Source organism: Rhinichthys klamathensis, unplaced genomic scaffold (assembly GCF_029890125.1).
Source record: "Rhinichthys klamathensis goyatoka isolate OS25496 unplaced genomic scaffold, OSU_Roscu_1.1 h1tg000529l_1, whole genome shotgun sequence".
NCBI classification, from domain to species: Eukaryota; Metazoa; Chordata; class Actinopteri; order Cypriniformes; family Leuciscidae; genus Rhinichthys; species Rhinichthys klamathensis.
The window spans coordinates 40,127-184,305 of NW_026607005.1; the positions used below are offsets into that span (position 1 = coordinate 40,127).

Here is a 144,179-nt window from a genome sequence, read left to right on the forward strand (position 1 = left end):
TTAGTGCATTTTAGATGTACAAGTATAGATGATTTAATTGAAATAAACACTCAATATGAACACATTTTTCTTAAGATTATTCATGCATATACTGTTGTCACGATTTGGTTATGTTTCATGTTCCTGTTTAATGTCTGTCATGTGATCCCCTGTTCAAGTCATGTGATCCTGCCATGTGTTCCCTCTTCTGATGTGTCATGTTATCATTGGTTCATTGTTTCATTGTTCACAGGTGTCCCTTGTCTTGTCATTAGTCTTGTGTGTAAGCCCTCATGTTTGCCATGTGTCTTTGTTAAGTTTTATTTCACTGTAACCATGGTTGGTAAGCATCATGTCAATGTTTTTGAGTTCATGCCATGCTTTTGTTTTATATTTGATCTTGTTATGTTTGTAAATAAACTGCACTTGGGTTCTCTCTACAACTTGCCTTGGAATACTTTACAGAAAACTTTACCCACAACAATGAACACAGCAGTCACCCTAGTATGTCTACGCCAAGGTGATCATTCTGTAGAGAATTATGTGGTGGATTTTTGTGAAATTATCAGGTGGACTTTAATGTGCTGCCCTCAAGGGCATCTCTCGCAATGGACTTAATTACCATTGAAATTACTTAATGCCTGAGAGCAATGTCCCATGTACTCTGGCTGAGTATATTGACTTTGCACTTCTGCTGAGTGGCTCCTCATTTACTGTGGGTTTTGTGGATGAGGAACCCTGCAATTCCACAGCGCCTGCTAAGCCTCTTCACGTCAGTCCTCCCGAGCCAGAGACTGTCCGCGTCATGCCTCCCGAGCCAGAGACTGTCCGCGTCATGCCTCCCGAGCCAGAGACTGTCCGCGTCATGCCTCCCGAGCCAGAGACTGTCCGCGTCATGCCTCCCGAGCCAGAGACCATGGGCGTAGGTTTGGTCTCAGCTTTGGTGGGGACACCCCCCCCCTCCTTCCCCCCCCCTCCCCTTCCCCCCCCTCCCCTTCCCCCCCCCCTCCCCTTCCCCCTCCCCCTCCCCCTCCCTTCCCCCTCCCTTCCCCCCCACTTCCCTTCCTCCGGGAATTATTTTGTTGTAAGATAAGTAACAGTCCTCCCGAGCCAGAGACTGTCCGCGTCATGCCTCCCGAGCCAGAGACCATGGCCGTAGGTTTGGTCTCAGCTTTGGTGGGGACACCCCCCCCCCTAAGTTAAGGTACATGCAGGTAGGCTAATTAACATTCAGTGACTTGCTAACGTAGCATTCTATCATGATAGCGCGACTTCTATGAGTCTATCCGTGCTGCACACCCCTAATTAATGCTCCTAACCTTGAAAGATTGCAGAAGCTAGGTTTAACTGTAACAATATCCTGGGTAACCAGGATCACCAGTTAATACTATTTTCCACAGTATAATCTGCATTTGAAAGCCTGGTCAGTCACTACTACTGCTAGTTATTTGTGTGGCTAGTTATTTTTGTCTCCCACTATGAAAAAGCTTCGTATGTCCCCTTTCTTCTTCTTGGGTGACATAGCTGATCTACAAAGTACAAAAAGGGGCAAAAAAAAAATGGAATATTAAAATGTTTTACTCTGGCCTTTGTATATTGCAGGCAGAGAGACAGCCCTGGTAACTTACCGTCGGCGTCGTCACGCACACACACACACGCACACACCACCCGCTTGCTGCCAGTGAGTGCAAGCACAAAAAGTAGTCCAGGCCCGCGCGTGTAGCCTGCCTGTCAGATACCCCGCCGCCAATCAAATTACGGCGTATCTTGTACTGTCGTCGTCCTGGCCGTTGGAATCGATCCAAATAGCAGCGCAAAGATCCAAATGCAGCGCAAATATCCAAATAGCAGTTCAAAGGAGCTTGCTAAATATTGGTGGGGACAAATTTGTCATCTCAAAATATTGATTGGGACTAGTACCTAGCGTCCCCCCCTAAACCTACGCCCTTGCCAGAGACTGTTCACGTCATGCCTCCCGAGCCAGAGACTGTTCACGTCATGCCTCCCGAGCCAGAGACTGTTCGCGTCATGCCTCCCGAGCCAGAGACTGTTCACGTCATGCCTCCCGAGCCAGAGACTGTTCACGTCATGCCTCCCGAGCCAGAGACTGTTCACGTCATGCCTCCCGAGCCAGAGACTGTTCACGTCATGCCTCCCGAGCCAGAGACTGTTCACGTCATGCCTCCCGAGCCATAGACTGTTTACGTCATGCCTCCCGAGCCAGAGACTGTTCACGTCATGCCTCCCGAGCCAGAGACTGTTCACGTCATACCTCCCGAGCCAGAGACCGTTCACGTCATGCCTGCCGTGCCTGTGTCTTGGGACAAGATGGTTGCCGCACCTGAGTCAGATCCGGAAGATACAGCACTCCTCATAGTCGCCACGGCTATTTTGAGTGTTTGGGCAGCACACACATCGGCTCCAACCCGTGAGCCCTCGGCCAAGATAGCCACCCCCGTTCCAGAGTCTTGTCTCAAGATGGCCACCGCCACGCCAGTCTCATCCCAAGAAAATTTGGGGTGGGGGACAGTAGGTACCTGATTACAGCGTCCGTGCCGTGACTCTGCCTTCAGTGGAATACTTTATACATGGTGTATTGTACGGTCATACCATGTACTGTTTGTCAGGTGATGCCCTGGGACACAGTGTAATGTTTAATTAATTTTTTTGAGATATTAATGATACACCAAAGAAATCACATCTTCCTCTAAACACCCACATGCAATTCCTCATGCCAGTGAACATTTCTCAGGCATATATTTCAGTCTGTACTCACACACTGACTCACTCATAGATCATGCACACATACTTTTTATACCTGTTTGTCTGCCTTTTTAATGCTGATTTGTCTCGCTGTCTCTCACGCATACTCTGGTCTGATATAAAGTCACTTTGTCAGTGTGTGGGAGGTCCTTTGAGGAAATGGGGATAAACTTTCTAAATTAATTAGCAGTCTCGAAAGGCCAGATCAGAGAAGCGAAGTCCTGATAGAACTGTGGATCTGCCAGTCTGAATCAAAAGACTTTTAAATAAACAAGCATCCTGAAATAGTCATTCTCTGATCTTATTGTACAATTCATGGAGGGATTTCATCTCCCTCACTCTCTCTTCACCTTTACCAACAATTTTGTCACCTTGAATGAGGCTGATGGGAACGTGTGTGGGCGTCGTGCGTCAGGAATCGGATATCTATCCATAGGAAAAATTGCCTCTAATCGTATCATTAAATGAGTTCATGGTGAAAGGCAGTAATTGGTTGGGGGGTGACGAGTAAGCCTTGCTTAAAATGGGTTTGAAGATGATAGTATCCCACAAGGCTCTTGCAAATCAATATGGAGGTTGGCAGGATGTTTAAAAGCTGGAACTTATGGACATCTCCCCCTGCTGTGGGTGTGACCGTATGACATGTCTGGGGTTCCCATACAATTTTCGGTAATGGTTAGATGTTTAGTCCTGAAAATGTATCTGAAAAAATATCAATATTACACTTCAAAGGAAAAGGTCAAGACATTTAAAACTTGTAGATGAAAACTCATTTTCTATGAATAACTTAATCTGTCTGAAAGTATCAGATATTAACTTGCAATATTTCTAATCTTCTCATATATTATCTATTATCATCAAGTATGTTTTGTGTTTTGTGGCGGGTGTTTTGTGATTGTGTGATATGCATTCTGAATTCAGTGGGTAATCTCTTCTAAATCAACTGTTTGTGTTTGCATGTATTTGTTTTTTGCTGATAAATGCACATGACAGCACTGTCATGATTCAATTCCATTGAGTCAAACAGCAGAGCAAACAACACTCTTCAAATGGATTTAGATGGGCTGGTCATTCTGGCTATACTGCTATGGCACAAAGTTGGCCATTCCTTTTATTGAATTAGATAAATCCCAGATATATGGTAAAGATCTTTATTATTAGTGTTAACCAGGTTATTCAAGTCAGTCCAATGTTATTTCATTGTCCTCTCATTTCTATTAGGTGTGCGGAACCGGACCTGTCTGACTCACTGCAGGTACAACATCACCTGCACCCCAAAAGCTGAAGTCAGAACTACTGTCACAGTGAATCACAGGCTTTACTGGACTCAGCTAAATTATTTAATGCCGTGACACGGTATGTGAACTCAGTTCCGCCCACAGCCCAGAAAGAGAAAAATATGTCAGAAGAAACTGTTAAACTAACAGCATTTAATTATGAAAATTAAAATGTTGCTTAAATTGTTATTTTTTCCTTTCCTCCCTTTCATTTACATCTTTGTGATTAACCTGCTGCTTCTTATAAGTAATACGCAAATTATGGAGTATACCGCCCCCTACAGGGCTACAGGAAAAAAACGCATTTAAAAAGAAAGAAGCCTGAAAAAAGAAATATTGCATGGTAGCTACTGAAAATATTGTATAAAAATATTTTTTTCAGACACCAGATTTAAGCAACACACACTCACACAAGAATCTTAGGAACTATGTCTATACGTCCATTTGTGGGCCTTGGCTGGTCAATAATCTGGTCAACTGCTCAGGTCAGGTGCCTCTAGCACAAACTCATAAACATGATATAGAAGTACATGACAGTATGTTGTGAGAAAACAACTGAGCTCAAAATAAATGTTGATATGTTTTACATATTTACTTGGGACAACATGTCAAATTGATAATAAAATAATAAAATTGTATTCTTTGTGTCTTTGTTGGATTTTTGTTTGTTTGTGCCCTTTAAAGGGTTAAAAAACCTTCAAACATTATGATATAAATATTATAAAATGTTTTACAATAGAAAATGTAAGAGACAAGTTATGTAATTGTTAAAGGCAGTGCTGTTTTAGTATCCTTGGTTTATAGGGGTTTTGATATTTTTAATTAGATGTTATTTTTATATTTTGTTTTTGTCATTTTTTATTATTTTTTTGTTTTAAAATATATAGTCTATAGTTTTATTATGTTTTAGTTTATTATTGTTATATATTTAGTTTTAGTCATTTCAGTACTTTTGCTTAAACTAAAGGGCAATGAGAAATGTTACCTTAGCAACTAGCTTAGTAAGTTTGAAGTTTTTTTATATTTTATTTTCATTAATGTTTATTTTATTTCAATTAATTAAATTTATTTATGGTTTAAGTTAACGATAAAAAGGCCTGCAGGAGATATATTTTATGTTAACAGAGCAGGACTGTGATCTAGTAACCTCTCAATTAGAGGTCAAATGTCACAATGGAACAATTCATCTCTGTTTGGGACAAGATTTCCCCAGTAGCAGAATCACTCATCTCTAACCTCAGTGTGAAGGAATCTTCACTGAAGTCATACTTTTTCAATTGAGCAGGCATGTTTGTTCTCATTGGCATGCATATACCTGTCCAAAACTGCAGCTTTGGATGAATTAACTGCCACAAACTTCATCAGGTTAGGCTACTGTTTCTCATGTTATTGAGAACATTATAAGGATAAATAGTATGTCAATGTGTTTTTCCCTTAAATGTTCATGTTTGAGCAGTGCTCTTTTATATAGCCCTACATGTACTGTTATGTCACCAACCTGTCAGTCTTTCGCTTTTGCAATGCTCATTTGCTCTCATTGCTGCAGCGGATGTCTCGCCTCCTCGTGAATTAACAAAAGCTTTGAGAGGGTATCCCAGCATCGCCCGGCTGTCTCCCGGGGAAACGTCCCGGGTAAACAAGAGCGAATCTCCGCGCAACCGGGCGTCAGCAGCAGCAGCAGCAGCCCTCGGCTCGTGTTGTGATTGCTAGCGCGCGCGACACGTCCATCCACCTCAGAGCAAGACAGAGCTCTTTTCCAAAAAGAAAGTTTCTTACATTGAGTCACCATTTTAAAAGTCAAGTGGCTAAATAGGTTATGAACTTTACAGTGGCTTAAACTTGTTTGGTTGACAAGCTCAAGGGCTGTGAGTGATGGACAGAAAAGGAAACACGCGGCGCGCCACTTCGGCTGGGTACCGTTTACCGGACCGACCCAACGGTCCCCTCGCCTCTCAGTCCTCGGTCTCTGTGTTCAGGAATTCAGCGGGCAGGACACGAAACACCGGTGACACACCGACGCAAGGCGATGATACCCGAGACCCGGTAAAGCAAGACCAGGTTTGGAAAGAGTTTGTGCGCGCGGAGCGAACCGGTATGAAAGAATGGTAAGAAATATTATTTAATTCACTTTCAGTGGAGTTGCATGTTTGTTACTCACTTTCCCTGGAGTTGCGTTACTAATCTTTTCTCTCCCCTCTTAAATGTGCCATTGTTTGACCCGTTATTTGATACGGGATGGATTGTGGTTGACCAGGCGCCCCCTGGACGGTGTGCGTTACGGTTACTCATCCTCTACAAACTAAATATACAGCCGTGGTTACATACACACAACCACCATCATATAGCCTAGGCTAATAAAACGATAAAGATTTCGTTTCTAAATAGTGAAATGCATCGTATCGTAGGTAGGCCTATATTATATATAATATCGCGTTGTAAATTCTTCATGGCTGTTTTATGACAGGGAGAAGAACTGGAGTTTCCTCATGAACTTTGACCAGCTGGTAAGAAACCCTCTATCAGTGATGCTCTCTGGCAATAACCCAGAACTGTTGCTGATATGTTTTTATTTTTATATGTAATTTTTTTAATATTGTTAAAATGTAAATATAGTTTACACTAGTTTTCAAAAGTTTGGAGTCAGTAAGTTAAAAAAATAAATAAAATAAAAATAGGCTACTTTTATTCAGCAATGATGCATTAAATTGATCTGAAGTGACAGTATAAACATTTGTTACAGAAGATTTATTTAAAAATATTGCTGTTCTTTTAAACTTTTTATTCATCAAAGAATCCTGGAATTTTTTTATCACTTTTCTTTTTCCACTAAAATATTATGCTGCACAATGTTTTCAACATTAATAAGAAATTGTTCTTGAGCTCCAACTCTCCACAGAACTGTATTTACTGTATTTTAAAAAAAAAAAAAAATTAAAAAAAAAACCCAGCTTTGGTGAGCATTTGAGACTTCTTTCAAAAACATAAAAAAAATACTGATTTCAAACTTTTGGTATCATTTATAAAGAAATAGTGTAAAAATGATTGGGATCTTTTGGTTGAAAAAGTTATTTCACTTTCTAATAAATTGTTATTTTGTGTTATTTTGTACTTTTGAGAAATATCATTAAAATGAGATGAAGGTCTGTCATGATCCTTCTTGTGTGGACTTTTATGTTATTTCTTGTTCTGTGCCATGTTTTGTATTCCTTTGTAGTTTTTCGTTCTTTGCTTGTTCCCAGGTGTGTCTTGTTTGCCAGTTACCCCTTGTGTACACCCCTGTGTTTCGTGTCATTCATGGCAGTATGTTTGGTGTGTTCATTCTGTTCCTAGTTCATGGTTTTCATGTTTGATGTTTATTTTACTGTAATATAGTTTATGATACTGTAATTATAGGTGAACTCAAAAAACGAGGGAGAGCTGGATCCAAATGCAGTTATTTTATTAACAAACAAATAAACATAAACAAATCAAACAAGAAATAACATAAAAGTGCACCCAAGACCATGGGAACACAGGCTGGGATCATGACAAATATAAAAAGCTTTTATTTTAGGCTTCATGAAGCTGGTCACACTTCGTGTTCATGTGAGCCATATGCAATTCATATATGGTTACTATACCACTGATAAACTTCCTGCTTTACAAAGCATTTCATATTTTATATATGATTTTTTTTTTAATTGAAGCTATCATTTATCTTTATTTTTCAGTGAATATTTTCATGGTCAGTTTCATGATGTTCAGTTTCAAATGTTGTTCTTGTTAAATTAGTTGTATTACCCTTGTCATCCTCACAGGGTCATCCGCGTACAGAAACTTCTCTCCCCAGCTCTGGGTCTTTATATTCAGACAGAGTCCCAAACACCAGTAACCAAATGTTCGGCAGCGGCCTGTACACCGAGTTGGGCAAGGAGATGATTCGCCTGGACAACCTGCTAATCCTGACAGCGAACCACCGCAAGGCCAAAAGGAATCCAGAGATGCAGCCCTGCTGAGGTTTAACAGACACAAGATGTTAAAAACAGTGTAGCAGAGATTTGATCCCTTCTCTTGTCTTGCTTTTATACTCAAGAGTGTTCAGTGGGTAACAGTTTGTTTTCTGGATGTATTTTTGGATGTGTATGTGTCTTTGCTGTATGTTTTGGCAGTGTATCGAGAGCTTTTTTATTAGATTTTGTGTTGACATTAATATGCATCTCTCTGAGTACTTTAATATGCTGGTGGAGGCAGTAAAGATGACCCTATATTTAGAATAGACTATTTGCATATTCATTTTTTTAGACGAACACAGGTACTTTTCAGTGTATGAATGCAAATTAGTTTCAGATTTGAATTAAAACTATTTTGTCAGAGCTCTGCGGTATATTTTTCTGTACTTGTACATTGTTAGGGTTAGTTTTGAAAATCTTTATGCATCTCATTCTCAAGAGAAAAAGAGGCATTAGATGTGTTAGTTAATTCTTCACAGTTAAGTTTACATATAATCAGCCAATTCAGATATTTTATCCATGAAACATTAGGAGGAATAGAACTGGAATATATTGCCAAGACCTACTACATTTATAATGTTTTAAAAAAGCTTGCCAAATTATAATCCAATAAAGTTTTTCTCTTTTTAAACAGGTTACATGTATGTGTGCCTTTTTTTTTTTTTTGGTTCTGAAGGTGTGATCACAGTCAAAATAGATTTAATAATAGCCTACATATTTTCCTGTTTTTTCCCCTTTGAATTTTGAAAGAAAGAGGGGTGTAGATGAGATTGGGAAATGACACAGGCCAGATCATTGCAGCTCAGCAACAGTTAACTTTTATTTGTATTTTCCTAGTAGTTTGATGCATAATAATTGCAACTGAGTTGAAATTTGAGGGAGGTTAGGAATGCAGAAAATAGCAGGTCAGTTTAACCATTCTTGTGAGACCATTCAGGTAATATTAGTAGAGCCAGGTTATTTATTGTATGTGCAATTATAGATAAAACCATAGACTGGATAAAACGCACCCTCTAGTGGAAGAATTTGTCCTCTTAAACAATATCAACAAGTGAACATTACTTCATAATGTACTTGCACCGACAAGAGGTCGCTGTTACACTCTTTCATTGGGAAGTTTCTTTGCTTCTTCAGTGTTCCCTCGCGCTACTTCAAAATTATACTCTAATTTGAGACTACAATCACAAAGGACTACAATTTTGATGGACGAGAGTTATTTATGAACAAGCCAATAGTCCATTAATGGAGACCCAACACGGCATGTTAATTTAATTTGAAAATCTATGCAATTTTTCCTTATGTTCACCGAATAAATACATTTTAATATATTAAACATAGGCTAATTAACTAAAAAGTCAATTTAGAATGTACATAATTAAGCAACATTCACCGTGAGTTCAACGTCATGTGTTCAGTCATCTCACATTTTATAGGCCTACTTAATTGACTTTTGGGATGACATGTGACAAAAGCCGAGTGATTATGTTCTGTGATTCTTCTGTGGTAGGTGTGAGAATGTTATCCACCACCGGAGGATATTTGCATTCTCCCGTCCTGCTTCGTCGACGAGACAAACAGAGAGAATAGGGGCTTATGGGTAAAGACTGCTGTTATCGTCGACGTTAGTGATGGATTCATTTAGGCGGATCGGGTCTTTTGAACAACTCATTCCAAAGAATCGTTTACAAAAATGATTCAGCAATTCGTTCACGTCATGACGCAAATGCACGATCACGTGATCCTTGATATCCTAGCATGGCATATTGCATACGGTAAAACCTTAACATGAAGCTATATTAATGCACATTATGCTGTTTACGTTTTAATTCCGTGATTTAGAACTTGAATTAATTAGTCGCTAATTTGAGAAGTTCCGCTCACATGAATCGCTTTTGTGAGCCGGATCAAATGATTCATTTAAAAGATCCGAGTCAAAAGAACGATTCGCTCACGGGATCGGACATCGCTAGTTGATGTCAGAAAAACGAACTCGAGGCTCGAGCTGCCTGCTGGAATACCGAGGAACTGATCCGCGGAACTGGCGCGAGCGAGCGACCTGCGGAGACTCTTTAGGAAAGCGCTTGCGAGTAACTTAACAAAATTTACTTTATCAGGAATATAATACACATAAAACGCACTAGTTCCGTTTCACCTCGCAGTTAAGTGTGTTGCAGGAATGCGTTGGAGTTTGTTCGACTCCAACAGATGCTCGCCTTTGAACAACAGCAGCGTTGTTTATGAACTGGGGAAGATTTGAAGTCAGGCTCAGCCAGTCCGGAGCGCCTGGGAGAGGGGGAGAGAGAGAGGAGACGAGGAGAGAGAGGAGACGAGGGGAGGGAGGAGAGAGAGATAGAGAGGCGGGGAGGAGAGGAGAGGGGCGCCCAGAAAACGCCCTGCAGCCGAATCCTCTCAAAATTAAAACTTTATCGCGCCATTGACGGTACGCTCGCATGAAAGGATGAGAAGTTTGATCCCGCTCAGTTGTTGAAAGTAACCACTTAACAGACTGTTTTGAGGGGAAGTTTGGAAAACCTCAGTTGTTCCCATTGGATTATTTTTTTCTTGCTCTATTCTGGACGAGCCCGGGGTACTTTTGGAGGGCGGCGAGTCGGAGGCTGTCTAGGCCCGCTGCTCGACAACTTGAAAGAAGATATTGTATCTTTAATGTGAACCAGAAAAGTTGTGCAGATCGCTCTTCATTGCTCATACTGGCGCCAGGACAAGGTAAAAATGTCGCTAGGAGCGGAGAGAAGGATGGAAAACCGGCTGAGACAACTGGAAGCCATGATCAAAGAGCCGCGGTCTGCGATCAACTTGGAAAGTTTGCTGGTAAGTTCACCGTCATTTTTCATGAATGTTTAATGCGCCTCGAAGATCCGTTGCCTAGTGACACGAGGGGGGGAATAAATAGCACGCGAACAACTTAACCGCGATGGTGCTTTGCAGAAATGAACGTGTAGCGAACGTCACAATGAGCTGTGAGGAAGCTCTGTGTGCACGTTGATGTCTCTTTTATTATGCTCGGCATTTGTACACAAACATCGCTCCCGCTTCCTACTTTCCTTGTCAACAACTTGCGGGAAACCTCAAGTCCCAATCTCCGCGTATAAAACTATTCTCATGCTACACTTGCCATATTTGAATAACTCTGCTGCGTCAAGTTCTGAGTTCATCTGTTGCCTCTGTCCAAATATAGTAATATTGTTGGCCTGCAACATGACAATTTCGTAATTCCCCCTTCCTGCTGTTGAAGGTTTGTTTGGTTCTGGAAGCAGACTCTGCCATTAACTCGCGTGCAGGTGAAGGCATTGGACACATATTTCGGAGGGCAGGAATATTTACAGGTTGATCTAATCTATCCAAATATAATGTTTTGGGGGATTTTTTTGGTCAACTGATAGATGCCAGTTTAGTGTGTGTTTGTGGGCACGTAATGCTCGATAACACGTCAGAACAGTTGATGCCAAGTGATAATATCTGTCAATCGGTTTATTTCTGATTTAGCTAATGCCTCCTTTTGGGGACATCATTATACAGAACATTACTTATACATTACAAAATAACTATGTATATATGTAAATGGAAATAATTGGAAAAAGTTTCTTTATTTGCAAACAATAAAAGTCAATTGTAATGCTTAACATACAGTTTTTTCAGTGACTGACACTGTCTGGGGCAATATTTATGTGATATAGGCTAATACAATTAAATTAGATTTGTACCGATCTACCATTCAGGAGTTTGTAATCAGTAATAAAAAAAAAAAAAGTAATTAACACTTTTATTCAGCAAGAACATTACATTGATCAAAAGTAAAATAAAGATTTTTAAGTTGCAGGTACTATTTCTATTTCAAATAAATGGTCTACTTTTGAACTTCCTATTCATCAAAAAATCCTGAGGAAAAATTGTATCACAGTTCACACAAAAATATAAGCTGCACAACAGTTTCAAACTTGGTAGTAATGTAAATGTTTCTTGAGCAGCAAATCAGCATATTGGAATGATTTCTGAAGGATCATGTGACACTGAACTGGAGTAATGATGCTGAGAATTCAACTTTGCCATAAATTACATTTCAAAATATATTAAAATAGAAAACAGTCATTTTTAATTTGAATACGATTTTACCGTATTACTGTTTTACTGTATTTTTGGTCAAATAAAATGCAGCCTCGGTAAGCATTAGAGACTTATTTAAAGAAAATAAATATAAATACAATAAAATGACTGGCCACAAACTTTTAAATGGTAGTGTAATCAATTCACCGAAAATAAATAAATAATATAGGACCGAAACATGCATTATTGACAGTACTGGTTAGGCTATTTGCTGATGCCAAACACAAAATAATGACACACCCTTTGCTCATCAACCATTGGTTGGACCAACAGATAATGTTGGGCTGGTTGTGATGCATAAACTAAACTAGTCCATGATTTGAAAGCACAAGTGTTCACACTGTTCAGGGAAGCCAACCTACCAATGGCTTACTTATTATTTTGGATAAGAGAATCTATCTGCATGCATACAAGTATTTTAAAATAAAAAGCCTTAGCTTTTAGCATGTGCATGTGCGCTTGAACATCATAGCAAATGCATCACGTTGGTGTAACACTTACTGTTCTCAGTGAAGTGATTCATATGAGGCAGTCAGGGAGACAGTTCTTTTGGTACTGGATGTTCTTGCATGTGTAAACTGTATGTAAAAATGGCATGTCAGATCTGTTTGACTGATTAAAGTTAATCTGGTCCAAAAGCAAACAATACTCGGCAGATGCTCGATGAAGCATCATTTGACTCACCGTATCTGGGCCAGAGTTTGGTCTAAACTCTGAGAAGCGGTCTGAGAGAAAGATATGGGTCATCTTTTCTGAGGGAATTGGTGTTTATCAAAGAGATGTGTGTGTATGTGTGTGTGCGTGCGTGCGTGCGTGTGCACGCTTTCCATTCTGTGAGTGTTGGTGACAGAGTTTCTCCATTGCTGAAGAATGTGTGTGTTTCCTGAGAAGGAGATGAGCAGAGGAGAAGTGGGAAGCAGTGAGTGGGAGTGAACAAGCCTCACTCTCTTTCTCTCTTTCTGTCTTTCTCTCTGCCATTTATAGCTCAAGTCCCTCTCTGGTTAAGCTCAGGGCAGGAGATAGCTCTGTTTGAGAGTGTTTAGCTGTACCGAGATGCTTCTAGAAAACACATCTCACTGATATTTTCATTTCTTCTTTCTCTCTTTTTGCTCTCAGCCCCTCATGAACTCTTTAATTTGTCATTAATTCTAGCTCAAGCTGATTACTGTCAGTTATCCAGCATAATGCGATTGATTTCAGGCCTGTAAAACAAGCATTTCAGCCTGAGATTATAGCCGCTTTGGCCAGTCTGTGTGTGTTTGGCAGAATGATGCCAAGTTAATCCATCAGGAATTTTCCAGGTTTGTTTCCAAAAGCACTTTTCCATATGTTTAGTTCTAGGGATGCTCCGATCGATCGGCCACAGATTGGTATCGGCCGATAATCACGTTATATGACTCGATTGGTAATCACTAAATTTGGCCGATTTCACGAACCAATCGCAATTTGGTGACGTAAAAAAACGTATAAACTTGCCGTCGACGTGCATGTAAACAGTATACAGATAAGGCTTTTGAGCCACATTCTGCTTTGTAACTTTGCAAAACATTAGGTAGGGTAGATCTTAAAAAAAGCTTGGCTAAAGCTATAGTCAGGACTTCCTGGATCTGTTCACGTCTTAATCATGATTTTCCAACGTCATTTGAAAGTTTAACCAATGGAAACTGGTTCTCAAATATGGTGGGTAGGGGGGACAGTGTGTCAAGACCAATCGGACACTGTTTTACAGCTGGAGTGCGCTTGGGTTGGATCAATCGATCTGATTGACAGGTCTTGATTTAGGAGCGCGCAGTTGAATCAGTGCTGGAATTACATATTCAATGTAATTTTTTGCCAGAAAAGGTGATTTTTTTTTTAATCATATGTTAATTTAAAAAGAAATTGTATAATATGACTTGTTGTGGGGTTTTTTTTTTGCTTGGTTTTATTGTATTTATATGATATTTGTATTTTGAAAATTAAATTTTTGCCATCAAAATAGCCTTAAATGCTGACATGGCATTAAATAAATCTATCTATCTATCTATCTATCTATCTATCTATCTATCTATCTATCTATCTATCTATCTATCTATCTATCTATCTATCTATCTATCTATCTATCTATCTATCTATCTATCTATCTATCTATCTATCTATCTATCTATCTATCTATCTATCTATCTATCTATCTATCTATCTATCTATCTATCTATCTATCTATCTATCTATCTATCTATCTATCTATCTATCTATCTATCTATCTATCTATCTATCTATCTATCTATCTATCTATCTATCTATCTATCTATCTATCTATCTATCTATCTATCTATCTATCTATCTATCTATCTATCTATCTATCTATCTATCTATCTATCTATCTATCTATCTATCTATCTATCTATCTATCTATCTATCTATCTATCTATCTATCTATCTATCTATCTATCTATCTATCTATCTATCTATCTATCTATCTATCTATCTATCTATCTATCTATCTATCTATCTATCTATCTATCTATCTATCTATCTATCTATCTATCTATCTATCTATCTATCTATCTATCTATCTATCTATCTATCTATCTATCTATCTATCTATCTATCTATCTATCTATCTATCTATCTATCTATCTATCTATCTATCTATCTATCTATCTATCTATCTATCTATCTATCTATCTATCTATCTATCTATCTATCTATCTATCTATCTATCTATCTATCTATCTATCTACCTACCTACCTACCTACCTACCTACCTACCTACCTACCTACCTACCTACCTACCTACCTACCTACCTACCTACCTACCTACCTACCTACCTACCTACCTTATATTCAGTAAAACACTCAGTTCACTTGTTCACTTGTTTTGAGATGTTTTTGGACTTATGATAAAAACCTTGGTTTCAAATGCCATAACTTTTGATTGCTTTGAGATATCAACACAAAATTTGGCCCCAGCTGACATGATTGCAAACATTTTAATGATTTTATAACCTGTCATACTTTGTAATAGTCATCATGTCAAGCATGAATAATAACAAAATAAATTGCATCACATTTTCTGGGGTTTTCTCAGCAATGTTGTAAAATAAGAACCTCCAAATGTGATTGAAATCTATTTTCTTAAAAATTTGAAAGGTTCTATCAAATAAGACCATGTACTTGATGATACCTTGAGTTATAAGCCATTACTTTTAAGGATGCCACTTGAAATCACGTGAAATCATTCATCAAAATGGGTGTAAGGGGTTAACAGTGACAGTCAACAGAGAGCTTACATATCACTTATGTAAAGTATGAATGATCAGGATCGGTATCAGCTGATCATGATGATGGCCAAGAAAACGGAAGTCAGTAAATCCTGATCGGAGCATCCCTAGTGTAATCTAAGCCTCCTTTTTTACTGTGATTATTACATTGTCTTACTGCCACTTTGGCCCATTTTCACCCTGAACTTCAGTCCCACAAAACTGCTCCCACATGATGGCACCAAAAGTTATTGAATTTTACAGTACACAATGCATATGAAATGGCAGTAAACTGTATATAGCCAAAAAAACTTAATGGGCCCTATCACACCCGGCGCAATGCAGTGAGCGATGCAAGTGTTTTTTGTTAGTTTCAGCCTGACGCAGTTATCATTTTCACGTCCTGCGCCACGTTGTTTAAATAGCAAATGCATTTGAGCCTATTTGTGCGCCCATGGGTTTGCTGGTCTGAAAACGAGGTGTGTTCAGGCGCATTGTTGTTGTGTTGCTATTCTGAAATGGGCTGTGCCATTGACCAACAAAAAACGCAATATATTTTTTGTTATTTAAAGAGCGCGTTAGTAATGTGTGCCTATAGGCGGGTCCACAACGTGCGTACATTCTGCTTATTACACACACAGGGATGAGCAGAAGCACACAAACTAGCCAAAATATTAAAAATAAAAGGATTACAATGTAAAAGATTATTATTGTGTACAATGTGACGTGTACATAAATATATGGTGGAATCCTGATTGTCCTGTACATGGTCTGCTTGCGTGCTTTGACCTCGTGCACAAGCTGATCAGTTTCCTCTCTGGAGACGCGTTCAGTCTTTCCGCTTGCAAATTCCGTCAAGTATCCGCCATGGCGCGAGCGCAACTGGCTTTTTAAAGGGAATGGGAGATAAGACTCTGGTTGGTTTATTTCACATTACGCCCAAAACACACCCATTACACATAAGGGAATATGGACAACCCTTTTAGCCCATGCGCCGCGCGCGCCAACCTTTTTTCCTGTCGTTAAACTAGCAAAAGTGGATTCAGACACGCCCTAACTGCATTTGCGCCGTACGCTTTAGACCATGCGCTTAGATCGTTAAAATAGGGCCCTATATATAGAAAGACTGTGCACTCATATTACTATGAATGCGAGAAAGTGCAACACACAATACGGTGGATTAATTGCCGCTTTCGAAATTATAGAGCCAAACACCAATGTGTAAAGTCACTGCAGCTGTCGTTAGAAGCTGTTTTTTGTCATGATTTGAGCGTTTAGAAACAAACTTTTAAATGCATGAGACAGTTGTTGTCAGATTTTATTAAGAATTTAGCCCCTTTCGCACCGTGTAGTTCTAGGAACTAGCCACCAGGGTGGTTTCCCTAGAACTAAATGTTCCCATAGGGCCATTTTCCTGGTTGCATTCACACAGCCAGTAGGAACAGCGCGGTGGACTTTTGACGGCGCTGAGAACACCAGAGCCCAAGCACACAGTGCTCCCATTCTCGTCTTTATTAGTTTACGATCGTTTAACAGTCCTGTCTAATACGTTATTAGTCTAAACGATAGAAAAAGTAACGATCTGTTTAACAAAATAAATGTCTTGCTTCTGACCCTTATCAGGCAAATAGAAATCTATCAGCTCAAGCCAATAATTTTGAATCTTAGTGTTATGGAAGTAGCGACAGATCTTTTATTCTCTATTGTGACGTAGTGTAATGGATCCAAATGTAAAGGATTATCGAAAAGAAAAAACTGTAGGGTGAGGTAAGGTCTTGGTTCTATTCATCGTTGTTGATCGGATGGAGGGAGATCTGAATATGAGCTCGCAGTCGATTGTGCAAAAGGGGTGGGGTTTATTAGGGGTGGTTAATCTGTCTGGTTTCCCGATTCGATTCGATTACGATTATTGAAGTCCCGATTCGATTACAGTCGATTTTCGATTATTAACGATTCTCGATTAGCGATTATTGATTTTCCATTTCACAACAGTAAACGAAAAAACACTACAAAGTGATTGCAGTATTAAAAAAAGTCAGCTGCTGAATTACTTTACTCTTTTATTGAGTAACAACAACTCAAAGCACTTTCTGTGTCGTGTAGTTATAACTTCAGAATTATTTGTATGTAGCTTATGTTCTGTAGAACACAGAAATGAATACATCACATTGTGTTGTGACTCATCAAGATGAACGAAACAATAACAAATAAATGAAAGGCTTATTTCCTTAAGGAAGTAGATCAGAACACCTTGTCTTTCTAGAAGAAAATTGTCCAATTTCTACAGTATGTTGGAACATGTCAAGGTAAATAAAAAGTTTATAATGCAAAAAAAGTTTGCATTATATGCGGTTAGAACAGCTGTCAGCAGCGCGTCCTCATCCATATCAAGCGCCTCGTCCCCTGAGCCGGCGGCTGCGAGTCCGGGAGAGGGGGCGGAGAAGGAGAGATAGACGCTCGAGGGAGTCATTCCGGCGAGCATTTGCATCAGAAAACGACGGCAGTGCAGACCGCAGGGTCGACATCGGAAGTGCGTCGCTGAGCTCACAAACCCCTGAGGGCAAGAGCTGCGTGTTCCTGGCCCAGGCAGAGAGCGCAGATCACATGGCGGTCTCCGTCGCTGTGCGGGGCTCTGCACGCGCCGCAGGAAGTGCAAGGCATCTTGAAAAAGACGCTCGCTGCTCTTTTAGACAGTAAGTTTTGCAAGAAAGGATCCGTCGCCGGATAGCGTAGCTCGCACGGATGGCTGAAGGTGGCGAAGACGGCCGGCTTCTTCAGGCGCTGTCTTGTCGCTTCCTCGACGGCGACGGCGGCTTCTCTCTAGATCCAGCAATGCGGCAATAATAATAACGCAAAAAATTTTTTTTAATAATAAAAAATCGATTTTTGAAAATTTAATAATCGATTCATAATCGTCCATAACATACTCGCGATTAATCAATAATCGATTTTTTTAACCACCCCTAGGGTTTATGCACACTAATTGATTGGAAAAGTCCAGCATATTAATTAAACATGTGCATGAACAAATCATTTATCACAATAAGATCTTTAGCGCGCATTTAGAAAAATTCATGCCGAATTATTGTTTTAGTCTGACGGAAATCAAACTTTTAACATGCATTTATACGCATGTATTCTGTTACAGTATTATAATCCACATGTGACCTGTTGAAATGAAAATTCAGAAATGGCACCTGTTCCAACTTTCCAGAGACCAGATTTCTCCACTTCACCTGAAGATCATGTAATATTCCTGCTAAATTTATAGGGCAGCAGCTGGACATGCAAACTTGAGTCAACAGCTAAACAGACCCACTGTCTCTGAGATAAAGTGATTGAAGGTTTGCCACAAACTCTTGCATGTTTAAACAAATTATATTTCATATAGCAGCATGGTGGATGATCATTTAGCTGGTTCTATTGTACAGTTATAATAGCTTATTTAAGATGGCCAGGTGACAGCGTGGTCGGAGAGAAAGGGCAAAGGTCAGGCTTAGGAAAGAAGGTTAATGAATAACCTGTCTGTCATTTATTTAGTGGCTGACACTTACAAAATAATTGTAGCGGACACAGTCCTAGGTGAACCGTAAAACCAGACTGCTTTTCTTTATTCATAGAAACCAGGTCTCGTGTGGTTTGGATTGGGTCAAAGTGGAATGTTTCAGTTGCGGGGTGTTTTTTAGACACTTAGTTTGCAACCCTGAGCTTAGATAACCGGCGGTCACGCTGTAGGCTGGAATGTTGATGGGTCTTATCTCTGTTCCCTTTTTTCCTTGAGGTGTGTGTGGATAGCATCTGCTTGTGTGTGTTTGTGTGGTTGCAGTGGGTAAGAGATGCTGACCACAGTCTTCAAATTCCACCCTCCTTCCACACATTCACATTAGACCTGTGTTTTGTAACAAAATTTTTTGGATGTAATAAGCTATTTTTTGGATGCACATTGCCTTTAATTAAAAATTTGCTTGTCATTCAGCTTTGGATATGTCCCAGGGATTGATTGCATGCCTGATGCACTGTATGTAGACGAACTAAAACTATAGAGAGCGTTAAGTGTTGTGGAGTTGTTGTGTTCACAGGACCAAAAATGCCATAATTGAAGAAACACCCATAACTTCCTGTTTAACAAAAAATTGACATATTTTGACAAATCTTCACATAGAAATGTTCCATGCATATTCTTAAAAAAGAAAAGAAAAAAGTTTGGGGGTCAGTTAGATTTTATTTTAAAGAAATAAATATAAATACTTTAATTCAGCAAGGATGCATTAAATGCTGTACTTTTGAACTTTCTATTCATCAGATAATCCTGAAAGCATCTCAGTTTCCATCAAAATAAGCAGCACAACTGTTTTCAATATTGATAATAATATAAAATGTTTTTGAGCACCAAATCAGCATATAATGATTTCTGAAGGATCGTGTGACTCTGGAGACTGGAGTAATGATGCTGAAAATTCAGCTTTGCCATCACAAGAATAAATTACTTAATGAAATAAATTAAAATAGAAAATTATTTTAAATTGTAATAATATATTTCACAGTGTTCCTGTTTTTCCCTTGGTGAGCATTAAAAAAAGTTAATCGACCCCAAATATTTGAATGGCAGCGTAGGTTCAGAACAACATATTCTTTTAAAAAACAAACCATACACCTTCAGTCTGAAACATAAAGACATTATGGGCCCTATTTTAACGATCTGAAACGCAAGTGTCAAAGCGCAAGTAACTTTGTGGGCGGATCCCGGCGCTGTTGCTATTTTCCTGGCGGGGTAAATGCCTCTTGCGCCTGGCGCAAATCTAAAAGGGGTTGGTCTGAAGTAGCTTCATTATTCATAGGTGTGGTTTGGGCGTAACGTGAAATAAACCAATCAGAGCGTCATCTCACATTCCCTTTAAGAGCAGGCACGCTTGTTCTAAAGCGGATTCCTATTATAACGGCGGATTTGCCAGGCGCGCGCCAGGAGCGGTTCACAGCCGAGGAGAGCAACGTTCTCGTCAGGGCCGTAAAACACAGAGAAGTGACATTGGGAATGGATAAACCCACCCAAATTAACTTCTGTTAAACAGGTGTATGATAATTTGGGTAAATGTGTAAGCTACATGTATGCTTTTATAATAAATTGTCTATCTATCTATCTATCTATCTATCTATCTATCTATCTATCTATCTATCTATCTATCTATCTATCTATCTATCTATCTATCTCTATCTATCTCTATCTATCTCTATCTATCTATCTATCTATCTATCTATCTATCTATCTATCGTAACAATGTATGATTTGCAAAAATGAAAACTGCTGCTTAGATGAGAGAATCAAAGTGTATGCGCGTTGTGTACTACATTGATTATAGTCAAGCATGCGCCCTTAAAATAGCATAATGAACAACGCGCAACGCGCCACTGACTTTAGACTAGGTTTTTTTCTGGTCAGTGGCGCAATTGTTTTATAGAACAGCAAAATAGCATGAGGGAAAGTTTGCGCCGGAACACGCCTCCTCTTTGCGCTGAACCGCCCCGGGGAGCGCAAGTGTATTTCTTAGTTGACCGACGTGTGTCTGTGGAGGGAAACACCCGCTTTGCGCGGGTGCAAAATAGGAATGATACATGCGTCAGTACAAAGTCATTTGCGCCGAGTGCAAGATAGGGCAGGGCTCCAGACTGCGACCAAATGGTCGCATTTTGCGACTAAAATTTGAGAGTGTGCGCCTGAATTTTACATCCAGTCGCACATGTGCGACCAGTAAATTTGCCTCACGTTAAACGCATGGTTAAGCGTGGAAGGGGCGCGTCAATGAATCCGGAATGAGTGAGTGTGACAAGAATAGAGAGCGCGCGTGTCTGTGGGAAGGAGACGGAGACAAATATCACAAGCGTGCGTCTGAGCAATGAGCGATCTTTCGACTCGTTACCAAGCAGATGCAAACAAAATGAAAGTGGAACGAAAATACGCTACTCATTTATGCTTCATGGACCGTTAATTACCAATAATAGACAGAGCAGCGCATAACCTTTCTTATGTAGGCTATATCAATGGAGCAGCCCCCCGAACCATTGACAGTAAAATAAAGACCCGAACTTGCCAGTCGCGGGCCGATCTCGCTCACGCGACACTGTTACTTGGAGATCCAGTGAAGAAATCCATTGAATTCGCCTCAGAATTAATAACATCATCGCTATGAGATCCAGTGAGAAACATTCCGATTCGGCGCAGAGTTCTGTTATAAACCATAGATATCAGATCAAACAGCGCTGACGTGGAAACCAGGAGAAAAACTTATAGAAGGCTTTCAGTCCACAAATCAGCAACATTCACCATGGATTTAGGCTAATGTAGTAAGTAACTCTAACCATAAATATGATAATGTGACAGAAATAGTCAAACGCAGCCTACACATCTTTTCTAGCACTTCAAAACTATAATATCATATATAAATGCTTTTTTTAATTATTTTTTTTATGTGATGACCAACACATTTTTTGTTCATCCTTCAAAGATTATCCTAAAACTAAAAATTTTAAGATGTTGGATAACTCTTATTTAAACACTTATTTAAAAAAAAAATACCATTGTAAACAGTAGGATGTTTATTGGCTATGTTCACTCCTTAATATACATTTTTTTACTCCTTTTGTTTTTTAATTAATATTAAGACATTATGAATGATAATAATAACAAAAGTTAATTTCATCTACACCCTAAATTAAGCTTAGTGATTTATTGTCAGCCCCAGTGCTACCAGAATTTAAAAAAAAAATTTTTTTTTCAGTGTGAGTTCTTATTTGAGGTGATGCTGCCCTCAAATTTGAGTCTGGAGCCCTGTGAACTTAAAATAAAACTGCATATCGTAATATCTGTACGTTAAGTCTCTTTATTATTAAAGAATTTGTCAGTATTACAGTTATTTTGGGGGAAATTTGAATAATTGCATTGCAAGCTGATTTAAGGTGTGCCCCTAAATATTCTGCTTGTGCTCCTAAAATTTTCAGTCAGGGGCAACAGCGCTCCTAGTAGGGGTGGTGAAAAAAATCGATTATTGATTAATCGCGAGTATGTTATGGACGAGTATGAATCGATTATTACATTTTCAAAAATCGATTTTTTATTATATATATATATAAAAAAATTGCATTATTTTATTTTGTAAAAAATGTTATACCGGAAGTTGAACGTCACGAACACGCCCAGTTAGCAAGCGCGTGTAACGGCAGCTAGAGCGAGTGAGAGCAGGTGTGCGGAGACACACTGGCTGCGTGGCGGCGTCTCAGCTGCGTGGTGTGTCCGTTTTTATTTCGGCTCCCATGTTAACAGGTTAGAGCTTGCACACTACCTGCATGAGCCGCGCGGAAAACGCGTGCATGCTAGAAATAGAACCGACGCCTATTTTTCACGCGACACGCAAGCGTGTTGGAAGCGTTTCCAGGCAAAATAGAATAGGAAACGATGTTTATATGTCATTTTGTACACGAATACATATTAATAAATTACATTTTGATGTTTGAAAGTCTAGGTTTTGATATAAATTCAGATATCAATGTAATTTAAACAAATAATAATAAAGATTTTCAAATATTGCCATTATTTTTGCCTATATACAAATTTATGTCATTTTAATTTTTTAAACAATCGAGTCCTGGTGTTCACTACAGAGGTCATAGCATAACATATGAATAAAATATCTCTTTTTTTTCATTTGTTGCTCTTAACAATGTGATTACATGAAGAAGAAGAAAAACTTTTGAAAAAAACGTTCTGGGCCTCAGGAGGATATAAAGATAATAGGCTACAATAACAACATAGTGTGTCTTCTGAGTGACGGTCCACCATCAGGCTAAATATAGGCTCTTTAAAGCTACACAAAATTTGTAAATGTTATTGAAATAAACCGACAGCCCACTTCCCTATTTTTCGGATTTTGGAAGATGTGTGATAACAGTTGAAATTGTTGTCGTAAAGGCAAGAGGCAAGAGTTGAAATTGTTGTAGTAAGGATTAAAACACCGCTAACCCAAATGTAGACTGTCCCTCTATGTCACCTAGCAGCAGCGGCGCCGCGTCAGACACGTTTCTGGTGTGCAAAGACACAGAAAACGCGACGCAGCTGACACGCAACAGAAACGCCACGCTCACGGCACGCAGCCAGTGTGTCTCCGGCCTAACGAGCGTTGCTTGCTACAACACCTTGTCTTTCTAGAAGAAAATTGTCCAATTTCTACAGTATGTTGGTTCTGATCTACTTCCTAAAGGAAATAAGCCTTTCATTTATTTGTTATTGTTTAGTTCAACTTGATGAGTCACAACACAATGTGATGTATTCATTTCTGTGTTCTATAGAACATAAGCTACATACAAATAATTCTGAAGTTATAACTACACGACACAGAAAGTGCTTTGAGTTGTTGTTACTCAATAAAAGAGTTAAGTAATTCAGCAGCTGACTTTTTTTAATACTGCAAACACTTTGTAGTGTATTTTCGTTTACTGTTGTGAAATGAAAAATCAATAATCGCTAATCGAGAATCGTTAATAATCGAAAATCGTCTGTAATCGAATCGGGACTTCAATAATCGTAATCGAATCGAATCGGGAAATCAGACAGATTAACCACCCCTAGCTCCTAGTAAAAAAAGTTAGTCTGGAGTGGAGCCCTGTAGGGCCCTATATCTTAGAGTCTCTGAATCCTCACTCTTACTGTAACTGTATCTGTGCAGGTGTCTAACTGATCTCAGTTACTGTACATTTACAGTAGCGTTACCTTTGGCCCGTCTTCCACACTGAAGCAAAAACAGAGCTGTAGTAAATGACGGTTCTTCCCTGTGTGACGCGAGTACACACTCCTGTGAAAGCTGTTGTGTTTGCAAAGTTTATCCAGGAACATCTGGGATAAGCAGGAGTCCAGCTGGACCCTGATACTGTTATTGTTTGCTGTCTTTGTTGGATCTTATCAGTCCACAGCAGGTTTAATCTCATCAGGAGAGGATCTGTTCTGCAGCAGGAGAGGAGATGTGGTTTCGTGGGGCTAACATCCATACCTGTCCTGTGTTCTTCCCTGTACGCTGGATATGGAATTTCATTGGATGCTGTGCTGATGAGGCCTCCCCATATTCTTGTAAACATTTTGTGTCTTGTATTGGTTGAGCTGGGTATCATATTGCTTATGTCAACACCATTAGCAGGTGTTACTGTTTTGCAGGAGAATCAGAGAAGTTCTGCTTCTGAGTGTGTGTGTGTGTGTGTGGGTGGCTGGAGGCAAATGGAAATATGTCTCCGGAAGAGGGATTGATCCTCCTCGAAGTTTTTCTTTTTAGACCTGAAACTAGTCTCAAGAATGATCAGGTTGCTCTGACACCTGATATTTAAATACTTTAACATGTGGTGTAATTTTACTATTACCGGTATAAAACATTTAAAGGGGTAGTGCACGAAAAATCTAATCAGCTAATCCGCTTTTCGAATTCGACTTTATCACACAGTGCTACCAAAAAAATGTAAATGTATAATCCAGTCACATGGACCACTTTTTAGTCATTTTTATTATGCTTTTGCATTCTTTTCGAAGCTTCATTGCCCTAGTTTTTTTTCCACTTTCATTAAGACTGACCCAGAGAAATACTTAATGGTTTGGAACAACATAAGAGTGAGTAAATGATGACAGAATTTTAATTCGTGGGTGAACTAATCTTTTAATGAAATGTGTTTCTGAAATATGGTTTTTGTGAAAATATTGGGTTGTCAAAATGTTCTCTCTGGACACCTCCTTCCTAGAACAGAAATGGTGACTGAAATGAAGGGTTTGGCCAGTGTGGTTTCTTTATACCAGACCTGTTGGTATATAATACCAGAATGCATCAACCACATCGAAAACTGCCCAACAGTGGTTTCAGAAGTGATTTAAGGGGAAATGGTACTTCAGAGCAAGATGCAGAGCTTAGCCTAATCACAACCGTACAGCAAGATGCACACTGTAGTCTAGACTGAACCTGGTTTTTTCTCTATGGTTTCATGTTTGTTAGGACCACAGCGTTATTTGTTTGTTTTTTATGGCATGGCATTGTGCTGTTGAGAAGTTCCACACCCTTGTTGTGCGTTGTCATTAAGTTTGATCTGATTGCTTTGGTGGACGTGAGATGTGTCATCTTCAGGGGGCGTGTGTTTTGAAAACCTCTTTGTAGCAGTGTTGAAAGAAAACCTTTATTATATAATTATTAAATTGTTTTAACCGTTCAAATTTTGGGGTCAGTAGAAGTCCCTTATGCTCACCAGTCACCACGACTGCATTTATTTGATCAAAAATACAGAAAAAAACAGTATTGTTGTTAAATATTACAATTTAAAATAACTTTTCTATTCTGTGATGACAAAGCAAAATTTTTAGCATCATTATCCCAGTCTTCAGTGTCGCATGATTCTTCAGAAATCATTCTAATATGCTGATTTGGTGCTCAAGAAACATTTATTTTCAATGTTAAAAACAGTTGTGCTGCTTAATATTTTGGTGTTGGAGGTGGTGTGGTACTGTATCCTTTTTTGAGGATTATTTGATTAATAAAAAGTTGAAAAGAACAACAATTGTTTGAAATAAAATATTTTGTAACATTATATAAAGTTTTTACTGTCTCTTGTCTCTATCAATTTAATGCATCTTGCTAGACTGGGTAAACTCAACCTGATCTGCCGGCGATTTGATTTCGCCCTGCAGCTCAGCCTGGAAACCTGTACATTCTTTTATCCTGCTTCCGTTACAATTTAGCGGGGACCAATCACAAACTGGCTTATCCACCTGGCGCGCTATTGGCGGCGGGTTTAATCCAATCCAATTTCTTTTAACCTCTCGGCGATGCTCAATGGCTTCTTTTTGATTTAGCAAACAAATCGCTCGAGTGGGAGTACGTTTTTTTTTTTTGCACAACCTGCAAAAATCGCTCGATGCCAGCCATTGCTGCTTCTGCAAACCGCTGATCAATGCTCCAAACCAACACTTTTGTTGACAGTTTTCACTGCTAAGTACGTCACCCGGATCGTTGGTCTGATTGGTTGAAGGACTATCCAATTGCGTACAGACATTTGAACTATGCCCGTTGATCACACCTCTTGTGCAGTAGAAAATACATAGCAGACTCCCCAGGCCAATGTTCAATCTTAAAAGATTGAGCTTGGTCTGGTGATAGCCAGACTAGCATCTTGCTGAATAAAAGCATTAATTTCTTTAAGAAGAACTTTTGTGTGTGTATATTATGTAGATATTTGAGTGATAACTGTTGTCTGAACTGGTTTATTGAATTGTTTATTAAATGGTTTATTGACTTGTTTATTAAATTTGACATGGTGTTTCCCATTTCGACTGAAACGGATTGTTATCGGTGGGATTTTTGAACAGATGTTTTGAATGTTCCTTGTCCATGTCTCAGTTTCCACTGAAATATTGCTTGTGGTATCTACTCTGTGTACACTTAATCCTGTCTCTCTCGTCTGTGCGTTGAACTATAAGACACGTTTTAACTGGACTAGTGGCATTAGCAAATTAGACTAATAAAAAATTGACTAACTAATGGAGGATGGAGAATCCTGTTAAACACTCTGGTGCAATCTTCCGCTGACCAGCTTCTTGCTGTTGAGTTTACCGTTTTATTGGAATCGGATATGATTCATGATCTTTATTGCACTGGAAAACCACTGCTCTACATTGTACAGAAATCCATCTGGCTGACACGTTAATAAACACATGGCCTATGGAGCTGCTGCATTAGGTGTGTGTTTGGGTGGGTGAGTGGGTAGGTGTCTTAGAAGGGAGTGATGTGGCGTACCTATCATCACATTTCTATTTCTATCAAGCCTGTGTACTTTGTTTGCATTCTGATCTCTGATGAATCCTGTAATCCAGCATTAAATTGTTAAGCAGCTGTTTAATGGTTTATTTGTAGCTCTAGTCACTTTTCATAAATAATGAATAATTTTTTAGTTACTGGATCTCTCTGCAGTGAAATGTGGCGTCATACATCGGCTGGTCTGTGCCGAAACCTAGTGGGCCACCTTGCCGTCTGCATAGGCTGCTGTCTTCTAAGGTGGCGTCATAACTGAAATGAATATTGGAACTGTATGCAGAAACGCATACAAATAGCGATCTTTAGGTGAGAGGACTCAACTCGCAAAAGACTTTTGCTTTAGCATATACAGTATTTCTGAGCTAATAATGCAATACTCTCACATACTGGGTAAAATAGTCAATTTTTAAATATTGTCATGTTTATTGATCATATTTCTTTTTTTTTTTTTTTACTGAACTGGTCACAGTTCGTTATGGGATTGCTTTCCCACATGGCTAGCCTATATGATTTGGGTAAATCTAATTGCGTTTTCTTTTCCTGAAAAAAATTGTGATTTTTATTTCACTGTAAAATTAAATAAGTAATTAAGATTTTTTTTTTTTTTTTTTACGTTTTACAATACAACTGTGAAATTGCTATATGAATATTTATGTTCATTTTCAAACAATTAAATCAACAAGCTTTTATTTTGGTGGAAAAACTGCAGGGAGACCATAAAGCCTCTCTTTTGTTAAAAACAGCTGATTTATAGGTGCTTCTTTTTGCAAGGTTGCAAGGTTCGGATGGTTGGTGCAACGTTCATTGTTTTTCACAGGTGGATATGTTGGACTTCTCATGCCATCAGTTTGTGTCTGTGCGCATTCATTAGCCAAAGGTAGGAGCAGGAGCACTCCGTCTAATTCATCATCAGTACATTTTAATTCACTAAATAGCCGCTACAGGAAAGATCGATTGATGGATGAGTGGAACACTTTATTTTTGCTACCACAGTTTCAAGAGAGACCCCAAGTGGAAATAGTTTGTTGGACAGTTATCAAATTACACTTCAAAGGCATGTGTTACAAAAACATTTGTAGTTCTTGTCCTAAGGGTGCTTGGAAAACGACTCTGACTTTGATGGATAGGAATGCGTATTGTCTGTTTTGACAGGTCATCAAGTGGGAATGAAGCAGATGAAATTGTCATTTGTCAACGGATCCCTATATGAGAGAGACATAGAATAAAGTTAAGTTATCTAATTCATGAAGAAGCTTTGACATTGTTTGGAGATTGTGAGATGGGCAAACTATTACACTGGCGTTTTAATGTGTATTGTGTGTGTGTCTTCAATGAGAAGATGAATATATAAAAAGATCTTTTAAAGTTTGACTTTTTTAATTCTTTCCAGAGCTTATCAGGTCCCTCCCTCCTTTCATTTGCACACACTCTCTCTCTCTCTCTCTCTCTCTCTCTCTGGGCAGATAGGAGAAACACTGCCATATAAGGTGGTGTGATAGTGGCCTTGTCCATTTTTACCCGGGAACAGCAGCTGTTCCTCTCGCCCCCTCAGTCAAAACAACCAGGAAACCTTTTTCCCAATGCTCTCGAAATGTTACAGAAATCCTGCCCTCTGTGACACTTTCTCTCTGTCTGCCTATAGTTAATGACCAGGTCCAGGAAATCACTAGCCTGGCTCCGCCCTCCTATGTACTTCCGCTCAATTTTAATTTTCCTTCAGTACTACGTCTGGGATTGTGCTGTATTCTTTGGTTTTCTCCGGTCAATTTTTTACCGCTCCAATCAGCGAACAGAGGGAGTGGCTGAGAACGATGACGCTGATGTCGTGCGCTAGTTTGAGTGGTTTGAGTCGTCATGCGTCACAACCAAACGTTAGCGATTGGTTAGGGTAGATCCAGAGTGCCTCTGGGGAGATCCAATAGATTTAAACTGCAACAGAGTACCCGCCTACAAGGAAGTTAACGCTTGTCAATGGAGCGAGGCCAGACTCTCTGTACAAATGAAATGTACCAGGCTAGGAAATCACTAGCCTGACGTCGTCATACTCAGATTCTAGTCAGAATATGAGTCTGATATTGCTCCATTGGGCTATGATTATGGGGCGTGTTTCAACCGAACCAGGAAAGAAAATGCCTCTGCACTCAATTGGACAGACCTACAACTAATCAGAGCAACGGAGTAAATTACATATGTTGAATCACGTAGGAAGGACGGCAAAAACATCTTTCCGATCTGCAAATGCCTTGATGGCGGTTCTCTGTTCCTCTTTTAAAATGAGTGCGCTGTCGATATCTTCTATAACAGACGCGATGGCGGAATCTACATATCTCAATTCTCCAGCGGCAGCCACCTCTGTTGTAAACCAATTCAACCCACGCGCTCTTTGGTGACATGGATGATTATGTTACTGTTGATCATCTGTCCATCATCGTATAAAGCCCGCCCTGACAATTTGATTGGTCCAAACAGCTCAAAAATCAATTTTGTCAATTGATTTTGTCATGAAGCTTTGAGGTTCTGATTTTAGTTTTGATATTTTTTGAGTAATGTGTGATAGGTTTCAGCAGGAAATGAGTCTTAGTAAGTGTGACAAACTGTAAAAGCTTGGTGCTAGTGACACATTGATGTACCTGTTAGACCAATTAAACAAGCAGATTTTTTTCATTTTGAGATTATCTGCATTGACTGAAGACTGCATGGTGGATTTACAGAAGTGGGTATAGTCACCCATTTTGTCTGTTCTAAAATAGTAAACATTTTCGGAAGTTTTTGTAGTTAATTTTGAGTAAATATTGTGCAACGTTGTGCATTTTAATTTGAGCATGTCTCAATTGTTATTATAAAAGTTTATTACGTATAAACATTGATGTTACATCAGCCATCTGCCACCCTTTTCTCTATACTGGCATCAGCATCAGTTCATTTGAAGTGTTTTGGCTTCCTAAAACCGCTCTTAACTATATACAACAGGATGTGCAACGGTGAGGAAGGATTACTGCAAAAGGTATTTTAGCATGCAGATGCGACAGGTTTCTACAAAAACAACACGCCAATTCTACAACACGCCAATTAACTTACCAGCAGGTTGTCAACGTTTGTATTGGGGCATGTTGTCAAATATTTTACATGTCACAAGGTGTGTTAAAGGAATTGTGTTTTTGAAATGAATTTTTCTGGGGAATAATGTTAGAAATATTCAACTTTGTATATTCCGCTTTCCTTAATATTTTATTTTAAATTTCTTTATTTTCTCCACATATTTTTGAGAGAATAAAAAAAAGAAAACCTGGTCTCAGTTGTTCAGATTATCTTATCGACTGATGCTTAATTCAAATTGCTAAATATCTGTCAGCTAATCAGCCTGTTACATCAGTATACTGATATACTAATTGTTAAACTCAGGGGAGCTAATAAACTAAGAGGTCGTCAGTTACATGAGTTTGAAAGTGTGAGATAGAGAAGGAGTGTCAGAGTGAGAGGATGTCTGCGGGTTTAACTGAAGCGTGGATAATCATTTGTCATTATTGCAGTTAGTGTTGGAGGTGGTGTATTTGTGTGTAGTTGGGAGTGACTCACAGTTTGTGTGGTGTGTGTGTGTGTGTATGAGGGAATGTTAAAATGCAGAGAGATGCAGTATTTTTAACTCCCACTCAGGTTTCAGGGTTTTCATTCGCCATTTGGATTCACTTGGATTGCTGTTATGCATTCCATGCATCTTTCATAACAACCATGCTGTTGTTTTTCATTAATGTGTGAGTTTCTCAACTCAAAATAATAAACCATAAAAACAAATAGGGCTGTCCCCGATCAAAGATTTTTCTAGTCGACTAGTAGTCGTTCATTTAAGCCATCAGTTGACTAATCGCACGTTTAATAACTAAAATATATACTGGGGGGAATACTAAACCATAATGAGTCTTTAATATAGGGCTGTGCCATTAATCGTGATTGATTTTTCGATTCCGATTTTAGCTTCCAACAATTATTAGGTTTATTAAATGTGCATTAAGCTGCTAAAGAGATACCGTTCCCTAGGCGTCCTCCTGTGCGCGCGCTCCGAGACGGGGCATGAACACGCATGAGCAACGTATTCTGTGGGCTTCAGATACGCTCCTAAAGGGTCAAATAGCCTAAATGTAACTTTGCTTTCCATTTATTACTTGAAGCACACTTAGATACCACAGCAAAAACTACTTGCCTATAACTAAAGTTTAGACATTATTAAAGATAAGTGAACAGTCAGTAATAAAAAAAGAACTAATACACTAATTACAAGCATAGATAAATAGAAAATGACAAAGTTACAAATAAAGGTCTAACAGTAGTATTCTGGTACAGAAATGTAATGTGCAAATGAGATGTATGCAAACATTGTTTTATTATTATACCTGAAAATAAATAGCAGTTGAATATAATAACTCTGTTGTTCATTTTAACCTTAAATATTTGACTAATGTACCAATTAATGATAGAGATCCCAGTGTAGTTTACAGCATTAGCTTTTTTCATTAAGAAAATAAAATTATCTGTATCACCAGATGTCATTCTGAAAATCGGTATCGGCAAAAAAATGTAGTATTCGTGCATCTCTAAGCAAGTCAAAGACTTCATTCATGGAGGAAAAGCAATCTTCGCATGTTTGAATGACAGAGAACGGGTTTTTCCCCACCATCTCCGCTGGTTGATTCTGGCTGGGCAACTCTTAAATACTTTAATGGTGCTTAGACCTGCAGGATACGCCTAATATTATAAATAATGTTACGTCCCCATTTTAGTCTAGGAATGGAGGAACATGTAATTGAATAATAATGGTGTGATGTGTGAAGGCAGCAAAGTTCAATTCCCAACCCCAGTGCTTTTACAAAGACCAAAATCAACTCAATATCAAAGACAGGTTCTTTTATTTTACCAATGTGGGAGGATTCCAAGGCTTCAAGAGGGGACAAGGCCAAAACAACAAACATAAACCGTCTAACTAGTAGGGAGAAACTAACTCGGCTGCAAAAGAAAAGAAAAAAGTACTATAAAAGTACCTAACTAGCTTAAACAGGAGAAAACAAGATCAAAATGGAATTGCACCCACCTCTCTACTAATCCCTTCCCAAAGAATTAACAATATAAAGAACAATAAAACAAAGGTAAATACAAACAAATAGTAACTTAAAAGGTAAACAAAAAAGGTTTTCTTGTTGTAGGGACCAATTACAAGAGTGTTAACACAATAACACTGAAGAGAAACTCAGGGCTTTTTTTTACACTGGCCAGTGGGCACATTTGCTGATGTCCGAGTCTGAGCAGGATTGTTCCAGCGTTGGTCTAGTTTCACACTCAACTTGATTCTGTCAAACCCTGGTGCATTTGCATTCATCTGCATCATCACAAACATGAAATGTAATATATATATATATTTTTTTTATTAATTTGGTGATTATGCGCAGCTGAGTAAACAACACTTGGGTTTACTGTATGTGCTTTGCATTAAGGCGGCTTTCTGCTGCTTGCGAATGCGAACAGACTCTTTTATGGAGACAGTGGATTGCCATTCATTTGCCGCCCTGATTGCACTTGCTATGCACGAATACACTGCAGGCTCACACTGGCTCATATCCAAGGTAAATCAGCAACACTATCATCCCATATATGTGTTTTATTGAACTAAATACATAAATCGGCTAAAACATATGTGCAGGTTACTTTACTTCCTGAACAAGTGTGGAACCTGTGTTGCTTTCACATACATGCGAATCGCACCACAGTTCGAGTGCAACCGAACTCAGACCACCTCCTTCAGGTAGTCTGGGGTTCGGTACCCCAGTGCGCACCCGGGTCCACATGACCGCTTTCACATGACCAATTTTTCATGCAAACCGTTCTGAACTAAACTGCCAGTGTAAAAATGCCCTCAGTCAACAACAAGGTATAATCATAAAACAGAATTAATTATTTAAAGTGAACATAAAATGGACTGTGCAACCCATATTGCTTTTGAAATTTAATTTAATTTAATTTTTATATTTAATTTTTAGCCTTTGCTTTGCCTGCAGACCTGAAATGAGATGGTCAAGTTTAACCTTTTGCATGTCAGCAGAGGTTTGTTCAGCTCTGTAAGAACTTTGAGTTAAAGTTTAAGTGTTAAAATGCTTGTCTCAGGTTAATGTGCAAAATGGCACATGAGTGGTGCAAAAATGACACACTTTCAGGTTAAACTTTAAGCAATGCAGAGACAAAAGCAGTTGAAATTCTTCATATGTTGGATTGAAAATGGAGCTGCAGATTTAACCTGAAGATCCAGTGTGGTTGACGTGTGGTTGACGTATGTTGGTGTTTGTACAGGTGGTCTGCATGTGTGTTCATGGGTCGTCTAGTAACGGTGGCCCCTTGTATTTCTGGCCTGAGGAGTGGGCTTTTCAGCACTCACACTATCCTCATGTTTTAAATGTTTACTTTGGTGTGTTTTGGTATGTTCTGTTTCATGTCTCTGATGACTGTATAGGAGAACGGGGCCACAGGAAGAAATGATGTCATCTCTAAACTGCACCGTGACACTACAGCAGTTTCACTGGAGCCTCTGGTGGCAGGTGTCATTTCCTGTCTGTGCGTGCTTTGAGATAGACAGTGTGTTTTTCCTTAAATAGAAGTTTTATATTTGAAGTGCCCTATACTGGGAAATAGGGTGTTGATATGGTGAAATATAACGGACACGCACAGGAGTTCATCATATGTCTGCTCTTGTCCCATGATGCAACGCAGTGTTTCCTGCAGAGTTCAGCAGAATAGTCACATGTTGAATATGTTATAGCAGGGTAACCCTTTATTTTACAGTGTCATTGTTACATATGTTACATGTAGCCTACTTACCACAGTGATAACAATAAATTATGCAGAATTACATGGTAAATACATGTTGTTAATTATTATTACTCAGTACTTATATATTTACACTGTAACAAATAACAATGACTCCTTAAACTAAAGTGTAACCCAGAGTAGTTGAATTGATTCAAACTTTGAGTCTTTTTGACTGATTCATTCAAAGAACCGACTCTGAATCGCCTGCATGTTTTCTTTTGCCAACAGTAATTTTTTTTATTTTTTTATTTTTATAAATAATTAATGGTCCCACTTAATATTAGGTGTCTTTAACTATATTGTACTTGCATAAAAATAAATTGTTAGGTGCAATGTACTTTTTGTGTTCATGGTCGCTCACTAACGTTAACCTAGAAGATAAATGTGCGCATATCCAAGTGTTTGTGTGGACTGGAGTGTGGAAGCAGAGAACCAGGGTATGGGCATTTTTAACAAGGTTTTTTTCTATTACTGATAGGTCTCAAAAACAAGTACTCAGTGGCGGGGCGTGTCCGTCGTGGCGATAACTTAAATATTTGAATTAAAACGGTGTTCTGAAAATTAATCAAAATATGGCTAGTAAAAATAACACTGCTAGATTATCAATAATGCATCAATAAAAAAAGAAAGAAAAGAACTCTTCAATTTGAATTTCAGATTTATTTGTATAGCGCTTTTCACAATACATCGTTTTAAAGCAGCTGTAAATGCATGTGTCTACATTACAATTTAGAGTGATCTGTTGTCAGACGTGACTGTCTAAGTAATGTCCATATCTCAGTACAGAAATGTACAGTTCTAAGATAATACAAATCATGTAGTTAGCTAACATCATGTATTAATTTTAGGAAAAAATTGAACTAATTAAATTAATTATTACAAGTTGTGAACAATGATTACAATATATAGAAAATTTTGCATTGGTGTATGTTGGTTCAGAGTTGGCGTCCCTGGCAGCAGTTGGAGTCATCTCTTCACAGGTGTTGGGTCACCAGTCTTCGTAAGAGGCTGGATCCAAACTGGAGCTGGCGTGTAGTCTCTAGTTACCTCAGGATGGGCATCCCGAGAAGCAAATGGTAAATAATTAGCGTAGCTGCTGTTCATAACATTTTGAGCAAAGATAATCATTTGTGCATTTGATCAATTGACAATTGATTGATTTGACAATTCTAGTTGCATTTTTCATCAATTAATTTCTTAAATTATCCGTTGACTATGTTCTGGCCTGTTATCTATTGGTGATTTTTTTTTTTTTGCCGAACTTACTTGCCGACCCCTGAGGATGAAGTAACAGTACATTCCTTCTAAATGCAAATTGTATTCTAAGAAATTCTGTGTACAGGTTTTTGGTGCTATATGTAATATCTCAGTCTTATCTGAATTTAATAGAAGAAAACTACTGGTCATCCAATGTTTTATATATTTAACACACTCTGTCATCTTGGATAAATTACAGATTTCATCTGGTCTTGATGAAAAACAGCTGAGTATCATCGGCAGTTGAAACTAATTCCACGTTTTCTTATAATATTACCAAGTGGCAGCATGCAGTATATTGAAAATAACAGAGGGCCTAACACAGGTCCTTGTGGCACTCCATTACTTACCGGCTTTATCTTAGATTTTTTCCCGTTTAAATAGACAAAATGGTTAATTTTAAACCACCTTAATGCCTGTCCCAATGCCAGTGTAATTTTGTAGTTGATCTAATGTTATGATCTATAGTGTTGAATGCAGCACTAAGATCAAGTAAAACTAGTATTCAGATACAGCCTTGGTCAAAAGCCAGAAGAAAGTCATTTGTATAATCCTGACTGAAATTTTTCATAGATATAGTTATTTTGCAGGAAGGAGCACAATTAAGCGGACAACTTTTTCTAGTGTTTTAGACATAAATGGAAGATTTGAAATGGGTCTGTAATTTGCCTATTCATTTAGATCTAGTTGTGGTTTCTGAATGGGAGGCTTAATAACTGCCAGCTTGAACGGTCTTGGGACATCTTAAAGGAATAGCTGCATGAGGTGAAGCTGAAGAATGAATGAACACCAGTAAACTGAAGCCCGGTAAACTATGACATACCCTGTATGAGATTAATCACAACATAAGCGTAACATTACAACTTGTATCTGCTCAAACGGATGCAAATGCAAGTGGTCTTGGAAGTTACATGCTAGCCAGAAAATGTTATGTTGCCGCCGGACATTGCCATTTGAGTTGAGGCTGGAGAGTGAATGAACACCAAACTGAAGCGCTTTGTTAGCAAGTTAATAAACTCAACCAAACACATCCTATATGAGATTATTCAGAGATATACAACATAAAATTAATATCACAACATCTGCACGTGAATGCGCACGTGAACTTGACCGTGCTTGTCTAAATATGTAACTCCCGATGTGGATGCGCTCAATATTAACTGTAAAATACTGTAACTGTATTTTCAAAAAGTGATTTCAGGCATCACTGCGCACTTTCAAGTTCAAAGTTTTAGTTAAGTCTCTTACGGTGCTCACCATTTGAAAACGAAAGTAAAATGCACACGGCCGCACCTGCATTCATGTCCAGTGGCGTGGAGCAGAGCGAGCAATTTCAATTAATTCCAATGGAAGTTGTGCAAGCGTAAAGCTTAACTTCCATAGTAATAAACTGAAAATGCTTGCACTGCTCCGCGCCCGTGGACCCGAATTAGCGGCAATTCGGGCCCAGCAATTGCTTGAATGGTGGGTTCATTATTATTCTTAGTGAAAAACACATCTAACCATTTGCAGGTTCCCTATTAGCATTGGGTTTAAATGCAAAATATTGCCAAATTACATTTCGCTTTGAAACCAAATTTTCCGTCTTGTCAGTCAGCTCGCCTCACTCTCGTCACGTGATAAATTAAATCTGACTTCTGCTGCTAGACTGTGCTGCGACTCTCATTCAGATCACGCTGAATTGAGCGGACATGTTCAGTTTTTAATTGTAGTGTCTGTTCTCTAACTGAACTAAATGAGTTTTATTACTATAGAAAATCAATCTTTTCAACCACACAGTATTGTTGTTTCTTCGTTTTTACAGAATTATTACAGAATTACTGGGATAAAAGTTTATTGTTCATATATAAACACGAATAAAACGCGTATAAATCTCCGATCGTGATCAAAATAGACGCCTTTTGTGATTAATGATTCAAATTACGATTGCATTGATTTACATCATTACACCACTAGATGGTAACAAGTGACTGTTAAAAAATTATTTTTCAATTAATTATTCATCCAGCAAAGAAACAAGTATTTATAAGTGAGTCATTGAATCATTCATACAAACCGATTTAAAAAAAAAAATTCATTCAAATTAATTAAACTTTTTAAATAGACTGCAGCAATTAACATTTTGTCAGAACCTCTGGTAAATTACATGTTACTTTGTTTAGGTCTCTGTTCAGAATCATAATCTCTATTTGAAAAAAAAAAAAAAAAGTGATTCTCAAATGATCCAGAATCGGGCAGCTCTCATTCAAACGAACGAACGGACTCTGAAATCAGGTGTGCACCAAAAGTGCTTGCATGAAAGCACACTCATTGTACTGGTACTCGCAAGTCATGACATGTTGCAAAACTGACCTACTGGTGCAGTATTTATATGACTTAAATGCCAATTAAAAAATGCATTAAAATTAATGTTATGTTCACATTGTTAGTTATATCTGATAGAGTACTATAGAGTCAAGTGAGAGAACAGATGCACTTAGAGAAGTCCATAAGATTTCACATTGTGCAATGTGCAGTAAGGGTAGAGAACTTTTTGGGAGTTGAAGGCAGGGCAGGAGAGAGAGTGAAAATGGAGAGGAGGGGGAGAGGTGTGGCCGTTGGACATTCCGACTGCTTTTCCGGTAAGGGTTTCCAGCGAGACCATGCCTGGTATGTCGGTCACAACAGACCTGGTCTTGCTTCAAATCACTTTACAAGCGCAGCAGTGCAGTAACCGCCGGCCGTCACCTCAGTCTGCATGTGCAGAAACAAATCTATGGCTCTGGTGGTCTCAACATCTGCTTAATTATTTTAAATGCATTTCCGTTCATTATACGCTGCATTCCTTCAGGACAGGACATCATCCAGATGCCCAAAAAAGGTGAACTGTGTTCTGGGTAACAAAGGCAGTTAAATTTTTTTATTTTTTTATTTATGACTTCGGCTACATCAGCAGAAGTGAATGTTCTTTTATTATCTACTGACTTTTATGACTTATCAATCTTAAGATTTCTTCAGGCTGGAAGTTCTGCCTAGCCATTTAACTTCCTGTCCTTGAAGTATGCCTGTAGCTAATTCCACTCAGAGCTTAAATAAGAGATATCACTCGATAGCGTTTGTTTGCCCATGTCTTCTCACACAGATAGACATTTCCAAAGCAGTAACCAGATGGGATTAGTTTTCTGAATTGTTAAATTGTGTTTAGCTACAATTAATTATATAAAATGCCTGTCATTTCATGTACCAATTCTGATTGTGTATAAATATATATATATATATATATATATATATATATATATATATATATATATATATATATATATATATCGGATGGGATGCTAGGAGCAAATTAACCACATCTGTTAAGCTACCCCTGAAAATTGGCCAAATGGCCAAATCAATAATGAAAGTTCATCAGGTAGAAAGCAACAATTTTAGCTTTAGGTTGACAAAGGTCAAAATAAATAAGAAGCATTGTGAAAATGGGTGGAATCAATCATGAATAGAAATTTCTGAAAATCTTGTAAGAAATTTCTAAGAAAAACAGACATGTTCATTTTCCATGAATATTATTTGCATGGAGGCCATTATTTTATTGTTTCACTCAAAGTGTTTGTGTTTCTGTTTCAGGACTCCATGAATGCCCTGGTTTTAGATCTGGACTCTCCGGCCTTACGTAAAAATAAGAACATTGAGACCTTCTTGAACAGATGTGAGTATCTGCTTTTAAGAGACCTCAGATTTTCTCTGATTGTTGTTCTGTGTTATTCTGTGGGTAAAGGAAATACTTAATGGTGGCATCATGTTTTACAATGAGGCTGCTTCCTGCTACAACGTCAACAGCATTTATATGAATTGAAATGTTTTGAGTGGCTCTTCCTAATCTAAATCCCTCACTTTAAAACACAGAAGCTCATCACATAAATAATTAACTGTCAACACATACTAGAGCTGCACGATTCGAGATAAATTGAGGATGGAGATCACGAATCTCCCACAATTCTGAACAGACAACAAAACGTGTAATTTAGGTTCTGACAAAATGTTAATTGCTGCCGTCCATTTAAAATGTTTAATTTGAATGAATTATTTAAAAAAAAAATCGGTTTAAATGAATGATTCAATGACTTTAATATTCAGTTTGTTGTCATAAGTGATCTTTGATATTTGTTTGAATTCAGTGCCTGTGCGAACGCATCTGTGTCTGTTTGCTCTATTTATGCGCTGTTAAACTTTTCACTAATTATCACATTCTGTCCCGATTTTGTTCTTGACTATGCTTGTTGTCATGGAGACCATAGGGCTGTACGAATGTTATAATGTGTGGTTTGGATGAGAGAGTGTGACTCAACAGTCCTCTCATCCAGACCGTGTACCCTCTCTACTGGCCTTTGATAACTGTCATTCCTGATGTTGATGTCCTCAATATTTTAATGAATAACTACTAAACTTTACAATACTGAAAATGTGTGTGAGGGTATTTTTGTTGGGCATTGTTTAGTAGTGGTAGAACATTCTGGGTTTTTCAGTTGCCAATGGCTGTATCTAGAAACCATTATGGCCATAGGCCGATGATAATTCAAATGTGTTTGTATATAAGATAATATAAAAATAGCAAATGAGATGTAGGCCTACAGTTCACAGAATTTACTCATAAATATTTGGAAACACTTCAGGTACTTAGTACAGTAGTAACTATCATTACCATTTACAGACCTGACAGATCACCAGAAAACAAATTCTAGTTCTTCAATCATGACATGACCAAGGAAATGTGATTTTGATGTGTTCTGTGTACAGATGAGAAGGTCATGGGCCAAACAAGAGAGCTGCAGATGAAGCCAGAGGATTTTGACCGAGTGAAGGTGATCGGTAGAGGAGCATTCGGAGAAGTCCAGTTGGTGAGTGTGTTTGTGTGAGAGAATTTCAGGATAATATGTATGTGCATTCAAAAGTGTTGATATTAAATCAAAATTGACCTGATTTACTTTGTTAGTGTTTTGTTAGTTGTCTTGTGGTGAACAATTCATCCGTGCAAGTTGATTCACACACCAAAAAAACATTTTTTTTTTTTTTTTTTTGTAATCTTGTATTTTGGCCTCTGGAATGGCCTTCCTTCTCTGATGACGTCAGTTTGAACATCCTCTCCAATGGTCTGCTGTGAGCTTTGACAGCGAGCTGAATTGAACGCCCACTTTTCTAGATCCAATCAGTTCTTAGCGGGGAAAAAACACGCCATTGCCTGTATTTTTCTCCTTCAATATTCCGTTTTACTAAGAAAAAACGTCACAACACTGAAGTCGGTCACAACTTCCGGTTCACGGTGGTTCTTCCGGTTCTCTTTAAGAGAACTTACAAGAATAAATATGTTAAATGTTGTAAAAGCTGCAGTCCGTTTTGGGGTTAAAATTTATCCAAAATAATTTTTGGATAATGTTTTTAATTCCAGTGGTACTGGTGGATTTCTGCGGGAAATTCGAGCATGTCTTTGCGTCATTACGTCACATCTGTACACATAAAGAAGGAGTTTCGGCTAGTAGGCTATATTGCGTGTGAGGATGCTGGAGGTGGAGATTTAGAGCCTTTTCTCACAGCACTTGATATAATTAAACTTATCAATTTGATGGCGGATCTAGAAAGGTTCAAACGACAATCACCAGTGACAACTAGAGATTCACCCGTTGTAAAACGCAAAAGACTTCGGACTTCAGAGTGGCTTCAGAAAAAAAGAGACTGCAACCAGGCCCATTCAAATACAAGGATAAATATCGGAAGGGCATTAAATGTAGTCACGCAATGTTCTCAAATCGTTAATGTTAATGTTAACAACATCAGCAAAGTATAATTTGCACAGTTTGACGTGATACGATAAGCGATCGTTAGATTTAATCAGAGCGATTTACTGCAATGCTTTTTTTCACTGCAGCTTTAAATTGAACAGTTTTACCTAATTTTACATTCCAACTGTATCTTTCTCTTCTGTCTGATGTCATAATTCTTTAGCTAGTTTGAGTAAATTAGTGCTAAGGCTATTTATTTATAGATCAGACCTAGATGGGACTTTTAACGGAAGTAAAACAGGGTCCCCGCTGGTCCTTTAAAAGAACTTAAATTCAGTTTGAACAAATTTAAGGACATAAAAATCTTAAATTTCTTAAATGGGACAAGAAAATTCTTAATTATCATTTCAAGAGGTCTTAAATGTGGTTTGAAAAACTTACTTTGATTAATAAACTTCAAAAGGCTATGATTTAATTAAATGTTCAAATTAAATGCATGTCTCTGTTGTGCTTTCTACAGGCTCATGGTTTGCATTTTCATTCAGCTCACAGCAAAATCGACCTGTATTTTTATGCAGCATAGACAGTGTTGATAACTGGTGGATCAAAAAGAAGCAAATGTGCATTCTGAAAATCTACACGAACACACACACACACACACACACACACAGTATACAGTGTGTGTGTGTATATACATGCATAGAATTGTTTAAAGGGCTGTTTTATCATTTTATAAAACTTTTTGTTTTTGTCCAAACCTGTTCTTGAACTATAAAGTTATTTAAATTGTGGCTTTTACAGTCATTTTATGGTTTAGGATATCATATTACCATAAACATTGTCCTCCTATGCATACATTATTAATTTTATTTGTGCAGGTCTTAAAAGCCTTAAATTTGATTATAAAAAGTAAACCCTGCAGATACCCTGGTAAAATACATTAGAGAGTCTTTATATGATGTAATTAAATGATCAAAACTCAGCAATTGTATAAAAGCACACATAAGTTATACTGTTAAATCAATCTGTGGCATTAATAGAACATTATATGCTCCTGTATCCATCACATTTTGAAAGCACAATATACATATTAAGGCAAATATGAGCAGGTTTGAATGGTTAACTAGACATATACACTCACCGGCCACTTTATTAGGTACACCTGTCCAACTGCTCGTTAACACTTAATTTCTAAGCAGCCAATCACATGGCGGCAACTCAGTGCATTTAGGCATGTAGACATGGTCAAGACAATCTCCTGCAGTTCAAACCGAGCATCAGTATGGGGAAGAAAGTTGATTTGAGTGACTTTGAACGTGGCATGATTGTTGGTGCCAGAAGGGCTGGTCTGAGTATTTCAGAAACTGCTAATCTACTGGGATTTTCACGCACAACCATCTCTAGGGTTTACAGAGAATGGTCCGAAAAAGAAAAAACATCCAGTGAGCGGCAGTTCTGTGGGCGGAAATGCCTTGTTGATGCCAGAGGTCAGAGGAGAATGGCCAGACTGGTTCGAGCTGATAGAAGGGCAACAGTGACTGAAATAACCACTCGTTACAACCGAGGTATGCAGCAAAGCATTTGTGAAGCCACAACACGCACAACCTTGAGGCGGATGGGCTACAACAGCAGAAGACTCCACCGGGTACCACTCATCTCCACTACAAATAGGAAAAAGAGGCTACAATTTGCAAGAGCTCACCAAAATTGAACAGTTGAAGACTGGAAAAATGTTGCCTGGTCTGATGAGTCTCGATTTCTGTTGAGACATTCAGATGTTAGAGTCAGAATTTGGCATAAACAGAATGAGAACATGGAACCATCATGCCTTGTTACCACTGTGCAGGCTGGTGGTGGTGGTGTAATGGTGTGGGGGATGTTTTCCTGGCACACTTTAGGCCCCTTAGTGCCAATTGGGCATCGTTTAAATGCCACGGCCTACCTGAGCATTGTTTCTGACCATGTCCATCCCTTTATGGCCACCATGTACCCATCCTCTGATGGCTACTTCCACCATGTCACAAAGCTCTAATCATTTCAAATTGGTTTCTTGAACATGACAATGAGTTCACTGTACTAAAATGGCCTCCACAGTCACCAGATCTCAACCCCATAGAGCATCTTTGGGATGTGGTGGAACAGGAGATTCGCATCATGGATGTGCAGCCGACAAATCTGCGGCAACTGTGTGATGCCATCATGTCAATATGGACCAAACTCCCTGAGGAATGCTTCCAGCACCTTGTTGAATCTATGCCACGAAGAATTGAGGCAGTTCTGAAGGCAAAAGGGGGTCCAACCCGTTACTAGCATGGGGTACCTAATAAAGTGGCCGGTGAGTGTAAATTGCAATTATTTAATCTATTAGCTGCCACACTTTAAATAAATGTAGTGTGTAATTGTCTGTATGAATGTGTTAAGTGTGAACAGTTATACCAAATGCTGCAAGCAGTTCTGTGTCCTTCCTGTTAAGTGTTAAATGACCCCATGTAATTGTATATTTACATGTCAGATGTATCAACACAGAGACCATGTGTAGTTTTGTATTGTGTCGTCACTCTGGGTGTGTGTTTTGTGAAAGTCAGGGGAGAGATGCAGTGGGGATGAGTCTGAACAAGCCTGCAGACACAAACAACATGATTACCCAGTATTCTCCTCTGTCAGTTGTCTGACAGGGGCTGTGTGGGTGCACTGAACCTAAAGCACAACAACAGAGGGTGCTTTAAAATGTGGCCGTCTGTGTCGAAGGCAAAACAGCCTCTCACAGAGTGTTCATTGGTGGTATTTTTAAATCGTTTTGGGAGCGATGCACAAGATCTGACAGAAATTGCAAATGTTGGTCCATGAGTGTGTTAGTAATGAATTAGCCTAAGTCTCACAGAAGGTATGTGATGTGTTTTTTGTTATGATGTGTTTGTGTAGGTTAGGCATAAGGCCTCTCAGAAGGTGTACGCAATGAAGGTGCTCAGTAAGTTTGAAATGATCAAACGCTCAGATTCTGCCTTCTTCTGGGAGGAACGTGACATCATGGCATTTGCCGACAGCCCATGGGTCGTACAGGTATTATGTGCTGACATCTAGTTTTTTTTCTCCTCACAAACGTGTGCGCCTTAAATGTGCAGCAGGGATTTTTCATATACAAATACTCTCTATGGTTTGATATGCGTAAAACGAATGTGCTCTTTCCAAACATTAAATATCACATGACTATCCAATATGTGTGTACACTACCATTCTAAAGTTTGGAGTCTGTAAGATTTTATTTTATACTTTAATTCAGTAAGGACACATTCAATTGTTTAAAAGTGACAGTAAAGTCTTTTGCATTGTTATAAAGAAGCCTAGAAAATACATTGCGGTCTCCACAAAAATATTAAACCACAACTGTTTTAAACATTGATAATAATAATAAATGTTTATTGAGCACCAAATCAGCATATTAGAAATATTTCAGAAAGAAATCATGTAATATAAAGAGAATTCATACATAAATTGTAATAATATCCCCAATATTACCTTTTTCACAGTATTTCTAATCAAATAAAAGCAGCCATGGTGAACATGAGGCTTCTTTCAAAAACATTTTTTAAAAAAATGTTTACCGACCCAAAACAGTAGTCTTTTTTTTCTTTTCTTTTTACTGATTTCTTAAGATTATCATGATCATATTTAAATAATGAAACAGGATGCTTTGTTTTTCAGCAAATTTAAAAGCATTATTTAAGAGTCAGTCAGTCATTCTGATTTTAAGCTTTTATTTAACAACTATTTTGTTTCACTCGAGTGTTGCTGTTTTTTAATTAGCTAGCTGCTCAAGTTAAAATGTTAAAAGTTAAATTATGTGCTATCTTTATTGGACCAGAAATATCATGCCAGTGCATCTCTAGCTTGAGCACATACACAATGTCGGACTACAGAGATAAATAAACATATATTTTCTTTTTTCCTCTTTTCTCGATTCTTTCTCATCTTCTCCTCAGCTGTGCTGTGCTTTCCAGGATGACCGTTCTCTCTACATGGTAATGGAATACATGCCAGGAGGAGATCTAGTCAATCTCACCAGCACATACGACGTTCCAGAGAAGTGGGCAAAGTTCTACACTGCCGAGGTTGTGTTGGCTTTGGACGCTATTCATTCCATGGGCTTTATTCACCGAGACGTCAAACCAGACAACATGCTGCTGGACCGCAACGGACACCTCAAACTTGCCGACTTTGGGACCTGCATGAAAATGGATGGGGTGAGGGGTCAACCAGTTATTACAATACAAAAATGTTTTGTAGGCTGTTCACAGGCTCTGTGAAAACTGCAGGCTCTCTCTGGTCAACTTCTGACCAAGCATTTCACCCTGAGCGCAGGGATTTCTAGCTCACTCCTGGATGTAATTGCATGATAAATACCTTGAGCACATGCCAGTTCTTGTCCAAACTCAAGGGACCAAAGAAAAACTGAGCCTTCCTCTCATTCCTTTATCTCTGAATGAGGAAGACCTCAGGTGGTTTCAGAGGTCATACTGGAGCTAAAAAGCTGTTTTACTTTAAAAATACTCCGTTTATGTTGATTAAAGATTAAAGGAATCGTTCACCCAAAAATGAAAATTCTGTGATTAATTACTTTGACATTGATGTTTCAAAAAGTTCATAAAGCGATCGTAAATCTAATGCATATGAATTGAGCGAATTAGTCAACATTTTCTGAAGAGACTATCGCTTTAAATCAGTGGTTCTCAACCTTTTTTGGGCCAGCGCCCCCTATCCAATATCCAGGTCCCCGACCGCCCCCCACCCCCAAACTAATGAGCGAGCAGGAACGAGTAACAGATGAAATAAGTACAAAATTGTCATTTATTAATACAATCGAACTATACTCCACAGCGATTAATCCAAAAAACAAGCTATAAACTGCATTGAATAGCAATAGCAGTGTTTCTCACAGGATTTTTGGTAAATCTGTGGTGGGTGAACCTCTGGCCTTTTAGGGGGGTTCGGGGGGCAAGCCCCCCGTAAGAAAAATGTGTGCATTTTAATGTTAAATGCATCAATCTGGTGCACTTTGAGAGTTCAAAATTAAAAGCTCCAACCCATATTCAGTGTGCAAATTAAACAAAGAAAAATTCAAACCTCTTTTAGTTGTGTTTGTCTACATTACACTACTACATAATAATAGTTATATTATATTAATCCCATGACATAAATAGCCATATATTATAAAACAAATGCACTGAAAAATAAAGGACAGTCATTAAAGCGGTAATGTTTGCACGTAGGTTTTATTAGCATTTAGGAGAGTATTGCAAGAAGCTGCTTACATTAACCTTACTTAAAAATAAATATACAATCATGATTTTTCATGAAAAATTATGTTAAAATTGTAGGCCTAAAATACCTTGGTATCAGGTATAATTAATACAATTACAATTAATTTGGTTTGTCGTGATTAATTTGTTTTCATAATCAGTAAAAAGAAAAATCTTCTAACAAGAATAAACACACGAACAATTCAATTATTATTGTATTATTAATTGTTTTTATATCTTGAAACTAACGTTACCCAAGCAGCGTTTCGCTCTCAGATGTGATGGCGGAATGAATAGCCTACATTACCAAAATGTGATTGCAGAATATATTTAAATATTAATATAATATAAAAATTATCCATCAAATTGTCATTTTCAAATTGAGTTAACAATAATGCCTGACCAGTAAATTACTTGGTGAACAAAGAAAACATTTTGGCATTAGGCATTGGAATTAGTTAATGCCTAAAAAATTTAAAGTTTTACCTTATAAATAGAATTTGGTTTAATTTTGAAATTCGTCGCCGGAGTAAATGGGAACATGATTTATTGAAAATATTTGAAAAAATAGAAGTGTTTCAATACTTAAGTCAATACTTTTTAATGGCATGTCAACTTTCCATTCCTCCGCTGCGTGACTCTAGCCAGCGCTGGATTGTTGTCGGCGCGAAACACATGTTTGAGCGCGTGAATGCAGATTCTAGCCAGCGCTGGATTCTAGTCAGAGCGCTGGTCTATAACTGGAAAAATAATATAGTCGTTGCAAAAGTAACGATACATAGCTTAGGCTACATGTACATTAAACTGGAAGAAGAATCACAACAAGCGTGTCGGTGAGAACACTCATTTAAACAGCATTCACACCCGAACTTGACTGCACATTATATTTTTGACATTATTGAAACTGCTTTCAATCGTAATGCAATAGAAATGAACACAAAAAACCTGCTAGTATACTGACGGTGGACTTGCGGTCAGGAGTAGGCTAGAACGGCCGCGGACGAATGATTTTCTTTTTTTTATTTGAGCGCTGCTGACGTTTTCTTTCACGCGCACCATAGGCGTGCGCGCACACACAATATGACATCACAATCTACGCATATGTTTTACAACATAATTTAACATATATGGTCCTAACACTTTTTTAATAGCCCACTTAAAGTGTTTATTACAAATAAATTACTAAATGCTTAAAATGAATCACAGTAAATGAACACAAATTTCCGTTACTCGTGAACGCCCCCCATTAACACCTGAACGCCCCCCTTTCAAGACTCTTGCGTCTAACGCCCCCCGTTGTTCTCTGAACGCCCCCTGGGGGGCGGTACCGCCCCCGTTGAGAACCACTACTTTAAATGATGAACAGATTGAATTTAGGCGTTTATTCACATATTAACATTGATCAGTGAACATAAACAGAAGCTCAACCAAACCTGCTTGACGTGCGAGAACAAACCTCTTGCGGAAGCTCGTAACACAAGAATGAACCTCATTGGTTCTCACACGTCAAGCTAACATGCTTGAGCTTCCGTTTACCAGAAACTGATGTGTGCGTTGATGAATGTTTATATGTGAATAAAAGCCTAAATTTAATCTGTTCTTCATATAAAGCGGCCGAGTCTCTTCACTAAACCATACTAAACGGCTCAATTCATATGGATTAGTTTTACGATCTCTTTATGAACTTTTTGAAGCATCAAAGTGTCATTTGTGTAGCTGTCAATGGAGGGACCGAAAGCTAAGAGCGCGCAGCTCTTAAAGGGGCCATACCTTATTTCCACTCGTTACAGCGTCCATCCTACTGAACAGGTACCAGTGTACAGGGGGAGGGGATCCGGCCGTGAGTGCGAGCCATCTCTGCGTGAGTGCTATTCACGACAGTACAAGTGCTCCACAGCGACTCTAGGGGTCGCTGTTTGACAAAAACGGAATTCTTACTGAGTGCTGCTTTAAATCATCCTTGAAAGTTTGCTGAGCCCTCAGAACCACTGTCCTAAACTACCACCACATCAAATACAAAAGTAGCCTTAAATGTGCAGAACATTATAATTATATGAGTTATAATAAACTTTGCTAGGATACATTTGAAATCATAGTCTGCTGAGATCTCTACTGTATATTATCAGTGGATTTTGATATATTTGCTGTATTAAGTCTTAAGTTTGCTGTATTTGTTATTCACCTTTAGTGTTTTCAAGTTGTTGTTTTTTTGTCTTTTACATATGAACCACATTACATGTAACTACATTACACATTAGCTATTCATTCAACAACAGCTATTCATTCAACAACAATGACCTCTGAGATGGTAGATACTTCATAGCTACTGTGTCTGCAGGGGCACTGAACTCAAAGTAGATAGGCCTAGAATAGAATGTTATGAAATACATCAAATGTTATATAACATACCAGTATATGAAATTCACTTCAAGGACATGTTGTTTGTCTCACTTTTTACATATTTGAGCCATTTCTGTCGCTTTTATTGCTCATTCAAGGCACTGACGTTTGCCTACAGAACAACCACTGGCACTGCTCCCTCTTACCTAAACTCATTACTTCAGACTTATGTGCCATCCAGAAACCTGCGCTCTGCTAGCGAATGTCGTCTTGTGGTACCATCTCAAAGAGGCACAAAATCTCTTTCTCGGACCTTTACCATGGCTGTTCCCTGTTGGTGGAATGATCTGCCTAACTCAACCAGAGCTTCTGAGTCAGTAGCCACTTTCAAGAAACTGCTGAAGACATATCTTTTTCGGCAGCACTTGATTCAGAATTAACGCTTTCTCTTCTATTCTATTCTATAAAAAAAAAAAAAAAAAAAAAAAAAAAACTGCACTAAAATTAAACTGAGAGGGGTTAAAGCACTTACGTATTGTTGTCCTACTGTTAGTTTAACTGCTTCTATTGTTCTCATTTGTAAGTCGCTTTGGATAAAAGCGTCTGCTAAATGAATAAATGTAAATGTAATGTAGCACCCCCCCAATATTCCTGGTTGAATTCTGCCCCTGCCCATGAGTGCCAAAGCTGGACATACTGTTTGTGTGATATTACAGTGCCATCTACAGTACAGAAACAGTACTACACCCTCACCTTTTTTTTTAAAATTCACTCAGGTTCAGTGTAAACACTATTATACATTGTTTATATTGCTGTGTAGAGTTTATATATATCTATATCTATCTATATATATATATATATATATATATATATATATAGATATATATATAGATATAGATATATAGATAGATGGCATCCTTTAACCCATAGATTGGTTGATTGATTATAGACGGGGATGGTTCATTGTGACACTGCGGTTGGAACCCCTGATTACATCTCGCCAGAGGTTCTCAAGTCTCAGGGAGGGGACGGATACTACGGACGCGAGTGTGACTGGTGGTCGGTGGGAGTATTTATCTATGAGATGTTGGTTGGTGAGTCAGGAATTTGTGTGTTTGTCTAAATGATACATCTGTTGTATTGGTTTATTAAATTAGATAAATGTGTGTGTGTGTGTGTGCGTAGGTGATACACCCTTCTATGCCGATTCTTTGGTGGGGACCTACAGTAAGATTATGGACCATAAGAACTCTCTTAACTTCCCTGATGACGTTGATATCTCTCAAGAAGCCAAAAACATCATCTGTGCCTTCCTAACTGACAGGTGACCTTTTACATGCACAGATGTAAAATACATGTTGTTCTCTGGTCTATGTGGATATGGATGTTCAACTGGCAGGGTTCTGTCTTCTTTTGTGTTTGTGGATGTTTGAATTTGGTAGGGAGATTCGCCTGGGCCGAAATGGCGTAGAAGAAATTAAAAGAAATCCTTTCTTTAGAAACGACCAGTGGACCTTCAGCACCATTAGAGAGAGTGAGTAAAACCCCTGCTTTCCCCACTTTACCACAGATTTTAGAATTCAAATACATGTCATACACATTTCACACTACACTGACATAGAAAAGGTAATAAAAATGAAAAAGTTCCATAACTATAATAGCTGTGCTCATTACACATTCGTATTTCTAGTGTTACCAAAATGAAACCAAAACAAGCCTGTAAGCGGGATGTTAATTTTTGAGCAATGTTAGCTTCATCTCTACTCACACATAGAACCGTTTTTCCCCCCGTTCTCTCCCCAGCTGCAGCCCCTGTGGTTCCAGAGCTGAGCAGTGACATAGACACCAGTAATTTTGATGAGATAGAGGAGGATAAAGGAGAAGTGGAGACCTTTCCTACACCCAAAGCCTTTGTTGGCAATCAGCTTCCGTTCGTAGGGTTCACCTACTTTAAAGAAGACCAGTAAGAGATTTCTGTTTTTGTCAATTCTGTACACTAAACTATTTCTTGGTATTGGATCTCCACTTGATTTTCTGAAGCAAAACCAGTTAATAATAACTGTCACAGATAATCTGGTGTGTTTTTGTGCAGGTTGTTGAATGCCGTTAACAGTTCAGCAATGAAAAATGATCTCCCAGTATCTAAGAGAGAGGTACGACACGGACACATTCCTACCTTCGTCAGCTTATTTTAATTTAACTGCTTTATGCTCTTTAGAGACTGGATTTACCTCATACAGTTGACTCTGGTTAGAGACTTCATATTAGACTTGGAAAAAACCTGAAGCTTTTTGGAGGCAGGACTAAACTGATTAGTGCTTCTTGTGACTTTGGTTGTAACTAATCTTTTCATTTTTTTTTTTTTACCCACAGGACAATTTAGCAGTAAGTGTTCAGTCTCTCTGCATAATACACAGCTTATTAGGTAATTTATTATTTTAAGAGACTGATGACATATTAAATAAAGATCGCTTTATTTTCCACTCAGCTCCAGAAGAAACTTCATTCTCTAGAAGAGCAGCTCAATATTGAAATGCAGGCCAAAGATGAGCTGGAGCAAAAATTCAGAAGCAACTGCAGCCGCCTAGAAAAGATCACCAAAGAGCTCGATGAAGAGGTGAGTGGGTGTCTCATCTGGAACTTCAGCAAAGTTGTGTGTAGGAATATACAGTGATCTTACTGCATCAATCACGACATACATGTAGTTCTCTGGTCCAAATGGATATGGATGTTCAACTGCCAGGGTTTAGTCTATTTGACAATGTTTTTTTTGTGTGTTTGTGGATGTTTACATTTACATTACATTGGTGCTTTGCACATGTGTTTATAGATAAATGGCAGAAAAGTGTTGGAGACGTCTCTGAGACAGCTGGAGAGAGAGAAAGCTCTCCTGCAGCACAAGAGCGTAGAGAGTCACCGCAGAGCGGAGAGTGAAGCCGACCGCAAACGCTGCCTGGAGAATGAAGTGAACAGTCTGAGGGATCAGCTGGATGAAATGAAGAAGAAAAACCAGAACTCGCACATCTCCAATGAGAAGAACATCCATTTGCAGAAACAGGTTTGTGGGTTTGAGGACAGCCTATTACATCCAGAAAACTTGCTATCTCTGTCATTCAGGTTCATAATTCAAGAGCATATGGTCTTGATTATAACATTTTTTGAGTGGCTTCATTTGTGGCTTCAAGTGTTATAACTTGGATTTGATTTAAGCTGTGTGTAAATCTCTTCGCAACCAGCAATATCATGAGAAATGTAACAAATCATGGAAAAATGATTGCCTTAACCTGAGAAGATAATGATCAAACTTCCCAAATCTTTGCTTATGAAAGTCAATTATGAATTATGTATTGGGTAGGTTATCATCTCTGACAGACAGCATGTTGAAGCCGCTCAGGCTGCCATTTTCACCCTCTTCTTGGAAAGTGATAACGCATTCAAAACATCCGGTAGTGTGGGTTTTCCAGGAAATGCGTGTACTCCCTGGACCTCTGCTTCTCGTAAATACTACCATGTATTGTGCACGTTATTTTTTTGACAGACATCGATGTCGTGATATTCAAATGATGTGGATTTGAAAACAGATGGATCGTAAGGTAATAATTATTTCTTAGCCGGCAAGTATTCAGTGAAGTGATTGATGCCCACGAGTGTGTTATGTTAGTTGTAATATTTCAACCGACAGCCAGACAAAGTTTTTGACGGACGTGATAATGTGCGTGAGGGGTGAACTATGCTTGTTTTTTGGGTAATTATAAAATGTGCTCGAGATGTTCTAAATGCTTTTTGTGAAGTTCCATTTTTACTGAATGAAGTTTATTTCATGGCTTGAACAAATTACATGTTACTCAAGAGACAATGTTTGGCTTGTCAAAAATGTTACATTCAGCTGTCGCAAATTCGTTGACTTTTGAAAATCAAGTAAACTTTCTTTTCTTTTTTTTCTTTTCTTTTTTTTTTTACCAGGAAAGGAGTGGTTTTGAAGTTTTATTCTCTCATAACACAAATCTTTTATTTAAACCCATGGAAATGCAGATCCTGTTTTAAATAATTGTGAAAAAAAAATCACTTTTTAACTGTTGTTCCATTATTAACCCTTAGCCAATTTTGACTCATATACATTATATATTGTACATACTACTGTTCAAAAGGTTTGGGTCCGTTGACTCCGTTCTTTAAAATTTTTTTTTTTTTTTTAAGAAATTACTGCAAAATACTGTTATTGAACAAAGATAAATTAATAAAAATAAATTGATAAATCTATTCAGCAATGGTTTTCCACAAAAATTAAGCAGCACAACTGTTTTCAACATTGATAATAATAAGGAATGTTTCTTTAACAGCAAATCAGCATATTAGAATGATTTCTGAAGGATCATGTGACACTGAAGACTGGAGTAATGATGCTGAAAATTCAGCTTTGCCAGGAATAAATGACATTTTAAAATATTGTATAGAAAACAGTTATTTAAATATTTAAATATTTGTTTTAAATTGTAATATTTCACAATATTACTGTTTTTACTGTATTTTTGATTAAAGAATTTTTTTCTTAAAAAAAAAAACGTTTTTAAAATCTTACCGATCCCAAACTTTTGAACTGTAGTTTATATAATATATCAAATGTGTGTTTTATGCATAAATATTTATTTGTTTGTTTGTTTGGTATTTTTTTTATGGTTTGAATGACAAGTAATTCTTTCAAGAATTGATTCACAAAAGATGTATGTGAATATTTTATACTTTTGTGTCCTTTGGAATACAGTGTCTGTTAAAAGCAACATTCGGTTTTTTAAAAGTAAAGTTCCCAGAATTATGGGTCTGTATTCCTGGAGAAACCTGTTGCTATTTGTCTTTCTCATGTGTTATAAAGTAACAGAATGGTCCTAGTAGCATACTGTCATTTATCCATGACAAACCAGTGTCTCTCTCTGGCAGCTGGATGAGGCGAATGCGTTACTGCGGGCAGAATCTGATGCGGCTACACGGCTGCGTAAAGCTCAGACAGAGGGCTCCAAACAGCTGCAGCAGCTGGACGCTCATGCAAGAGAACTGCAGGACAAGTGCTGCATGCTGGAGAACAGCAAGCTCACGCTGGAGAGAGAGAACATCAGCCTGCAGGCAGCGCTGGACTCAGAGAAACGAGAGCACACCCAGGGCTCTGAGACTATCTCTGATCTACTGGGTAAGTGTGGATCCCTTCTTCTGGAAGTATCATATCAATTCACACGCAACAGTGTTCATTTACATTCCACCTCTTATTCGTAGCACGAATCTCTGGTTTGGAGGAGGAAGTGAAACAGGTGAGACAAGCCCTATCTAAAGCTGAGACCGAGAAGAGGCAACTTCAGGAGAAGCTAACAGACATGGAGAAGGTAAACAAATACTTTTTTTCTCATACTCATACTTATCTCCCTTGTTGTGACTCATTATAGGCTATGGTTGTGGATTCAAACGTCATTTGTACCTTCTTTATTCCCAGCATTCATTACTTAGAAAGCTATGAAGTTCATGTACTGGTGTTTTCTCTCTTATTATGGCATTTTATGTTCAGCCCCTCTTCTAATATCTGTGTGTGTATGCCCAATAGGAGAAGAGCAATAACCAGATTGACATGACGTATAAGCTGAAGGTGTTGCAGCAAGGTTTGGAGCAGGAGGAGGCGGCACACAAGGCCACAAAAGCTCGACTTGCCGACAAGAGCAAGATCAGCGAGTCCATTGAAGGAGCAAAATCTGAGGCTGTGAAGGGTATGAGAGCTAAGCGATCCTATGAAACAAATTTTTAATGTAGTTTTCTTTCCTGTATTGGCGTATTTCCTTATTAAAACAGGTAGTTTACACAGATTAAAGACCTCAAACTAACAGAAATGGACTAAAAGCCACAAAACAATTTTGATTTCATTTTAAGAATAGTGCATGACCGTGAAGTGCATTTTGAAGGGTGCAGTGGAAAACATGTTGGTTTAGATTAAGGGAGACCAGATTAAGACCAGATTTACATTGGAGAATTGATTAAAGGGTGTATTACTGGTTTTTGTAAACATTACAGGATTTTATTGCTTGTTAACATGTCTGTTTTTGTGTTCATCTAGACCTGGAACAAAAGCTGCAGGAGGAGCGTTCCTCTAAACTGCGTGTGGAGAACAGGGTGTTAGAACTGGAGAAGAAGAACTCCATGCTTGACTGTGATTATAAACAGTCACTGCAGAAACTAGAGGAACTGCGGCGACATAAAGAGAGACTCACAGAAGAGGTACTGCAGTGTATTCATGTATTTTTGCTACACCTGCCAATGGCCTGTTAATTAAGAAAATTTACTGGCCATAAATGTCTATTATTTTGCATTTATTAAGATTTGTTTTTCAAAGATTGATCAAAAGTGAAAGTAAATACATTTGTAATTTTACAGGATATTTCTATTTCAAATAAATGCTGTTCTTCTGAACTTTCTATTCATCAAAGAATCCTGGAAAAAAATATCATGGTTTCAAAAAAAAAGATAAGAATTTCTTGAGCAACAAATCAGCATATTAGAATGATTTCTGAAGGATCATGTGACACACAAAAGTGAAGTAATGGCTACTTGCCATCACAGGAATAAAGTACACAGATCTACAGATTCTCCTGATCTTTCTCTTTGTCTAGGTGAAGAATTTTAGTCTGAAGATTGAGCAAGAAGTTCAGAAACGCACTTTGACTCAGAATGACTTGAAAGTTCAAAACCAGCAGCTCAGCACCCTCCGAACATCAGAGAAACAGCTCAAACAGGAGATCAACCACCTGCTGGAAATCAAACGCAGCCTGGAAAAACAAAACATGGAGCTGCGCAAGTATGCAACACACATGCATATGAACTCACTGTATAGTACACACAAAGACACATCTTAATAGCTGGTGGCTGAGAACCTTTCTTATGTTTTTACAAAAATATTCAAATCATTCATATATTGGATAATTTTCTGTGTGCGTTTCTAGGGAGCGTCAGGATTCGGATGGACAGATGAAGGAACTGCAGGATCAGTTGGAGGCAGAGCAGTATTTCTCCGTAAGAAGTCTAAACTCTTTCCCTTGCAGAAAAAAATCGAATACTCAAAGGTCTAACAAGATTGTTTGTGTGTGTGTGTGTGTGTGTGTGTGTGTGTGTGTGTGTGTGTGTGTGTGTTTGGTGATTGTGAGTGTATGGTGATTTTGTGTATGTGTGTGTGTGGTGATCGTTTTGGTCCCCAGGAGTAAAAGAGCTTATAAATCAAATAGGATTATGTTTTTTGGAAATGTACAAATGCAGATCATTTTCTGTAATGGTTATTTAGGGGTTAGGGGATATAATATACAGTTTGTACAATATGAAAATCATGGAAAATTCCCATAAAACATGGAAACCCAACGTGTGTGTGTGTAGACCCTGTATAAGACACAGGTGCGGGAGCTGAAGGAAGAGTGTGAGGAGAAAAATAAACTCTATAAAGACATGCAGCAGAATCTACAGGAGTTACAGGAGGAAAGGTGAGATTTATATCCAATTACAAGCAGAAAAATCACAGCCTAGTGTACAAAATAAGTTTGTAATCCACTGAATTATCAAAAAATATGCATTACAACATGGTTAAACCATATATATATATATATATAACATTTCTGGGTCAAAATGTCAGAAAACATAACCTTTTTTTATCGGACTGCTAATTTAAAGTCTAAACGTGTTAGTTTAATTTCTATGTACCTTTTCTTCTGGTGTCTCTTTTTCAGGGATTCTCTTGCGGCCCAGTTGGAGATCACACTAACGAAAGCTGACTCCGAGCAACTGGCACGCTCCATTGCGGAGGAGCAGTATTCCGACCTGGAGAAGGAGAAGATCATGAAGGAGCTGGAGATCAAAGAGATGATGGCCAGACACAGACAGGAGCTCGCTGAAAAAGACACCACCATCACCTCTGTGAGTTACACTGCATTTCAGCTATAAGCCATTCACAGAGGTGACATTTAGCTGAGGAACTTGTTGGGTTTAATTGTCCCGTCTCTATACAGTTAGAGGAAGCTAATCGCACATTGACAAATGATGTCGCAAACCTGGCCAATGAGAAAGAAGAGCTCAACAACAAGCTAAAGGAGGCACAAGACTGTAAGTGGCAGAATATGTTGACATCTATGTATATTATATAATAGTTTTATAATGATATTTTTTACATAACTTAATTTCAAAATAATATTTTCAAATATTATTCAAATGAACATTTGCCATTTCAGAGCTGTTCACACAGGAGAAATTTAACATTTCCACAGCTTCAGTAGCATATTTAAGATATTCAGTGCACATACCTATTAATTTATCTCTATTATTTTTTTTTTTACATATTTTTGTATGCCATCTGCATGGAACCTTTTACAGCTTAGAACAAACATTGACCCTCATCATCCTTAGCAAACTCATGATAGTCAGAGGCAAGCTGTTGGGGGATTTCGCTGTAACTCTGTAAAATTTGATTTTCAGACCTGCAGAATCTGAAGAATGAAGAGCAGTCCATCACTCAAGTGAAACTGGCCCTTGAGAAACAGCTGCAGTCAGAGAGAACTCTCAAAACACAGGTACACCATGACAGTTTCCTTTAAGCAAATTAATAAATCAAACTCAATTTGAGTCAGACTTGCTCCGTTACTTATTTTTCCTCTTTTCTGTTGGCTCTTTTCTATCTATCAGGCGGTGAACAAGCTGGCAGAGATCATGAACAGAAAGGAGGTCAGAGGTGGAGGCAGTCGCCGTGGAAATGATACAGACGTGAGGAGGAAGGAGAAAGAAAACAGGAAGTTGCAGCTGGAGCTTCGTTCTGAGAGGGAGAAACTCAACAGCACCATCATCAAATACCAGAGAGAAATCAACGACATGCAAGCAGTATGACCACTATTCAGTGTCTGAAGAATGCCACACTGCTCCACGGGCAGCCAGAATACTCGGTTCTTACTCTTCTTTTATTTCTGCAGCAATCGGCGGACGAGTCTCAGGTGCGTGTCGAGCTGCAGATGGCTCTCGACAGTAAAGACAGTGATATTGAGCAGCTGCGCGGCCTGTTGAACTCTCTCAACGTCCAGTCGCTCGACTCGGCCAGTATGAGCAGTGGCCCAGACATGGACACTGACGAGTCACTACCAGGTACTGTTAAGGTCTTTTCTAAACTTCTTTTCATTCTGTTGTCCCTCTCTATTCTTTCATAGCTTTTTCTTTTATTCACATTCCTCTTTTTGTTTTTCTCCACATTGTTCTGTCACCCTCCCTTGTTTTCTACTTAGTTTTACTCCGATATTCAGTTCAACTTTCACCCTTCACTTCACTGCAGAGCCTGAGTCCAAAGGTGACCTGCATGGCATTCAGTGCATGACCTTTTGACCTCTTAAGACTTGACTGGACATCATGGCAGGCTTTTCTCTGGTGTTTTTTTTTATAAAGCTGCTCTGTTTTATTATACATGTCTTCCTCTCTGTTGTACAGAGATCAGACTGGAGGGCTGGTTGTCTATACCAGTAAGGAACAACACCAAACGCTTTGGGTGGGAAAAGAAGGTACGTTTTTAGATAAGCGTATTGCATTTTTTAAAGCAAGCAAATAGCTAAGAATGCTATGATGCTGAAAAATGCTATTAACAGGGTTCCTACGCAGTATGGAATTTGATTTGAGTAATTTCCAGGTCTGGGTAAGTATGGAAAAATATTGCCTATTGCCCCTATTCAGTTTATAAAATATATAATTAAGAATTTCTAAAAATAAATGTATTGTATAAGCGGAGTGTTTTCATTGCACAAGTTTAGTGATTGTCAAACACAACTGAATGAATTCAAGGCACACAATTTCATTGTGCAAAACTGTTTGTCTTTATTATAAACGGGTCTCTTTTAAACGAATGTGCGTGTGCCACTCAAACCAGCAACAGATAAAGGAGCAAACAATCACCTCAATCAGACTGTACTTTGCTGTTTGGTGATCATGCAATATCAAACCATGACTGCAGTATCAAACCGATGTGTCGGAGGTGAATATACGCAGGTTTTAAATCGTTTAATGTTTCTTCTCAACATTTAAGTGCATGTGTTATCACTTTGTGAAAACCAATGGGGAAAAAAAACAGAAAATAAAATATTTAGAGTTGACTGTATTATATACAAAATATAATGCTGAAAAAAATTGTTCTTACACCATTAATGTTAAATATGGTTTGAAAAGTCTACAGAGAGGGAATTTGAATCTGGAAAATGTGCAGGAACCCTGTATAAACATGACATCAAAATGGACCAATCAATTAAGTAATCAGTGCTTACATTTTTTTCCCCAGATTATTCAAAACAAATAAAAGTCAAAGAAAATAGAAAATAAGAAAATGAACTACAAGGAGTCAAGTTATAAACAAAATGAACAAATAATAGTAGAACCAAGATGCAAATGAATTAAACATTTGAACTTATTGCTGTAGTCTTTATTGTATTATCATATATGATGTCATGTATACTATTTCATAATAGATCTAAATTAAAGGCTATTACATCAGGGTGGATATATATGGGAATGTAAATTAGTTTTAATTAAGGTCATTAAATGTGTGGTCAGTGTTCTTATCGTTAACTAAAACTTTTAAAAATGATAGTGAAAACTGAAATAATAGTAAGTGAATAAAATAAACCGATTTGAATAATTAACCAATTTCATGTTGTCTGAAACCACATGACAAACACTAATTACTAGGACTAAACCTCAAATGACTTTGTGAACAAGAGCTAAACCACTAGAGCTCCAGTGCTAGACTGTACAGTTCCATGATACTTCTGCATCTGAAATCCCATCCAACCCCATCATGCAGGATTCAGTGAGTCTTTTGTTTCTTCTCTCTCTTCTGTAGTATGTTGTGGTGAGCAGCAAGAAGATTCTCTTCTACAACAGCGAGCAGGACAAAGAGCTTTCCAATCCTTACATGGTGTTGGACATAGAGTGAGTCCTTCCACCCTCCAAATCCATTTCTTTAAATCAAATAAGCGTGTCCCAGTCTTGTCCTGTATCATTTTGACTGACTTGAGTCCTCTGTCTTCTTTTCTTTATGTTAATTTCTCTGGTATTCTTCAGTAAACTTTTCCATGTGCGTTCGGTAACTCAGACGGACGTTTATCGAGCTGACGCCAAAGAGATCCCCAGAATATTTCAGGTATAATGGCACACCACAGATACCACAGGCAGGGTATCAAGGTTTCTTTAATATTGAAACCTGTTGAAGTTTTAAAAGATACGCCACAAGGCATAAGGATGACGGCTATCACTTGTCATTGGTTCCTCCAGATCTTGTATGCTAATGAGGGTGAGAGCAAGAAGGAGCAAGAGGAACCTCTTCCTGGGGACAAGTCCAGCTACATTTGCCATAAGGGTCATGAGTTCATCCCCACCCTGTACCACTTTCCCACTAACTGTGAAGCCTGTACCAAACCCCTGTGGAACATGTTCAAACCACCTCCAGCCCTGGAATGCAGACGATGCCACATCAAGTGCCACAAAGACCACATGGACAAGAAAGAAGAAATCGTCGCCCCCTGCAGAGGTGAGAAGAGGCTCTCTTCTTACTACCCTTACTGGTTTTAAGTCAATTTTAAGTAAATGTTGTATTAAAATGTTCAAACTAAAATGACCCATATACAAAATTGCTGTTTAAATGTTTCTGTATGGTTTCCTGGAACCTGGAAAACCTGGGAATATAGTCATATACAGCTTTTTTTCAGTATTTATTCAAGGAGAAATTACATTTTGAGAGCGCAAAAGTACTATGAAATGGTGTAAAAAAAGAAAAAGAAAAACGTATTTTATTTTGTAATTTTTTGTCCTTGATTCATCACACATGGTGAAAATGGTATTGGTATTAAAAATGTAATACTTTTCAGCAAGGATCAAAAGATTTCTATTTCAATTTAATTCTGTTCTTTTGAACACTTTATTCATCAAAGAATCCTAAGAATAAAAATGTATTGTGTTTTCCACAAAAATATTAGGCAGTACAACTGTTTTCAACATTGATAAAAATAAGAAATGATTCTTGAGCAGCAAACCAGCATATTAGAATGATTTCTGAAGGATCATGTGACGCTGAAGACTGGAGATGCTGGAAAATCAGCTTTGCCATCACAGAAATAAATTACATTTAATGTCATGACATAAAATATATTAAAAGAGAAAAGTTATTTTAAATTGTAATAATATTTCACAACACTACTGTTTTACTGTATTTTTGATCAAATAAACTTATACATTTGAGAGACCATTTCAAAAACATGTTTTTTGAACTCATTTGTCCCATTCACATGTTTGACTCTTCTGTGCTTGCTTTCTCCACCCCCAGTGAACTACGACGTGTCTACTGCTAAAAACCTGCTGCTGTTAGCCTTGTCTCAGGAGGACCAGCAGAAGTGGGTTAGTCGGCTCATGAAGAAGATCCCCAAAAAACCTCCAGCACCAGACGCCCCTCACCGCTCCTCTCCCAGAGTTCCTGCTAAAGTGCAAAGCAGTCAATCCATGAGGAGACCCAGCCGACAAATACCTTCCGGCAAACCCAGGTGAGGAGTAAGCCTTGACATGCTCATTTTTATGCAAAGTTTTGGTAATTATGTGGCTGTGTCCAGCTCTATCTTGTGTTTTCATGTGGCAAATGTAGAGTTTATGCTGTGTCAGTTCAAATACATTGCCCAAATTGTTGTTCATCAGTGTCTGTCTCTAGAGTTAGAGGAGTACATAAAGGCCTGGTTTACATTCACGCTTGGTGACCAGATCCTTTCAGACCAGTTTGTTAAAAAATGAAAACTGTCATCATTTACTCAACCTCACGTCATTCCTGGATGTCACAAAATGTTTAGCAGAATGCCCAATCCAATTTTACATACACTACAAAATGTTTTTAAAACAGAACAGAGCACTTTAGAAGTGATTTTAGAATAAAATGTATTTCCATTAGTGTAAACACACGTGACAGATTCTGTGACTGTGAGCTGTGTTTACATGCGGGATAGAAATGGTGGCTAGCAAACAAAAACAATTTTGATCATGGCTTTTCTTGAAAAGAAAATGAAGAAAAAAACAAAGACGTGTGTGGAGCAACTGGTGGTTTATTGTTGTCTCACTAATTGGGTCAAGTTCTGCACTCCTAATAGTTTTTGATTTGACGGTTGTCGTAAGAGAAGCCACAATGCAAGACTGTACCTCAACTTTTGTCGAAGGTAAAATTTGATCATAATGGTCATTTAATCGGCTAATGGCGAACAATATCAAACTAGCGAGCAAAGAGCATTTTGGCCCAGGATCAGAGGAATCTCAGAATTTTTTTTTTTGCAATTTGTCTCAGACAGCTAAATCGTGGCCAAAATCATACAGTGTGAACTATGTATTTTTTGTTAAATGCATTTTGGTGTGGAAATGACACTAAAAAGATTTTTAGTACTTTTTTGTCCTTTTGCTCCGATAAAAGTTCAATATAATGTTTATGCAAATAATGCTGCGCATGTGTGTTGGGGAGTCCTTCTCACTGGTGCCAGTGCCAACCAAACGTTGTGTATGAGAAGCATTTAATGGCTAACGCACCAAAAGCGCAACAAAACAGAGCTGCTCGTTTGAACTGTGCCACGTGGAACATTTATCAGCTCAGCCCAAAACACGCAGCGTGAGCTTAGAGCGAATGCGTTTAGTCACTCACCGTCTTAATCAAGCGACCATTAAAGTGTAAATTGCAGGTTAACCACCACAACCAATTAATGTGTAAATTAAAATGCTCAATGTGTATATATGTAAAAATGTCTGTCTTAAAATGCGTTAAAATAACATTTATTGGGGTTTCTTCAAAGGTAGCATGTTTTCTACAGTAACTGGGTGATGACGTCATAAAAGGGAGCGCGGGCGGTAATGCACTCACTCTGTGTGTGCCGGTTGAGAGAGAATAAAACGATTCGCGGGACTCCCGCAAACTAGAAATATCTATGAATAAAACATAAAAACGAATACATTTGTATTCATCTGTTGCAGAAAAGTAATAAGAACAACTAAAACAAAATAGAAACGGTTTACAGGCAGAGTTTCTATTTCTAACATGTCTGCAGCGTTGAGCGATGTAGCCAATCACAGACATATGTGTTGATTTCTTGAACGCAATTGCCAATCAGAAGCATTTACGATAGACTCCCCTCACCGCTCAAAACGGACTTTTTGTTCAGTGCTGAATTCTGTATGCTGGCAAATCCTCTAATTATAACAAACATAGTGTAGGCCTATATATTATGAAAGATTCATTGATAATAACAGAGATGTGTGAGATCGCGATGAACTGATGTCAGCTTTTTAGGAATTATTATGGGAGCGCACTTTGCGCGCAGTCATGCCAGACCATGCACGCAGCCCGCTTGCTTTTATGTTATAACAGTGATCAGGAGCATGTATGCTGATGTGTATGGTGGCGACACGTAGGCTAACTTGAAAGTATTTGGAGGTACAGAAAAAAAGTCTTTTTGCGGGTGGGAGCGGGACAAAACATAAATGTTGCGGGCGGGAGAAAGTAATATAGAAAGTATGAGAACGTCAGTTATAACGACCCACGTATTAAAAAATAGTCGGGTTTAAACCGGGCTCATAATTACGGTTAATGTGTCGGGCAGGGCCGGACCGGGCTCGGACACAGTGGGCTTGGGTAGGGTCTTGCTTGATTTTTTTGGGCCCGATCTAAGCTCTACCTCGGGTAAGTAATGCTAACACTTACAGGCACGAATCAGCCGTTTGTCCTTGGGGAACTTGTGGAGCCTCTCCCCCGTTTTTGATGTATTCGTACATCCCGCACAAACACAATAGTTAACCATTTTTGCTAGCTAGGTCTCCAATATAACGTAACTCCAGGCCTGGAGCATAGACAGTAAAAGCTTGGAGTACCTTTTATGACGTCACGCCCAGCCTAGTGGCAGGGAGGGGGCGTGCTTAAAACCACTGTAAAACGCACCAACTTTTCATATTATATTCAGCATTTTGGTATAAAAAAACATAAAAAAACAATGGTGGGCGGTCCTTATCTTTATGTTTAGTAAGCACATTGCATTATCTTCGTGAAAAATTCTACCTGCAATTTACACTTTAAAGGCCCCGATATACTCACCGCAAAGTTCTTTTTCGTTCTTCGTTTAGGGGTAAAACATAGTAGCGATATACTGTTATCGCACATCTGACCCCACTCACACTGCTGAGAGCGACGGTTAGATGAAAATGTAAATATGTGCTGTGCGCTTTCCTCTCAATAAAATACACAAACAACAAAACTGAGAAAACGGCAAGCATTTTAATAAAGCATTAGAAACGCATCTGATTATTTTTGCACAAGCTCTATGGCACTCCAGTGAAGTCACGTCAAGTTTATTTATATATCACTTTATACCACAGATAGCTTAAAATCAAGCAGGTATAAAAACGCTGACTCGTTAGGTAAGGTTTTCTCATTAAAATCAGATGATTTCCTGTTAATTTAATAGAATGTGAGGAAATGCCAAAAAGCGGCGTGGTGACTTCACTTTTTATGACATCATGAGCAAACCAGTTCTCTATATAGATCAGCGGTAGTAACACCAACTGAAACCCCAGAAATGTGGGATATTCATATTGAATTTGATCATATTATTAATGTTGACATTAAATGGATTAAAGGAGTAGTGGAATATAATTACAGTATTTTTACTTGTAGCAGTTGTGCATTTGCAGTATACTCAATTTCTTTACGCTACTTTTTTATTAACAAATACCATAGAAACAGTATAGTTACTTTTTACTATGGTAGTGAGATGCAATGTGGGGTTTTAGCTGTGGTTAACATGATCCAAATACTATGGACGACCAAATTTTACCCTATAAAACGGCCCTACATTTTGTAAAATATCATCTTTTTGTGTTGCATGGAAGAAATAAAGTCCTACAAGTGTGGAACACAACACGAGAGTGAGTGAATGATGACAATTTACACGTTCATTTTTGTGTGAACTGTACCTTTAACATCTTGTTCTGTAAAGTCTGATTCAAAGATGGCCGTGCATAAAATCAATGCAGAAGCTTTGGCACCGGTTTACACACTAGAGTGCTACTCTATATGATACACAGGTTTGTGCACAACGTAAAGGAACCAACAGCATGTGCGGAGAAATCTGGCTTCATCTACCACAAGGGTCATGAGTTTCTCCCTTTATTCTACCACTTCCCTGCCGACTGTGAGGCCTGTACCAAACCCCTGTGGAACATGTTCAAACCTCCTCTGGCTGTGGAATGCCAGAGATGCCAGATCAAATGCCACAAAGAGCACATGGACAAGAGAGATGAAGGTCTCAGACCCTGTGCTTCCGACCAGTTCAGCACTGGGTGAGAGGAGAACGCGACCGACCTGGAAGTTGGATGGAGAAAGTATTGATGTTTATTGCAGAAAGCGTTAGGATGCTTCAGAAACATCATGCAAGAGCATTCATGGTTTGAATTTCGGTGCCTAACTAGCACAATAACATTTATGATGGCTATCCGGATGTAAAGCTTGAACAGTGTTACGCTGGGCTACTTTTTGTAACTTGGGATGCAAGGTGACAGCTTGGGCATTAACAAAGCACTTTTTATCTTTTGCATCAAACTCAGGTTTTTAATTGTGAATAGTAACATTGAATTTAAAGGCAAAATACTAAAGGTATGCATCAGAAGATTTAAAACTTCTCACACAGAGAATATACATCTTCACCTTCAATGCACACTTGGCATCAAATGCATACAGATGTATATAGGTTTCAAAGCTTCAGTGGTAAAGTGGTTTAGCTCAGTTATAGTAATTACCTCTAATGTGCAAAGGTGTAGCTTCACCTTAGCAAACTACCTCACTGTGGGGAGACTGGTAAAGGCTTGGCTGAATGCTCTCTCCTCCACCTGCAGGCCTCTGGATTCTGAGCTTCAGGACTGGCACTGGGCTCTGGATGACGTGGATGATGTAGATTATGAACACACGTTTAATTTCTGAGGAGCATGTTTAGGGTTGAAACAGGGTAACTGCTTACATAGGGGCTCTGTTCCAAAACCTTGTAAGCCACCTACGTAGGCTGCATTTAGATTGACATCAAATACACACTAAGCTAATCTTTAAAAACATTAGTGATTTAATGAGATTATAATGTTGTGATACCTAATTTTACTTTTTAATATCAAACATTTACCAATAAAAAAACTACCGTTAAAAGTTTAATGTTTTTGAAAGAATATATTTATTTATAATATATTTTATCATTAAACTTTTTTGTGAATATATTTTAAAATGCAATTTATTCCTGATGGCAAAGCTGAATTTTTGAGTCACATGATCCTTCAGAAATCATTCATATATGCTGATTTGGTGCTTAAGAAAAAAACGTCACTTTTGATCAGTTTCGTGCTTTCTTGGTAAATAAAAGTATTAAAAATCGTACTACCCTCAAACTTTTGAACGGTAGTACTGTATATGTAAGGGATAATGTACATCCAGCCGGTTATTATCTCAGAATAAACCCAGACTGGGTGATCAGGACCCCGGTGCAAAGCGGAGGCGCATAACTTGTCACATGCTTGCCACATAAGTAAATAATTAGACATGAAATATTGATCTGAGTTGAAATATTTTATTAGCTCTTTAAATGCAAAGCTTCTGCGGAGAAAGCAGTTGCTAGCGCGGCAAGTTCAAACTAGATGTACATTTAAGGGATACGGTAGTCATACCACATATTACACAGCATTTCGCAACATACTGTAAATAATTATGGGGATAAGAGATTGATTTTAGATGAAACTTTTAAAATCTTACCTGTTTGTTATCTTATAATTCATTACAGTGTACAAAACAAGTCGCAAAATGGCAGAAGCTGCGTTTGTATGAAACGAGAGAGCGTGTCCATGATACTGGATGGCTTAATTAAATAACTGCACAAAATATTGATTTGACCGGAGTTTTAATATTTTATCATCTCACCAAAAGCAAAACTTCCACGAGGAAAAAACGTTCCTAGCAATCGCGCCGACTTCAGTGACAGATACCCGGATGAGCCTGTTATTAGTTTTTAGCGGTTGTAATCGGGGAATAACATAGATATTGGATGGCGCGATTGGCCAATCAGAATACAGTATTCCACAGTGCCGAGTAACAAGTCTAAAATAGTCCATCCAAAATGCCGAAAAAAATAAGATGCATCATAAATGTAAATGTCATTATTAAATCTCATCAATAAAAAGTTAGATCAAATTAAAAATGGACTATATTTGTATGTGCATTTGTATTTTTATGATCTTTAGAGTATCATGTCATTAATAAAGTGCTACACTAAACTCTAGGCTGAACACTAGGTTTTGGAACAGTCAGCGAGTGCAGTGGGATTTGTTTGTTGTTGAAGCAAATTTAAGCATGCGAGTCTTATTGGTGTGAAAAATTTGGCCAAGATGGGATATGGAGAATTTTCCATAACCTAACAGACGTTTCTGTACCAATTCCTCTGCTCATAAACACCCTCTCCACACTCCAAACCCTCTCTTGAATACAAAGCTGAATAGTTTCTCCAATCCTTTCCCATTTACTACTGAAGGAGAGGAGGTTTGTACAGAGAATTGGTATTTGGCCTGCTTGTTTCTTATTTGACCTTTGACCCTCTTGTCCTAGTCCCCCTCGACTGGACGCTCCAAAGATGAGGCGAGAAGACTCCTCCAACAGCATTCTGAACAAATGAGTCCATTGGCTTACCGTGTTTACAAACTAGAAGACATTTCAACTGTACTGTAAAAGGAAAAAGAATGAGAGCATGTGCAAAACAGTATTTTTATTTTTAGGTCTTTCTTTGTTCCCTTTTGCAATAAAAGTTTGCAACTGTTGTGTGTGTTTGCAGGTGTATTAATCTGCTTCTCTTGAGCATGATGGCATGTGCGCTGTGGTGCTTTTTTTATTACCGAAGGATTTTTCTTTCCTCTTGGGTTAAAATGTAGTGAAACTAACTTTCTCTTTGTCTTTCTCTTTCTCGATTTCTCCCTCTTTCTCTAGTTAACCTTATATTGGGAATCTGGTGCTGCTACATGGTGATTTGGGGTTCTTCCTGTCACATCAACAAAAGACCTTTGTCGTTACTTTTCGCACATTTTGGCAAATCCCCAAAAAAGTGAGAGATACACAAATGTTGATGAAGGCTTTGCTGGCGTGATATGGCTTTTATTTTCTGGGCATGCGGTTGCTTCGACTTCAAGAGCACAACAGATCTACACAGAACTGAAGGGTCAGCGTCACACCAAACTTCTTATTCATTCAAGGCCAGAGTTGACCTGAACGCTAAGACTGAACCGGCCAGAGAATGTGGACGACAGCTGGTTCTGACCGTAGTCTTTTTTTTCTCTTTTTTTTTTATGGCTGAATATAGACGGTAGTGCAACACACCACATAAACGGCTAGAAAACACCACTACATATGTTTCTCATTCCTTCATAAATGCAAGTGCAACTCTGGTGTTTCTTCTTGTAGAGTGTTTTTATCTTTATTTACCCCCACGTGCGATCATACCCTCTTTGATCACGGATGCATCCCATAATGCTCTCCTGGACACCTGTGTGGCTCACTCACTAGAATGAGTTGACTGTAATCTGAGGAGGAAGCTTTATTAATGGTTGTGATTAACAGTGACCAACATCTAGATGTGAGCTGTGCATGTGGGCAGGAGTTTCTCAAACGTTTCCAGATTTGAAATTGATCTGCAAGTCTGTTTTGGGGTGGTCATCTTATGAATTTGGTCATCGGCTGTTAAAAGTTGAAATTTAGATTTTCATGCTACGACTTGAGACTAAAACTGATTCACCTTGCAAGCACATAATTGAAATGTTCATAAGACGGTGGAATGTCTAAAAACCATGTTTAAATTTACTAGGGAAGTTTTTTTTGTGATTTGAAGTGGTGCGTTTGTTTTTTGTGTATCTTCACCTTAGCAAACAGTGTGTATCTATGGGTGTGCTATGAATGCATATCCGTGTTCTTTTACACGTTATATATATATATGAATATACAGCGTATATTTGACCTGCCATCTTACCAGTTGGTTTGCTATTTATACAGGTCTGGGCACTTTTTTTATTTTAAAGCGTTGCCTCCAGATTTGCATGTTTTATATTGATGTACTGTTTGACCATAAAATGAAAAGCATATGTAGCCGTGTTGTTTGGAGACCTTGTATAACATTTGCTTATTTTTGTAAACAAAAGTAGTCAGTTAAATAGGTAGGCTATATAGCTGTGAATGTAGTAAAAGGAAGTAAAGTTTTAATATAAACAATGTGGTCATTCCTTTCTGTCTGCTTATATCACACACACACACACACACACACAATAAATATATATATATATATTATTTCTATTATATTTAACACATATGTCATCTGTCCTGATGATAGTTATTGCATACGCAAAAAGTCCTTTAAAAAAAATGTTAAAGAATATTTTGGGTTAAAATACATCTTTTGCTTTCATTATTTGGGGTAAGTTGATTACCACAAAAGAAAGGTTCTGAAAATGGTTAAAAACACATTTCCACATAAAAGGAATGTTTGATTTATAAAATAAGATCTATTAAAGTACTTGGGAAAGAGACCGTTGTGCTTTTAGACCTTAAAATCATTGAAAAATTAATGAACATTAAAAGCTGCAGAAAATATACAAAAATGATATAATGAGCGAGTACACCATTAATCAATTTTGCAAAGAGTCTTCAATAATATTATAAAGTGAATAGGTTTATCACAACATCAGTAATATATAAAAGGTGTCCAGTTCAGAAAACCCTGCCTTCATTATATTAGCATATGATACAGCTCAATACAAAACATTGCATATTTCAGCATATGTAAACATCATCCCTGTATGAACTACAGTAAACAGTCTGATCAGAAACCTGATATCATTAATCAATTTTAACAGTTCTTAAGCTGAAAATTGGTCCAAAATGATTTGCCTTTCTGAGAAGAAAAAGACAATTACTACTTAAAAACCATAACAGTATATCTGAACATATACAAAAGCAGGAACTTGAAACAACAGTTCAGGGAAGAAACCTCACTGGAAATAGAAGTATTAACAATGGAAGAATCAGGGGAGGGTATTAGGAACGTATGCACTGTTTCATAACACTATTTGGTCAGACTTCTGACATGACAAATGTAATTCATCAATTTGGTTTCCACAACATTCACATCCGAGATTCAAAGCAATTCAACTGAAGAGAAAATGACTGCCCCGGCCACATCTCAAAACCAACTAGATTTGCATGTCCTGAAGAAAATACCAGTGCTTGCAAGGCAGAAAAATAGAAGTGTAGAAAAGTTTAAGCTGAACAGAAAGAAAAGACTAACTAGATGCAATTAAGACAAGACCAATCGCAGTTCATTATTCAAATAGATTTATGAAAAAAGAAATTGTAATTCAATATGCAAATATTGTCATCACTGTTGTATTTAGAATTGGATATTTTCAAAATGTAAAAATTTCTTAAGTATTACATTTACAAAAATAGATTATCACACCTTAGATTCAAATTCTCTACAAGAAAGTATGAATGGTGCCTTGCAAGCACTAATTAAATCATATGAAAAGCATTATGATAAAAAGTATTTTGGTTGTAGTACATACTTACCCAGCCAGTAAATCTCAACATCCTTTGCATTGCCATATAGAAAGTGCTACATCCAATAGCAACTGACCTGAATCCAGTTCATCTCTTAAACTTCCAACCCCACACATAGAGAATACATTGTATGCAACAAAAAAGTGCCAAGTCTTAATCCTGTTTTATAGCATGGGGTTTGTAGTAGATGACAGTAACCGTGACCCACGTGTTCAGAACGGTCATGACGACAAACCGAATGAGGACTGGAGAAGAAAGAGAGGAGAGGTAAAGATGACATCTTAACCAAACAATCAACACTTGAGCTCTTACTGACCTTGTGTGTCTGCTGTGGTGATGGCGGTGGTGAAGATCCGCGCTGACAAAGAGAGCAAACACTCAATATCAACATGACAGACTAGATAAGTGCTTCATTTCCGTGTGTGTGTGTGTCACTTACCCATGCATGTGTATGTGGCCAGACCCCAGGTGAGAGTGCTGACCTGCCCAGAGTCCTTTGAGCGCCACAGACACTGAAGCTGTGCTAGTTTACTGCCGGCGCTGATGAATGTGCACAGACTCTGAGAGAGAACGGCAAAAACAGAGAAAACTCTTATGTTCTGTTGTTGTTTTTAAATAAATAATGCCGTTCAAAGATTTGAACGAAATTGCATTAGATTGCAGTAAAGACATTTATAATGTTTCTATTTTTTCATTCATCAAAGGATTCTGAAATGTATAACGCTTTCCCAAAAAACATTAAACATTATACATTTAAAATATATTCAAATAGAAAACAAATATTTTAATAATATTTCAAAATATTACTGTTTTTACTGCATTTTTCATCAAATAAATTAAGTCTCTGTCTGTGACATTAAGAAATCTTACCGACCCCAAACTTGTATAAAATTATCATACAATATTACACTGAGAAGTGTAGAATTTCTGTGCCACTAAATGCCATCTCTCTCTCTCTCTCTATTTTTTTTTCATGACTGAACTGGACAACATTTGCTCAACCAATGGTACGAGTAATTTATTCAATTCTGTTAATACTATAATGGTGCAAAAAGACACTTTTCCTTTAATCTCAACCTATTATGTTCAAATTAAGATCAAGTGTAAATTTGACACTAATGCAAATTCATATTCACAGTAATTGCATGTTCTCACCATGGCCAGATCAATCACCCACTTCTGTACTGTAAGAAGCTGCCATCCACCCACAAACCTGATTCTTGCAGTTAAGGAGATGGAAAAGTATATACATGAAATATTTTTAAATAGGCAGGTTTTGAATGTTATTGGGACATTATGTTTTTATTTTTCACTCTGTGTCCGGAAATAGTATAACCTGACAATGTGGGCTTGAAGGATACAGTGCTGCGTATATGAGGCTGTGCTTCAGGTTTCTGTTGTAGTGCAAGATCAACAGGAGCACAATGACATCTGTGGAAACACAAGCTTGAACATAGGCACTCAGAACCCAAAGTCTCACTTGTGAATAAGCATCAGAATGTCGTCTCACCTTGTGCAATGAGGATGGGATACTCCAGGTATGTGAGGGGTGGGTAGTCATAGTACATCTGATAGGACATGAACACTAGAAACCTAAACACACACACACACACACACACACACACACACAGATAAAGACTTTAGGTCTAAAATATCTTACGGTTTTCTACGCAATCTCTCTAAAACAAAAAACCGGTTTACAAACCCTCGATCACAAATCACCGTGAAAGTCATAGTTTGGGAAACCCTGCTTTATAATAGCTACAATATGTGACATAAGGTGTAATCATAAGCACATTGTACAACACTAATGTTGTGCATATGACAAAATACAATTTGATTTGACTTAAACGCATAGTGAAAATTACTCATAATGCAACATTAAGCGTTTATGCATGCACGAACATCATTTTTCATTCAATGTCATATGCCACGAACACATCAATGGCACTTTGATGGAGCTCAACTCATTCTGTATGTCTGCGTCTAGCCTTTCATGCATCGGTCCTTAAAAGATTCATTTCAATCAACTGTCAGTGAAGTTCTTACCCGACCAGCTCCAGCAGAAGACTGTTCAAACTGACTCCAGCGCTCGTTCTGGCCCGCATCAGCACGAATATCTGCGGGAACTTCAGCACCATACACACGAAAAGAGTGCTGAAGTTGGCCAAATTCAGCGTCAAGTTACCGTCCATCTCTGTAAACTTCTAGTCCTTTAATTCCCCTCTATTTTTCGCTTCTGGGATTCTGGCACGAAGCGTATCCAGCTGTTATTATCCGAATCAACTGCACTTCCGCACACATCAGAGCGCGAGATTTGACCCTCCACAGCGCCCGTAGCTCACCGCTTCAGCTTGTTCTTGAGAGTGATGGTGATGTGGTGATTGATTGCACTTACCTTCAGTTCAACTGAATAGCTGGGTCATTCGCAACAAGTGTGGTCACAAATATTCTCTCATTAAAAAAAGATTAAATATGATCAGGAATTCCCATTTAAAAGGTACACAACCAAACATGATAATAAACACTATAATTTTTTGACTGTTATGTTTTGCAGATATTTAAATGTATCTACTCACTTGATTTTCCCTGGTTAAGTAGTGTAAGGTCTAACGAGTGTGCAATATATATATATATATATATATATATATATATATATATATATATATATATATATATATATATATATATATATATATATATATATATATATTCTATCTTAATATACTTTAACATATAATTTATTTCAATTAATTACAACTGTTTACAACATTGATAATGGATTATGCACTGAAGAGTAAAGATGCTGTAAATTTGCATCACAGAAATAGATTATATTTTAAAGTATATTAAAATAGAAAACCATTCTTTTAAATTGTAATAATATTTCATAATATTACGTTTTTTTCTGTATTTTTAATCAAATAAATTATGGCTTGACAAAGGCTTGATGAGCATAAGAGTTTTCTCTCAAAAACATTAAACATAGTAATGTTTCCAAACTTTTGACTGTTACTGCATATATATTATGGTGAAAGGGGAATGATTCTTAGATTCAAATGTGAACATTGAGAAGGTTATTAATTTACATTATTTACCGTTATTTAATTATTTTTCATTTTTGTTAAACTTGTCTTTGGTGTTACGCTGTGTTGTAGCGTGTTGTGTTTGTTTTTAAAATGAGTTCTGTGTCTGTTCATGTTTGTGTTATTGAATTAAAACCTAAAAAAAAAAAAAAAAAATTCTACAGTCTATGATTAAAACATTAGACTGCTATATTGTATTGATTTTAGTCGGATCAGTGGTTTTTTGTGATGCTATTGTTGCCATGAATAGATCAAGCAATTGTTCAAGTTACAAAGTCAACATTGTTTGAGAATGACCCAAATGAATGAAATAAGCAATCAGAATAAAAATGAAGAGCATTCTTGGAAAAATGAGAATTGAAGTGTGCCTCTATTTATTTGTTTTTAATAAGCAATTCACTGGGTTAAACAAATACTGTTACAACACAAAAATGATACATTTTAAAGCAACAAGTTTTATAACAACTTCATAATCAAAAGACAAGTTTATCTTTTTTTCTTTTCTCTTGCATTTCCTTAATTTAAAAAAAAAAAAAAATCAAACAGACATACTTTTCATTGAGCAGCTTTGCTGCCTCTTGCTACCCTGTTCAAAGAACCATCTCTCTCGCTTTTTATTATTTGCAAAAATGCAAAGGCTTGCCAGTAATAAATAATACTATAAAATGTTCTGCAAGTACACAAAAAAAGATTGAGAAACAACAACAAGGGTAAATGTACAAGGTTTCGGGGTGATAAGGGTGGGGCGAGTGAGTGTGGGCAAATTTAACAAAATCTCAGATTCATACAGGACAGACAAAGCATCTATACATCCATACTAGCCAGATAACAAAGTTGATTTTATTATTTATGTGTGTGTGTGTGTGTTTGTTTACAAAGTGTTTTTTTTAAAACAAGCAGGCGTTGTTAATTACAGAGCACAAAGAATAATTAAGGCAGCTCAAATGTTCGCCTCAAAAAAGTTGAAACTCCTTAGAAACTGCAGTTTGCTCTTGTTATTTTACACAGACATAGTGCCTCTCACACAGAGTGCAGAAATAAGATTTTGTTGTTGCATAATTCTGGCTGTTGTCAAAGCCATCCTCTTAATACCGCCAACAGGAATGATGGGAAAACAGGTTGTGATATTACTGTCCCCTTTGTCACATACTGTATAAGATGAAAACTCACATAAGCTGCCTCTCTCGGTTCTTCCAGTTTTCTTGATTTTGCATCATTACAACAGAGCTGACATTGCTGAGATTGTTGTTTTGTTTGAGTTGTTTAACACTGCTCGATGAGGGATGCACTGATTGATTGGTTTTGCTGGTATTTGAGTTGGGGTGTATGAGTTTCCTCGTCTCCATCTTGTTACTGTGCATGCGGCTGATCTTTCACCACAGCAGTGCTCATGTTCCCCCCGTCTGATTAAACAGAAGACCTCCAAACATTTCAAACTCACTAATTTTGGTGAATGAAAAAGCCAAATGCTCTCTCTGTACCCAGCCTCAGGACTGAAAGACACTTTGGCCTCTAAAACAGGCGCCTCTCATGTAAATCCTTTGAAACGCTCTTGGATTACAGTATTGCACTCAAGCTCTATGGTTTGTTATTTCAGTTCATTTTAACTCATTGAGTCCCTCATCTGTCCTGCTTTGCTCTTGTTGACAGAGCACACTTCACTTCCCTCTAGTGGACCAATGTTGCCATGTTGTTGTTGTTTTTTAAAAGTCACTTACAAATACGGCAATTGTTTTGGGTTCATTTCCAGATTCTTGTATTTATTTACTTGAAAGTGTGACCTGATCACTGGTAGCAGTTTTTAAATATCTCCAACAACTATTTGCAGTGCACTCCAAGTTTTCCTCCCATGTTTTGTCCTTTTTCAGTATAAAAACTGCTTATTTTTAGACTTACAGCACCAAATCAGCATATTAGAATGATTTCTGAAGGATGTGACACTGAAGACTGGAGTAATGATGCTGAAAATGCACCTTTGCCATCACAGGAATAAATAAAATTTTAAATCGATCCCAAACTTTTGAACGGTAGTGTGTTTTTGTGAAATACATTTTGGGCTTGATTTATCAGACCAATTTAAAAAAAAAAATTTTTTTTAGAATGATCTGGCAACCCTATAATGGACACACTGAATATTTCTCACTTTGAAAACTCAGGATCACGTCATTTAGAAAGCGCAGGACAGCAAATAAAAATGGTTAAATATATTTTTTTACGACTGTTTTGTGGCCATTTATAATAGTTGACACAGTTTTACAGTATTTACCATAAGTGCAATGACTATCTCTTCCATGCAATACACACACACACACACACACAGTGTCTCCCTGCTGTTGTCAAGGACAGCTTCATCTGCTATGTCCCACACACAGACACACACGCGCGTTTTGCTGGTGTCATTGTCTTGTCTGCGTGAGACCGCAGACACTACAACAGTGTTGGGTTTCAGGGCTATATCTGTACCAGCCCAGTCTGTGCTGCTCTGGTTTCAACAGCAAGGTCACACGCACACACACACACACACACACACACACACACACACACACACACACACACACACACACACACACACACACACACACACACACACACACACACACACACACACACACACACACACACACACACACACACACACACACACACACACACACACACACACACACACACACACACAGGGAAGTGATAAAAAAAATCATATTTCATGTCTGTGAGATAAGCAATGGGTATTTGGGTGGTGTGTGCAGCTTTAAGAAGAGTGATTTCTTTAAGATGTGACCTTAAATTGTCCTTCATACACCCTATCAATCAACATCTGAGCTTCTTTTAAGAGCAAATCATTATAGATGTAAGTTTGAAAATGGGAATAAAATTGTATAGTTCAGAGTGAATAATTTAATCAGCTTAATTTTTTTAGGACATCTGGATATCAGAGTAATAGAAATAAAAAGGTAATCACGACTTTCTAATTTTAAATCTAACAATGTGACTATCTTCCCATTGCAACTTTGATTTAGCTAAATTGCTACTGTGTATCTTACAACAGAGACTTTATGTTTTGCAATTGAGACATTATATTTCATAATTACAACTCTGTCTTGCAATGTGATTATGGGTAGGCTACGTTTACACCACACCGATGTAGGCCTACTAAAAACGGAAACGTTTTTCCTTTGCGTTTTTTGCGTACAGATGCCAGCGCTGTCAAAACGATCCCCATTCACATGGAACCGCGAAAACTACTAAAAACTGTATTATGCTGCCAGGCCCGTAGTTGGCGATGTCACTTTGTAAAGAAAAACGTCTCGGTTATGGATGTAACCCTCGTTCCCTGAGTAGGGAACGGAGACGTTCCGTCGGATGATGACGAATGGGGGTTTCGCTTAGAAAGCCTTTCGACTTCGAGTATACAAAAACGAGCCAATGGCAAAGAAATGCCATGGGTCTGCGGAATTTGCCTAGCGTAACTCCGCCTCACCTCGTGGGTATTTAAGGAGAACGCTGGCAGCAAATAGGCATGTTTCTTTGCTGCGGAGCCAAGACTGAGCTCAGGCGATCCCCGCGGTACAGCGGAAAGTGGCAGGAAGACGGAACGTCTCCGTTCCCTACTCAGGGAACGAGGGTTACATCCGTAACCGAGACGTTCCCTTTCGTTGTCACTCCGAGTTCCGTCGGATGACGGTACACTGGGGAGCATATCCCATAGCTTAGAGGAATATGCAATTACTGCCAAACCAGAGGGGGGGGAGGGGGGGGGGGGGGAACAGACTTAGAGAATACACATATGACCCAGAGGGATGCTTATGGGGAATCACTGGGGTGTCCAGCCGCAGGTGGAATATTTCAACCCCAGGGGTGGCAAGGTGGCTTGCCAAGGGAAAGACACATGCTCAGAGAGGCTTACAGTGGAAATACACATGTGGGGGTAGCTCAGAGGAGGTACCATGCACACGGAAGGCACCTAGCCGACGCGCAGGCAATAGACACTGGCGCCAGCGTCAGCAGTGCTGGAGGAACTCAGGGCTTTCGGGGAAGCTCACCTGAGGAGAATATCACACGTATCCAGTCCGCGGAGTGGAATGGCGAGAAGGCGAAGACACCTGAGCGGGTCCGGCACTAGCTGGTTGAAGCGAGTACATGAGAGGACACTGGCTCCACTCGGAGATTGTAAAATCTGGCGAATGTGTTAGGTGTCGCCCAGCCTGCAGCTCTGCAGATGTCTGTTAGCGAGGCGCCATGCACTAGAGCCCAAGAGGATGCCACACTCCGGGTGGAGTGGGCGGTCACACCAAGGGGGCACGGTCGACCTTGCTGCTGGTATGCCAAAGCAATGGTGTCCACTATCCAGTGAGACAACCTTTGCTTGGAGAGAGCCTTTCCCTTCAGCTTCCCACCATAACAGACAAAGAGCTGGTCTGAGGTCCTGAAACACTGCGTTCTGTCTACATAGATGCGAAGAGCACGTACTGGACAGAGCAGTGCCAAGGCTGGGTCTGCCTCCCCCGGGGCAGCGCTTGCAGGTTCACCACCTGGTCCCGGAAGGGAGTGGTAGGAACCTTGGGCACATATCCAGGCGACGAATCTCAGGATCACGTGAGAGTAAGCTGGCCCGAATTCCAAGCACGCTTCGTCAACGGAGAATGCGTGCAGGTCCCCTACCCTCTTGATGGAGGCCAATGCAGTCAGAAGCGCTGTCTTCATTGACAGGAAGTTAAGCTCGACCGACTGCAAAGGCTCAAAGGGAGCACTGCGCAGGGCAGTTAAGACCACTGCGAGGTCCCAAGAGGGTACGAGAGGAGGACGAGGAGGATACAGTCTCCTCGCTCCTCTCAGGAACCTGATGATCAGGTCGTGTTTCCCCACAGACTTACCTTCTATAAGATCATGCTGTGCGGCAATAGCGGCGACATAGACCTTGAGGGTGGAGGGAGACAGCCTTCGCTCCAACCCTTCTTGAAGAAAGGAAAGCACGACACTGATCGAACATCTCCGGGGTTCTTCTCGGTGAGAAGAGCACCAGTTGACGAAGAGGTTCCACTTCAACGCGTAGACGTGTCTCGTGGACGACGCTCTAGCGGAAGTGATGGTAGCCACCACTGCTGGTGGTAGGGTACTCAAACCTGCCTCGTCCCGTCCAGGAGCCACACGTGGAGGTTCCCGTCCCGTCCCGTCCCTGAGAGAGGAGGTCCTTCCTCAGGGGAATCGGCCAAGGAGGTGCTGTCGCGAGGAGTATGAGTTCGGAGAACCAGGTCCGGGTGGGCCAGTACGGCGCGACCAGAGTGACCTGCTCCTCGTCCTCCCTGACCTTGCGAGGAATTGCGCAAGAAGGCTCACTGGGGGAAATGCATTTTTGCGGCCCCGCGGCCAGCTGTGCGCCAGTGCATTCATGCCGAGCGTGCCCTCGGTCAGGGAATAATACAGGGTGCAATGGGTCGAGTAGTGAGAGGCAAACAGATCTATCTGTGCGTCCCCGAACTGGTCCCAAATCAGCTGAACCGACTGGGGATGGAGTCGCCAATCTCCCGGGAGGGGCTGAAGCCGTGAGAGCTCGTCGGCTGCACAGTTCAGGGCTCCGGGGATATAAATGGCACGAAGCGACCTCAGATGCTTCTGACTCCATATGAGGAGGTGGCGGGCGAGTTGCGACATACGGCGGGAGCGTAGACCACCTTGATGGTTGATGTACGCTACAGTGACGGTATTGTCTGATCGGACTAGTACGTGTTGATTCTTGAGCACGGCCCAGAAGCGGCGCAGAGCAAGACGTACAGCCAGCAACTCGAGGCAATTGATGTGCCATAGGCGGTGGGGTCCTGTCCAGGAGCCCGCGGCAGCACGTCCATTGCACATGGCACCCCAGCCCGTGGCAGAGGCATTTGTCGTTACAACAACATGCCGGGAAGGTCGTTCCAGGGGCACACCGGCCCGTAGAAAAGGTTCGGCCACGGGGTGAAGGTCTGACGGCAAGTCGGAGTAACTGGTACTCGGAGAGTGCCGTGTTGCCATGCCCACCTCGGGACTCGGTCACGAAGCCAAAGCGGAAGCGGTCTCGTATGAAGCAATCCGAGCGGCGTTGCCGCGGCTGCAGATGCCATATGCCCCAGGAGCCTCTGAAAAAGTTTCAGTGGAACCGCACTCTTGCCCTCGAACTGTCTCAGGGAAGTCAGCAGTGACTGCGCGCGCGTGCGCTCGTAAGCTGCGCGGACATGGCGACCGAGTCGATCCCCATACCGAGAAAAGAGATCCTCTGCACGGGGCAAAGTTTGCTCTTCTCTCAGTTGACCTGAAGGCCCAGACGGGCTACATGGCGGAGCACCAAGTCCCTGTGTTCGCAAAGCTGATCTCGAGAGTTAGCTAGGATTAGCCAGTCGTCAAGATAATTCAGAATGCGAACCCCGTGTTCCCGGAGGGGAACAAGGGCTGCCTCGACGACCTTTGTGAAGACGCGAGGAGATAGGGCCAGCCCGAATGGGAGAACTGCGTACTGATATGCCTGCCCCTCGAAAGCAAACCGCAGGAACGGTCTGTGTCGAGGGAGGATGGAGACATGAAAGTAGGCGTCCTTCAGGTCGATCGCTGCAAACCAATCCTGGTGCCGCACACATTCGAAAACGCGTTTGGCGGTGAGCATCTTGAACGGCAGCCTGTGAAGGGAGCGGTTCAGAACGCGCAGGTCCAGGATTGGCCGTAACCCACCGGTTTTCTTTGGGACAATGAAGTACGGGCTGTAGAAGCCGGTCCTCATTTCGGCTGGAGGGACAGTCTCGATCGCACCCTTCGCCAGCAGGGTAGCAACCTCCGCTCTCATGATAGGGGCCTTGCCACCGACCATAGTGGAGCAGACTCCCCTGAAGCGGGGAGGAGACCACGCTAACTGAATCGCGTAGCCAAGCCTGATCGTTCGCGCGGGACAGGTTGGGAAGCTCTAGCCAGGCTCCCAAGGACTGTACCAGCGGGGTCATGCGAACCACAGACTTCCCGTCGGTGGAGCAGCGAGGCGGTATGGCTGACCCAGACGTGGACGGCATAGCGGCCCGGTGTGGGGGTACAGCCATAGACCGCGTCCTGACAGAGGAGACCAGGGAAGGACGAACGTTCCACGGGAGTCTGCTCTGCCAGGGGTCTGGCGACAGAGGAGGATGAGAGCGGCACGGTCCGGGGACGGCGCGCACTGTCATCCGGCTCTGGGACAGAGGAGGACGAGGGGTGCACAGCCCGGGGACGTCGCACCGTGTCGTCCGAGAACTCTGTGTGCTCAGAGACGGGAGAGTCAGTTCTTTCTGGAATAAGGATTCTTCCCCGGCCCTCCACCAGGGAAAGGAGTGGCCCTGCTACCAACTCCTGGAAAGAACTGAGTCCCATCTCTGAGCAGCCCATCTCAAAAGTGCCGCTTAACCCGGCGTATAGCGGGGGTGGGGCTGGAGAGGGCTGTGGCGTCCCCCTGCGGCTTCCAGAGCCAGCCCGGGTGAACGGGCGGGGTGGGAGCCGCAGGAGGGCGCCTTCGGCGGTGGGCAGACCGAGGGATCTGCTCGGACGGCGGGGCCGTCGGGGCAGAATAAGCCTCAGTCTGCTCGTGGGCGGTCGAGAACTGTTGGGCAAAGCCTTCAATCGCACCGCCGAAGAGGCCGACCTGGGATATGGGGGTGTCAAGCAGAAGGGTCCGCCCGACATCCTGCACATCAGACAGGTTCAGCCACAGAATGGTGGACATCACCTGACCCAGGGAGCGTACGGCCACTTTCGTCGCTCGGAGAGCAAGGTCAGTGGCGGCACGCAGCTCATTAAAGAGCCCTGGGTCAGTCCCGCCCTCGTGCATGTCCGTGAGCATCTGGGTCTGGTAGACCAGCAGAATGGCCATGGCATGCGTTGAGGCGGCTGCCTGTCCTGTAGCGCTACAGGAATTCGCCACAAGTGTAGACGAAAAACTACAGGCTTTGGACGGGTGCTTAGGATCGCGCCAAGAGGAGACACTCTGAGGACACAGTAGCATCGCAACAGAGCGTTCAACCGGGGGGACCCCAGTGTACCCATGGGCAGCGGCCCCGTCGAGGGAAGGAAGGGCGGAGGAGATCAACGAAGGATCGCTGGAAGACATGGGGGTCTTCGAGGATTTCGAGATCTCCTGATGCACATCCGGGAAGAAAGGCATTGGAGTGGACGCCGACAGGAGTCAGCGGCCACACCCAAAACCAATCGTCCAGCAGCGAGCGCTCGGACAGGGTGAAAGGTTCCACTCTAGTCCGATGCTCGCAGCGGCCCGGGAAAGCATGGCCGTCATCTCAGGATCTGACTCGACAAATGCCATGTGAACACCCGAAAGTGGCAGCACTGTCGAATCTTCACTTCCTGAAGATTCTAGCCCACCCTGTGATGCTGCGATGGACAACAGATCCGATTCTGGAGCGTCAAGGGAAACCCGCGGGGCATCCGAAAATAGACCCGGGGAATCCCCTGAACACTCGCGGGTTGCGTCACTGAAGAGGGGGGCATGGTCCACGGACAAACAGTCGGCGGATTTGTTCCACACTCACACCCTCAGGTCACCCTGGCCACCAGCCGAAGTAGCACCTCACGTGGAGAGTGTTAGATTGGGGTGTGGATGAGGGGACTCTCTCTCTAACGAGATCATTGAGTCTCGACCGTAATGACGCGATGGTCACGTTCCCGCGGGGAGAACGTGAGTCATCCACAAACGCTGCTCTAGTGTGATCAAGCCCAAGCACGCAGAGCAGAGAATGTGCCCATCAAAATCGTAAATGAGTCGAGCGCAACCAGAAATGCACGGGCGAGCCGTCTTTAAAAAGACGTGCCACGTGCGAGCTCTTTTATGAGAGGAGAAAAAAACTCTGCGATGTTGAAGCGAGCAGGGAGAAACACACTCATTGGCAGATCACTGCACAGATCAGCAGGCAATGTGAACTCGCTGCAGATCGCCAACACACCAACACCGGAGAGAGTGGCTCGTCTCGTAGAGTGAAGTCAGAAATGGCTGTGGAGTGAAGAGATACTCTTGGCTCCGAAGCGAAAACATGCCTATTTGCTGCCAGCGTTCTCCTTAAATACCCACGAGGTGAGGCGGAGTTACGCTAGGCAAATTCCGCAGACCCATGGCATTTCTTTGCCATTGGCTTGCTTTTGTATACTCGAAGTCGATAGGCTTTCTAAGCGAAACCCCCATTCGTCGTCATCCGACGGAACTCGGAGTGACAACGAAAGGGAACTATAGTTTGAACACATACGCATTGTGCTTGACGTCGCCATTTTCACAAATTCGCGTTTTTGTACACGGACACAATAACGGTATCGTTTTCAAAAACTCGCACTTTTAAACCAGTTTTCAAAAGTTTGTGTTATGCAGGCTCCGAAAACACAGTAAAAACGGTGTCGTGTAAACGGCCCCTCAATCTAGCAATTGCGATTAATTCTCATAATTGTGACTTTATATCCCACAGTGTGACTTAATTTCTCACAATGTGATTTATGTTCTTATTTTAAACTCTCACAATTACATTTTTATTTTTTACTCTAAGATTAAAACAGGCTTCCATAAGTATAGTAGCCTACACTATGGAATATTTGAAATGCTAACTTAATAAATAATTACTTAGAGAAGTAAAAGAAATCAAATAAGAAGGGAGAAGTAAAAGGGCTCAGTATGAAAGAGGAGAAGGAGAGAGAGGGGGAAAAAGCGAGGAAATTTGAGTCAATAATGAGAGCGACATATGATGCTGTTGCTGGCTCCTCACGACCAATCCAGACATGTAATGTACGTTTGGTTTCACCGCACACACAGATCAACACTGAGATTCACTGTTTCTCCCTTGCGCTCACATAAACACAACAAACACAGAGATTGACCGTGCACTTTGGGTGTGTGTGCTTTGTGCTTTGCTGACATTTTGCCCTTTTTATCAATCTGTTCTCTGTAACTCCTCAATCCAGAAGTAGGGTCAGCCAGCCGTATCAGGACTGACAAAATAAATCTGACACAGGAATGTGTGTGTGTTTAAATCTGACACTGGAATGAGACTCTGCCACATACAAACCCCAGAGAGAAATCAAGTCCTTACTCTAACCAGTCACAATTAGACCTCTGAGCCCACTCTTAAAAAAAATATACCACTGTGAAACTGAATCCTGCAGCAAAAAGTACAGAGGGATAGGGTAGGATTGCACTCCTCTTTGTACATCGTCCAAGAGCAGAGAGCAAAAAAAAAAAAAAAGAAAGGGGAAAAGAGGCAGAGAGGTTGAAGGCAAGAGAGGGGAGATTTGGGTCAGTGTTGGCCAGTTCAAATAAAAAAGAACATTACAAAAGTAAACAAAACAAAGACAAAAGACAAGGGAAAAAAAACAGAAAAAAACAAAGAAAAAACGAAACAAAAACAGAAACCTTAAATAAAAGGAAATTGAAAAAATACAAAAAGAAATAAAACAAAAAGTAAACAAAAGCATTACAAATGTCTTATCTTAAATTCTGCTCTCAGAAAATTGTTTAAATAGAAAGGGAAATGTTTAGGTCTTATTCCTCTTTTCATGTAACTGAATTTTTTTCCCTTCAGAGAGAATTCGTAAGTATTGTCGATAACACTTTACAATAAGGTTCATTGGTTAACATTAGTTAACTACCTTAATTAACATGAACTAAGAATGAACAATACTTCTTCAGCATTTATTAATATTAATTTCAACATTTACTTATATGTTATTAAAATCAAAGGTTGTATTTGTTAAAGTCCCCGTGAACCGGAAGTTGCAAACGACTTTTCTCCAGTGTTGTGACGTATTTCCGACTAAATGAGGCAAAATGGTGGGCGTGGCTTTTTTCCCAACTAGCACCTGATTGGATCTAGAAAAGTAGGTGTTTTCATTCAGCCTGTCTACTGTCAGTTGGAGGGGCGTGATTATGGATGTTAAGAAGACGCCCAAACCGTGAAACCTACGTCATCAGACAAGGTCCTCCAACGCAGAGGGGAGGTGAAATTTCAGATTTTGATTAAAGATTACGAAGCCAAAAAAATTTTTTGTGTGGATTGACTTGCATGGATGAATTGTTCACCACAAAACGATCAATTTAGGCAAACAAAGTAAGTATGGTCAATTTTGAATTCATGGGGACTTTAACATTAGTTAATGCACTGTAAACTAACATGAACAAACAATGAACAGCTGTATTTTTATTGACTAATATTAACAAAGATTAATAAATACTGACACAAATGTATTGCCCATTGTTAGTTCATGTTAGTTAATAATATTAACTATAATATAAACTAATATTAACTGATGAACCTTATTGTAAATTGTCAAATCGTCAGAGAGTGTGTTTGATCTGTGTCATTTGTTTTTTTCCTCATTCTGATTTCTATCACCTTGCATGACATATTTTTGACTAGAACTTTAGACACACACACACACACACACACGGCCGCACGCGCGCGCACACACACACACACACACACATGCAGCTTTAAGGTTCACTCCTCCACTTTAGTCAAAACAAATAACCTGTGCACTCAGGTGCTAATGCTAACCCTGCATTCGGATCTTACAGTACTCTATGTAACTAAAATCATTTTGGCTCTATGTCCACCTAGCCAACTCAGTCCACATTTAAGCAAAATGTTCTTGGCATCTGGTGTAAGTGAACTCTACACTAAGGGCACCTTGGAACTAACTGAACTGTTCCTGTAACCGTAGCTGGAAAGGAAGTGATGAACATAATTTAGCACTGATTGGGATTTGGCAAAAAAAAATAAAGCATAAAAAAAACACAAATGAACTTCAGGAATGCACCCTTGACACCAGCTCACTGCTGCCCGAATCACTTACTGACCTCTCCACTGGTTTTGATTGTACTCTGATAGGAAACCCAGGAGGGATTTTTCTTAAATAAGAGCACCGCAATATGATGGACAATGAGAAATAATGAGAAATCCAACCCAAATGCCCCTGTGGACACTGATTTCAATCCAGCCATCTGATACATCAGTGCAGTGTGTACACAACCCACCAGCAGTGTTAGACAGACTCTTGGTTGAGCCATGCGGCATGGCAATGAGCATTTGTGTGATGGAACAGACTGGGTGGGACAGTCTCCAAGCCAATGGCCACAAAGCTAGCAGCCATTTTTACAGTTTGCCAAAATACTTGGTGAGGTCTGTACCCTGTAATCCTCAAGTCAAATCGATGAGTAAATGAATTTTCATTGGTTCACAATAAACCAGCAAACAATCCACAAACACGTTTCTCCAGTAGTGCAGACTACTTATCTTCTAGTTTTCTTCTCCAACGGTGGATGACTTTCCAGCATCTTCCCAGCGATGAAATGAAAGTTCACTCCATCCTTCTGTTTTTGTGCACCCGCTGTGATTTTTGTACTCCCTCCAGGTTGTGTACGTTTCTCTCTTCCTGTTATTTTTTTTTGGTGTCCAGTTCCGGAACACCTCTCCCTCAGAAAGGACAGAAAGGAAAGAGGTTAAGAAAGACTACAGAGTGTTTTGCTGGTGTTGCAGATACTGATACGCATAGTCAGAGGAAGTGAGGGGGAGAGCGAGAGAAAGATTTGAGTGGAGAGACTTTTCAGAGAGTTTTCTGTCCATCTTTGAAAGCGGCTCTGCATCTGTATTAGTCTTTCAAACTGAGGCTATTGAATCGCTAGCATCAGACCACAAACGTGCAGACAGATTAAATCGAACTTCTTTGAATGCACAGGCAAAGCAGAAAACTGGTCCATCCATCTGTGGCAGGATTTAACAGGCCCTGTTCCAATTTCAGATATTCATGAGCATGTTTGATTGGCAGCCTGGCAGACCTATTGTGTTTGGCTTAAGCTCTGCCCTCTTTGCAATCTGTATATGTACACCATAGACTTGCACTGCAATGCCGCCTCCAACCAGTAGGGGGAAATCTTCTCAACAACAAGACATGGATGGAGGGTTGAGTGAAGAGGACAGGAAATATCTCTTTCATCAACAAGCAGACTGAGAACAGACTATGCCTGAAGACATCGCAAGTGAGGTCAAACATCACAGCCGATCTACTTCCCAGATTAACACTTTGTGTCAGTCTTTGTTTAGCCGAAAGGGGTGGAGACGGAGCTGACTTCTGTCCAATCCGGATGATCTTTGTGCATATTAAGTCAGAACGTGTATGTGAGGGTTTGAAAAGGTGGAGAAAACAAGGCTGACATCTTGATTGGCTGAATTGTGGAGCCTGTGGACAGCTGATGGTCTCTGCTGTAGTGCAGTCCTCTTTTTCCCTTTGGTGAGATGGTAACATCTATGAAAGAGAGGTGGGGAAAATTAAAGAGAGAAGAGGGAGTGATGGGTAAATTATTACATTCAGCCTTGTTGGTCTTTTTCGATCAGTTTGAATGGTTCATGTGGCTAAAGGAACAATTCAGAGATAAATGTAGGAGTTATCAGAGTATTAAAGGGATATAGTATTGGACAATGAATCAGTTGATCTAGTTCAAAAACAAGACTAAATGCCTAATTCGTTAATTTGACTGATAAACTTCTTGGGTTCAACTGACTGACGGTTAATAACCCACTTTAGTGGAATATTTCCCATGTATTGTATAATAACATTGTTTTATAACATCTTATAATGTAACGTTTTGCTCTGTTCATAACACAAAGTTATTGTATAGGACTATATGCATAATATAGGCTACTACTCTTAAGTCAGTATTTTTTTTTAAGGAATACATTGTTCAGCAAGGGTGCATTCAATTTAACAAAAGTGATTGTAAAGACTATTAAAATAAATGCTCTTCCTTTGTACCTTTTATTCATAATATATATATCTATATTTTTTTTTAATTAAGCAGCGCTGTTTTCAACATCTGTGACACTGTATACTGGAGTAATGGCTGCTGAAAATTCAGCTTTGCAGCATCAGTTGTGTCACTTCACTGCCATTCACAAATCCTCTCCAAGTATGCGATTTCGGATACAGCATGGACTTTTTTGTGATACTTTTGTGGTGCTTTTGCTTCCTGCTTGCATCCATTTGAAAGCTCCAATTCCTTGTTTAATTGCATGGACTAAGCGATAAACTACAATATTCAAATTATGCTTTTGTCTTTTACAGAAGAAAATTATACAGTTTTGCAACATGGTTGATGTATAAATTAAAAGATTTTTTGTGTGTGTGTGTGTGTGTGTGTGTAAACTATTCCTTTAAAACTAATTTGTAACAAAGCACAGATATATTTGACAGCATTTGTAGTGCTTAAAGCAATCATAGTGTGAAAAAAGATTAAACTTATGACTACCAAGAAAGTTGACAAAATCTGATTCTCACCTGTCCTCTATTTCACTTGTTCTGATTGCGGATACGCAGACACCTTCTCTTCAGCGGAGGCTCCATTTCCATTGGAACGGTTCCCGTTAATGGTGCTGTCAAGCCACAGGGCAAGATGGCAGCAGTTTTGTCAGCAGGTTTGGGCACGGGCTGAATGACACAGCCAGGTTTGGGCATTAGGGGCAGGGCATAAGCATGGTCCTCACCAGATGGGTCATCTTCAGGGCTCTGAGGTTTGTCCTCCCCTGTTTCTGCTGTAATGGCAGACTGGTCATTTGAGCTTCTTTTACCTGCCAAGTCTCTTTCTGTGGCCAAGCAGCTGTTCTCTTTCAGGTCCTCTCCTTCTAGATCTGCGCCCGCAGGCTCGTCGCACACAGCAGCAGTCCTGCGGCAGGGGTCCACCAGAGGGCGCTGCTCTAGCGAAGGCGTTCTGATCGAACTCTCTGCTGGAGGCACGTTACAGCTCCCGTTAACGATCACATTGCAGGGAGTAGCAGAGGCAGGCTCCGTTTTAGATGTGGTGGTGTTGATAGAAACAGTGGAGGCACTGCACGTGATTGGTTGAGAAAGTGGCGGCGTGCCGCTGCAGAAGGACGGGTCAGCACATGGCAGAGCCACACTAGCCAATGGGCTTTCAGCATTTCTGTCTCTGATGTTATCTTCTATCGTACCTATGCTAGAACTAGCTGAGCCATCCACCTCGGTTTCACTTAAAAGTGCAGGTGGTGGGCTTAACCCGGGCTCTGCTTTTACCTGCACGCAGGATACAGCCCTCTGGATCACTAGCTGTTGTCGGGAACGCCAACTGGTCGTTAGATCAATGACTCCGTCTGCTGGTGTGTCTTTATGAGAGTGTCCAGAGCTTTTGTTACCAGAGTTTTCTGTTTTAACCAACAGATCAGCCATGTTTGTCCTACCCTGGTCCATCTGTTTGGAAAATCCTGGAGAGAGTGTATCTGAGGTGGGAGGGTCTTGGTGAAAGTCCCTCTCTTCCCCTCTGGAGGAGCCGGGAGAAAATGACGGCGGTGCTTTTGAAAAGCTCCGCTCGCTTGCAGTATTCGGAAGTGTTCCGTCATTTCCTGGTCGGTCACCTGATGCCTGCGGACTGAACGGTATGGGCACCGGAATGGGTATGGGGACTGGTAATGGCACAATCACTGGATAGGGCACTAATAATGTTGGTGGTGGCACTAAGGGGGCCAGAGAAGGCATGCCAAAATTCATAATGGGCGGAACTGGGATGGGTCCAGCTGACATCATGTTAACTGGGGGGAAAGGCAAGCCTGGCATGTGGCCGGCATGGTGAGGGGGCATCATACCTGTAGGGTTCCCAGAAAGGTTTGGGTTGGAGGCCGGGTGTATATGGGGGGAAAGGAGTGGGCGGTGCATGGGGCTTGATGGAGGACCCAAAGTCCGAGGAGGTGGTGGCGGCCCAATGCCAGGAATCATGGGATTGGAATGAGGGCTGTTGGGGCCTGGGGGACGTAAGAACGGAGGCCGCATCTGCTGCATCATCTGGTGCTCCATAAAGAAAGGGAGAGGGACCGGGCCACGGGGTGTCATGACCATCGGCGGGCTGCCAGGAGGCATCCCCAGAGCTGGATGTAAACCTGCTATATGTGGTGGAGGGTGTGGCGGTAATGCGGGGCTTTCGTGTGGCCGTGGTGTGGGGATTTTTGTATATGATGAAGACGAGGATGACGAGGACGAGGAGGAACACACAGTTCCGGTTTCAGATGGTGACCCCGACGTGGATCCAGAAGGTCCGGCCACAGTGGTGGCACCCCCTGGTGAAGGTACCCTACGACTGCGGAGCTCGCTTAGAGGTGCACTCCAGGACTCAGGTGTAAGGAGCTGTACACCTCCTCCACTCTCTGATTTCGTATCACTCGTGGGGAGAGGAGGGTTACACAGACCCCCTGGCAGTGCGGCCTGAGTCTCTTTATAGAATATGTCCATCTTATATTGGTTCAGACACTTTGCACTGCAGAATTGAAGCCGCCTCTCACCCGCTCCAAAATCCAGGTATTCCTTAGTGTGGCGGATGTGTTTGCACCAATCGCAGACCTGTAACATGAACAACTGCAAAGTGAACAATGTAAACTACAGCTTCATTTTCACAATGTCTATTTTAAAGTATACAAATTCTAATCTAAACACTCTCCATGGACTAAGACATCATTAAAAGAGTATGGTTGTCCTTTATGACTAAGAGAGTCCTTTAGAACGCAGTATGTGAAGTGTGTGTGTTTTGTAAAGTGTCAGATCTATGTAAGATTATAGGGTTTAGGGGATAAAAGAGATAGCATTATAACCACCTAAGTGTGAAGAGAAATGTGGTTTATGTCATGAAAGATTCAAATAAAAAAAGCTCTCAGATGATCATCTTTCACAGATTACAAAAGTAATATTTTATAATAAAAAAAATGAATTAGAAAATAAATCATCATAATGAAATAATTAATATTGCAATTAAATATTAAATTAATAAATATAAAATAAAATAATATAATACATTTAAAAATGCTAAAGGAGAGTGTAATTTTAGTTATTCTCTGATTAACGTTCTCTAACTCTTCCTAACATAATGTCTCTGTATTTTCAACACATACATCCTCATACACACATAGACACACTCATTACAAGATGTCAGGAGTCAGCTGCCTAAGGCAAGCTACAGGGTCAAACTGACAGCTACGACTAAAAGGTTTTCCCTTCAAGGGGCAATTATGTATGTGGATTCTGAGTGTGTGTGTGTGTGTGAGTGTGTATGTGTGGCACAGCAGGTGACACTAACTGAGAAAGACAGTGACAACAGACTGAGATAGACAGGAACGAGGGGCTTAAACCTGGTTTGCGTGAGCATGTATGAGTGCGACAATAGAAAGGGAGATGGAACTCTGGGTAATTAAAGGATATGATGTGTTCTGCTAAGGCAAAGAATAGAGTAATTTAACAGGGGGATAGACACACCAAAACATAGAAAGATGAACATAGCCATGAATATCCAATAAGAAAGTACTAAATGATTAACCACTTGTTCTGTCTCTCACTTTTTCTCTGACACTCTTTCTGCCAGGATAGTTTTGTCTGTCTAACCACTCAACAAAAGTGTCTTGGAGTTGATAAGGCTGTCAATCTCCAGAGAGGAGGTCAGTTGAAGTAGTTGAGTGCAGATAGACAAAACTTTGCCTCAGGCCTGGCGAGTAGAGTACATAGAAAGAGGTTTGCAAACATTTGGCTTGTCAAAAAGACAGACAAGTAGACACAGACAGACCTGGCAACACAACTAACTGCAGACAGAAGAGGGAATTTACAGAGAATTAATTACTTTGTTTATTTGCCTGCACTTTTTGAGTTTTTTTTTTAGCTTCCAATTCACTTAAAGATTTTATGCAAATTAAGTAATGGTGCAAACACACCCAAATACTTGAAATTCTCCATCTTGTGAGTCAGTTCTAAGTGCTAGATTGTGGTATAGCTATCCATTATAAGTCTAATTATTATAGAAAACAGGCATGTTTTGCACTAAAACACTGCATGCTAAAGTGCTGCAGTGGTGAATCTGCCCCAAAATCAGGTAGAAACAAAATTACACTTCTTAATCTAATGCCGTATCTCCACACACGCTGAACACAATAGAAATCTAATAGCTACAAACTCCTATGCCTGCTTATTTTGATATGTGTGGTGTTCAAAAGTGTGTACTGTTTGCTAATGCGTTGACAACCTTACGCCTTTGATTTTAAAACCAACAATGCTTTTTTGAATCTGAATCTGATTTGCCCCAGGCCTGCCTGAGCGGACTGCAGAGACAGAGATTTCTCTTAAGACTAGTGAATTGACTGCCAAAGCCAGAGTTCCACTGAAGATAATGAAGGCATTTATCATATGCCACTACTGTCAAAGATGGACATTCATCACACAGAGAGAGAGAGAGAGAGGGAGAGAGAGAGAGAGAGGGAGAGAGGGAGGGAGAGAGGGAGAGAGGGAGAGAGGGAGGGAGGGAGGAAGTAAAGAAGTAAAGAAGGAAGGAAGGAAGGAAGGAAGGAAGGAAGGAAGGAAGGAAGGAAGGAAGGAAGGAAGGAAGGAAGGAAGGAAGGAAGGAAGGAAGGAAGGAAGGAAGGAAGGAAGGAAGGAAGGAAGGAAGGAAGGAAGGAAGGAAGGGGAAGCTGGATCATGTGAAATCACTGGCTTGGACGAAATGTGGTCACATATTCACACATAGTAACACATTCAGACACAAAAACACATCCAGTAAAAAAAAAAAAAAAAACTTAAAACAAAATTAACTTACTTTAGATAAGTGCATAAAATAAGTATTTTCAGATAAAATATATATTGAATTATTTATTTTTATTTTTTACCCCACGAATAGTTTTTGTTTTCTTGCTGTATGCACAGCTCTGCTATAGTACAATGAGGTTTTTGTTTAAAATAAGTTGGGAAACTTCGAGCTATATTCTCTCTGAAAAGTCTTATTATATTACTTTGCTTCGTGACAACATTTATGTTGTTTTAAGGATGTTTAGATATTTTTACTGTAAAATACTGATTAATAAAATTAGTTCAAATGAATGAATTTTTTTAGTTTAAGAATCCACAAATACATTTTGACACGACGGACGTACAGCACCTGAAGAGATCAATATGATCGACTGTCTACATACAAATGTAGGCTACATCTTACATACTTACTTAGTAATCCAATCTTACTGAAATCGGCTTGATATGAAAGAAGCTGGCTGGAATATGGCTAACAGACGCCACTCATTCATGAATATGTGATGTTCTAATGAAGTTTTAAGTTTTAAATATGGAAGCTCTAACCATGCCAGTTAACAAGCACAAACCAGCTCAAGGCGAGCCTGGATATTCTCAATTATAAATGATTTTCATATTTCCTGAGTTTAAAAAGCGAGACAGATGGAGACCACTTAACGAGTCACGGCTCTCTAAGAGAAATTTTACTGCACATTACCCTAATGGACTTCTTTTCTCTCTCTCTCTTTCTCTTAATCTTTCACTCACCCTTATTTTGCCTTTCTCTCTCTCTCTCTAACATGGTTGAGAGGTAATTACTGTCATTTACTTCTGCTGTAGCCGTTAAGCCGATGTCCGTGACCATGCTGTGTGTAGCTGTACGCTCTTTTACTGTAATTACCTGCTAACGTACGGCTGCCAACTCAATGTTAGAAAGGAAGTTTCCGTGCTAATGCTTTTCTTTTCGCATCACACACACCCTCTGTCCCCAGAATGTGTCTGTTCTCGACCAGCCATATGCTGATTTTATACACACACACATACACATATCCCACTTGTCCATTCATGTGGCAAACAGTAACATTCAATGCAGATTGGCAATGTTGAAATAAAAACATGAAAAATGGAATGTCAGAGATGTATAACAAACTGATTTTACAGCTAATAAAATAGATACGCAGAACACCTCATGACCTAGTCTTGAGTTAACAGTGCAGGTGTGATATGACCAGTCTTGGGTCAAGTGCTAAGTCTTAATCAACAGAAGCTAAAACAATTTTGCTATGCTGTTTTTGCACTATAAAATAATGGCAAGGAATTTCTGGGTCATATCTCACTCCAAAATATAACAACCACATTAAGAAGTTATTTAGAGTCGTCATGTTTTTGATTGTGACATTATTCTCATCACTGTAATGCAATATAGGCTATATATATATATATTAATAATGATAATTGCCGTAAAGTTGATATGATTGGTATGATATATCTCATCACAATATTGACTAACGAATGATATCTGACCTATTATTATAGTTATCGATATTAAAAATAATCTTTAAAAGCACTCATTTAATCATTTAATATCACTGCTAAATATAAATTGTAAAAATTCATGTCATTTTTCATAATGTAGTCTATATATTATTTGTAATCTGTAATCTGTAGCATTTAAAATGACAGATTTTAGTTTTTAGTGCTTTTTTAACATTAATTTATGGAATTAATTTTAATATCGACCAAATTAGCCATAACATTACAATAATTATTGGTTTATCAATATTGGCTAGGATTTTAATATTACTGCATACTTGCATAAAATAATGTCACAATAAAAAAAAAGTCTTTCCAATTTTTTTTTTTTTTGAACAAACAGGTCAAAAGTTTTGTTCACACCACATTTCAGAATTAAGACTTAAGACTTTCAGACATGGTCACAATCACACAATTTTTCAATTAATCAATATGCATATGCTGTTTCTACATCTCTAATTTTGGGGTGTTAAATGGTTTATATCTTACAAGCACATCGCTGTTTGTCTTGAGGACAAGTCTGGGCGTGTCTTTGGACAAGCTGTGGTGCGGAACGCCCTCCTCCTCTCTGGCCTAAAGGAAAAACATAATGTCCCTTTTTATGCATGGCCAAAACAAAATAAACACATACATAACAGATGTAGAAAAGAAAGAAAGAATGATGTGAATGAGGGAATTGAGTGAGAGAATAAAAACAACATGTGCTGAACTGACATGTATAGATAGAAAAGAGACATTCTGTGTGTGAGTGTGTGCCTGTGTGTGTTCAAAATATGTTACACTGTATAATAGTATGGTAGATTGAAACAAGAAATGTTTTAGATACTAAAACCTTGAAATATCTCAAAAGCAGAATTTGTTTTAATTCAGAAATATTCTAGAAAATTGGGGGGAAAGCAGTGCTGAAAAAAGAAGCAACTCTAAATTAAATTAAAAAAATCATAAAATAACACTGAAAACTGATCTTAAAGGAAAGCAATGTGGTTCCTTCATATTCTCAATGATTTACTCTCTCTGAGCTGTCTGAGGATCTCAATGCCACTGCTGACAAACATCTCACACACGAAAATACTGAAGAACATCAGTCTGCTCATACACACACTTGTGAAATCTTCAGTCTTTATTTTGTGTAGTAGTGTCTGTGACCCCTCTGGACTCGAGCCAACTCATTTACATATAGCACTAATGAGGCTGCATACTCTCTCTCACACACACACACACACACACACACAGACACACACACACACACACACACACACACACACACACACACACACACGGCATATCCGCAGTCTTAATGACTTGAGGCATGATGGTGCTCCAAGAAATAACCACACACACCATGCAGCCTCTTTCATACACCATCACACAGATAAAGCCACATGCAGACATACACTACTCAATGTACCTGACGGCTTACAGTTTTTTTCTATTGCTAAACGCCAGTGAGCACAACTGGAGCTACATGTGCAAAACTCTAACTACAGTCTGCACAGCAGCAGTTCATGTGGACCAAACTCTAGTTCGTTTTTCATTGCTTGAACACAGTTTTCAAAACTCTACACACTTATCCCATGACTTTAACCACAACCTGCACAACACTGTGGATTTACAGCACTTTGTCCAAATGCTAAGACACTGCTGTCAAAACTGTTAACCACACATTCAAAACAGAATAGATTTCAGCCTTGTGCCTTTCAAACACTGCTGATTGCAATTTCAGCTAGAGATGCTAGAGAGAGGCAGGATTAGCCCCTCAATTATTTGTTCGAATTACAGAATGTACTTTTAGTTTCTACCTTTTTTTTCTCATTACTGTAATTCTGTAAATTACTACAGACTATTGAAGCAAACTGCTAATTTCCATTTACCTTAAAGAATTGTTATGTTCTAAACATTTACAGTTTTTTTCGATCGCTAAACGACAGTGAGCACAACTGGAGCTACATGTGCAAAACTCTAACTACAGTCTGCACTACCAACAGTCCCCTGAGCTAAACAGCTCACATCACCTGCAAAACTCACTCAAAGCAACACAACTCTTAACACATGGCTCAAAACAGGCTCAGTGCAGCAAACACTATGCACAACCCTCACTGAGATAACACACACTGTCACTCAGAACACACTGAGAGTAAAAACACTAGCATCAAACACCAATACAGAAAATACTAACTTTTCATCTTTACAGTTTGAACAATTTCAGTGACTTCATAGAAAGTAATATTTATTTACATTTTTAGAACATAACAATTCTTTAAGGTAAATGAAAATTAGCAGTTTGCTTCAATAGTCTGTAGTACTGTAATTTACGAAATTACAGTAATGAGAAAAAAGGTAGAAACTAAAAGTACATACTGTAATTCTAACAAATAATTGAGGGGCTAATGCTAATCCTGCCTCTCTCTAGCATCAGGCCACAGGTTTTCGTCAACATCACATCTAATGTTCTCTCTTGCCATGCACCTGGGGAAGAACCTTCTGGAGTGCCTTATCCATCCCTGGCAGTCCTCTGGACTCGTGGCCTCACATCTGGCACGCATGGCTTCCAAAAGAGACATTTGGTCATGTGGGTGGTGATCAAACACTTTCCACCTCCAGGCAGAGAAAAACTCCTCTATTGGGTTGAGGAAGGGTGAATATGCAGGCAGGTACAAAATCATAAATCTGCGATGTGCTGCAAACCAATCTGTGACAGCTGCAGAGTGGTAAAATGCAACGTTATCGCAAACTATGACAAAAACTTGTGGGTTTCATACTGGCTCCCCTTGTTCTGCTGGCACTAGCTGAGCATAGAGCTCTTCTAGGAAAGCTATAAGCCTTTCTGTGTTGTATGAGCCAATGAGTGGTGTGTTGAGAAGCAAACCATCATTGGCCATTGCAGCACACATGGTGATATTTCCCCCCCCTTTGGCCTGGAACCTCCACAGTGGCCCTTTGACCTATAACATTCCTTCCTCTATATCTGTGTAAATATTCTATAATTGCAATACAAAACAATTTCCTGTTATGTTTTTATTTATTGTAAGGATGTAACTCTCACCTGTTTGTACGATGGAAAATTTGCATTACAGATGCCACTGTGGATCTTTGCAGATTGGGTTGCACCCTCAACCCTGCCTCTCTCAATGAGAGACCATGGTTCACGACATGGTCTATAAGTGTAGCCCTTATTTCATCTGAAATAACAGCTCTTTGTCTTCTTTGTCTCCCTCCACGAACCCGCCCTCTCCCTGCCACCCTTCTCCCTCCACGAACCCGTCTTCCTTGTTCCATTTCCAAAATGAGTCTTTCTGAGCTCTACCTATATATATATATATATATATATTTGTGTGTGTTCACTAACAAGTCTAAAACAAGACACCTGCTTAGCCTTTCAGCTGAAATTGCACTCAGCAGTGTGTGTGTGTGTGTGTGTGTGTGTGTGTGTGTGTGTGTGTGTGTGTGTGTGTGTGTGCACTCAGCAGTGTTTGAAAGGCACAAAGCTGAAATCTATTCTATTTTGAATGTATGGTTCACAGTTTTGACAGCAGTGTGTTAGCATTTGGACAAAGTGCTGTAAATCCACAGTGTTGTGCAGGTTGTGGTTAAAGTCATGGGATAAGTGTGTAGAGTTTTGAAAACTGTGTTCAAGCACTGAAAAACGAACTAGAGTTTGGTCCACATGAACTGCTGCTGTGCAGACTGGAGTTAGAGTTTTGCACATGTAGCTCCAGTTGTGCTCACTGTCGTTTAGCGATCGAAAAAAACTGTAAATAAATCATGTGAAAGAATGTCACTCTTTTCTTTGAAGAAAATACTACTTTGTATGAAGTCACTGAAATTGTTCAAATTGTAAAGATGAAAAGTTTGTATTTTCTGTATTGGTGTTTGATGCTAGTGTTTTTACTCTCAGTGTGTTCTGAGTGACAGTGTTATCTCAGTGAGGGTTGTGTAGTGTTTTTACTCTCAGTGTGTTCTGAGTGACCGTGTGTGTTATCTCAGTGAGGGTTGTGCATAGTGTTTGCTGCACTGAGCCTGTTTTGAGCCATGTGTTAAGTGTTGTGTTGCTTGGAATGAGTTTTGCAGGTGATGTGAACTGTTTAGCTCAGATCACTGTTGGTAGTGCAGACTTTAGTTAGAGTTTTGCACATGTAGCTCCAGTTGTGCTCACTGTCGTTTAGCAATCGAAAAAAACTGTATTAAGTAACCAAAAACTGCAGAGCGGCTGAGACGGATAATATATGAAGACAACTCTGTGCCTTCTTATTGTAAATCATGCCCCAAATTGTAGCAGTTTGTATGTATTATGCCACCGGGCCTTTAGCATTTCAACCACATCTCTGCCAGTGACCATCTGGGCATCACACAACCCAGCCCAACCCAGGTGTGTGTGTGTGTGTGTGTGTGTGTGTGTGTGTGTGTGTGTGTGTGTGTGTGTGTGTGTGTGTGTGTGTGTGTGTGTGTGTGTGTGTGTGTGTGTGTGTGTGTGTGTGTGTGCGTGCGTGCGTGTGTGTGCGTGCGTGCGCGCGTGCGTGTGAGTGAGAGAGTTTTGCACATTGCCAGGTACATACTTCTCCAAGGACATGGAAGGGACACATATGAGGCACATCCTGGAACACCAATGAACACGCATACATGTTAGGCTATCTATCTATCTATCTATCTATCTATCTATCTATCTATCTATCTATCTATCTATCTATCTATCTATCTATCTATCTATCTATCTATCTATCTATCTATCTATCTATCTATCTATCTATCTATCTATCTATCTATCTATCTATCTATCTATCTATCTGTCTGTCTGTCTGTCTGTCTGTCTGTCTGTCTGTCTGTCCGTCCGTCCGTCCGTCCGTCCGTCCGTCCGTCTATCTATTTTACAATAACCATCCATCCATCCATCTGTCTATCCATCCATCCATCCATCCATCCATCCATCCATCCATCCATCCATTCATTCATTCATTCTCCATCCATCATTTTACAATATCTATCTATCTATCTATCTATCTATCTATCTATCTATCTATCTATCTATCTATCTATCTATCTATCTATCTATCTATCTATCTATCTATCTATCTATCTATCTATCTATCTATCTATCTATCTATCTATCTATCTATCTATCTATCATCTATCTATCATTCATTTTACAATATCCATCCATCCATCCTGCATTTGGCAGTTGACATTAACTCCTTAACTCTATATAAGCATTTCTCCACTGCTCTGACATGTTGCCCAGGGTGTGTCCGTAATGTGTGTAAGTCTATATATGTGTGAGAGAGTGATTTCAGAGTGTGTATGTTTGTTCTCTTGGCTAGAAGCTATGAAATAATCACCCTGCACCATGAGTCACAACGCCATGGCAACAAGACCTCAGGAAGCAGAGGCCCAATAGCTTCCAACACACACACAGACACATTGTTATAGAGTTGTTTCAGAGAAACTGCACTCCAACTTTCAAAATAATCGAACGGTTATAGATCTATGCATGTTCGCATTTGCTATGAGTAAATGAATGAGATGTGAGTAAATCAACATCACCATTTACAGGCTGATAATTTACGCTTCGTCAGATTTTAAACACTGTAATCAAATTTAACATTTAAAAGAGTTACAATTTCTCCAACACACACACACACACACACATGGCCATTCAGTATATCTTTTCTCTTGCTCTTATTGGCAGAGCTGCGTTTAATTCTGTTTTCAGGCATGAAGCACAAACTGGTGTGACTGTCTGTCGGTGTGTCCATCTCCTAGTCGGTTTAAAATGGTTGTTTTGCCCAGATGTTCGAGTTCATTTGTACGTTTTCTTTAATTGACTCTTTTCTTTGATTGACTCTTTTTAATTCATTTGACAGTTTTGAGGACATTGATCATTTCTAATGATAACACAATGCATTTTGATTTATACCATGGTACTTAATGATTCCCATTATCATTTACTTAAGCAATAAGCAACTCAAGGCCATGCATTACAGTGATTGTACTATGGGTAAATGATTCCTAAATGGTAAAATCACTGTAATGCCGCTTGTTTTTATAAAATGGTGCCAACAACATTATAATAAGAGACACCAATGTTTAGTAAATAGTTGAATTTATTAGTTAGAATAATTAGAATTTTATCTATCAGAAAGATTATCTATTACAATAATTATTTATTATAATCTTTTATATAATATAATGTTGTTGTTTTTTTACTTTCTATTAATCAAAGAATCCTGTATCATGGTTTCCATAAAAAAAATCTGCAGCAACTCTTTCAACAGTGTTTTCCCTCAATCGCTTTGACTCTTTTTTTTATTAAAACAGTCTTAACATTCTATGGGACATCACAACTATTGCATGTCTGCAAAATATAATAACTCAGCCAGAACATTTAATTTAACTTCTTCTAAACCCAGTTATTGTGTCAGGAAATTGGCCAATGGCACCAAAATGAAAAGTGTTTATCATCGTGTGAGCCGTACTGTTCAAAATGTTTCAAAGTTTTTTTTTCACCATGGCAGTCAGCCCGGGAAATACAAAAAAAGTGCAAAATTCGTCATATATAAATTTCATCTTTGTTTTACTTTTTTTGTTGACACTGACTGTCAGCTTTGTCAAGCTGAATGTTGTCGAAGTTCTGTGTCAAATACAGTTATAGAGTTTAATAGAGTTTTTTTTAATACAGATTTCAACAAAGTTTACTAGGGAAAGTCAATAGTACACCGGAAAAGAATATGCACATTTATATATAATATAATGTTTTCCATACCATGGATATTTATGGGAAATACATATACAGTATGTCTGACAGATTTTGATAACTGAATGACCATTTAGCATGAGATGGCTCACACGATGAAATAATGTTTAGAAGTTGTGAAGACAATTTCACTAAGAATCAACATCAGTTTTCATCACTAAGCCATGTGAATTTTGTTACTGTGCAAAGTGTTACTGTTACTGTGCAACGTTTGCACATGTGCCAAAAAATGTGCAATAAGAAATTCAAATCTGGCCTGAACAAGAAACTAAAAGATATGAACTTATTGTTTCGAGAAAATTTCAGAAGGATCATGGGACACTGAAGACTGGAGTAATGATGTTGAAAATTTAGCTTTTCAAATTCCACCAAATTCATGAATTCTATTAAATTCCATCAAAAAATGAATTACATGTTCAAATATATTAAAGTAATTAATAAATTGTAATACTATTTAATAACATTACTGTTTATTTGTTCAAATACATGCAGCCTTGCTGAGCATGAGAGACATCTTTCAAAAACATTAAACAAAATCAATTTTTTTTTTTTTACAAAATATACAGCATGGCCTCAAATACTGTACGTTATTGCTTTTACAGCTAGTACAAAAAGGCTACTCCAATAAAATATTAAGAACAAAATGTTTATTAAAATTAAATTTGTAATGTCTGAACTATCTGTTCTATAAAATGGTGTTTTACATGGTACTCCAAGGTTCTTAAAATACCATGCCCAAAAGTGTACATGTCTGAAGAAAATTATACTATAGAAATGATTTCCACTTCTTTGATATTGATGGCTAACACTGAGACTTTCCAACATTGTCCTTGATATATTCTCACTATAATTGTGTTTTCCTAATGGCAACTGCCACTGAAGACCTACAATAAACTCTCACTGTAACTGACTTAGAGTGACCCAAGTTCTTTCTTATAAAGCCTTGTTCATCACAAACACACATTGCAGTCCTATTCACCTCAGTCCAGAACAAATCACCATATATGGACACACTTCTCTGTATTCAAAATATTCAGTTACTCTAAGGTTTCATGAGGCCTAAAAATATCTTGTCAAAATTCATTACCTCAGCACCTACACGCACACGCAAATATGAGGATTTGGACACCGTAAAACGAGCCCACCGTCTGACACAATAAACACAATACAGTAACAATACTGTTTTTGTGTGTGTGTGTGTGTGTGTGTGTGTGTGTCTGACAGAGGTTTACCACATTTCCTCTGAGGAAGACACTCCTTATTAACACATAAAACAAACACACACACCTTTAATGTGGAGGAATTATAATCACCTGAAGCAGCTGGTGTGAGGATGTTTCACTACATAAGTTGGGCCGGTGGGATGATAGAGAATAAAGATATGTATTATGTGTATGCTTTCTCTTTTTCCGTTATGAGTTTTGCAGATGTAGCATATTTACTGCAGTAACATCAGACCCACCGCCCCTCCCAGTGTCTTATTTCACACATGCTCAACACTGCTTATCTTTGCAGCTGACCTTGTGGTGTACATGACAAAAGAGAAAGAGGAAATGTTCATATAATCTTAGAGCGTAATAAAGTTCCCCCTCCTAATGATTTATAGAAATAAAGGTGGAGTCGCAGTGGTGGCAGAACGCCAGGAGAATCGTCAAAGGAGCGAAGTAAACAGCTCTATGATTGGTGGGATGAAATGAACTTGCTCCTGCCAGACGTTCGTTTGGCATTCCACAGACGTGTCTCCTCAGAGAACCAGATACAGCATCCAAACATCTACGGACGTGCCAAAACGACCTCACAGTTTACACTATAATAATAACAGACTACACTGACCGTATCAACATATCAGATGATGTCATTCAGCACACACTGGCTGTTCTCTTCATTATGCGTGAGACTCTAATAACGTTTAATAACTGGACCGTGCTAACATTTTTATGCTAAAAACACAGACAATGGAAATTAGACAGCAGATCAGAGAAAACACACATCAACATGTTGTGCTCTGCTGTGAACTTCACAGGGTTGAATCAATATTCAGATGAATCTCACAAAAACATATCCAGGCCATATTCCTCCAATGACTTAATCTACAGAAGTTGAAACAGTTTGCACAAACTAATAACGTTGCACAAAATCACTTCACAAATGTATAAAAGGGGCGAGTCTCTTAAAGTTTAGGTCACATTCCACCCCAAAATCAACAACAAAATAAATAGACTAAAAATCATACTGATATTTTTTTTCATTATGTTAGCACATTTCCCCCACAAAAATCTCTTTACTATAATATGTCCAGGTATTTTTTTGGAAATGTCATTAGATTATCATTACTCTAGTGCAATGAGTTTTTTTTTAATCAGCATAAATTCTAGGGCAGATATAATAAATAGCTACTACCATGATGTATAAATATTTTACTTCATTGTTTTCTTTCTGGTACAGTAATGAGAAAGAGAATCTTTTTCACTATGGTAATAATAAATATTTGAATACTTAATTAATGCTCAACTGTCATGAAATGCTAAAGTAATGGTTAATTAAAATAGCCTTCATTAGGACCATTCATATTTATTTTTTTATTTTAGGTTGAAAAATAACCCAACATTATGAAAATGGCTTGACCGTTGTTGTAAATTCATGGAATTAAAAGTCCCTCTGTGTTTGTGTAAATGTTTGCCTGCACTTACTTACTTCTGTCTGTCTCTCTTTCATTTTCTGACTGATTTCTTTCTTTCTTTTTTTGAAAGGTGGTGGATTTCAGTAACAGAATATATGTGTACATTTACATCTATATGTCTGTAACATTCCTGTTTTAAATTCAGCTGTGTGAATGATATGATTTTTACACATTTAACGCAGTGTAATCTTAACTTAGAGTCTATAGTTTCTACAGTCTAGAAAAAAACACCAAAGTATTTTTTTGTACACTTTTTTGTCTCTATGTCCCTGGGCTTCTACACTGCTCTACAATTCATGAAATGTATACAATTGTTTGTGTCTGCTTTGTGTATCCCTATGTGTTGTGTGTGTGAGAGAGAAAGAGTACTGTTTGCATTTGTGTTTGTACGTGTGTGTGGTAGCTTCAGCAAATCTCTGGTCATGTTTGCATGTTTGTTGGTCTCTTCATGCTGTCCACTCTATCCTCAAACACACCACACACTAAGCGAGGGGTGGCTGTGAACAAACATGCATGCATGTGGGAGTGTGTACGCATGCATGTGAGACTCTTGTGTGTGTACGTATGCATGTGTTATAGTGGATTTGTGTGCTTTTGTATACATGTGCATAAGCCTGTGTTTTATTTATGCATGTGTATGTGCATAATATATGTATGTCTGGGGGGGTGTTTGCATGCGTCCATGATATTATGAGTTCCATCAGTGTGTGAATAAGTGTACGGGTCTTTAACACACACGAGGAGAGGAGAAATCCAAACACAGTATACTTACACTGCAATTCCTCACATATCCAAGCTTAGATAGAAAAGAAAACACACAATCAATATCTGTCTCACTCTGATGGCATGAGGTCTAAATCTAAATGAGGTTCATTGCTGAATATTCTTGCGTTGGGGGTAAATCAGACTTTCAGAAATATTACACATTATTAATCATAACTAAGAAAATTAACAGGATGGAAATAAAGTTAGCAGAGAGAGTTAGCTTATTTCTGTAATTTTATCAAACGGGCTGAAGTGAGACAACCCAGCTAATACTACAAAACATCACAGAGATCATCTAATCCATTGCTAATACTCAAAGCTGCTTGTGTTTTTTTTTACCCCACAAAAATGATTGCATTTTCTTAGTTAAAGTAATATATTCTATAAATGTAAATAACATAAAAAACTAAAATGATGTGAAGTGATATATGATAAAGGAAAACTAACCAAAATGATAATCTCAATCTTTAAAATTGTGAGTATAATATTTTATACAGTTATGTTTGATGAGAACATTAAAACGTACTGCATAATAGGAATAACCCATGCCATCAGCTTGTCTTTGTGAACCAACCATGTTCAAAAGTATCAGTAAAGTACAAATAGGCCTACCAACGAATAAAAATGAAAAAATAACTTAGTGTTTCAGCTGATCAGAATAATAACCTAATAAGGACTCTAGACATACTGCTACTTGTGGGAAAAAAATGACTGTAACTGTCATGAGTGAATCACTATATGTGATACCTGCTTAAAACTATAATGTATCATTTAACAGAGTAAGAGTCATTTACAGTTTTGAGCCAAAGAATTTAGTAACACTGAAAAAGGTAAAGGCAGAACAGAAGAAGTGACATCAGACAGAAGGAGCCTGATTGGCTGAGGGGACAGGAAGAGGTGGAGACTGGGCGTTTACCTTGTTGCGTTTGAAGTAGGCACGTCGACAGGCAGCGAAGCATTTCTCACTACAGAAACTCTTCAGTTCAGAGCCCATACTGAGAGAATAACGCTTCACTCCCACCTTCTGACACCACGCACACATTATCTGAACATTAGAGGTGTCCTCCTCTGAGAGAGAGAGAAACAGAGAAATAAAGAATATATAAGGATCTATTCAGTCAACTATTTGAAACAGTCAAATTTTAGATAGCTTACAACATGCATCGATGTTGACTGAAACAGAGAATTGAGATAGACTGAAGTGCCTTTGCAATTCATAGTAGAGATAGTCACCTCAACAACTATTTAATTTTCCACCCTTACACATTTAGACACTGATTCATATATACATATACAGACAGGCAGTATATGATGCAGATGCACATATACTCAGGGCTTTTCACACTGTGCATTAACCCCCTAGATATCCTTGTTCTAAACCTCGCTTTTAACCCCAGGTAAAGTGTGTTTAATGACCAAAGGGAATCTTTCCCTCACCAATCCACAAAGGGTTAAGAGAAACCTGTCATCATACATCACCCCACACACTTCAAGAATATATACACATGTTTCTTGGTGTGTGTGCGTCAGTCAATCTTCCTACATCACATGCCACAAGATATTAGATCTTTCCCATTGTGCTCCACTAACAACCAAAGGCTTGGGGGCACGAGTGTTCGGGTTTGGATGTTTGAAGTGTGTTGCATGCATGTGTGTGTGTGTGTGTTTGGGAATAGGGGTGAGCGAGTTTCAAGAGACCACAAAGACACACACACATTGATTCACATATAACCGACATTGCCACAACAGAAAACTGTTTATTTTTTGTCGTTTTCAATCTTCTGAGATTCCCAACCTCAGATTCAGATTCAGTGTGTGATTGTTTTAATGCATCTGCCCATGTCAAATGATTTCTCCTCAGAGATCTTTTACACTCTCACCCTCTAGCAGCTGCTTAATGATCAGATCAATCTAAGTGTGTGGAGAGAAAATGTCTGCCCATTAGACTTAACCTTTCCTTTCACCCCTCTCTCTTGTGTCTTTTGTAATGAGTGTGTAGACCAAATTATATTTTAAGATAGAAATCTATTCGGAATTATGTTAAACATTTCACCATAGGCTAAACTCTGAGCATAAAGTGTACTTCAGTAATCAGATCCACTTCTGACCAACCAAATTAAACTCAGTGCAAAGGGGAGGAGAGAAGAGTCAGACCACAACCCAAAATCAAGTATAAATTTTCTTAGTCATTTCTGCATCCCTGGTGGCAAAAAATAAATAAATATTGCAATCTGTTTAAGCATCCCAACTAGGTTGAAACTACAGCATTCGCTCCACCAATGGCGTGAGATGGGGATAGAGATACCTATTTGAGACTTTGACTAGCTTACTGTTTGAAACAAGTAATTCATGATTTAAAGGGATAGAACCAGGGCCTAAAACTTTTTGCCAAAACAAGCAGCAATGAAACCAAAATTTTAGATACCAGTGAAATTTCACAATTTTCAGGGATAGAAATGTAATGTGTAAAAGAAATTTTAGGAATCTAATGTAAAATAACACTGGCTGCATAGTCTTCACTGTATAAATGAACCTGATTAATTCTTATTAAAATTAAAAAAAACTTTTTCAGACAAGAGCAGTAAGTGATTTTCTCTTTGTCTTTTGTTGTTTGATTAACATTAACGACACAGATAGGAGCCGGATTATTAGGCTGCTGTCACTTTAAGACCTGCACGGATCCAATATACTGATATTGTACACATGCGTTTTCTTTCTCATCTATTTACGTTCACTTAAGACATAACCGACTATGTTTACTAGGATACTTTGTGAGAATTTGTCCTTTCAAGTGCAAGAATATGTGAAAGAGAGCTTAATTCCGTATTAGCGTACTGCCTGAAATGCGGCTTTCTAGGTGCGTGCTTAGGATGTTTGCACACTGAAAACTTACCACAGCGTTCAAGTAATTAATTGAGTTCACTTTCGCATCTTCTTGCACGTGAATATTTAAATTGGCAAGGCTTAAATTTCGGTGACGATGCAGCACTGGCCCGTTAATGTTAGGCCCTATAGTCTAGATAGAACACTCAAAAATGAAAATTCTGTAATCATTTGCCTACCCTTGTGTCATTCCAAATTAATTGTCTTTCTTCTATGGAATACAAAAGGAGTTATTTTGCAGTGTGGACCAAATTATCTGAATTCACCCACTGTTATAGTGCATTTTTGACATGTTTGGAGCTTGATGGTCTTCTCCCGCCCCATTTAAAAGAGCTGCAGATGCACAAAAGAACATTCTGCAAAAGAAAATACTTTTTTTTGTTCCACAGAAGAAAGAAAGTCATTTGCGTTTAGAATAGAATGAGTAAATGATAAAAAGACTAATTATAAAATATTTTTTTGTATGAACTATTCCTTTATGATTCCAAAACTTGGACTATAAGCTGTATAATATTCAGGCTTAAAAAACTATATTAAAAAATATTATTGAAGATTTATTCATCTACACCTCATCTATACAAATTCTAATGTACAGTACTTTTTGTTCTTATGTCTTATAGCAATTTTTATTATTTTAAAGAAACGGCAATAGCAGCTTTGATTCAGAAGGCTGGAAAAAGTAAAAAATTAAGATAGAAAGAGCTTGCATACAGAGCAACAAAGACTCAAAGTGTTTCTCTAAAACCCTCAAAATACAAACATCCTAATATAAAACGGTTGCCATGACACTTCTGTTTGTTTTTCCTCAGCACAGCCTCATTGCTCCATCCGAAACCTGAATTTAAGAGAGATTGTGCAAATGTGTGTGTGTTTGTGGAACATCCAGTGGTAGAGCAGCACATACCTGCACTTCAAAAGCCCTCTGTCACTATGCGCATGCTCATGAATTATTCAAGAGGGCCACAGGCAAGGGGCGGGGATGGGGAGGGGGGGAGTTGGCTTCTGTTGCCGTGGTAGTTAGCGAGTCTACACCATCTGTTTCTCACCACATCACACACATTAACGCACACATAAATACAAGCGCACATACATAGGCACACACACACACACAAATACACCAGTGCACAGTACACTGGTTTAGGGATGCACCTCACCATGGTGCCGCCCCATTAGACACCATGACTGTAGTCTGCTGCGCTACAACACACACTCTCAACCAACAATGAATGTGGACTTTCATTTACATTTATCATCAAGGACAATTTTATATATAAATAATACTGTATAATATTAAATATAAAAACTCTGACTGAGAATGTTGAAAGAACAACCTGTCAGTAACTACATCTAAGTTTCAAAAACCTTACATACCTTATATACACAAAGCATGCTTCATTTCGAGACAGAAATCACTGAAAGTGAGTCACATGTTGATTCAGAAATCAGTCCGAATGATTCAATGAGTTAATTCAATAAAGGATTCGGCAGACCGATTCAAACCTGTAACTATGGGCTGCGTCTGAATTCACATACTCTCTGGGTAGGTACTTCTTTGAATAAGTAATTACTTTGCAAGTGTTAAAGTTATGTTCTATGGTATGAATGTGTGTAATAATATAGATGTACTACATTCGTCATCCCATTCACAAGTCCTCTCCCGTGGCCTCATAGGATTGTAAAGTGTTCATTGAATGCACACTTCAGAATCTAGCTGGAAGTAGTAGGTCAGGGGTGTACAATCCTGCTCCTGGAGGGCCACTGTCCTGCAGAGTTCAGCTCCAACCGCAATTAAACACACCTGCACCAGATAATCTAGCTCTTACTCGGCATACTAGAAACATCCAGGCATGTGTTGAGGCAAGTTGGAACTAAACTCTGCTGGACAGCGGCCCTCTAGTACTGAGTTTGGACACCCCTATACATATGCTGTCTTATAGCTAAAAATTGGACATAAACACCATCTCAAGTCGTATTTACCACTGGGAAGCTCAGGGAAAATTTTGATTCCCAAGTTCCCGAGTTGGGCGTGCCATAAACTTTAAACATAGCGGTGCTTATGGTTGTCAATGAATGGGACTCTATATATCATTTTGGCTTTAATAAGATTTTCCCAATAAATAGGCAAGAATAAACCTAGTGTCCTCCATGATTCCTGTTCTTTCTGAAAACAAAGCACTTGAATGCGACAAGCTGGTAATCACAACTTTAGAAGAGCATTAGTAGGTCCTCCGAGTATAGGTACTTTTTGCCTACTGTTTCATGAATACTATGAATTTTTTTTCACATTGAGTTTTTTACCTTTATAGTAGGGAAGTGTGTATATTATGATGCAGCACAACTGTTTTTGAACGATTTATTAAAAGACTAGAGAAGTCGTCTATTTGTGAGTCGGAATGCACAGGTTCCTTTGATTGTTTTTGATTCAGTAAAAAAGAACTTGCTCATTAGAGTCATTTGTTTATGAATCGAACTACAATATCCAAGCTGTATATGTTTGTTTTTGTGTTCAGCCAGCGGACAAATCAATTCGTGTTTTCTTTCCATTGGTATATGGTATCTCAAATTCAATTCGGACTGCAAACTTACATGCACAGCTCGGGTAGCGTCAACTTAGATGCAAGTGGTATTATAAAAAACTAATGTTATTTTCATTGATATTTGTACAGTCGCAGAAACTTTCATGCATTTAGTTTGTGCTTGGAAGCTCCGTCGAATCGATTCATTAATCCTTGATTTTCTTCCTTACCACTCATTTATAAACAAGCACTTTCTATTTTTATATTCTGGGAACTTATCCTCGATACTATTCCTTATAAAAAACAATCGGATTGCTTTGATATCGCTACTTAGATCCAACTTTGCGAATCTCGGCTACTAGCCTTTAGTCCGCTAGCATTTCACGCGTGGCCTCGCGCCTACCGACCGTCTCATTTTACACCCGTTCACTGAAAGGATACAGGTTATATCCGGCATTTCAGTCCTAAATTAGTAGTGATATTGGTAGTATCACTACTAATTTACTGTTCATCTGTTATGGCGAACATATCAGATGTGTGTCTAACGTTACCTCTGAGTGCAGGTGAGGACACATTCGAGCTGATTTCGGTACGATTGGAGCTGGAATCGGTGGAGAAACAGATCCGTGGTCTGCTGGAGAAACAAGCCGAGCTGCGGGATCGGCGATCAGCGCTTGAAACGTCACGCGCCGATCCACATACGTCAGTGGCTAGTAACTTTTTGACTCCGACTTCGTCTACTCCGTGCGTTTCTCTGCCCAGGAGGACGCGATCATCTCTGGCATCATTCACTCCGGCACCGACCCAACACCATGGACCCTGGATGATCCCACAGCGGAATACACGAGCCAGGACCAGAGCAAGAACCTCTCCGCCCCTCCCGGTCTTCGAGATCTCCACCCGGAATCGCTTCTCCCCTCTTCGCGAGTCGGAACGCAACGAAGCCATGATCATCGGCACTTCCATGGTCCGTCATGTCCGTGCTACCTCAGGTAAGGGTAAGGTGCGCACTCACTGCTTTCCTGGTGCTCGTGTTCTTGATGTCGCCGCACAGGTTCCCGAGATCCTGAACGGTGACGAGCGCGTCGGAGCTGTGGTGCTGCACGCGGGGACGAACGACGTCAGGCTGCGGCAGACGGAGGTTCTGAAGAAGGACTACAGGAGCCTGATCGAGACGGTACGCAGCACAGCGCCTGAGGCAACGATCATCGTGTCTGGACCGCTTCCCACGTACCGACAAGGACAGGAAAGGTTCAGTAGATTATTTGCACTAAATGAATGGTTAATGTCATTGTGTAATGAACAAAAACTGCTCTTTGTAAATAATTGGAATCTGTTCTGGGAGCGACCTAGGCTCTACCGTGCTGATGGCCTGCACCCCAGCAGAATCGGAGCGGCTGTTCTGTCGGACAACATCTCCAAGACGTTACACACCGTATGACTAGAAAATCAAATTCCAAATCACAGTCTTTGCTGTGCCAATTTAATTGATATAAGTAGTGTAGAACATCATATAGAAACTGTGTCTATTCCTCGTTTAGTGAGGCCAAATAATAAATCTACTGTAGGATCCAGGAAAAATCTTATTGTAATTAAACCTGAAAATCTAAATATCAGTGAACAAAAACAATTTCTAAAACTAGGTCTTCTAAACATTAGATCGCTCACACCTAAGGCGGTTATTGTAAATGAAATGGTCACAGATAATAGCTTCGATGTACTTTGCCTTACTGAAACCTGGCTTAAACCAAACGAGTATTTCGGTCTAAATGAGTCCACTCCACCAGGATACTGTTATAAGCATGAGCCCCGTCTGATCGGTCGTGGCGGCGGAGTTGCAACAATCTATAGAGATATTCTTAATGTTACTCAGGAAACAGGTCACAGGTTTAATTCGTTTGAAGTACTTGTGCTAAACGTTACGCTCTTAGATGTAAGAAGGAAATCCCTATTATATCTAGCCTTGGCTACTGTATATAGACCTCCAGGACCTTACGCTGATTTCCTTAAAGAATTTGCAGACTTTCTCTCAGATCTATTGGTCAATACCGATAAAGCAATAATTGTTGGAGATTTTAACATACACGTAGATAACACAAATGATGCGTTAGGGACTGCGTTTACAGATTTATTAAACTCCTTTGGGGTCAAACAAAACGTCAGTGGTCCCACTCATCGTCTAAATCATACACTAGACTTAATTATATCATATGGAACCAATCTAACCGATATAGATATTATACCGCAAAGTGACGATCTCACTGATCATCACATGGTAACTTGTATAATACGTACTGCTGAAATTTGTCATGTTGCGCCACGTTATCGACCAGGCAGAACAATCCTTCCTACCACTATAGATAGATTCTCAAATAGCTTACCTGATCTATCTCAGCTGCTCAGAGAACCCAAACAAACAGATGAACTAGAGGAAATGACTAGCAGGTTGAGCACCTTTTTCTCTAGTACATTAGATATTGGTGCACCAATTAGACCAAAAAAGGTTAGAGAGAAAACTAAAGCACCATGGTACAACAGTGCTACGCATGCTATCAAGAGAGAAACTCGTAACTTAGAGCGTAAATGGAAACAAACTAATTTAGAGGTCTTTAGAATCGCGTGGAAAGACAGTATGTCACGTTATAAAAAGGCTCTAAAAGCAGCCAGGGCAGAGCATCTCCGCAAACTAATAGAAAATAACCAAAATAATCCAAGGTTTTTATTTAACACCGTGGCTAGACTAACAAATAAACAGACATCACCAGAGCAAAATATTCTGTTACAGTATAGTAGTAATGATTTTATGAACTACTTCAATGAGAAAATAGAAAGCATCAGAAACACAATTGTAAATGTACAATCCTCTATGGTGTCTTATGATTTAGCCTCAACTATGGCCCCTCTGGAACAACTACACCGCTTTACAAATATAGGACAGGAAGAGCTAAATAAACTTATCATTGCATCTAAACCAACAACATGTTTATTAGATCCAATACCAACTAAATTTCTGAAAGAAGTGTTACCTGTAGTGGAAGAGCCTCTTCTTAATATTATTAACTCGTCTTTATCTCTAGGTCATGTTCCAAAAATATTCAAGCTGGCAGTAATAAAACCTCTCATTAAGAAACCGCAATTAGATCCAAATAACTTAGCAAATTACAGACCCATTTCAAATCTTCCATTTATGTCTAAAATACTAGAAAAAACTGTGTCCGCTCAATTGTGCTCTTTCTTGCAAGAAAATGAGATATATGAAAAATTTCAGTCAGGATTCAGGCCGCATCATAGCACAGAAACTGCGCTAGTTACAATTACAAATGATTTACTTTTAGCTTCTGACCAAGGCTGTATCTCAATACTAGTTCTACTCGATCTTAGTGCTGCGTTTGACACTATCGATCATAAAATACTCTTGGATCGATTACAAAACTACACTGGTGTTCAGGGACAGGCATTAAGCTGGTTCAGATCGTACTTATCGGACCGTTACCATTTTGTTTGTTTAAATGGGGAAAAATCTAAGATAACGTCAGTAGATTATGGAGTGCCGCAAGGATCGGTGTTAGGCCCTCTGCTATTCTCAATATATATGCTGCCACTTGGTAATATTATAAGAAAACATGGAATTAATTTCCACTGTTATGCTGATGACACTCAATTATATATTTCATCACGGCCAGATGAAAACACTAACTTATCTAAATTGACAGAGTGTCTTAAAGATATAAAATGCTGGATGACGGGTAATTTCCTGCTACTAAATCCAGATAAAACGGAGGTATTACTTGTTGGTCCAAAAAACTACCCACAAAACCACTTACAATACAACCTTAATATAGAAGGATGTCCTGTTACTTTATCCTCTACGGTAAAAGACCTGGGAGTTATACTAGACCGCAACCTGTCTTTCGAAAATCATATTGCATATGTTACAAGAACAGCCTTTTTCCACCTTAGAAACATTGCGAAATTACGTAACATGCTATCTGTTTCTGATGCAGAAAAGTTAGTTCATGCATTCATGACCTCGAGACTAGATTACTGTAATGCCTTATTAGCTGGCTGTCCTGCATCCTCAATAAACAAGCTACAGTTCGTGCAAAATGCAGCCGCTAGAGTTCTTACTAGGTCAAGAAAATATGATCATATAACACCAATTTTATCATTTCTACACTGGCTACCTATCAAGTTCCGTATCAATTATAAAGTACTATTACTGACCTATAAAGCCCTAAATGGTTTAGCTCCTGTGTATTTAATGGACCTTTTATCGCCCTACAATCCATCGCGTTCTTTAAGATCACTAAATTCGAGGCTTCTGGTCATTCCTAGGATATCTAAGTCGACTAAAGGAGGGAGGGCGTTCTCACATTTAGCTCCTAAACTCTGGAATAGCCTTCCTGATATTGTTCGAGGCTCTGACTCGCTGTCCCAGTTTAAAACTAGATTAAAGACGCATCTCTTTAGCCAAGCATTTACATAATGGTTACCTTTTATACCACTGCTGAATCAGATCAAATGCATTTAATACTATAAAACTTGAAGAGACTGTAGGTTATTTGTATAGGTTGCATAGTATTTACAGTCATTACGTTCCTGTATATATTGCGTGAATGACGGGTGGTTGGGCAGATATTGTGTTGCGGTAGGTGGTATGCCATACGGAACCGTTGTCCACTGAAACTGCCTATTCACGCACCAGTGGGGCTCGACAGCCTTAGTCAACGGGTTGGCGCGTATGGTTGGGTTGCAGAGAGATTGTGAGATTGTGGTTAGGTCTCAGCAGCAGGAGGGACGTAGAGGTCAGTAAGCTGGGCTGAGTTGAGTGGGGGACGGAGGGGGGTGATTTTGGGACGCAAGAGTCACTGTCTTCATGTTTTATCATTTACGACTGTGCTATGGAAATCATCACTATGAACAGCAGCTACGCTAATTATTTTCCCTTTTTGCTTTTCTGCTGTTATCTCGGGACGCGAGTCCCGAGAAAATGGCGTTCGTCAACCCCAGTTTGTATCCAGCCTCTCACGGAGACTTCAGATGCTCCAATCACAAAGCCTGTGAATTGACGACTCAACGCGGACGATATGGACTCTCTATGGTGGACGGCACTGATCCTCAACAACTCGTCTTAATACCGGCATGATTACTTGGACTTCCAAAAGATGGAAATGGACAAATACTCTAAATGTTCCGATTCCAATCTGACTTGTAATGTTGCCCGAATCATGCACTGTTCCTTCGTTGGTCAGAGGAGAACTGGCCCCCCGACTGAGTCTGGGTTCTCCCAAGGTTTTTTTCTCCATTCTGTCACCTGATGGAGTTTTGGTTCCTTGCCACTGTTGCCTTGGCTTTTGGCTTGCTTAGTTGGGGACATTTAATATTCAATAATATTATTGATCTGCCTTACATAGGTGGACGTTGACGCAATTTTCTTTTAGAAACAAACTTTGTTATATTGTTATATTGTTTTTGTTATATTGTTTTCATGTTATCACTGTGTGAAGCGCTTTGATACAATCTATATTGTAAAAAGCGCTATATAAATAAAGGTGAATTGAATTGAATTGAATTTAGTTTCAGCCTCTGAGGGAAACAGTTAAAACAAACGTGTTAACTAGAATGACAGAGAAGAAAGCCACAGCAGATATACATGGCGACATTTACACAAATGGTCAAGCAATTATTAAATTAGTTGTTAGTCTCATAAAAATGCAATTAAGAACCTGTACAGTGTGAATACTAGACACCTGACGGATAAAGTATGTAACCTGGGATTACATTTACCCAGCGTTAAAAAGAAAGAATGAAATGCCTTCTGTACAGTTGTATGTGTGTGTATAAGTTAGATACTCACATACTGTCTATTGTGTTTCTTACCTGCTGGTGCTTTAATCAGAGGGGGCGGGATTAAGGGCACTATGATTGGCAGGCCTCCGTGCTCTTTAGAGGAGGAGGGGTTTACAGACGCTTCGCCTGTCACTCCATTCCGTGACGTCGGGGTAGAGCTAGAGCTGTTGGCGTGTGGAGGAGAACCACTGCTGTTCTCCACTGTGGATGCTTTTGGCAAAGAGTTCTCTAGAGAGGAGAGAGTGGTAATGGCGAGTCGGTTATGTCTCACAAAACAGTCACAGTGTGAAATACATGAGGTTAGTGGGATCTATGCTATTGTGCGACATGCCATTGGTAGGTTTGACTGTCATCAAATTCAAAAGGTCATGATCATTTCATTGTAGTCAATAAGAAATCATCATTTGCATTTACATTCTAAACAAACCATGGTCCATGTTATTCCAAAATTTTCAGAAAAAAATGACTCTCTGAAATTGCTTTGCTTTTCCTCTGACATCACTTAGGCCACATGGGCTGTTGGAAAAAGCCATATAGTTATTTGGGCATTATTTTAACAATCTCGCATTCAGGTCTGGCTCTATTCTGGTGGTATATAACACTTATTTGACACTAATAATTTCCTGATGGATAAAATTGAGTACTGATATATTTATTATTAGTATAATTATTTTATTATTAGTAGCATTTGCCTTTTTTCCTGTTGAATATGCTGTTTTACTGAAAAATATCATAATACAGAAGTAACAAAAACTGACTAAAGATTTGGCATGCATGTTCAATATTTACTGTGAATGAAGATGTTATACATCTTTCTTCGTGATTAGTGTTTCATTTTTAAATTCACAAGTCATTCAGAACTCTGGAGACTAGCGATATCTCAAACGCACACCCCATATTACTGTTTGACCTGTTACATGACAGAAAACTGATTAAATAGCTCTTGCAGAGTCCCGAGAAGACATTCCCATACTACACATACACACATCCACCTGCAGCAAATAAGACAAGATTTAACATGAGCACCCAAACAGATTACTGGGAGATAGCAGAAAGAAAAGCCCATTTGTTACTCTAACGGCTCGTTTAAAGACGATCACGGCTAAACGAGTTAATTAAGTCTCATTGTCCTTCGCCTAATCTCTCCACTTCCAGCTACGTCAACTAACAATAGTGAAATATCGTAATCTGCGGCTGTGTATTTGTCTGACGGAAGGAAAGTAATTACGGAGAGCATCACATGGCAGGCATGGTAGGTTGGAGAAATGTGGCTGAGTGCATGTTAGCTGGGAACCGTCTAACGCATAAATCACCATTTTCCTTAATGGAGGCTGGAGTATGGACTTAGCAAGGAATTAGCCAGCTCATTGTTTCGGCATCTCTTTCTCTGTCCTCATAGGGCCGCAGAAAAAATGGCTGACAGTTTAAGACTCTCTAATGCTCTGGCACGGAGGCTAGCCAGGAGACACCATGGAGGGTGCAAAGATAAAGCTGCGGGTTAATCGGAGTGCTCTCGGGGGAACGACAGAGGAAGTTCAGGAATTTAACAGTGCGTTCTCTTTTTAACAACATTTAAAATCTGACAGTCCTTGTTTTGGGTCCTGTCCTTATCAGGATTTTGTGTCTTATTATTACATCCCAGAATTCCCTCTAGGCTCTTTCTGCAAACAGGTTTGTGAGATTAACCTGATACAAAACATCTATGGGGAATTCAGTGATGATAAGATAAAAATAAATGAATGCACGTTCTGCATATTAGTGTCAAGTGAGGGTCCAGAAAGGTATAGTTAGATACTGAAACTTTCTCTGAATACATAAGTGTGAAGAGTACCATTCAGAAGGTTAGGGTTGGTAAGATTTTTGAAACAAGTTTGTTTTTGAAACAAGTACTCACCAAGGCTTTATTTACTTGATCAAAAATACAATAAAATATGAATGTTTGGAATATTCTTTACTGTGACTTTTGATCAGTTTAATGCCTCTTTGCTGAATAAAAGTATTAATTTCTTTTTTTTAAATCTTACTGACCCCTAACTTTTGAATTTGTACTATTGTGGTTTTTCATCCGTGAGTGAAGACCATCTATTTGCTATGTGTAAATCTTCTTTTGCCTGCCGGCCGTGGGTCGTGCAGGCCTATCTCTGTCAGATCTCACCTTTCAGGACAGAGATGTGCTGCCGCATTTCTCCGTCAGGGTAGTTGCGGATCTCTATGTCGTCTGAGTCTCGTAACTCCACTTTATCATATCCGTACCATCCAAGCAACTCATTCATGGTGTTTTCGGCAAAACTCTGCAGAGAGAGAGAGAGAACAATTTAAAATGCAATTTTCAATTTCGATTTTTTTTTATCTGTAAGGATTCAACAAATTGATGACATTGAAGATACTGCTTATGCATCATAGGTTAAATCGACTAAAACCATTTTTTATATATATATTACAGAATTATTGATTTCATAATCCCCCCCCCACACACACACACACACACACAGGGGGAGTCTTAATTGGTAAATAATTGCAGTCTGTTTAGGAGGTGTTGCTGCATCGACACAATCAATGTAAAAAAGAAAAAACTCGTGAGTGGCAGCTTTTGCAATGCGGATAAACAAAAGTCTCCACAGGGAATCTTATGTTTGCGTGGCTACTGTTAACCAGGGCCAAAAGGATTTTCATCCAAGAAATCCTCTACAGTGGCTCAACGATAGACAAAATCTGACTGTAGATAGCTTCAGTCGTTTCAGCTCCATATCCCTTTAAGAATGAAATCTGGAGAGGCTAAACTGACCAGGGCATCAAACAAACATCTTGCAAACAACACTTAAGCCAGACAACCAGAGAGCAGAGGAGGAAGACGCATTATTAACAAATCAGAGCTGACCGGACCAGAGCAGAATCATGTAGCTTTAACATACATACTAGACAAACAACATGGGCCATACTTTGAGTTTAGATTTTAATACCCATTTGCCCTATTCAAATCTTCAAAGCAGACTAATTTTAAGGAATCACCTCAAAAAAGTAGTTATACATGTCAAATATCTTTGTAAATGTTTGCTTAATGAATAAAAGCCTGCTTATATTCTGTGTAGAGAGCGTTAGTGGTTATGGTGTTAGTTTTATATGTAGAGAAAGTATAAATGGTTACACGTTCTTTCGATGGTCCACTTTGGACATTAATTATGAGTAACTTTGCAACTACATGTCAACTAACTCTCATTAGAGTATTAGTAGACTGTAGTACACTGTTGGGTGTTAGTGTTCGGGTTAGTAGAATAAGTTGACATATAATTGCAAAGTTGCTTATAGACCATAGTGTCTGATGTGGAAGCATCAAAATAAAGTGTTAGCAGATATTAAGCAGACAATATACTCTAATGACTGGTAGTTGACATGTAGTTGCAATATTTTGTAAAATGACATTAAATATATTAAATTATAATTCCCATCTGTTTTAAAATCTCAGTGTATTCATCTATAAGACATACAGTAAATGAGCATCTAAACATTCAGATATGTATTTATTTCCATATATGTATTATTTATTTTTGTAAATCAGTTTTTCTGTTTTAGTCAATCTGAGGGAGGCTCTCACCATCAAGTAGGGCGAGTTGCCATGGAGATTGCCTGCCTGCCCCGCCCCTGGGAGGGGCCGATTGGACGGGACCTGATGAGACACGAGTCAACAACTGTCAATCAAACATAGAAACTGTCAGTCAATCGCATTAAACTGTCAAGCAGCATAGGCCTACTATTGTTCTGTGTTGTCGGATACATACTTATTTAATGTAGTTTGAATGGGCTTTAACATTTAGTAAACCACCACATCGTACAGTAACAATTTTACTCTCCAGCGTAAACTACTACACAATAATAAACATACACACACATATGATCTAAAAGAAAACAGGCCGAATGAGGGATTCACTCTTACTGAGGCATAATAAGGAAACAAATCATTTTTCATAACTCTTGATTATTTGTACAGCATATAAAGCACACAGCAATCCTCCCCTGCTCTTCCTCTGTATGGCCACCAGGTGTCTGTCCTGCCCCTACCACTGCCTCTGGTCTCTGTAAGGTGAGGCTTCTGTTTTAGGATCGAGTTCACAAGGTCAGTCACAAAGCAGTAATCACACCCTGTCCACAGGAAAACCTCCTAGACAGTATCAGCACAGCACGGATCAATCTAGAATCACCTGAGCTCCGCTAAAGTGTTTTGGGGCACTTCAGGAGTCCTGATTGTCTGGGAACACCAGCTGAGCTGAGTTTAGAGGTGCCCAGAATTTCCTTAAGAGGGCTGACCTGACTTGCAGTGTTAACAAGTTGTAAATATATGTATACAGTACCGGTCAAAGGTTTGGAAACATTACTATTTTTTATGCTTTTGAAAGAAGGCTCTAATGCTCCTCAAGCCTGCATTTATTTGATTAAATACACAAGAAATGTGACATATTATTACAATTTAAAATGATAGTTTTCTATCTTAATATACTTTAAATTATAATTTGTTTCTGTGATGTAAAGCTGAATTTTCATCAGCCAATACTAGTCTTCAGTGTCACATGTTTTTTTTTTTTCAGAAATCATTCTAATATGCTGATTTATTATCAATGTTGGAAACAGTTGTGCTGCTTAATATTTTTTTATAATGATACTTTTTTCAGGATTCTTTGATAAATAAAAAGTTAAAAAGAACAGCATTTATTTAAAATATAAATCTTTTGTGACAATATGTTCAAAAGCTTGGGGTCGGTAATTATTTTTTCTTTCTGTTTTGAAATAAATTAATACTTTTATTCAGCAAGGATGTGTTAAATTGATAAAAAGGGATAGTAAAGATTTATATTGTTAGAAAACATTCTATTTTGAATAAATACTGTTCTTTTTAACTGTTTATTCATCAATGAATCCTGCAAAAGGATCACAGGATCCAAAAAAAATATTAAGCAGCACAACTGTTTCCAACATTGATAATAAATCAGCATATTAGAATGATTTCTGAAGGATCATGTGACACTGAAGACTGGAGGATTGGCTGATGAAAATTCAGCTTTGTACCACAGAAATAAATGATATTTTAAAGTATATTAAAACCGAAAACCATTATTTTAAATTGTAATAATATTTCACATTACAGTTTTTCTGCATTTTTGATCAAATAAATGATTAATATATACATATGTACAGTGTATATATATATATATATATATATATATTCACTTTGAAATGTATAATTCTATTTATTAGAGAGGGAGTTAAATGGTAAATTCACCCAAAAATGAAAATTCTGTCATCATTTTCATACCCTCATGTCGTTCCAAACCCATTAGACTTTCTTTTTTTTTTTTAAATGAAATCTGAGAGCTTTCTATCCCTCCAAAGACATCTACTCAACTGACACTTCGACGCTTCAAAAAATTAATAAAGAGATCTTAAAACTATGAATTGATCGGTTTAGTCCAAATTCTTTTGAAGAGACTCTGTCGCTTTATATGATGAACAGATTTTAAGAAAAATAAATAAACAGAAGCTCAACCAGACCTTCTTGACGCGCAAGAACAAACCTCAAACGTGCTGCGTAACACACAAGGATGAACCTCATTCGTTCTCGCACATCAAGCGAACATGTTTGAGCTTCAGTTTACCTCAACTGATGTGTGAGTGGATGAAAGTTTATATGTTAAATTAAACATGTTCATCATATAAAGTGATCATGTCTCTTCAGAAAATATTGGACTAAACCCCTCAATTGAAATGGATTAGTTTTACGATCTCTTTATGGACTTTTTGAAGCGTCAAAGTGGTAGTTGCGAAGCTGTCAATGTAGACACAGAAAGCTCTCAGATTCCATCAGAAAGATCTTCATTTGTGTTCCGAAGATGAACGAAAGTCTTACGGGTTTGGAACAACATGAGGGTGAGTAATTAATGACAGAATTTTCATTTTTGGGTGAACAAACCCTTTAAAAGAATAGAGAGAGGGAAATACATAGAGAATTTCTGAACAAACCGAACATTTAAGCACTCTTAAAAATGGAGAAAATGCTATTAAAGCTAAAAAAGTTAATGCTAAGCTATTCTATCCTTTAAAACTAGAATGTTTTTCTAGTGTTTTTTAATCATCCAATCCAATTGCATAGACAAATATGCATGCACGTGACCAATAAAAAACAGAATATGTTTCGAAAATGTTACAAAGCACAGAGGAAAACTAACAATTTAAAACGTCCTCATGTGCATCATTGCAGTGTGTTTGTCTTTTTTAAGTGCTGCAGATAAGCATGATTTCTGTCAAATGTACTGGATTCTGCACTAAATGTCACTCCACACACAAAATTACAATCTGAAATTCCCAGCACTCCTCCCCTCTGAAGGCCGCCCAATAATTACACATGCTCTGATAAAAAACAAAAAATCACAATGAAAAAAAAAAATAGAGAGGGATATTTGCTCCCCTATAGAGACAAAATCAAATCGGACACGTTTGGAGAGAACTCTTTTCACGGCAGACTGAAACATCAGCGAGAAAAGTTACAAGATACGAAGCAGCAAATCTCATTCCCTCTCTGCCGCCTTCCCTCTCTGTTTGCCGTGATTGTGACGGCGGGGGGAATCGGACACCCTGCGCGCAGTAACAAGAGTAGGTCACTGTACACCATGATAAAATTCCCTCCTCCCTTCACCAACTTTCCCTCTGACCAACCTCTCTTTCCCAGTCTCTCTCTCTCTCTCTCTCTCTCTCTCTCTCTCTCTCTCTCTCTCTCTCTCTCTCTCTCTCTCTCTCTCTCTCTCTCTCTCTCTCTCTCTCTCTCTCCTCTCCTCCCAACCCACACTTTTTCATTCCCTTCTTGCTTTTTTCTCTTGTCCCTCACTCATACTGAATATCACTCTTTTTCTCTCTTCCATATTCTCTCTCTCTCTCTCTCTCTCTCTTTTTTCTTCTCCCCCACCACTATGCTCTGCTTTCATTTCCATCTACCTTCCTTGATATTCGATCCGGCCTGTATTCTCAGCTTTCAGTTTTTACAGCTTAGGCTGCCTATTGCTGTATACATTCCTTTCTCTTCTCCCTCTCTCTCTCTCTCTCTCTCTCTCCCTCTCTTTCTCATCCCCCTCTCCATCGGGGCAATCACCAGCACGGGGCTTATTTTACCATGCTGCACATGAAAGCAGACGGAGATGAAGGCAACACTGTCTGACGCCTCTTCTCTGTATCTCTCTCGGAGGTATAATCCTCCACAAGGCCACATTGTTTACAATCTTCCGTATCTCTCTTGTTCTTACGTTTGCCATTTTTCTTTTGTCTCTTTTCTTGGAAGTAAGAGAAAAATTAAACAGAGAAATAACCGCACCAAAGCGAGGAACTCCTCATAGTCAGGGTGTGTGTGTGTGTGTGTGTGTGTGTGTGTGTGTTGGTGGAAATCTGATACGTGAGAGGGAGAAATTCATAATGCTCAGGTCTCAAGTTCTAACTGAGGCAATAAAAGGGAAGTGCAGAGTAAAACGCAGATTATATTTGAACACACACGCTCTTTAAGTGTTACAGTATGCTTTGTTTGTGCATCTCACGAGTTATTTACATAGGTACCGGCCGTCAAATAGGAAGTGACTGTGAGAAAACAGAGGAGTGAACACTTTTCCTTCACCTTTAAAGAACAAGCAACTTGACTTCCTTACAGTGGAAAGCATGAACTCAATGAGTTTGGGGAAGGGAAAGAACGAAAAAAATGAGTGAAAGCCGGTAGACGCATTTTGATAATACAGATGGGATGGAAGTATTCAGCCTCGCTGCAATTTCCGACACCTGTTCGCTCATGTATCTCAAACCCCTCAAACAGACCCTTACTCTAAACCCTCCTCTGGTTACTCTACACCGCATATCAAATTTAGCTTTGATTCCACAGAACCTGATCTGTGTCTGTTGACGCAAATGTTTGGGGAAAAGTTTTGTTTCGTCTCCATGGCTTTGCTGTTTCCTGTTTTTCATGTTACATGGGCCGTAACACATGCACATTGTTTATCGGTGCGGTTTGCATATGCATGGGACCACCGCCCTCAGCTGTCCCTGTGTCTCTGTGGTCTATCTGCAGTAACTATATGGGGTATCTGCATGGGGTATATAGGGCACCTGCATGTGTCTGGTGAAGATGTATGGGATGTTGTTGTACGGATGTGACCGCGTATTCTGAATTAGGGAAACCAAAAGTAATTATTTAAGAAATAGTATTTGAAAAAATAACATTGATTTTGAATATTGCTTTTTTGAATTCGATGGGAAATATGTCCCACTTAATGCCTAGGTGGTTACGACCCTGCTTTTATAGCAGAATCTTTATACACACGTATAGTATTTTTAAAAAAGGTGCAAAAGCCTTAACTGGGGCATTACCCATTTAGAAGATACAACTTTGTACCTTATATACCCCTTAAGGTTGCATATTAGTACCTAAATAGTACCTTCTTAAAGAGCACCACCGCAGTGACAGCTTTTTTTAACATTTCTTCTGAGTGTATGAACTTTTAAGTTATCTTTCAGGTAAAAATATGTTATTTTTTTGGCTAAAACTCTGTAACAGAACAGAAAAACAGAACGTTTAACCCTTAAATGCATGAATGTTTCAACAATCATATTACAAGTTATAACACAGATGGATCTCTACCTGTCGCGATAATATAAAACTCTCCTGATATTAGAATAACAAGAGTAGAAGAATAAAATAGAGCATGTTTTGTTACCTTTTGGAGTTTGGAAGGGTTCAGTTTGAGCAGATGTTTTATACCATCATCACTGTCCACGTCAGAGCTCATTTCCCAGGGCATTCAGCATCTGGCTCATATTCGTGAATTCAAACACATTTTCAAAACTATCATTTTCAACATCTTAAAAATCAATATTTTGATCGCTAACAGTGTATTCACCAGATCCACCATCAAGTGACAGTGACACTAATATTTGATTGCGTTGAGTATTTTCTCTGCAGTAAATCACTGAGCCATTTCAAGTTTTGCTGATGATACTTCCTATTCTTTTGTTTTCTGCCTGTGGTAATATGAGTGAAACGTCACTTCATAATTGTGTATCAGACATTGCCACCTTGTGGAATAAAGGTAAATTGCACTTATTCAGTCATCAAAGATTCAATATATATTCAATTAATCCTTCAAAATATACTTACACTTACACTCCTGGGGTCATTAGTGAACCTACACAATTTTTACGAAAATTGAATGGGAAAACATTCAATGTTACATGTTTTGTTACATTGTAATGAATTGATTGAGGAATACCAAGAAGGTTGATGTCTAACTTTATGACAAGAGCCAATCTCATACGTCATCACATTCTCTTCATTATTCATTTTTGCAAAGAGGCATTTAACTTGCGGTATCCTATCAGAGAGATCACAGGATGAGAAGGTTTTTTGAGGGTGGTTGTCTCTGAAAAACACCTGAGTGTTACAGGATAGCTGAGGGAATAATGGGTACAAATCTTTGTCAATTATTTGAGAAGTTCCCATGATGATGAAGCATACCTAGTACATTATAAATGACAAAACTGATAGGCTATATCTCAGACTTTATTTGTTTTAAATGTGCGTGTATATATATATATACAGTAGCACTGCCCATTGCAGCAGGCTCGGCTGATTTGCTGTTAAATTTGCATGTTGTATGTTACTAAAGAAGGTATCACCGACTATATGTTATTTCATGGTGTGTGACCATGTTATCATATTGTGTATATATTCGTCCGACATAAGTAAGGTGAATTGCTAAAAACTGTTGGATGCTGGATGACCTCACAATCTATTGGTCTCTGTCAAAACTCAAGGCAGAGATCAGCTTTATCCACAGCCCTGTGGTCAAAATGACAACTCTACGGATGAAATGACAGATTTGTGCCTGACTTGTACACACAACACCGCTGACAAGGCCAACACTCACCACAGACCTTTGGAGATGCGCATTGTGCAGAAAATAAAGACTAAACACTGTGTTACAGATTTGAAGTATTGGGAGAAATCACTGAATTGTGCACTATGATTGCAAACAAGAGAAGTGCATATACTTCACTCAGGTGAAAATTCTTACAGCATCTGTCCATCTGCCCAACTTCACCATTATTATTTCCAAATTGTATTCTCTTATTTAGTAACCCAAAGCACAGCTTGAGTTGAGTTTCATCCTCAAGCTCTAAGCAGACAGAATACGAAATCTGTTTATATACACTACTTTTAGTACAATATCAAGGAATGTAAAGGACATAGTGGAAGGCAAGCAAAAAAAATATTTAAAAAAAATGGAAGATTATTTGAGCAGCAAGATATTTGTTCCAATTCCTTACTGTCAAAAACTGATTGTACAAAAATTGATTCCTTATTAAAGGAAAGGTCAGCAGTGTGAAAGACAATGCAAACTCGTGACAATGATTTATTTCACTCTGTTCATTGATAAAAGCAGACAAAAAACACTCCTGTGGTAAGATGTGACTGTGTCTGGATCTTTTTTCTTTTTTTCTAAATTAATTTTGATGTTAAATTAACTTTTATGATGAGCAGTTTTCAATTTCTGCATTAAAATTGATTTTGATAATCATAAACATCTAAGTGGTGCAATTGTCAGAAGACTGTAAAAAAGAAAAGGGTGTCAAGTTTGACATTTTTAAAAAATAAAATTGGCATCATTTATTATTACTTTTATTATTATTTCTATAAAAAGTAGTAAATGCAGCATGCATGCATGCAGCGGTTTTGTTGTCATTTGACATAAACAGGAAATGATATCAGAGGGGTTCAGACCCCAGAAACCCCCAATAATTCACACCTCACAGCTCCGGAATAAGTCAGTTTCTGCAAGTACAGCATTGCTGTGTGTGTGTGTGTGTGTGTGTGTGTGTGTGTGTGTGTGTGTGTGTGTGTGTGTGTGTGCTTTTAAGGAGACCGGGGAGACGCACGCTTGTATCTCCGCTACAGGTCGATCAATATATGTCAAATTTAGAGCCCCGGCGGACCGGTGAGCCTCGCGCAGGTTCAGTCAAATAATCACTGACAAGAAAGAAAGCAAACGAAGTGAAATCACCAAAGCCACACGCGCGTTTACAGTGACTTAAACACATGATCAGATCAATAAGAATGTTAATTAAATGCATCCCTGTACACCACGATGTTGCTATCAGAATGAATGTAGCTTGTTCTGATAAAGAGCACAAATAAATTCTGGCGTTTTCAAAACATTAGGCTGCATGGCAGCGGATGCAAACGCTTCAAACAATGAGCACCGCACAACCAGGAGACAAAGCGGCTGTGTGCGCCTTCAAAACATACAAACACGGCTCTCCTCAAACAGAACAAAAAAGTGAAAGTCTCCTAGATCTTGAATAAACGAAACCATGATTGCATATTGCAAATACCCCCAAAAGCCTTTTGAAATGTGCATTTGTCACGAGCAGACAGTCAGTGTTGAACAGGGACGGACTGGGACTAAAAAACGGCCCTGGACTTTGACTAGGCCCGGCCCAAAGCAATCGGCGCGCGGAAACTCGACAACAACAACAATAACGCCTGCTGCCTGGCATGAGTGTCACAAGACTTTAATTGTGGCTCATAATACTATACCTAGCTAACAGCAAATTATACAATCTATTCCATGCTGTCTTAAAATGAATTTATTACTTAAAGGGGGGGTGAAATGCTGTTTCATGCATAGTGAGTTTTTTACACTATTAAAGAGTTGGATTCCCATGCTAAACATGGACAAAGTTTCAAAAATGAAGTTGTAAGTTTGATGGAGTAATTCTGTTCCAAAAATACTCCTTCCGGTTTGTCACAAGTTTCGGACAGTTTTTTTCGAAACGGGCGTGTGTGACGTCAGAGTGGCCGGAATTTCCTTATAGGGGTCTTAAGGGCACTTCTCCCGGAAGGGCGCGCGCGGATCTGTAGCCTAGTGCGTGCGAGAGTACGCCTATGCCCATCAGAGCGCTGGGCTCGGCTGCGCTGCAATTAAAAAAATGGCACCAAAAAAGTGTGTTTTTGGTTGCCAGGGCAAGACAACACTGCACAAATTTCCAAAGAACCCAGCGTTAAGGGACCTGTGGATGAATTTTGTTTTTCCAGAGCAGCAACGGAGTTGTGCAAGTGTTTTTGTTTGTTCCCTTCATTTCGACGGTAATAGTTTTATAAACAAAGCCCAGTTCAACGCCGGATTTGCAGATCGCCTAATACTTAAAGATGGAGAAGTCCCAACGATAAAGGTTCACGGTCGTGCGTTGCAACCGCAGGCGGTGAGTAAAACTGCTTCAAATGTCTGTGAGTTGTTAACTATCGGCGTGTAAGCACAGCAAGTAAACAACATGATCACATACAGTTAATGTATATCTATGGAGCATGCGATGTATGGTGTGTGTGTGTTTAAATACATTTGTTTAGCTGGCCACTGTAGGTGTCAGTTTGTTTATTGTAAAAATAAATCATGTCCTCATAAACCACGAGTCTGTCTGTTTACAACACACAAATGTTGTAAAACTCGCGCATGACATGGTGTTCTAAAAACACTGCGCTCAAGTTCAAATCACTTCTATTTAAAAAAAAACGCTCGAGACCTTATGTTTTTCACCCATTTCACTGCCCATCTCACGTTTTTGTGAGCAAAAACGCGTTCTGTATGAACGAGCCCTTAGTATTGTTTAGATCCTTGTTCTGCATGAGATTACTATCTGATTGTTAGCCATGGTTTATTTTCGGATGTCACTCACAGCTTCCAGACGCTCTCAACGCAAAAGCTTTGCGCGCTCGTGTCGTGATTATTTAGCTCCGCCCACACGGCACGCCTCCACCCGCTCGGGTTTTTCCGGAAAGACTCGGTACAGCCTATCTTTCTTTTATAAATATATTAAAACTAAAGACTTTTTGGAGATATGAAGGATGCAATACTACTCTATAGGTACTCAAGATTAACATGAGATTGAGTGAAACTGAGTGTTTCACCCCCCCTTTAATAATCTTAATTAATTTATGCAGTAATTAATCTTAGCTACTGCACAAATAATAATACCACATCTAAATGAAAATAGGCTACACCATTACAAATGTAACTTCTGTATTCAAAATCTTCAAAGTTTGTAAGCATTAACTGTAACGTTACCAACATTTTTAAAAGTAAAAGCACAACATATTTCTTAATATTAGCTACTGCATGTGGCATTTTACAGCTAAAATGTTGAAGTTTAGCTGTTTTAACTACTGTAATCATTAAAAATGTAGCAAGCTGAATATCACTTCCTAACATCATCCCTAGCAAGTAACTTGCAAAGTAATTTCTGATTAATTCGGTTCGTCAGTAGTAGAGATAAAAGCCCGCCCGCACTTGATTGGTTGGGTCCTTACATGCGCTTCGTGAGGCACACGTGCATACTAGCACACACACGCAAGGTCTCTAGCTCGCTCCCTCTCTCTGCCGTGCGCGCGCTACGCATGCGCACTCTTATTCGCTCTAGATTCCGAGAGATTTTAACTAATTTGCGGGCATCAGTGAGCCGCTATAAATATGCAGGGAACTTCCGGGAGACTTGGGATGTCTGTGACTGCGTGTGTGGCGGGTGGTGGGCCGGTGGGCCGGCCCGCCGGCCGTCCTGGAGTACCGGCCGTTCTGTGATTCTCCAGATCACACAGATGGCCAGTCCGCCCCTGGTGTTGAACAGATGCACATCTGGAGTGACCGGCGCTTCCCATCAGAACAGCTGGACAGATGCACCCTTCCAACATGCATTCCGTTTCATTATTGAGTTCTGATGTTTATGTGGTGTTTAGCAGAGATATAGTAACGCGCTAGTAGTAGTAGTAGTAGTAGTAACGCAGCAATTTGACGCGGAGACTGACGCACTGGATTTTCCATCAACTACAGTGGAGCCAACAAGGGGATTTCACTCTAAACCATCTCGTGATGTGACTGGGGACATTTTATATTTACTGTGCATATGATTTATAAACTCATACAAATATGTGTTTAAATAAAAACCCATAATTTAATATATAAAAAAATATTCCTCAAGCACTGGAAAGCGAGACCAGAGTAGTCTGGAAGGTGCGTGAATTAAGCTAAAACAGAAACGGGAGGGAAATAATGCCGACCTGTTCTGCCCCCCCTCCCAAAAAAAAAAAAAAATCAAAGTTAGCTGATTAACCCCAAACACACAGCGCTTGAATGAATCGGTTCTCTATATTCAGTCCGAGGGCGGAGCGGCGGTGCGCTCAACGCATCCAAAAATGACAAGCCTTTATGGGCGCCAGTAAGAGAGAGAGAGCGCTCGCACAACCTACCTTCATCTCTGCGTTAATTTCCCTCTTCACGGGGTGAGCTGGCTTTCTGCTCCTCTTGTTTTCCGGAGGTCTTCCCTCTTTCTCCATCTCAGCCATGTTTTCTTTAAATCTCTGTCAATATTTGGGGGTAAAAACCCCGCGGGCGCACGGCACGGAGCGAGGCGGGGCCGTTTCAGAGTTGCGGAGTGGCAGCGAATGGCAGGCGCGCGAGAAGCCCTAGTGAAGTTGATGCTGGTGCTGGTGCTGGTGTTGCGGGCTCACCGTGCCCGGTCGAGTCAGCCATCTTCTGCCTGCTATTTCTCAGCGGTCTGAGCGTGAGCAGGATCGAGCCCTCTCGGAAAGCCAACCAAGGGGTTGAGAAAAAAAGAGCGAGCCAGACAGGGGGAGGGGCCTCCACCGCAACTCTATACGGCCACGCTGATCCCGGGAAGGCTATTTCCTCCCCAATTTTCCACAGATCGGTTTTCACTCAGGACTCCACGCGTGGCGGAGGTTGTCGCGCGATAGGAGTGAATAGGTGCCGTTGTCTGATGTGTTATCATTCACCCCGCGCGCGTTATCAGCGCTCCGCAGGGGGTTCTTGATATTGTCGTACGAGACAATTAATGGAAATGAAACAGTCAAGGGGTCCTAATCATTTCCTTTTAATTAAACATCTTTGCACGGGTGGAATTGCCATAATGGGTTGTATGGTGTTTATGAGAGAGATATCTACAGGTAATTAAAACCCACGCTGGAGTGACAGACAATAGGCCCTACTTTACAGGGGCCAAACAAATGTGTTACAAGCAAGAGAGTGATATATATATATATATATATATATATATATATATATATATATATATATATATATATATATATATATATATATGATACATGACCCTGTGACACTTAATTTGCACCTAAAAGCTCTTAATTTAGCTTAATTGTCTAAAGTATTGTTCAATCTCACACACTCACACACACACACACACACACACACACACACACACACACACACACACACACACACACACACACACACACACACACACACACACACACACACATTTAGTCAAAAGTAGCAGATCTTCACTGAAGCTTAAAATAATAAGTGAACAAAAAGTTCTAAGAATCAGAATTTATTTTTAATTATCATGAATCCCAAAGGTCCAACAATGAGCAAACAAAAACATGACAAAAAATTGATACATTCGTATTCATACATTTATATATATATAAACATGGAACAAATATTGTATTAGTATTAAAGACAGGTGAATTTGCAGCAAAATATATTACAGTAAAACATTATTTGAGTGACACATGACATTTGATGCTAATAAAAAAAGATATGGGAAGTGTTTTATTTTGCGATGCATGATTGCATGGTGAGTTGCATTTTAATATGCCTGTTTAACCTTATCAAAACAGACCTGTGACCCATTTTTGGCTCACAGAGTTAACCACTTTGGGGGGCATCTAAAAGTGCACACAGGTCCACCTGCAACTAAGGTAAGGTAAGGCTGATCTCTTACAGACACCAACCAAACCTGATATTCTGTGAGGAACATGCCTACAACTTTTGACAGAAAGAGTTAATGGACTGTAAAGATGGAGTGATGGAGTCACACACATGATTTTTTGTTTGTATTGATGTAAAATACAGAAAAATCTGAATGTTTAACCAAAAATACATCACTCCCAGTTTCCCTCCTTCTCTTTTCTTGCTCCTCCAATCCACTGGTGAATTCGCTCTCAAGCATGGCACATGTAGGACACGGTGGCACGAGACCTCCTCTCTCCTCTGGATCGGACCAGAGGCCGTCGTCCTTGAGAGCGTATCGACGTCCCGTCCCAGATCACTAGCAGATGCGCGACGGCCTGAATGAGTGCATTGTTTAGCACACACAGCTCTGGCAGCCCCTGCCGAACACTAGCCCATGATAAACAGTTACATTCTAGCAGGGATACTGTTACCCCTCTTGATACTAGAGGAGGTGCTTCAACCCGTTTCTCTCACAGCCCAAACTGTGTTTTCTCCAGCGTGGATTGGCTTTCACTCCGATTCGATTCCATAGCTCTTAGCCTTGTGTATCAAGTGCAGAGGAATATGGTTTGTAAACACAAGTAAGGCCCTAATATGCAATGACAAATAAGATTAGAGGATGGAATTTACGTCTCTTGGGAAACGCCTGGTGGAAAAAGTGTGGTCATGAGACAACATCAGCCTTTTCTGTTCTCATTGTAATCCCTGCTTGTTTATATTGTGTGTGCATTGTGTCCGCTGAAGTGTGTGTGAGAGAATGCGTGTGTTAGTGGGTCTCCATTTCAAAAAGATACTTATGGGATTTCTACAAGAGGGAAGTATTACAAAAGGAATTAAAAGTAAATGTAAAACAGCTGGATGCAGAATCCGTTACTGGTTTGTGAAAAATAAACATTCGTTTTACAATCACAGGGACAGATGAAGCTTCTCTCTGAGATGTGTATGTCTCATCCGCCGTAGCATGATATCTTTATTTCACGTACACACAACTGAATTCCTCCCTTCATTTAAAGGCAGAAACTCACCTTATATTATCTTTAAATGGGACTCGGATCACCTGCAGGCACTATGCAAAACAGCTTTCCATTGAAACACACAACAGCCGTCAGATGAGGGTCAACAGATGAGGGAATTCAAAAACAGCTGTTTGAAAAGTACATGCAAGTGGGCTTCCAGTGCAGATTGCTTTCAGTTGTTTAATGACTTGCCAATTTTCATAAATTGTATACTTCTTTAAATTAAGACAACTGACGCCCAGGTTTTTAAAGATAGTTCACCCAAAAATCATCTTTTACTCGCCCTCAAGTGGTTCCAAACCTGTATGACTTTCTTTCTTCTGTTGAGCTCAAAATAAGATATTTTAAAGAATGTCTGGTTACCAACATTCTTCAAAATATCATCTATTTTCGTTTAAAAAAAAAAAAAAAAAACGTTTATGTATGTCTACTGTAAACCAGCTTATTTGATGTTTTTCCACGAATCCCTCTAGATGCACTGAGGTCTACCATTATACCAGATACATTGAACAGGAACTTTCAAACATACCACAACAGTTTGCTGTCTTGGTTAGGCTATCTCCAGTTCCAGACAACTCTATAGAAAGACAAATGTTGCTTGTGAAGTTTCGGTTTGATTAAATTACGTCTTGGAGTACAACAGACCTCTTAATTATGTGATGATTACAGTTTTAATTTGTTAATTAATCATAAGTGACAACAATTGAAAGAATGACTAGGATTAGATCGAAGAGACGAATGAAGCTGTGAGCAAACACTGTACTGCAGCAAATAAAGAACGACAGGTGAATTGAACGTGGAGACCCAAAAAGAGCTCTGCAGGAATCATAGCGGATGGTTGGTTATTTGTGTTGATATAATTTCATAGAGTGCCATTAGAAACATCAATGTTTTGAACTTCGAAGAGGAGTTTGTTGGCAAATGAGCAGAACTTTTTATGCAAAACATGAAGGTTATGAACAAAATAGGGCAGTTGACATATCAGAGATTTCATAAGTAAACATTTTCTGAGGCTGGACTGATTTGGTTCCTGGTTTATGCACCAAGTTGCTCCAGCCTAGTCAGATATTGAAAACTCATAACAGTTTTATTGATCCACTGTTAAGAAATTATATTAGTTATATCTTGATAAGGGCATCTACCAGCGTTACCACAGTCTTTTGGTAAATAACTTCTTAGACAGTTAATTGTAAAATAGCTGAGAGGTATTTGGGGGAATCTGAGATTCATGTGCCATGTGTTGTTGATTAAAGTAATGCAACCTAGTCTTAAATAGAAGGTCGAATTTATTGAATTTCAAAGGGAGAGGAGAGCAGAGAGACCCTAATTTCTTCTCTTTCTGTCAGTCTCTCTGCCCAAAGCAGCATGTGTGAATATGTACCGTTAATCACATTGGAAGTTCTCTGCTAAACATCTTCCTGCTTTTAAAAGTGTCTTTCAATTTTCTCAAACATATAGGTTCTTTTTCATGTGTACAAAATTAGGCGGTGTGGCATTTTGGTTAACATTGTCAGAAAATTGCCAGTTTGATCCCCGCCAAAAGCAAGCCACAAGTTTAACAGGGGGATCCACCGATACGGCAAGAAATATATAGCAGTTATACATTTATGTAAATATTTATCATCTATATTTGCAATATTATTTTTGTATAATCATACACACACACACACAGACACACACACACACACACATATATATATATATTATATATATATATAATAAAACGTTTAGTTCCAATCCTTGATTCTGATTGGTCAATAGCTGTGTTTTATTCAAAATAAAAAACAGCTATGACCGCTTCACCCAACGCTTTTATGTATCACTACACAACCAGAGCCATAGCTTGCTGGGATACACTCTCTGGGCCGACACATATGTTGCTGTCTGGGTCGTAGGCTATATATATATATATATATATATATATAGGCCCATATATATATATATATATATATATATATATATATATATATATATATATATATATATTTATATATATATTTATATATATATATATGTGTGTGTGTGTGTGTGTGTGTTTATACTAAATGGCATTAAATGTAAAAATGGCCAAACATACATTGCAAATATGATCTAAATATGTAGATGCTGCCTCAAATTTGTAATTTTCAATCAACTTGAATGTTTAAATTTCAACAACATTAAACTGTCTTAGAAATTTGTTAAATCTTGTATAACTTATAAAAAAGTTGAAAATTGCTTAACTTATTTAGATATATAGGCTAAGCAGTTCTATTAAATATTTATTTTATGTCAAATATGCAAGATTGTTTTTGTTTTTTTGCCGCACCTTTACTGATTCTTGATCAGCTTCAAAAGACTAAATAAAAGATGCCCTGCATTTGAGTCAAATAGGATAGCAAAAATGAACCAGATCACATAATCATTGTGACCCAAGGCATCAGTTTACCAGACTGAACTGGACCAATGATCTTAATCTTTAACTTCACTGTCTTATATCTTATAGCATGAAATATAGTAATGCAAGGTCATAGTTTAGTTCAATTGAAGTCAATTATGGATTTTCTCCTTCCTTTAAGGTTGATAAGGCATACTAATCATGTGTGATTATATGGTTAGTTGGATTCTATTATTTGCACTTCCCATTGTTTAGCCTGCATGACCCTATTAGAAAACACTTGTGACCCATTTTTGAGTTGTGACCCACCCGATTGAGAAACACTGCTCTGTATTGCATGTTGTAGAGTGATTATTCTGGATTTGTGATAATCCCCATATTGAGATCATGCCAGTCAAATGAATCCCATGGGATAACAACTTCAGCTGTATCAACTGTTAAAAGCCAGGAGGGAATTTCACTTAAGCGCAAGAACATTAATGATGTCAAAAGTTACTTTTTACACAACCTGATTTGTGTAATTGAAGGACAATGTATTTATTTGGACACTGCAGCCTTTGTTGGGAAATTCACGTTTTTGCTAAAACCTATCACAGATGGTGACACTTTTATGGCCACAATGTTTCCACTCAAAAAGTTAGTTTTTACTGTGTTTGAAGCTGTGTTTACTGAGTTGACGATGTTATTCTAATATGCATTTTATTATGAAGATGTTTTTAAGATGATAGTTTTCATTGTTTTTATCAAAGGCTGTATGTGTAATCAACAAGTGTAGTATTTTGGTGCAAATATAATATTTGCCCCTTAAAGTCACTGAAGTGCCTTGAAACTGCATCATTATTCAATGTTAACGCAATTTCCACTGAAACAGGAAGACAGGGCAGGACATATCGAACAGCTCCTCCCCTTTTTAAAAGAGCCAATAGCATTTAGTTTATATCACAGCTCGGCCAGAGCCGTTAAACTTCTCCTAATCTCCTCGATATCGCTTTAAAATATAGCATTGTGCAGAATTCAAATGTATCCAATATGTTTTCTGGTATGCGCTGACTCTCGCAGATCTCTGTGCTATCGTGTCTCTGGACTGGAGCAGACTGTGTGAACGCTGCGGCGGTTCGCATGACACTAATGTGAAACCATTCGCCCCAATGTAGAAAATAGTAAATGTGTGAAAAAGTGACAGATTTTAGCTGCAGCTTCAGCATCTATTTATAATGTAGGGGGCGGGGTGCTTTAGATTCTAGAGAGTCTTTGATTGGACAGAAAATCTGATGAGAAGCTGAAGTGCAGAGTGATATCAAATCATTGATCTATTGATCTTATTTTATATTTGCTTATAAAATTTAAAAAAAATATATATATATATGATTATAGCTTCTAAATGCGAATTTTGTCATTGTTTTGGAGCACATTAGCTTATAGATACCAGTAAGGCTAACATATTCATGCTAAAAGCCCAAAAAAACTTCATGGGGACTTTAATGTCCAATGTAAAATAAGAAACACGGAGAGAAAAACCTTGAAAAGATTGCTGTTTCCAACCGATTCAAAAAAAGAAAAAATAATTTATTTAAGAAATGTAAAAGTTTTTTTCTTTAGCCTGATACCAAAATGTATGGTCTCAAGGTTTTGTTGAAGAGGGTTATGGTGACGAAGGGGTTAATCGCGTAGTCTTTACGACAGACCGTAAACTGATTCGTAGAAGATGGCGACCCGGTGCAACCAGCTGTCAAAACGTGAGAGTTTAATTTCGTAGAACCGGACACTCGATAAACAGCACAGACCATCGGGTTGGACAAATGTACTTGAATTAACCAGAGACCATCGCTCGATCAGCGAAGGAGACTTCTATGATGAAGAAAATGCAGTTTTCTTACATAAGGAGGTGACATTGGGGAGGACAGAGGCTGCTGGATTTGACACTCAAAAAGTGAAAGACTGTCAGATTCCTGATGTGAACTTATCTGAAAGTACCAATGAACATTCATGCATTTAAATAACTAGTCTATTAGTTTTATTTGTTTATAAAATGGCTTGGAGGTCACGACTCTCTTACATTGGACGGAGGCATCTGAGTATTTTCTCCAATCCTTCTCCCTCTAACTGGACTAAAGTGGTGTCTGATGCGGAAAAGATCGTAGGATATCCAACTTCATTCATGAGTTTACGCTGTTTACTTAGTGACGAGCTCAGCAACGTGGCCATGCATGTTAGGAAGCTTGTGGGGACGAAGCATCCTCTGCTAAACACCGCCAGGTACTGTGTTTTATTCATGACTGTCTTCTGGCCACCACCAGACACCAGACTTTGACAGTTTTATCAACATTCATATGAAACAGAGTTGGTTGAATATTACAACGTGCAATAAGAAATGTTTCTTGAGCACTAAATCAGAATCAGAATGATTTCTGAAGGATCATGTGTGAAGACTATTTTACAGAAAACACCACAAGAATAAATTAAGCTACACTTTAAATATATATATATTTTTAAATATATTTATAATTTTAATAAAAAATATATTACCAAATTCAGCAGTAAAGGATATATACAATTTGGATCTTAATTTTATTCAGAAATATAGTTACTTAATGATAGCTCCATTAACTCACTTGATAAATCTATCAATTGCCAACATTATGGAAAAAGGCTGTATACACCAGTTTAAATTGGGGGATTCCAGCCTGATTTCCAATTAACGTTTAATATCAATCTTACCAGTTATGTCAATGATTGTTGTATCAGAACAACTAATAAACTGTAACCTCCTCCTCCTCCACCATCAGTTTGGTTTTAGACAACAACATTCCACAACACAACATTTGATAAACAAAAAAGGAATTCAGAAATGTTAAGGATCAATCTAAATTGTTTTAAACTTATTAGATAGTGTAGATCTCAAATCAGGCAGCTCATATTTTTATGCATGCAATGATCTTGCCCTGTATTTCTGACTGTATTACAGTTTAGACAGTTTAGACAAATGAGTCCGTAATCAAAAACCTAAAGTAGCAGAACTACCAGAAGTACAGCAGGTGTAAATTGTAGGATTGACAACCGTATAAGCACACAAGGACAAAGAGCTTTTTCTGTAAAGCTTTTTTTTTTTGCAACATGTTGTCTATTGAAATTAAAGCAGCACTTGATATAAAGCCTTTCACAATGACGGTTAAGTGCTGGTTTACAACTCGCCAGAGCTGTACGTGTATTTAAATATAATAAATTGTGTTGTTTCTTATGATCGAATGAACCAGTTCATTATAAATCAAACTTACCGTAGCCAACATGTTTTTGGCGATTTGTCTTCTAGCTGTCATGGGGCCTATTTATCAACCCTATATGGATTAGGCCTAGTTCATGAATATTGTTTAGGTCATCTTGATGTTGCTTGGTTACCTTATTAGATTAAACTGCCATGTGACACAATTAATGCTAATGAACCAATAGTAGCGTTGCTCAAATTAATTCCCGACCAAGTGCCAATTTGCTATCGGCTGCACTTCAGCCAATCAGTTATAAGTATAACGTAACCTGGTTAATATACATGAGCCAAGCCTCTAGTTTAGCAGGATTTGAAAGATGGTAGTGTGTAAAGAAGCCCCTCATGTGCATTCAAGTGACAAACTGATTTACACACTGGAGTATCACCTGAATATAGTTGTTAAAGATGCAGGTCATTAGCACAAGTGGCGTTTGGCTCTTAGAGGACAAATTAAAAGGCATCATAAGAGTTTTACATCATGCTGACCTTCTGGGTGCTGACCTGTTCAGTTTGTTCATTGAGAAGCAATGCAAGTCTAGTCATTTCTTCTATAAATCAATAAGCTGCTGATGTTTTCTTGTAATTCCTCAAGAGTCCTGTGCTATTGAATCATGTAGCACACATAAAGCTGTTTTGTTGGTGAAAGAATGAAATTGAAACTACGAATCATATGTCAAATAATGTGCACAAATTGTATTTTTCAGGCTAGTCCAGTTAAAGCATGTTCATTGAGCGTGGACGGCTTAATAAATGAGACTTTTGTCCTCTCCTAGGTCTACAGGTGAACGTTACCTAATGGTTTTGCATCTTGACTGCAGAAGTCAAGGGTTCAGTTCCGGTTAGGGGCGAATTAGAAATGGGAGAGTTATTGAATTCACTTGAGCAAGGCACTTAACCTCTCTAGGTTACTCCTAGGAGATAGACCCTGGAAATAGAGTACTTAAAAGTCACTTTCAAGTAGCCATGGCTAAATTAAAGCTGGCTCCCTCCAGTGGCTGCCATTTGCAGTTCCAGTCTGAATTTGTGCAACTTTTGAGACAGACAGCCCACTCTGTGATACCATAGATCAGGTTCATTTCTTGACTTTTTTTTTTTTTTTAGTATAGCACTCATCTGTGAGCTTCACTTTGTCTCTATAGACTATATTCATTAATTTAGCCTGCGATGTGCCGTGCGTGAATATTATCTTTAGGTGTTTTGTGTAATAAGTTGGCTGAGTCAAACCTTCTGATCAGTTTTTCAGTGAGAGAACAGTTACAGTCTGAACTCAAGAGGCGTAACTGAAATTTGATTCTGAACCATGAATTACCAGGTATTACAAACACAAAATATTTTCAAAAGGAAACAAAAAAAAATCCTAAAAGTGATAATTTACCCCAAAAGGAAAATGTTGTCCAAATTTACTCTGTGTGAACCTGTATGTCTTTAGTTATTCTGTGGAACACAAAAAGAAGATATTTAGAAGAATGCTGGTAACGGTTTTGGTTACCATTGACTTCCATTGTGTGGACAAAGAGCACATTTTTTTATGTTCCACTGAAGAGAGAAAGTCATACAGGTTTGGAACAACACGAGGGTGAGTGAATGATGACAGAATACATTTTTTTTGGGTGAACTATCCCTTGAACTTTTTTTCACCTGAGTGCTGTCTAACTGAATGACATACAGAAAGTTTTAAGAGGAAATAAAGACTGAGTGTTTGTGTGTGTGCGCTTGGTTTTAGAGGGAGAGAGAGTTCGGAAACTCAATCCGGCCCATCCAGACGACAGTGCTGGAAACAGTAGCCCAAGGGTGTAATAACCTATACACCTAAATCTGATATGACAATCCATTTGGGAGGGGACCCTGTCTTCTCTCCTCAGCATCAGTGCAGATTCAGCCGTCTCCTAAGACGCGCCACAGATATTTATATGCACAATTGCAGGCTGGTGAGTCGGGCAATGCCAGCTCACGTTCAGCTTTGCCTTTCGGTTCATTCTTTAAAAAAAACACAGACCTCAGCGAAGTTCAGAGCAGTTTGCGGTTGCGGCAAGAGCTTGCGGAGATGTCTCTGACACGTCAGGGGAAGACCTTCACAGTTCCACACGCAGATGTGTTTTTCTCCACACACATACACAGGCACTGTGACAGGGTGGTCTCACTGAGGTCCTCTATGGTAGGGCTTTTCAATCTTTTACTGCGAGAGACTGCCATCCTAAAATCTAAAAGGCATCTATTTAGGTTTTTGTATAAAGACCCAATTTATACTGTGAAAAATTAATATTACAAATAAAATATTATATGGAAAATATTTAGTGTCTATTACGTCACATTATTAGAATGTTCTGCTCCTTATAGTACTGTACTGTTATTAATTTATTTACATTTTAATTTATCATTGTATTATTATTTTTTATATATATATTTTTTTTACACTGTTTTTCTCTAAACTTTTCCATGGAGCCCAGTTCGAAAACCCGAAAAACTAATTGGGGCCACCCAAAAAATGTTGTCTCAGTGACCATCTCCATGTATTAAAGTGACGGCCCTGCTGCGCATACACATAATATTCCAGAAGAACAGAGTGCAGTGATGTAATGTCACATTTTCCCAATGACATCATTCGCTGTGGCGTTTTGATTGATATTTACAGCAGGTTTCTTTTTTAGCTTTTAGTTCACACAGGACACGCTAATGTGGTAAAAGCAGCTAGATGAAGCATATTATATATATATAAAAAAAAAGATGTTAACAATATATGAAGACCCCCCCCCCACACACACACCACTCAATTTCTACCCAATAAAATATTTTAGCGCTTGGTATAACTAGAAAGTCATATATTCGTTATAAAAATAACAATATCATGATTTTTAGTTGTTTTAGCAAAGACATCCGTCTTCATGTTTTCATTGGCTATCCAAAAAATGGTGTCCTGTGTGAACAGCCCCTTAAAAATGTTTCACACATATTAAATTTACTTCACTGCGCACTCCTTGTTCGTGAGGGTCATAAACACTTTCCAGCTGGTCGCAACGTTCAATCACTCTTTCATGCCCTCTTTCCAATCATTTCTTATCACCACTCGTCTTGTTTTAATGACTCCCTGCTCCTCACTTTGCAGTAGAGTGAGTTTGTGATTTAATGATGTGTGTGTTTGTGTGCATGTTTTGAGATGCAGTTTCTGTCTGACTGAGTGATGGTGTGTGTGTTTCTGGGCGGTGGATGTGCAGATTATTTCATACTTCTCTAGTCTGACCTTTCTATCAGTGTTTTTAAAATGTTAGCTAAAGGCAACATGGCTGGTGGACAGGAAGATGTTAAAAACCTGAGAATTGTTCAACAGGATGGTCTTTCACATCTTGGGATGTGTCCTGGTGTATCTGAGGGCTGCTTGATTGATTGCGTTTACAAAAATCAACTCATTATTAACACCAAAGAACAGGGAAAACCATGTATACATGGTATTTTTTATATTTAGACATCAATGCAAATCTCGCGGGAGTGGGTCTGTTTTACCTTTGCTGCTGGTGGGAGTGGGCGGGTCCCTCAGTCCCGCGTTTTGCTTCGAAACAAGAAAGGAGTCTACAATTGAAGTTCACGCAGTTGATCAGTAACATAACATTCTCTTAAGTTTAATAAGTTTAAGTACTAAAATTACTAAAACAGAAATAAAAATAAATTACAGCCAAGTGGAATTATTTACAAAACTAATAAAAATAATATAGCTGCAAGCAGCCATCATGGAGCCAAGCCCTTCCAATGGTTCCATGAGTTCAAAAAGTAGCTTAAAAATGCTTTGGTTTAAAAACTTTAAAAGTAACTTTAAAAACCAAAGTATTCTTACTTTATAATGTAAGATGTTGAATGTGATCAGCATGATGAGATCAATGGGTTCAAAAAGTAGCTAAAATACTTTGGTTTTTAAAGTTACTTTGTATGTTTGTTGAAATCTGTTAATTCTTAAAAAAATTGTTTTGATAGAACATTGATAAAATGGTTTAAACACAAATTTAATCAAATTGTATTTGTTTGGAAATTCTGTAGCCAAGGTTAATGTTTCACAGAGATGACAGCCTTGTTGTTTTAATATGGAAGAGAGATTCAAGGTGAGAATGAACACTTTTAAATGAGGGAAAACATCAGTTTCAACAGAGAGCCAAATAAACTCTTGAATGTACTTGGCATATCAGTAACAATTTGGACTTTTCACCATATGAGAGTACCTCTTGCGGTCTGGGCATGTGACACAGGATTCAAACCCATGACCTAAAAGGTTCTGGGGTTGTGGCATTACACATTGCACCACTCACCACTCAGTTGAAGCTGATTCACCAGGTTGCTGAGGAGAGCCTTTAGTGTGAGAATGAGCACACAAAAGCATTATTTAATATTTTAAATTAGGGGTGTCACGATTCTCCAAATCCTCGATTCGATTACATTTTCGATTCTAAGGTCACGGTTCGATTCGATTCTCGATTTTTACATTTATTTTTTTAAAGCCGAAACCGGCCAATCAGGATGCTCTCTGTCTTAATGCGCTTCATGAGGCACATGCGCAAGATCTCTCGCTCTCTCCCGTGCGCGCTATACGGTTTGGAGCACAGTTTTTTCTGTCTCACATGCGCGATTGCGCGCTCTTGCTCGCTCGCTCATTCCGGGAGATTAATGCGGGCATCAGGGAGCCGCTATCAGGGAGACTCCAGGAACTTCCGCGAGACTTGGGATGTCTGCAAAGTAAACTGTGGCTTTTTTTGAAGCACGAACGTAACATAACTCACTGGAAATTCAAAAAACTTACACACCTGCGACTTCAATGAAAGAGGAGGGGGTTCAAGTTCTGTCGATGGGTTTCCTGCATCTGCTGCAGTTGCCATGCTATCTTTTGAATGGCTGTAGCTAAGTTAGAGGAGGTTGACTATAGACTCGCAGCACTTCAACGCGTGTTTTTTTCCCGCTTGGCACGCCGACCGGACGTGACATGGGGGTGTGGCAGCATCGACGATTCCCTTTTTTAATTCGATCGATTCGAAAAAAAATTAATTTAAATTAATTAATAATGCTATACGAAATCGTGACACCCCTATTTTAAATAGATAAGCATGCTAAGCTAACTTAATGCTAATGTAGCTTATGGTTAACCTGATAGCTGAATAGCCACATTAGTAAGATTGGGAACTGGTTAGCATGTTAACAAATTAGCATGTTAGCATGTTAACAAATTAGCATGCTAAGTTAACTAGCTTAAGGCAACAAACACAGGCAGGGTCAAATTTGGAGAGATATTTCTCCAGAACGGTAGCGAATATCACAAACAAAAACTGTTTTTCATTTGCTTCTATATAGCTGTCACATTGTTGGGAAATGACAAATGAGATATCGTTGGATTTGGCATAAACCAAAGAACATGACACAAATCAAAAGTTATAATTGTTTTTATCCCTGGAACACTAGGTGGCGCTTTGTTCAAACTTCTCAGGTACCTTCAGGACATGCCGATGATGATACCTGCCGATATGTCAAATCGTTTAAAAGATATAGCAGTTTATGATAAAATTCAAAATGGCGGTACGATGGTTCATCCGATCCTGGCAAAATCGGTATCCTCTGATTCGGCACGACACAAGGAATCCATAGACACCACGATAATGATTAATGAATGAGTTCTGACAAACTGTTCAAAAGTCATTAGCAAAAATAGCCATTTTTTAGATCTCATGACTTGTAGGTGGTGCTGTTCCCAAATTTGGCATGGACCCTCAGATCATGGTTCTGATAAAGCGTACCAAATTTAGTTTCGAGTGATCAAAGTTTGGGTGAGATACAGCCTCTGAACCAATTTTGGGTCGACCTCGTTAACTTTGCGACATCATATCTTTTGAACAAAAATGTATAAAAAAATCTGTTTAGTTAAAATCTGTGCAGCTCTGTGTACTTTTCAAAATATCCACTACTGTAATAGGCGTAGTCTTAATGTAAGATGTTGAATGTGATCAACATGATGAGAGGAATCAGGTGTACTAAGTTAAATTTTTCTAGGTCAAAGTTATAACAAAAAAGTTATAATTGTTTCAAATGTGAATCTTTGAACTGGTGGTGGCGCTATAGAGTTAGTCCTAGAGGCTGCACAATTGGTCAGATTACTATTCATTACCATCATTTCAAGTGTACCAAATTTCATAATTTTCCTACTTACGGTTCATATGGCTGCTATAGACTCCCATTAGGGAGAAATAATAAGAAAACGTACTCGGTTACTAACGTAACCTCGGTTCCCTGAAAGTAGGGAACGAGTATTGCGTAGCTATATGCAGTCTCAAGAATGGCCTGTGACTGGGGACTATCTGAATGTGAAAGCGTCTTTCAGATCCACAGTAAAAAAACAATTGCCCGGGCGAACTTGCGCGAGGATTTGTTTTATGATCAGCATTTTGAATGGCCGTCTCATGAGAGCCCTGTTCAAATGCCTCAGATCTAAAATGGGTCTGATACCGCCGTCTTTTTTCGGAACTAGAAAATAAAACGTATACAAAGTAAAACATACTCTCTTTTTTTGTGCTTTATTTGGGTCGCCGTGAAAACGGTGTTTGTTTGTAAAGGCGTGCACAGTGTAGCGGGCCTGTTTACAGCAGTAAAATCCGCCTGAACTAAACAGGGAGCTGTGAGAAGTGTTCTGTGCCTTTTGGAGGGTGGTCCGGCTAGC

At 39.1% G+C, this 144,179-nt stretch overlaps 5 protein-coding genes across 14 annotated transcripts in view; 3 read left to right on the top strand and 2 right to left on the bottom strand.

Moving 5' to 3' along the window:
• Positions 1 to 5,559: 5,559 nt before the first annotated feature.
• On the top strand, positions 5,560 to 8,282 carry cunh2orf50 (chromosome unknown C2orf50 homolog). Its single transcript, XM_056238657.1, has 3 exons — positions 5,560 to 6,124; positions 6,484 to 6,523; positions 7,817 to 8,282. Exons 1-3 carry the CDS (start codon positions 5,892 to 5,894, stop codon positions 8,012 to 8,014), a joined length of 471 nt encoding a protein of 156 aa, XP_056094632.1. The 5' UTR covers positions 5,560 to 5,891; the 3' UTR covers positions 8,015 to 8,282.
• Positions 8,283 to 10,354: 2,072 nt separating this feature from the next.
• rock2a (rho-associated, coiled-coil containing protein kinase 2a) lies at positions 10,355 to 68,523 on the top strand. Of its 4 annotated transcripts, XM_056238658.1 has the most exons (32): positions 10,355 to 10,837; positions 38,913 to 38,994; positions 40,083 to 40,183; positions 43,985 to 44,122; positions 45,043 to 45,303; positions 49,649 to 49,793; positions 49,885 to 50,023; positions 50,142 to 50,233; positions 50,503 to 50,662; positions 50,792 to 50,852; positions 51,073 to 51,084; positions 51,188 to 51,316; positions 51,530 to 51,757; positions 53,635 to 53,881; positions 53,965 to 54,071; positions 54,287 to 54,446; positions 54,791 to 54,951; positions 55,344 to 55,528; positions 55,674 to 55,743; positions 56,098 to 56,201; positions 56,445 to 56,631; positions 56,724 to 56,817; positions 57,187 to 57,281; positions 57,394 to 57,585; positions 57,675 to 57,843; positions 58,180 to 58,250; positions 59,579 to 59,667; positions 59,800 to 59,878; positions 60,010 to 60,265; positions 61,058 to 61,271; positions 64,831 to 65,085; positions 65,638 to 65,930. In XM_056238658.1, exons 1-32 carry the CDS (start codon positions 10,739 to 10,741, stop codon positions 65,720 to 65,722), a joined length of 4,467 nt encoding a protein of 1,488 aa, XP_056094633.1. In that variant the 5' UTR covers positions 10,355 to 10,738; the 3' UTR covers positions 65,723 to 65,930. The 4 variants fall into 4 exon arrangements, with proteins under 4 accessions (XP_056094633.1, XP_056094636.1, XP_056094635.1 ...); XM_056238660.1 differs by lacking the exons at positions 64,831 to 65,085; positions 65,638 to 65,930 and adding an exon at positions 67,757 to 68,523 and having other exon boundaries at positions 10,356 to 10,837; XM_056238659.1 differs by lacking the exons at positions 64,831 to 65,085; positions 65,638 to 65,930 and adding an exon at positions 67,382 to 67,590 and having other exon boundaries at positions 10,356 to 10,837.
• A 1,969-nt stretch (positions 68,524 to 70,492) lies between these two features.
• Positions 70,493 to 72,703, bottom strand: slc66a3 (solute carrier family 66 member 3). The gene is made up of 7 exons (XM_056238647.1): positions 72,422 to 72,703; positions 71,883 to 71,965; positions 71,734 to 71,803; positions 71,528 to 71,585; positions 70,812 to 70,932; positions 70,689 to 70,730; positions 70,493 to 70,617 (listed from the first exon to the last, which is right to left on the bottom strand). The coding sequence occupies exons 1-7, from the start codon at positions 72,565 to 72,567 to the stop codon at positions 70,526 to 70,528; spliced, it is 612 nt and encodes a 203-aa protein (XP_056094622.1). The 5' UTR covers positions 72,568 to 72,703; the 3' UTR covers positions 70,493 to 70,525.
• Positions 72,704 to 84,892: 12,189 nt separating this feature from the next.
• On the bottom strand, positions 84,893 to 129,885 carry sobpa (sine oculis binding protein homolog (Drosophila) a). 7 transcript variants are annotated; one of them, XM_056238648.1, is made up of 9 exons: positions 129,315 to 129,883; positions 118,593 to 118,664; positions 117,156 to 117,291; positions 115,031 to 115,228; positions 104,668 to 104,819; positions 103,759 to 103,782; positions 94,051 to 94,134; positions 87,766 to 89,832; positions 84,893 to 86,736 (listed from the first exon to the last, which is right to left on the bottom strand). In XM_056238648.1, the coding sequence occupies exons 1-8, from the start codon at positions 129,408 to 129,410 to the stop codon at positions 87,778 to 87,780; spliced, it is 2,817 nt and encodes a 938-aa protein (XP_056094623.1). In that variant the 5' UTR covers positions 129,411 to 129,883; the 3' UTR covers positions 84,893 to 86,736; positions 87,766 to 87,777. The 7 variants fall into 7 exon arrangements, with proteins under 7 accessions (XP_056094623.1, XP_056094625.1, XP_056094624.1 ...); XM_056238650.1 differs by lacking the exon at positions 118,593 to 118,664 and having other exon boundaries at positions 129,315 to 129,885; XM_056238649.1 differs by lacking the exon at positions 103,759 to 103,782 and having other exon boundaries at positions 129,315 to 129,882.
• A 6,044-nt stretch (positions 129,886 to 135,929) lies between these two features.
• The window catches only part of pdss2 (prenyl (decaprenyl) diphosphate synthase, subunit 2), a 36,342-nt gene continuing 28,092 nt past the window's right edge, over positions 135,930 to 144,179 (top strand). Inside the window, exon 1 of the mRNA XM_056238656.1 lies at positions 135,930 to 136,491. Within this exon, the coding sequence (XP_056094631.1) occupies positions 136,265 to 136,491 (227 nt within the window). The 5' untranslated portion in view covers positions 135,930 to 136,264. The remainder of the gene's footprint in view (positions 136,492 to 144,179) is intronic.

Excerpts from the sequence above, each read along its gene's own strand:
- cunh2orf50 (XM_056238657.1), top strand. The coding sequence starts at position 5,892 with ATGGACAGAAAAGGAAACACGCGGCGCGCCACTTCGGCTGGGTACCGT. Across the intron at positions 6,125-6,483 it reads CGAACCGGTATGAAAGAATG|GGAGAAGAACTGGAGTTTCC; the intron begins GTAAGAAATATT and ends GTTTTATGACAG. Across the intron at positions 6,524-7,816 it reads TCATGAACTTTGACCAGCTG|GGTCATCCGCGTACAGAAAC; the intron begins GTAAGAAACCCT and ends TCATCCTCACAG.
- rock2a (XM_056238658.1), top strand. The coding sequence starts at position 10,739 with ATGTCGCTAGGAGCGGAGAGAAGGATGGAAAACCGGCTGAGACAACTG. Across the intron at positions 50,234-50,502 it reads CTTCAGCACCATTAGAGAGA|CTGCAGCCCCTGTGGTTCCA; the intron begins GTGAGTAAAACC and ends TTCTCTCCCCAG. Across the intron at positions 65,086-65,637 it reads TCCGACCAGTTCAGCACTGG|GCCTCTGGATTCTGAGCTTC; the intron begins GTGAGAGGAGAA and ends CTCCACCTGCAG.
- slc66a3 (XM_056238647.1), bottom strand. The coding sequence starts at position 72,567 with ATGGACGGTAACTTGACGCTGAATTTGGCCAACTTCAGCACTCTTTTC. Across the intron at positions 71,804-71,882 it reads TCCCATCCTCATTGCACAAG|ATGTCATTGTGCTCCTGTTG; the intron begins GTGAGACGACAT and ends GTGTTTCCACAG. Across the intron at positions 70,731-70,811 it reads GGCCACATACACATGCATGG|CGCGGATCTTCACCACCGCC; the intron begins GTAAGTGACACA and ends TCTCTTTGTCAG.
- sobpa (XM_056238648.1), bottom strand. The coding sequence starts at position 129,410 with ATGGCTGAGATGGAGAAAGAGGGAAGACCTCCGGAAAACAAGAGGAGC. Across the intron at positions 117,292-118,592 it reads GCAACTCGCCCTACTTGATG|AGTTTTGCCGAAAACACCAT; the intron begins GTGAGAGCCTCC and ends CTCTCTCTGCAG. Across the intron at positions 115,229-117,155 it reads GCACATCTCTGTCCTGAAAG|AGAACTCTTTGCCAAAAGCA; the intron begins GTGAGATCTGAC and ends TCTCCTCTCTAG.